A 144,179-nucleotide genomic window follows, 5' to 3' on the forward strand; every position below is an offset into this window, starting at 1 on the left:
CGCAGATAATAAGATGCGGAACTATTTTCCCGTTGCCATGTGCTGCTCGAACCCCGTGTTCCTCGTACGACATATACCACAGCTGATTATAGCAGAATGGTTTTCAAGTAAGCACTTGTTCGATTGTAATGCGATGATGAATGAACGTTAGTACCACAATCAGTCTAAGAAAATTAAGATTTTCATAATTTAAAAAAATATTTTAAAGCCAATTTGCGCTCTTTAGTCATACTCATTTTTTAAATGATCCATAATAGTAAAACAATTCTCAACAGTTATTAACAAATGCCTCGTAATAATATAACTTTTTTTTTCAAACCATTTTAGGTTTTTTTTATCACAAATAAACTTTGAAATATTGATTTATAAAGCTTAATTATTTCACCTAAACTATTAAAAAAATTAAACATTATTTAACGGAAAATAATTACAAGTAGTTAGGCCCGTGAAAACTCTCCTCCTACCATAGTGATACGGTTTTTTTTTCCTTTCAGAGTCTTAAAGAGTTTTTTTCTCTTAGGAAACTGGTTCATATTACCCCGTATCATGTTATTTTGTCTCGGTTCTCCTGTTTCCGATATCGCGCACTGTCAAAAAAATAAAAAATCTCTGGTTCTGCGCTAAACTGCATGCACGCTAAATTGAATTTAACAAAAAAAAATACACCGCTCAAAACACTGCAAAATGGACTCTAAATGACCATACTGAATTGGACGTCACCCTTATACCAAGAGTTTCATAGGTTCGTTTCAAACAAACTATATGACTAGAGTTTACTAACACCACGTGAGTAGCAAACTAGTTTTGAGCCTATTTATTATATTCGTATGTATCATCGTCACGAGCTTTGTGCGTAAACATTCAAAGCGAACCCTGCCGAAATATTTCATTTTGAGCCATATTAACCTCTATTAAATTTAAATCTGCTATTATTCTCTTAAATATTTATTTAAAGTGCCTTATAAACAGTTCACACGTCGCAAAATGAGGGTAAATTTAGTTTTAGTTGATTAATATGTTAATTCCGTTCTTAGAAATATCTTATATCTCTTAGTAAGTGGGCCGTCAAATTAGCAACTAAACTGCTAGGTGTGAGTAAAGTAGTATTTTTTTCGGAGCCTTTTTTTAAAATGTCAATTGAATTCACCAATTAATTTTTGTTTAAGCAAAGATAAATCTTGAATGGGGTCTAAATATAACGCAGATAACTATTCCTTCTCCGGTATTCTAGCACTACATAAATGATTGTATTCTTCACTAATAATATTGTTATCAATGAGATGGTATACCGTAACATAATTTAATATTTTAAAGGCCATTATTTTTTTTTTCGTTATCACATTAAGTACACGTTCCTAGACCAGTCTGAGCCTGTTGTCGAACAATTTTTTTTTCGAAATTTAACCCTCACCCACACAACGCCGAGCAATTAATTGGCCAATCGTCCATCATAGTTTCAATTACAGGGGGGGGGGGGGGGAGAGAGATTGCAGCTGCAGTTAGTCGCTTGCAAATTTACTTGCTGGAGCTGAAATTGCTCAGTGTAATTAAAGTACGTCTATTCGATTCGAATCACAACTTTCACTGCTCTGTTGGGCGAAGCTGATGATGACTGGTATTCTATTTTCTGTAGTACTGACAGCCTTATATAAACATCTATAATAACAATAAAACTGTTAGAGGTTTGAACGTCTGTACATTGGATTAAATAATCAAAAAAAAATTATGGAAATGGGTGAATGTGAGGTCAATTTTTTTACTATATAAGTCGTATCTCTAAAGCTAATAGAGCTGAAAGTAAGTTATGCCGTATAATTCATGAACAAGCAAAATCTACCAACTCTACAATTTGCTGAATTTCTTCTTTTTTATTGCGAAGTATTGTGAAGATATGTAATAATATCTAATTTAAGATACTGTAAATGATAAACATACCTTAAGCTACCTACTCTTATTCAACGTTCTCCAAAATTGCACCTTTTTATTTGTAACGGGAGTTGATATTATTTAAAAACTAAAAATTTTTGAAATCTATTAAATCATTATTGACAATCTAATTTTTAATTCAATATAACAAGTTTATTAAAGTGATTTTTTTATTTTACTTTTGCGGGAAAAAAAGATGAATTTCGGTTTATTTGGTTTATTGATATTGCATTTCATTTTTGTGTGTTGTACGCTAGAGAGAGAAAAAAAAATATAACTACGTTTCGTGTTTAAATTTTAAACATTACAGCTGTAACTAGAACTATCATTACTTTTAAAAACACACAAAGTTTAAAATGCGTCATCACTTCAAAACTTGAAATTATTTAACTATATTCAATAAGTCTTTAACTGTCACTACACAATATTTTGTAGTACGAACAAAATATTCATATAACCAATACATTAAACAGCATAATTTTTGTTTATACTTAGATTAATTTTGTTTTACCAAATTCAATTTTTTTTTAAATAGACCAAATAAAATGTCAAACTATTACCCCATTCAGATACATATACAGGCGCATTACTCAACAGAGATATTTGTATTTAAGATAATTTTTAAATGACTAAATCAAACGCAAATAAACTTGTACTTCTACAGAAAGCTTAGAGTAAATTTATCAATCCACAAATCGTTTAGATACTTTCAAACAAAACGCATAAATTAACGACTGAGAAGCACAACAATACATTTCTAAATATTGACCATAAAATTACATAAATAGAAAGCGAAACACAGAAACAATGACACTGGGCGAACCCAAGTACCTACGGGTGAAACATTAAGATTCAACACAAAGTGGGTGAGCACAACAGCAAAACTGTTGTTCGTGTTCAGGTATACCTCATGTTGATCCTCACTTCAGTTATTTTAGTTGAAATATTTTATGGATATCAGGAATACATTCAGGGAAATATTGTAATTTGTAAAATACTCGTAGCCTTTCAATCACCTTAAATCTCTATATTATGAACTGTTTGTTATATTATTTATCTTCGATCCACTCACTCTCAATTAAGGGTACCCTTTAACCTACAAAATATCTTATTACAATAATGTTATGTGCTATTTGAGATTAAATGATTTCACTTGTTTTACAATAATTAAAAAAATATATTAAAGATTTTAATGATTTTCTCAAACAATGTGCCTCTTCCAAAGTCTTGAAGTGGCTTTGAAAGGGTGTAATAATATTTCCTTGAACACACTAAAACAGAAGTTAAAAATTAAATATTAATATTTACTAAAAATGAAATAGGCATACGCATAATTACATTAAGAATTATATTTGTTTTATTTAAAGCACAATTTTTGTGTCTATATCTTTAGTAAAATGTTTGGATTTAATCACATTTTTTTCTTTCAATGGTAATATATCAGCAATATTATAAAATTGCGCGTTCGAAGTCGTGGGTAATAAACTAAATATTTAATATAATCTCTTTGTTAAAAAGACGAGCATTAAACATTTAGGTGGTTTAAACCATATAAATAAATTATCAAAATAATTAACATTTTTGGATTGTAAATATTCCTTTGTAACACGTAATTCATCAATATGCGTTAATACAGTATAGTAGGGAATAAAAAATAATTTTAAAATACTATATTACCTGTAAGATGGGAAAATACCACTAAAAACATGAATTTTTGAACTTTTTTTTTTCTTTTAGACAAACCGTAAATATGGTCCTCCGTTGGATCCAATTTTAGTAAAAACATGAGGAATGACCATATTCATTAAAAAAAACATGTAATAATTTAGGTGGTTTAACCATATAAATAAATTTATCAAAATAATTAACATTTTTGGATTGAAAATATTCCTTTGTAACACATAATTTATCAAGTTATGGGTGTTAATTTTTTTTAATTTAGAAAAGGAGTGTTTTTTCTAACAAAACATTATTAGTAACATAAAATTTTTTTTTAGAAATAATACAAACATTTTGTCTGTATAATGACATCATACCAAAATTAAACACTGGCAGTGTCAAAAATAAAAATAATTTAATTTCACTATAATCTAATTAATTACTAACAGCGCAAGAGATTTTATGAAATTACTTCTCATTGCTGCAAATTGCTAGCTAAGATAGGTTTTAAGACTTTACATAAGAAAAATTCTTACATATTTTTCAATAGGTATTTTATTCCATTTTCAATTTTAAGTTGACTTAGAATCCCTGATAAACAGCAGAGAAAACAAACTGATTGTTTAATTAAAAATTTTCACTCTTTTTGTGTGTTTCAATAAAAATTCGTTAATTCAAAGTTAAAAAAAACCTGGAGAGCATTGTAGAGTTGGCAAATATGGCACATATTCCTTCAGCTTGCAAAGAGAAAAATTAAATCTCTCCTCTACATGCTGCGACATGTGTTTTATTAAGTAGCTAACTGTTCCAAGGATGATAAAGTAGCTACCCTTGGGATTAACTGAAAAAAATCACCGTTGTTCGTGAGCAAGAGCGAGAGAAAGAGAGAGAGGGCGATTGTGTAAGAGAGAAGAGTACAAAGACGTTTTCATTGGGTACGATAAAATTGTTGGCTTGCTTATAACACATATTCAGAGGTCCCAAAGGTACCATAATGTAGTTAATGTTTCAATCACTTAGACGATGCTGTGAAGGTCTGCGGTGAATAAATAACGCTAGGTACTATGTGGTTTTAAAATGTGGTTTGGGAGGGGGTAAGGAATAACTCAAGTCGAGAACAATATTTAATTTATTTTAAGAGTAAAATTAGTTTAGAAACTATATTCCAACAAACACATTTCATAAAAAAATAATTTAAGGATAAAATACACTAAATCAGATGCCTGGCCTGGACATATTTGGTTTTTGTGTGTTATCTTCCGTTATTTTTAAGCATTCATTAAAAAAACTTCATTTTTAACGCAATATTAGTTGGTAGTTCTTGGCTCTTTCTTTCTCGCTCTCGCTATCTCTCTCTCTCTCTCTCTCTCTCTCTCTCTCTATATATATATATATATATATATATATATATATATATATATACATATATATAATATGGGGTGTTTTAAATTGGTTGGTAGAGGTAAAGGAAGAAAATTCTGGGTAAAACGTGAAATCAGCTTTATATTTTTGTAATAATTTTTTCCATACTTCAATTTAAAACAATAAGGTTAATATACATTTTGTTACGAAAAAATCTCTTAAGTTTTTTTCCTGTGGATAATTTATTGAAATGTTAAAAAATAATGAAAATTTTTTTAGTTGTATTGGCGTATTTTAATAACGTAATTATATATATTGCCAAAATGACAGTTTCACTATCTATTTCACTTCACCCGCAAAAAAATAAAAAATAAACATATCACCAGAAATAAAACTAAGTATTCTTTACATATAAGCAAAATATTTTTTTAATAAATGATACTTTCATTATTAAAAATAAATACAACCATTCGTTTTACTCGTAAGAGAACATTTTCCATTATTGCACAGGCCAACAATAGTTTTGTTTCCGAGGTATTTGTAGCTGATTTCATATGAATATAGTGCCCTGAATTCAAATATGGAATTAGTTTTTTTTCTAGGAAGTAAAATTTCTAAGATATAACGTTTTAGTGAAATGTACTTTTTACGTTATTTTAGGTTAAATCCACGAATAAAATTTAGAAATTATACATGAAATTGTTATTAAACTACACAAATAATATTATATTTTACAAATATATTTTATATTGTACAAATATCATTATATTATACAAAAATCATTATATAATGCAGATATTAGTTTATACTAATATTATATATACAAATATATTACCATGTCATTGATGGAATCAACTAGTCACTCATAACTTCGGAAGCTACTTTTTCGTGAACATTTTTGGATATTTCTTGGAAAAGTCCGTTTTTAAACTCCAGCAATAATCTGCCATTATGTGCGTATCCCATTTTCCTGTATAGCAGTCCTCCATAATTGTACTATCGTGATTAAATCTTTCACCTTGCTCCTCACTGCTGTCTCTTAATTTTTAGGAAAACGGTTCGGGTGCCTGTGTAAACAATGCACCCTAATAATCATGTTGCACCCAAGGTATTTTAAATTCTTAAGCATATCGTTTACCAGTTTTACATGATTTTCTGCTTTTCGTTGGCCCAGAAAATTTCTGTTAACTAAAACAATTAAAGTCCAGAATTATCGCCCAGCCTCATTCATGGAGTTCACGATTTCCTAAATAAATTTTCTTATTTCTGGGCCGTTAAATATTTCTGCTTTAATTTTTTCCTTACTCAAGTGAGGCATTTTTCCCTTATAAATTCCAAGCATGATCCGTCCTTATCAAGAGCCGTTACGAACTGCTTCATAAGGCCCAGCTTGATATTCACTGGAGGAAAGATGATTTTCTCTCCTCCAACTAAGGGATCGTTAATAAACTATTTTTTTCTCCAACGACCATGCCTTCTCTCTTAGGCCACACTTGTCTAACACACATCAGGATGATTTACACAACTTCTTCTCCCTAACTAATTTTTTATCAACTTCGATCCATTCTGCATGGCTAAGACACACAAACTGACCTAAAATTTATTGAAGTGTTGAAATGAAGGATGGGATTCCCATCCTGGGGTATCCCAGTACGAAGTGGGGATTCCCATCCTGGGGTATCCCAGTACGAAGTGGGGATTCCCATCCTGGGGTATCCCAGTACGAAGTGGGGATTCCCATCCTGGGGTATCCCAGTACGAAGTGGGGATTCCCATCCTGGGGTATCCCAGTACGAAGTGGGGATTCCCATCCTAGGGTATCCCAGTACGAAGTGGGGATTCCCATCCTAGGGTATCCCAGTACGAAGTGGGGATTCCCATCCCAGGGTATCCCAGTACCAAGTGGGGATTCCCCATCCTAGGGTATCCCAGTACGAAGTGGGGATTCCCATCCTGGGGTATCCCAGTACGAAGTGGGGATTCCCATCCTAGGGTATCCCAGTACGAAGTGGGGATTCCCATCCTGGGGTATCCCAGTACGAAGTGGGGATTCCCATCCTGGGGTATCCCAGTACGAAGTGGGGATTCCCATCCTAGGGTATCCCAGTACGAAGTGGGGATTCCCATCCTGGGGTATCCCAGTACGAAGTGGGGATTCCCATCCTGGGGTATCCCAGTACGAAGTGGGGATTCCCATCCTAGGGTATCCCAGTACGAAGTGGGGATTCCCATCCTGGGGTATCCCAGTACGAAGTGGGGATTCCCATCCTGGGGTATCCCAGTACGAAGTGGGGATTCCCATCCTGGGGTATCCCAGTACGAAGTGGGGATTCCCATCCTGGGGTATCCCAGTACGAAGTGGGGATTCCCATCCTGGGGTATCCCAGTACGAAGTGGGGATTCCCATCCTGGGGTATCCCAGTACGAAGTGGGGATTCCCATCCTAGGGTATCCCAGTACGAAGTGGGGATTCCCATCCTGGGGTATCCCAGTACGAAGTGAGTATTCCCATCCTGGGGTATCCCAGTACGAAGTGGGGATTCCTAGCCTGGGGTATCCCAGTGACGAAGTGGCTTGAGTCAAGTAGGATTTTACTTCTTTTTTTTTTACACTTATTCTCAAAACGTAGAGCCGGTAGAAAAAAAAACTAATTTCATATTTAGATTCAGCGCCCCAAATACATATAGCTAAAATCAGTTCAGAAAAACCTAGGCACCAAAAAAAAATCAATATTTTTTTTCTTGGCCTGTGTTATCTTATCAAACAAGAAGTCTGAGTTTAGTTGAAGAATTCGTAACATTTTATTCCCCTGAAAAAATACAAATTCATGTGAAATATATCTTCTGTGGTAATTTCTTACAACGCCCCTACATTTTCATTGGTAACATTCGCTATGATTTTTTGCAAAGGATCTTGCACGAAGCCTCGTTTGTACACAGAACTGGATTTCCTCCGCGGGAGAGAGCGTCTATGAATGATTGTATGTGTGTTAGTGAGGCGGGATGATAAGCGCGACGCTCGCTGGTATTTCTAGCGCGGTGTCGCCTCTAAGTCCAAGGCTCTGAACTGACGTGCAGTCTTCTCGTCGTCACAGGATAACTATGATTTTTAACGGTGACCGTAACATTATATGGCCGAGAAATAAAGATAAAGGCGTAATGCAAGTCCCTTAAGTGCTCTCATGTATGTGTACCGGTTGTTTTGCGCCCAAAAATTACTCTGAAAACATGCGTTTTACACATTTCAACTCTTCTGAAAATACAGTTCAAAAAATTTAATCCAAAATCAAAAGTACTTTTAGGCTCTCAGCGAACTCTTAAATGCTTTTTGTAAGCAGATCCCACTCAGATATCTTGAGGTGTTTAAAAATCGCGTTGTTTTCCCTGAAGCTCTGCACACCGTGTGTGTGTGCCCGGGTGGGCAGGGGCCTTAAGGGCTGATAGCGAGGGTCGTCTCGCCACCCTGCGACCTCGCGTGTTCTGTTCGCGTGCAGCACGAGCGAGGGCGGGTGGAAGTTACCTTTTAAATGCTTTACTTTTTTTTTACGAATGTCCCATCGGAACGGTTCGGCGTTATCGGTGAGAAATGGGGCAGGTGACGCGCGCCCTTAGACGATATAGAACCAGGCGCCAATTCGGTTCTTGGACGTAACGTGTGCAAAAGGTGCCGTTTGAGTTCGCCACGCTGAGGATAAAGATTTGTGATGATGGAAATCTTGAAACTATCTCAAAACTTTTTTTATCTTCAACTGGATGGGAAAAAAACATTTCCCCCCGCCCCCTTGTAAATAAGTTCAACGCTATGGCATGTTTAAAGATTTTTCAAAGCCAGTACCTGCTAGGTATTATACAAACTTTTAGAATTAGTATTTATACAACTAACTAGAGTGTCTTTAACTTTATAGCATACACGCAATCAAAAGAAAAACCTCTTGCTACAGTATTGCGTATATGTTTGTTGCTGTTTCATATTATAACTGAATAGCTTAAAATATGAATTGTGTAGGCTGGGAAGCAGAATATTCAAAGTACGGGTGTTTTGATGGTTATGATGTACTATTTTACAGCTCTATTAGTGGAGACCTGCAAAATTCGCGGATTCATTGACCTCTAGGATAGACTCCACAGTCCTTTAAATACTCGCGGAAATGACACCTGTTCATTGTGAGACGTCTCAACTAGGATGTCCGTAATTTGGCACTTTCTTGGTTTAGTGTTTCCCATTGGCCCACAGTTCCCCGGATAAAATGTGGGCTAATCGCAGAAGCGGTACGAAGGTATAGTTGTTTTGATGCTAGCCTATCGCGAAATGAATCCGCGAATTTTGCATGTCTCTATCTATTAGTATAGATCCTAGTTTACTTGGGCGTTTTGGGTTCAAGTTAGTAAACGTTTTTAATTTAAGGCCACTCGCTATAAATTCTAACTAGGTTTAAGGCAAAAATAAGTGTTGGTGTATATATATATATATATATATATATATATATATATATATATATATATTACGAATCGTCAAATTCAACGAAATCTTCTTCTCTAACAGAATTTACAATAAATATCCAGGTTTGAAAACAACCTTGTAGTAAGAATATCAATTAATATTTGAATGTTATAAAAATGATTATAATTTAAATATTTTAGGGAGGAAGGGATTGAATAACTAGTTCGTAAAAAATAGGCAATTAGTTAAATCAACTATTTACAAAATTATTAACAATTAAAATTTTGGAAACATTTTGTAACGCTTGAACTGTTATCGGCCAAGAAGCCTAAATCTCTTTGGAATAGTACAATCGCGTTTGTTTTAGAATTAATATAATTGAAAGTATTATAGTTTTTAGACAATTATGTAGCGAAAAATCGAAAAAAAAGTATAATGTGAAATATTGACTAAAAAAAATTTTTTTTTGACGTTTTTAAATTTTCATTAGATTCCTATAATTTGGTAAACACGCGTGAAACATCGGTTTCATATTTTAACACTAATTCGCTTCTTAAAATTATGCGCTTTGTACTAATTACTTGTGGGGGGAAACATATTCCCAGGGCATTAGTAGTAAGGAAATGAGCATCTGGTTTTATAAAAAAAAGAAAATACGCAATACTTCCTGGTGAAGTACCGCCCATAAAAAGGTGTAGCTATTACAACCACAACTGCGTGCAGTACGTTATACGTGGCACGTATTCGCGCGCAACCTCGCAGCTCGAAGAACACGTTAATATTCCCACGACCTTAATACGCGTGGCACACCCATACATACCCCTCTTCCCCCCCAACACTAATTTTACGGCCGCACGTAACGTCATGATCGTTATGCGACCCGCGGCGCAGATTTCACGCGCGTGCAGCTAACAGCCCCGGGCGCCGGGAATTCCCCGAGCCAACACGCCCACACCCAAAACTATACTCCATGACGAATGAAATTGGTTTTAATTCACCTTTCCTTGTTCCCTCCCACCCCCCCCCCCCATTTTTGACGTTAATACCGCAGAGACCTACAAATTTCGCGGTTTCGATGGCCTTCAGGATAGACTGCACATACCCCTGTACACTCGGGCAAATAACGCAAGTTTATTGGCTGCCGTCGTGTAAGTCGTCTCAGCTGGTTTGTCTGTGATTCGATCCTTCTTTGGTTGAGGGTTTATAACTGGTTCAGATTCGTCCATATGAACAGTAAGCCAATAGCAAAATTATCTAAGAGGTATATGTGTTTGAATTCTAGCCTATCACCGAATGAATCCGCGAATTTTGCAGGTCTCTATAGTACGTCTTTAAAATTGCTTCCATAGTGGGAGGCAATTAAAAAAAAGGGGGTTTTCTGTAAAGTCGGTTTACGGACGATAATTTTACGTGATAATGTCATAAGAAAACATTGATGAAATTTTGCATACTTTTTTAATTTTCAAATATTTTTTTTTACAAATTTTTTGCAAATTTAATTTAAATAATTTGATTTAATATAATCACGAACAATTAGTTACAAAGCCCGCCTTAACCGGTTTGATATTATAGAATTTTTTCTCGCACAGTGGTTGGCAGGTTATTGCACGCTCGGCTCAGGCGGAACATGACAATTTTTCGTGCGTGCAGCCGGCGTTCATCGATTTATAAGACGTTATCACGTCAAAAACGAATGATAACAAAATTGGGAGATACAGTTTGGTGTTGCAGCTACATATCTATCATCTCCATCCAAAATTTAATTACACTAGTGGATAGCTAAAGGTTCAAAGAATTCGTTACTCTAAGTGACGACTGTGGCGCATCACGCGCGGTGGAGGGGGAAGCGCCGCCATTTTGAGGTCATTTTGCTGCGTTTTCGAGATTTCAATTTAGTATAACATTTGACGCCGAGAAGGTACGGCGTTCGTTTGAGTGTCAACCGTCAGCTCTCTTCAAAATCTATCGATTGGATGTATAAAAGATTAGTGTTAAATATTTACAGTAAATATATATGGTGTTAAAATAAAAAAACTGCATATTTTATATTTTTTATAGATAATATTACCTGGTTCCTACACGTATTCACATACAACACACGGCCGGGTCTATGACACAGCCTCACCCCTTTTTTTTTGGTCAACTTCTCGTTTCTATTCGATCTTTGAATGTTTCTTGCAGCAATGATGACAGATTAAAATTGAAATTGTGGAAATACGCCATTTATGGTTATATTCCACGTCATTAAGAACCTGAAAAACGAAAGAGAAAGAGAAGGATGACTACGCAAGATCCCAGAGAAACAGGGCAAAATCAACTGATGTAATAAGTGAAATGCATAGTCGGCTCAGAGAATTCCGAGGAAGGCTGCAGCACAGTCAGCGACGAGACAGTTGCAACAAGGAAAGTTAATAAATATATTAAAACTACCTTAGTCAACAAATATTTGCTTTGCTATTTTTCTGACTAATTTCCAGTACGGTATCATATATACGCTGCTAGAAATTACAGTAAATTTAAGGACTATCCAACGAAGAATTTAACTCAAATAAAGAAAGAGTTTTTCGTGATTTCAAATAACTGAATCTTCGTGGAAACTACGCCGTATTTTGACTTCCGAGTTAAATGTTTCTATCTCATCAAAGGTGAATACAAACTTGGAAAAAAAACGAGATTGTTCTTACTGTAAACTACTTAAACATACTTTCTTTTTTGTTTGCTTTATGTTTTATATAGTTTTGAATGTTTTGTTACTATACCAAGAATATTCTTTTGGACTTGCGTTCAAAATACGTGAACTTCTCTGTCAGAAAATTCACGAAGATAGCTGTAAATTAACGAAGATATCGGGATAATTTTTAACCAGCGTTCTTTGTAAATTCAAGATGAATAACCTTTAACGGAGTGATATCTGTGCATTAAACATTCTGCATCGGGTGATTTTTTGCTTATTCTCTACGTGTTTGCTTATTCGTAGAGGTTTCGTGTGACATACAAGCAATTAAAGCCCTTGCGGGCCGGCATATAGGTACTCCCCATGCGGGGCAGAGTCCGACGGGAAGTGGCGAGGGAATCGGATGGCCGTTTCATCGCGGCCTGGAGGCGTCGGTGAAGAGCTATGTCGAGAGGCTGCTAACGCTATCCACATCCCATCATCGGCACCACCAAAAACCTAGGCCAATCAGCAACCAATGGCTTCCCTGCTTGCTATGCCCTTCCCGCAGGCAGTAGAGGCGCCCATCCAGAACCTCTCACATCTCGGAACACCCAGAGAGTATACGTGATCCAACTGAGGTACCTGTCCAGCCTCTGTTAGCTATCCAGGCTAGTACCGGAGCTCACGCGTCCACCCGTTTCAGATGACTGGGGGATCCCGGGGCTTGCTCGTAAAGCTCCGAGTTACCACAGACCAAGTGCGTGATCTACACCACGTGGTCTGGGCTCTTTGAGGAAACCTCAGCGGGGCAAGTCCGCCCCCACTTTGCTGTGACATACATCTGTGTTTCAACCTATGGTCAGAACCCTCCACCTGTCCTCCCGATAAAGCTAGTAGAGGTGGGTATCCTCGGCTGGATCACGAGCATCTGGGTGACCGAGGGGTCCCAGTGATGTGAGAGGTATGGGCCGTGACGGTACTCACCAGGCCCATAGTGGGGGGCTTGCACTGTTGGTGTCCTGGGGTATTCGGCGGCTGGAGGTTCTCCGGTGGCGTAGCATGTTGGGATGGGTTCCTCAACCTCTGTGCGCAGCCGTTGGCCTTCAGAACTGTGTCGCGTCTGAATAACGTAAATATTCCAGGTCCCGTGCGACCCATGGTAAGGAGGGGTGTTAAAGCTCACACCTGCCATGTAAAAGATCCACCATACGGAGTAAACTCAGATTCTGTCCTTAAGGAAGTAGGTACTGAGCCCAGGAGAGCGCAGTTCATAGATCTTTTGAAAATCATGTCCTCCCAATATGAGCTCTTTAGGTTAGATCGGGAGTCGGCTTGCAGATCAATTTTTAACATTCCATAACAAGTAATATTGAGACGAAGATGTCAAGGGATAATGCCCCCTTTGATTAGGAAGGTGTTAGAGCTTCAGCTATGACTAGGCTAGGGCAACCCAGCATAATCATCATCTTAGCCCCCTGCTTCACCCAGCAACCAGACAGTTTGCTGACTTTGTCTTTGACTTTGTTAGCTCTGCTGGCGCCTACCCAGATCTCCCACATCACGCTGGAACCCCTCAAAACACTTTACTCAGCCACCTGACAGCCGCCGTGCAACCAGATGAATTTTTCTGGCCACTGTTTACCACAGGTGACTACACGAATAGCAGGTCTCTTTGAACAAGACATTCTTTTTCAACTGTTGGGGTGTGTACGCTGACTTGTCCGAGCGTAACGACAAGTGCAAAGCGAGTGGGGCTATCGACGGCGGTGAGAGTTGGTGGGACAACCGATTCAGACAGCCGTAAGACTCTTTGCAGGTTTATCGTCGCCATCTTGGTTTACAATATTGTGAACTTCCTGTCCGCATTATTTACTGTTTAGGTTTATTCGTTTAAATGAATTATTGAAAAAGGCCATGCACTTTTCGCGAAAAGATTTCCAGTCCATCTGCGTGTTAAAAACCTTTTTATTATCGTCTGCGTTTCATGGTTGGGTGGGTTTCTTTACTGTCAGCACACCAATCAAAGCCGTCCAGTGCGGAAGATAACACGTCCTGAATGGCCGAGCCAACTAGGCCAATTAAATAGCTTATTTTGCAAACGGCTCGCCAATCACAAGGGAGCAATCGCTAGCGCGGGCATACCTTACTGCAGTCGAACGAGCGATCAGACTATTTCGCGATAAACTACACGCTCCTTTATTGGATAATTTGTTTCATAGAGCGAGTGGATTATTGAATTGTGAAGTTTCACTTATAACGCGCGTAGTGGCCAGGCACCCATTTATGTTTTCGTGCTCTTCTCCCTCGCTTTCTTGTGCGCATTAGCGTTATTTTCTTTAAAAAGGTAAACATTGGCCAATTAAATAAAGTAAAGGAATTAAGGCTCAGTATTATGTAGTCATGTACATAGTTTATGCCATTCTATGATCATATTTAATATGATGGGATAGTCCTGAAAATCCATTCTCAATATCTCTCCTGCATTTTATCTTACGTCACTAATTTTGTCAATTTTCTTAGCGATGGTAGAGTCATGCAATTTGAATCAATATTATCACGAACATAATTTGCAGTAAATATCTGGTGACAAAATTTGTTACGAAACAAACAATTCCAAAGAGCAATCGTATTAGATTTGCAGGAAAAACCCTTGAAATTAAATAAATATAATAATAAAAGATAATGAAATAAATAATTAATAATCCATGTAATATCAAGTCTTAACCTTAATAATGATTTTAAAGATTTTTTGTGTATTAAAAGGCTTTATATTTGATAAAAAAATAGCTTTATTTCTATCGTAAGAAAACTTTCGGAAATATTGATCATACTTTGGTGTTGCTTACATATAAAGTTGCTTTTTTATTTTAAGTGATTTTAATCTTATTTCAGGGACACTTGTTATTGTACACCAAAAAGCTTGTTGTTTATCTAGCGTTATTTGCTTGACAAATTCTTTCCCTTGTTGACGCATACAATGCTATAAACATATTTAATTATCCAATAATACTTATTTACATAAATATTTAGCTTGAAATTTAGATAACTTTTGAAGTGAAAACTTCATAAGCCGCGTTGAACGATTTTTGGTAGGGGCAAAACTTATAGGTTCGCGTCACCGACATGCTATAGTAGCAGTAAGTGAAGTTAATTTGACCACTTGAATACATGACCTAGGTCTGACATCACTGGTAATTTTTACATAACACTGACATCTGTTGTGACTAAAAAATGATGTAAGGATAAATGATAGCATGCGGACATCGTACTGATATAATACCAATATCATTTTATTACGTACATTTGACGTAGAAATGATGTCATATTACACATTTAAAAACAAAGTTTTAAGTTTTCACTTCTGTTGACAGTCTCCATGATTAGTTTTTTTTTTTTTTTTTTTTAGGTTTGACAGAACTTCATAGCATAAAAAGCGTGGAAGTTATATATTTTTAATTTAATATAAATAGTTTTTGCTAAACTACCTGTTCGTTAAAATGATAGTGTACCACCAGTTATGAAAATTAATTGCAGTTTTTTAAGCTGAATGTTTGATAAAATTTTATATCTAGCGTGAGTCTCCACAATTATGTGTCGATATCAAATATTCTCACAACCTAGTGAAATGGCATGGAGGCTCTCTCAAAGCACGTTGAAGATTACGGAGAGAATTACAATTAATCGCACTATTTACAAGTCTTTATCCCTTGCTGGATCATTAAATTACTGGGTGATAATAAAAAATAAAAAATACTCCAAACTGACTGGTGTTTACAGATTCTCTTTAAATTGAAAGGTTATATTGTGTGAATTTTTGTATCTTTATAAGTAAATGACCCTTTAAAAATATTCGTATTACACACTTTTAAATAAAACAGTTTTTTTTTTTTTTTTTTTTTTTTAAGTGTTACAAATTACTAACACGGTTAAAGTAACACTAATATAGTTTTTTAAATATAACAGTCATAAAAGGTACTCGTTGAAAAAAAGCAAATGATGCATTTTATTTGGACAGTTCATGTTTCCAAGTGAATGCATAGGTCTAAAATATTTGAAACTGAAAATTATTGTATCCAGGAAAATCTAGGAAGTTTTTTTTTTTTTCCCCTTTTTGTTTGTGTGTGTTTGGAGCTGCAGTAATCCTATATTTTATTTTCGTGTGTTGGCAAAGGGTTCGAAATCATCCTCGCAGATAAACTCCGGGGGGCAGCACGTCCAATTCCCCGCCGCAGTACGTAACCCGAATTCCCCCGCAAGCGGGCACACGCGCGGTGAAGAAAAGATGGGGGTTTAATTTCGCCGGCCGTAAATAGACACTCGGTTTTTAAACGGAAGCGTTTTTAATTCCGTCCGCGAACCCGCCTACGGGGGCAGTATCTCGAGGTGCCCTACCCCCCCCCCCCTTCCCCCCTCCAACCATCCACGGACCGTGGCTAACGAGGCGGACCGGATACATAACAGCCCCAGAGGTCTCCGGCGCCTACCTTAAAGCATAAACGTGCGGGGCTGACCATCCTCGTGGGATCTCGCCCCCCCAACCTTATCTTCACCCGCCCTCTATTGTTTCTCTCCACGGTCACGACCCCCCCCCCCCCCCTGGCTCCATCCACACCACTAACTCTCTTGTCGCTGAGTGTTAAATCACGCCTCTTCATCGGCAACCAACACGCTTTAAGCTATCCCTCCTCTAAAAAAAAAAAAGAACCTCAGCTCTCCCCACCTCCTTCGCAGACCGCAAATCGCCTATCCCCCACCCCCCTTTCCAGAGTTCCACCCTCCCTCTCACCCAACCGTCCTGTTTAGGTAATAAACGCCGCACGTGAGCCAGGCGCTAGCACACCCTGTTTGCCTCTCCGCGCGATAAATCTTATCTGGATCGGCCGGGAGGGGAAAGGGAGGTTTTCGGTGGAAGGTCGGGGATTTTCCGAGGCCACAATGCAAGCAGAGATACGTTTTAGAGGCACCCAACCCTTCTGCCCGCTCCGACCATTACCACCGTGGCTTTTTTTTTTCTCTCTCTTCCTCCAACCCGCTTCCTAGAACTCTCTCTCTCTCTCTCTCTCTCTCTCTCTCTCTCTCTCCTCCGCTCGGCACGCAACTCGTCCCTGACGTTTAACACCTTCGGCGCCGCGATATTAAAACGTGGCCACGCGGCGCGCCTTAATGACTCCTCGCCCAGCGGCGCGGCGGGCGGCGACGAAGCTAACTTGCTCGTCCCTGCGGCCGCTCTCAACTTTCACCCCGTCGCGTCAGCGATGATTACATTATACTTTCATTCTTTGTAAAGTATTGATTTTAACCCCTCCCTCCGCGAGAATTAATTAAGGAGGAAGAAAAAAAGGGGGTTGTCTGTAAAGTCGGTTTACGGACGATAATTTCACGTGATAACGTCATAAGAAAACATTGATGAAAAATTGCATAATTACTTTTTAATTTTCAAATATTATTTACACGTTTTTGCAAATTGAAATTAAATATTTTTTTTTTTAAGAATATAATGACGAACGATTAGTTCAAAAGCCCGCCTTAACCTGTTTGATATTATAGAAGATTTTTCTCCCACGGTTGTCGGCCGGTTCTTGCACGCTCGGCTCAGGCGGAACGTGACAATGAGTCATGCTTTTTCGTGCGTGCAGCCGGCGTTCGTCAATTTATAAGACGTTATCACGTCAAAAAAAAAGTACAATTAAGTTGCTCGGCTTCCATATTCCAGACGCGTCGAAGGCGAAGATTTCACCGACATTTCGGTCGGCATTGGAGTCGCCATCTTCAGGGCAGTAATCACTTACTGTGGACGTGAAATCTCGAGCCTAATCAAACGCTCAATACTTCATACTTCACCGCTTGAAGCCATCGTTGATTTATTTCAGGAGACGTTTGTTCTGATAATTCTCAACAATGATTTTTCTTTGTAAAATGTCTGACAGGTGTTTTGAAAATGAGTTTTCAGTACAAATTGATGGAAGTGAAATTAAATATGAATGGAAAAGTAATCTGCTTGAATTTATTATACATAAACGTTTATATCACGCGTTAAAAAATCATTATGTATAAGTAGAAGTATAAGTATATTCTTTATAAACAAGAGAAAAAATGTTTAAATGATTTAAAAGTTTTTTTATGTAGACACTTTTACCGAACCTCTTATTGAAAACATTTTCCACGTTTACAAACTCAAAATGTCCTTCTTTATGTGTGAGTACAGATTTCTGCATAGTTGAAATTTTTTCAGTCTTGATAAATTGGGTCATCCAGTCAATAATAGTTTATTGGTACGAAAGCAAGTAAGCTTCTTAAAATAAATATAAAAAACCATAGTCACCGGGTTAAAAATTACATGTAATGTTTCCGAAATTTGATTAATCATCTACTTTAACTTCCAAAAATATTTTCTGTGGAATTTAACATGTTACATTGGAACTTGGCTAACACAGACATGTCGTTCGCTGTTAGCTTTATAGCTTTAAGAAGTAAACTTGGAATTATTATTATTTTTTGTACTGAACATTTCTAAACGTGATTAAAAATATTTTAATTCTAGTAAACTAAATACAGTTTCTTGGTAATAACAATTATAATTAGGAATCATATGACTGCTTGACTTACTTCAGTATATTTTATATTAAGTAAAGGAGCACATCTAGGCATAGTTCAAACAGTAACTTATACACATAGTACTTAGTGTGTCTCGATACTTCATTTGTACATTTAACAAGCTCTCAGGCAAATACTGTCTTCTTTCTACGAATAAAACTGCAGCTATGAAACACACGTGTGAAGTCAGCATTTAGTTGTGGCTGTCGGGAGTAGTACGCCGAGTGTTAATTATTGCCATACCACTGCATGCATGAAACATCGTCTGTGTCTCATGCACTATATCATTGCCGCTGAAACGTCTTTACTTACGTTGTACGCTGAAACTGTGCGTGTTCGGTACCGTTATCAAAATATATGATAATTTCTGCACACTAGGCCATATAACACGGTAAAATTTCATCTGATTCTCATGACATAGGATTACAACAAAAATATTGTATGCAATAAGAACTTATATTATTTTGATGGAGGAAAACTATCACTCAAAAAAATTATGGTACGATAACATATTTTTTGGAAAGTCATTTGCCAACGACATCACTGGTAAAACTGTAAGGCAGAACTTCTTACGATTTAATTTGGTTTCCAAGGATTTTCCGTGTATTTTTTTTCAGAAAAGTATTTTTTTATAGTTTGTTATGAAAATGAATAAAACTGAATAGTAAAAACTTGTATTAGTATTTTAATTTCAATAGTTTTATATTTGACAAAATACTCGTTTTTATTTATAAGCTAGGCTATATGTGGCAGATATAAACCCTATCTCAATTTACACGAAAAATAACTTCACGAAACACTTCTAAACAACCTGTATTAATATTTTTGTAGAGAATTAGAGTAGTAAACTCAGTAAAAAAAGTATATTTATATTAAAACTACACTAAATTCCGTACTTTAATAGTATTTTCTTACATATTTACTAACTTTAGAGTTAACTGAAGGTTTAGCTAAACATAATTATAAGGTTAAGATAAACTAATTCTGAAGGCAATTAAAACAGTAATCAATTTTATTCCATATCATTTTTACCGTCACAAAGTTTGATTACTATATTTTGTCGTTTGTAAAAAGGCAGGTTTGAGCGGATTAAACAGGATTTTTTTATGAGACGCTTTGAGTGAGACGGCACTTTCCTTTGGTATCGAAGGAGATGAGATAATTTTCCCCTGTAGCACAGAACATATATCTACCTTTCACCCGAACAAGCTCACGGGTTATGATTCAATATAACCACGGGTAGCAACTCTACCTACAGTCACAATGTCCTCCGCAGATATAAAGTATCCCTGGGATATAGTAGGAAGTACACAAGCTAAGCGGGTAAATTAACCCACCAATCAGGGCATACGTACGGTGTGCAGAGCTTCGGAAGAAACAACACAATTTAAAAGTTATTTTAAGAATGTGCTGAGGGCGGGTGAGTAGATCAGTATTCGTAATTAGTTTTTAGAATGTGTTTTTTGGAGAGTGAAAAGGGATAAAACTCGTGTATTGGAAATAATTTGGGGCGTATTTCACCTTTAGCTTATCTTACATAACGTTATGGTTACCACTCAAATTTCAAAGTTGTTCCCATGCACGACGAGAAGACTGCGCGCCAGTTCAGAGCCTTGCGCTTAGAGGCGACACCGCGCTAGAAACACCAGCGAGCGTCGCACTTATCATCCCGCCTCACTGACACGGATACACCCCTGACGAAGCGGGCCCGTAAAACTTCTAAGGATTAACGTGCTAGAGGAAAAAAAATCCTTTTAAATAAATTGCGGATCGAAAATGTGAACGCTTTATGTGAATGATGTGATGCGTGTCACTGCCGAGGCGTTTTTTTCCCCCCGTTTCCCGTACGTTGTCGGTCTAGGGTTACGTTGACGGGTTACGTTTCGGGGCGAAACTGCTGTCGCCGTCACAACTCTCGTCTCCGAATGACCAGGAGGACTTGTTTAAAAGTTATACTGACAAAACATAATTTTGCCATCATTTTCCTCTTGTTAAAAGTACAGTTTAAAAATTGGTTGTCTATAAAGTCAGTTTACGGATGATAGTTTAATGTAACAACGTCATAACAAAACATTGATCAAATGATTGCATACTTTTATGAATAAAATTGAATCAATTTTATTGAATTATCACTATTTTGTATGGATACAAAGAAGGAGTGAAATGAAATCTACAATTTAATTGATACATTTACTTTTATTTGCACTCATTATTCAAATATGTTTATTACTTAAACGAAGATATTGTTTTAACTATAACTTTTATACATGTTTGCTATTTAACTTCTTTCAATCTGTGTTATGCTGTTAAGGATAGGACGATGATAGGAAAAATAGGAAACGAACGGGAGTGTTTCAAGTTTAATGTGCCTCGAAAAAGTCAAATCTATGGTTGTTCCAATCGAGTGGAAGAGAGATAGATGCGGCGTAAGCGTAAAATGAGCGTAACGGGACAATGTGCGTAACGGGACAATGAGTCATCCTTTTTCGTGCGTGCAGCCGGCGTTCATCGATTTATTAGACGTTGTCACGTCAAAAACGAGGAAAAAAAATTACAGTTTTAAGACAACGAAACCTCAAATGTTATTGTGTGCTCCGAACCGCTTGAAGTCTGGACCGTCGTGTGGGAAGGGGATTGGTGGCCTTGGTGGGAAGGGGTGAGGGTGGGTGGGACCAAAACCTTCTTAGGAACTAAAGGAGCCAGAAAAAGACTGGAAACATTTTAGATGCATAAGTTTGCCATAAGAGGAGAGAAAATTACGAGTCTAATACTATTGGAAACCTTACAAGCTATGTAATAACTGCAGATCACTTTTTAAGTTATTGCTAATATTTGCGTGGACGTTTCAGACTTACGATTGCTAGATGTTCTTTACAATCCCTTTAAAATATTCCGAGAATAACTTTGCGATGTTCAAAGGTGTACAAAAGTAACACTCTTGGACAAGTTCAAAATGTGACTTTAAACGCTGCTGACTAAGGGCTTATCAGAACATTAGTTCTAAATGTAAAAGTTTGGAACCTAGAGTAAATCATTTAAATTTGAATATGACTGATTGAAAATCATTTTGGAGGAATTCTAAACGTTTTCCAGGAGAAATCAACTTAATTTTGGCAATATTTGAAGTAACGTATTAAGAAAGTAAGTTTTATTACATTTTTTTAAAACTTATACAAGGGATAGAGTTTGCTAATAATCAATTTACAAGGCCAAGCGTCTAAATATGACTACGAAGCCCTTGCGCACAATTAAACACATGCACTAAATTTTTATAAATTGTTAAAAAAAACTTTAAAATTGTTTTTTTAATCATTACTTTAAAACTGTTATTGAGGATGCTTCTGAAGCTTCAGTATCGACAAATAGTTTTTTTTTCAGATCTCATAACTATATAGATAGATACGAACACTGATAGTTCATTAATATAAATTTGATAATAAAACATTTAGAGAATTTAATATTATTGTGGTTGACATTTATTACGACAAAGTTATTTCCGAAATTAGGTTGTGAATATTTGATTCTACAAATCAATCCGTTTAAAATGCGTTTTGGAGATTTAATATCGCATTCCTATTAACGAATCATGTATACAGTATATAACTGCTATGTCTTTGATGTTTAATCTATTGAGTAGGAAAAAAGATGCAAAAACTGAAAAAAACAAACCCTTTAATTTATTGTGCTTGGCAGATATAGGTTGCACATTATCACCCATTTTAAATTTCTCATATGATACTTTTAAGGATGTTCATACACCTACAAGTTTATTTGTGTGTTTACGTTCTTTGAATTATTCTTGCAATGGGGAAAATTAATTTAACTCATTATTTTGGACATACTTAGCTTGGCTTCAGGGTTGTAGCCGCGTCCTTGGCGAATAATTCACCAATGTTTCGGTCGACATTGCATTCGCCATCATCAGAGTGCAGTTACCTACCCTGATGATGGCGACTGCAAAGTCGACCGAAACATCGGTGAATTATTCGCCAAGGACGCGGCTACAACCCAAAAGCCAAGATATTTCAGACAATGACCGTGAAACCCTGCGAACATTATTATTTTGAACATACTCCACTGCTAGTTTGAAATAGAAAGATGAAGACACAAACACACAGAAAACAAGACAAAATTTTAAATGCAAAGAAAGCACAGAGAATTCCGTGAAAGGAATACATCAGAACAATACCACAACACTGATGAATATAGCGGACTGACACCGACAAGAATTTTGCGGGAAAAAACCTCAGTAAATACAGACATATAATAACTTCAGAGATCATAGTGACAGACAGAGGAACTCTACGTTAAAAATAAACGATCTAAACTAAACACCGACAATGCAGTTACGCACATGCAAACCCAGCGACGAAGAAAAAAAAACAGGTATTCTGCAAACACAACGATGACAGCAGAGAGGAACACAGAAGGCTTACCAAGACAAAGCAGTTGCGAAGTTCCGGAAACTACGATCTGTTCCCGTCAGCAGGCACAAAGCAGACTGTTCTATAATACAATCCACGCTGTGCAGGGTAGGGTGGAGTCCCCACTTGAGGCTGTATAAGTATCAGAAAATATTTTTGACGTGACAACGTCTAATAAATCGATGAACGCCGGTTGCACGCACGAAAAAGTGTCCCGTTACGCACATTGTTCCATTACGCAAATTGTTCCGTTACGCACATTGTTCCGTTACGCACATTGTTCCGTTACGCACATTGTTCCGTTACGCACATTGTTCCGTTACGCTGTGTCCAGTTACGCTCATTGTTCCATTACGCTGTGTTCCGTTACGCTGTCGGCGAGTGCAGTAATAATAGGTTATGTTACAATTGACTAAAAAATTATGGTGATTCATATAATTGATGATAGATATTTGATTACAATTTATTTATATGAAAACTTGTTCATAGTATTATATTTAAAATTTATAGCTAAACGCCAGTTTTTAAAATTAATTACAAGTCATCTATCTACACCAGAACTATTTCGTCGACTGTTTATAAAGTGAAGTGAAAAGTTAATGTGGTTTTCTTGCTTATTACAACAACAATTTCGGCAATAAAGGTTAATTATTCCTGCGTTTTAAAAATCTGATTACTTGTATAATTTCAAGTATTTATTCTTTTATTATTAAAATAAAAATGATTCAATTTTATTTATAAAAGTATGCAATCATTTCATCAATGTTTTGTCATGACGTTGTCACGTTAAACTATCGTCCGTAAACCGACTTTACAGACAAATATTTTTTTTTTTTAGTTTATGTTTTCTGAAAGCTATTATATTGGAATATGAAGAATTTCAGTTTTAGCCTTCATCCAAGTCAATAAAATATACAATTGTTCTATCTTATGATAGAAGTTGATATGTCTTTAAACGTTTTTAGATAAGTACTAAAACATATATATGTAAAAATATTTAATTTTTTAAATTTAATCCTTTAACATTTTGACACTAGGTCTGCATTGGGATTGTAGCCGCATATGGGTTTCGTATAAGCAGGGACGCATGCGCCCTGGAGGGGGGCGACCAAGTTTTCGTCACCCACCCGGCTGCAATCAGCTTCTCAGCGGAGGGGGACCAGTGGTGAAGGAAGTAAGAGGCGTGGTAAGGAAGGGGTGGGTCAACGATGCGTGGTGCAAGTTTTGCTCGGATGGGCCATCGGGTACGATCCCCATTAGATCCAGCGCCCCAAACTTCCCCCCCCCCCCCCCCGGCGATCACGTAGTCGCGGAAACCGCGCGGGCGCCGCCGCAAATCACCGCGTCGGCGTGGCTGAAGTCCCGTCCGCTGATTGGCTCTCACAGGCGGACGCAAAACAAACCAGGAGGGGGGGGGGGGAAATACGAACCAAATATATATATATATGTCTTTTTTCGCTCTCTGGTCAATACCATGATTTTTTAAGTAGGCCTATATATCCCATTCGATCACCTCATCCTAAACTTCGCGGCGCAGTCTTGACTGTTCCGAAAAAAAATATATTTTTTTTTAAATTTTTCCGTATGTATGTTTTGTCTGAATTATCATTGGCTGGAAAAATATTTAATATGCAAGCATTTCGAGATTATTAATCAGGTTATGTCACAGATTATTTAAGCAAAAATAAAGTATGATTAAAGTCTCTCTCTTGTTCCATAGGTGCCACTTCTTTTTAGCCTACATTTACCGAAGGAACAAAATACGAGTGAGGTCACCTTCCTGTAGGCTATGTGTGTATGTTAATATGGTTTTGTGTTTTTTTGCGTGTGTCTCCTGTGCTGTTTAAATGAATGTGTTCATGCAGGAATGGTTTTAGTTTCACTTAATATCCCCGTGAATAATAAATACAAACGTAAAATTTGATTGTGTAAAATTTTCTTTATTATCTAAAGAATATCATATTGTTTACATGATTCCGCACTTATATTGAAACTTACTCTAATAATTGAGCTGGAAAAAAATTTATGGTAAAAAAAAGATAAGTTGGTTAGTTTTTACATGATATTATTAAATATTTTTATTTCAAAGATTTTTTTTTCAATCGGATGTTTATCATTAAAATAAGTTTCTATTCAAATAAATGTTTTGAAACTCATCTTCAAGAGATTTAACCGCACAAGACCAGTTTATTTTTTTGGTAGCAATAAATTAAATTTTAATGCAGTCTCCAAATTAATTTAAAGTGAAAAATAGATTGATAATTTCAAAGCGTGGATAACCACTTAATTATTCACTGGGTTAAAAGCTACAAAACATGCATGCGGTTATTTCATTTCCACGGCGAGCAAATAATCTTGTTTCGATATTAATGTCTTTAATGGACATTTAGTATAATTTATTACTATTTCGCGACTATCCTGCAGCAAAATAAATGTAAATGACTCGTTAAATAACTACACACAGAGAAACATATGTAGTTTAACGATAAACATGTTTTAGTCAATCATATGCTGTCATAGCCTCATATTATTTTTCATTGTACACAAACTGAGTGTCTAAACACAAGTGGCAACCAATTTTGTTTGTTTGTTATACGAAAGAACTAAAATAAATATACATAACTTTTTATAAAAACAGTCGTTTTATATCTGTACCTCTGAGTCAAACGAGCTTATATCTCAATTTTCCCATTTTTTTTAAATGTTGATTATGTCGAAAATTTAATTTTCTTTTGAACCATAACTTCTCACTTACTGAAAAACATTTCTAAACATTCAGCTAGAGCTACTAGTGCTTAAGTACAAAGCTTATCTGAGCCAGACTAGCGTGTGTCCAGTCACTAAGTTATGTACCTAAACGTTGTCGTTGGGAAGCGTCCCCCATATAGAAGAATAAATTAAACATAAGTTTCTTATTGTCGGCTACACGGAATGGAATAATGGTGGGAAAAAACAGCATTATTTGGAAGAATAAAGCAGTTTATTTACTCTCATGTACATATGACCTATTGTGATTTAGGCCTGTTTGTTACTGAACTACTGAAAGGCATACATTTCACAGGAATTTATCGTAAAATTCAGATTTTTATATGTGTAGAAATTTTATAAACATCTTCCCAAATACTTTCTTCGTGAAACTTTACACTTTAAATATAAATTTCAGTGGCAAAATAATTAATTTGAAAGAAGAAACCAATTTTATTATGATAACGTTAACATGCTAAAAAATATACGCCATTTAAAGAAATAGCTAAACAAAATTTCACAATCTAAATGAATAGAATTTGAATAATTAGCACTTTGTGTTTCTAGCGAATCTGTAGCGTCTTAATGACGCTCGCCCACAATGTGTCTTCCTTCTCTTCTCTATCGAGGGCTCCACTCCTTAGCGTTGCAATTTCCGTAACGGCCTGGTGATTTATCGCCTTCACAAAACTTACCTGCTCTTAAGAAGTTTCACTTCATAATTTTATGTGACTGGACATTAAAACGACAAATTAAAACCAATTTCACTGAACAAGCATTCCCAAAACTGCAAATAAAAATGATTGTTTGTTTTAAAGTAATTTTCCTTATTGCGTATCCAGTTTTATATCAAAGTTTTATGATTCATAATTTCAAAATTTTATATTCCTTCGTTAGAGTACAGACTCGCATCACAAACACATTCAACTGCTTACTTTAATTTAATTTTTTAAGTTAAAATACAATTGTATATGTTAAACAAAACGACTGCTTCCGGAAACAATGTATCTCATTTTTATACGTACATGTTTTCAAAATAATTTTAAATTTAAGTATTTATACAGCTTTTCATCACTAGCACAGTAAATTACTTTCTGTTTATTGAATATATTTAATGTTAAAATTCAAATGGGTAGGCAATAAGGAACTGAACATTAAATAATGTTCCAGTTTCAAAGTACAACATTTTAATTCAGACAATTTTCAACGAATCTTACATAGAATTGAAAGTAAACTTACATTTTTTTTTTACAAATGTTCAATATGTGCATCTTTAGTTATACGGCACACATCCGAATTAAAGCCCAATTCTTCCCACACTTTGGTTAACACGTCCGGTGTAATTGATTCAATATCCTCATAAATTCTGTGTCTAAAATCTGGTGGAAAGTAGACACGATCTTTTATAAAACCACAAAGGAAAAAAAATCGCATGGCTTTACGTCAGGTAAACATGGAAGCCAGCGAAAAAAAAGAAGAGCTCTGTCGTCCAGACCATTACGACCAATCCAACGGTCAGGGACTTTGACTCTCGTACAAAGAGATTCCAAAGAGAAAGTCTCCATCCTGTTGCCAAATTACGTTTACAGGTTCAGTCTGTACTAATTGGAGGATGAGCCATTCTTTCACGCTGCAAGCTAGAAAAAAAACAATCAAATAAATAAACAGTATTCGCGCATGCGCATATTTAATACTGTTTCGAGTACTGCTTTGACCCAACATTCTACGACGCTTACAGTTGGTACTGTTAAGTATTGTAATGGGACGCACCACAACGCCGAAATACCACAACGCCGAAATGCCTAATTGACCACAACGCCGACAGCTAGAAAACTGCTGTGTACCACAACGCTGAATTACCACAACGCCGAAATACACTAAGGCCGAAAAATGTCATTGCAGGACTGCCACAAAGGTTGGGCTAGGTTAGACTAGGTCAGGTTAGACTATGTTAGGTTAGAATAGGTTAGGTTAGGTTATATTACGCTAGGTTAGGTTAGGTAAAGTTAGGTTTTGATTGTGGTATTTCGGCGTTAAGGTACATTTAAAAACACACACAAATTCATTCAGTTGTTATTTCGGCGTTGTGGTACACAGCAGTTTTCTAGCTGTCGGCGTTGTGGTCAATTTTGACATTCGGCGTGATGGTATTTCGGCGTTGTGGTAACTACCCGCATTGTAAGTGGGACATTCTTTCGTGGACACGCTGTATTCGGACTGCGCGCGTGTTGGTCCCGCAGGTGTCGTGGATCCGGAAGCGCGACATCCACATCCTGACGTCCAACATCTTCACGTACACGGGCGACGGCCGCTTCGGCGTCATCCACCCGGAGGGCTCCGACGAGTGGAACCTGCGCGTCGAGTACGTGCAGCACCGCGACGCCGGCATCTACGAGTGCCAGGTCAACACCGAGCCCAAGATCAACATGGCCGTCATGCTGAACGTCGAAGGTGCGTGCCCGATCCGCCCTCCCCTCCTCCATCCATCTCTTCCGCAAACTCCTCGACCAATCGCTCCTCCGCTGGACGCCCGACCCTCCCCGCTTCCTCGAAGTCCAGTCCTTCAGGGAGCAGCGCGACGGAGGCGACGCGACAGGAGCGAAATATCGCGTCGTTTCGCGAACACCTGACCTGGGCGCGATGACAGTGAAAATTTCCGAGGACCGAACTCTAAAATATCGTTTTTCGTTAAGCGTTGCTGTGAAAACCTTTTTTCTGGCGCGAGGGGACGTAGAATAGGTACTTGACCGAAGAGATTATAAAGAGAGCTCTATGCCATGTACGTGGCTGTGCTCGTTTTTCGTTCTCCTCTATGTGCGATGATTCGTCCTCCGCCGAAAATAAAATAAAATAGAACCTTTGAGAGATAGATGTACGAATGAATGAGACAGAGAGTGTGCTCATCAAGAAATAACAACGCTTTTTTTAATTTATTGTTGAGCTATGTTTTTAAAAATAATTATGTTTTGGCAGCTACAGTTCGCAATTACTTCTTGCGCGAATTTTGAGACACGCTATATATATGTGTGTGTTTTTTATTGCTGTTTCGTACATTCCAAACATGCAACATTTATCAATGTTAACAAAAATTGTTTTATCGGCATATTCGAGAGAATCCTGTTTGGTTTAAATGTTACATTTATTCGAACGAAAAAAAAAAAACATACCCGAATAAAGAAAAAAATTTCTAATGTTTCAAAGAAAGCTTACGAAATATAACCTTAAAAGATACACGAATATAAATAGTATTACTAATATTATGAAAAAAAAAAATGAAAACATAATTTAAAAAAAAAAAGATAAATTTTTTTGCCGGGAAATGTTGTTCAGGCTGTTTTCCAAGGGGTCTTACACCACAGATGTGTCAAACGTGGCTAGTTAGGGAAGAAAAAAAATACTTTCATTCGCGTCGTCCTTGTGGCTTCGCATCCGTCGCGCTGACGTCATCACAGCTTCAGAAGCTCCAGAAGGCTCGCAGCATCGCGACCCGGAGCTGTCGCCTCGGAGGATTCCTCTGTGTGACTTGACGTGAGCTTTTGGACATACGCCATTACTAAGCACTTTTTCTGTAGAAGAAAACTAAAAAGTAACCAAAAGACAACAACACAAATTAAGCAAAACATTGCTGTTGGCAACGGGATATAAACACCACATAATAATCCATAACAGGACTATGGTCAAAAAACAAAGAAAAAACAAAAATGGACTAAAAGAACGAAAAAAAAAATGTTTAGTTTTCTTCTACAGAAAAAATTCTTAGCAATGGCGTATGTCCAAAATCTTACATCAAGTCATGCACTCCCATTGCACAAATTTTTCAAAGATAATTCCTCTGTGTCCCCGAGAGGCTGTGACGGAGTGGTGGGCGGGGAGAAACTGGAGCACTCCGAGAAAACCCGCCCGCTTCCAGTAGCGTCAGCCACGCGGGTCACGACTCGTGGGAAATCCAGGTTCGACTAGGAATTTAACCCGGATCACTCTGATGGGAGGCGAGCCTTAGACCTTACACCACTTACAATGTAACATTCTGTAACTTTCCCACACGTTTCAAAACTCATATGTAAACCAACTTATTATTGGTGGATTGCAAGTACAAACGTTAATTATTATATTAGTTTTTTTTTAGATAAGTATCTGCAATTTTTTCAGTTACCTCTTAGGGAGTCGGCATAAATGTTTAGGTAATTTCTGGTAAATTCTTAACATAAAAGTGAAATTGTTGTCACTTTAAGGACCACATTGATCATGGATGCATAATTAATATCAAATTTGGAATCGAATTAAATTTTAAAAAAAATCTGTGTTTTAAAAAAATAATCCTTGTTTGGACCACTACAAAACAATTATTCTAATATGATATTTTATTTTCCGTGATGATAGTATTCATCAGATTTCCTCCTGAGAGAAAATATTTAATGACACATGTTGGTTCATAACAAACAATCTTTTTTTTTTAAATTTAAATACCTTAAAAAAACTGGGAATAAAATATTATATTTGAGAAAAATTACTGGTTTATGGCATGGACAAAAATCACATTTATTTTAAGAAAATGAATAAAAAATATAATCGCTAAATATGCAGTGAATATTAAAGACATAATGTTTTTTTGCAGTAAATTGAAATGCCAATTTTAATGAAAAATGCTGCCTTGCAATCAAAGGGTTTCTGCCTCTTTGATATTTTCTTATTCCCGTTGTTTCCCCACAACTTTCCTGCTCCCATCAACATTGATATCTACGCTTTACTTAAGTCTTTGTTCTGTTTTTGTCCTGCTTCTTCTTCGTTGCCTACTCCCTCGTTTTTGTCCGCCCAAAGAAAATAATCTCAAGTAAGCTCATTTGTTATGGGGAGCTGATTGCATTACCATTTTCTTTCCTTAATTTTAATCCTGGGTTTTCATTCTTATCTGTCCGCTATGCTGTCTCGTACTTTGTCGTAGAAGCGCTTCCTAGTCTCTCTCATTATTCGTCTTTTTCCCCCTGCTGCTTTCTCACGCCATTTGCCATCTCGCGCGTACATTTCTCATCGAGAAATAAGAAGAATGCTCAGTCTTAGAGTTTCATTCTACCATTGTTTTCACATCGAGCCCTGTTGCCGATTCGACATTTCTACGAAAATAGAACAACAAAACATATTATAGATGAGAGCTCTGTCGTGAATTTTTTTAGAAGGGATGTTTCTTCACTTATTACTGCACATGAAGTATGTATATTACTGCTAGATTCTGAATGTATAGCTTATTTTTTCATTTCATTAAAAAATCCTAAAGAAAAGTCTATTAATTTAATTTAAGGAATTTTACAAAATTAAAATGACTATTTTTTTTGCATTATATTTTAACAGTGTACTACGCAATAATTATAAACTGATAAAAGGTATTTTGGTAATGTATTACTTTTACGAGGCTTGGTGTATTACCATCTAAGTATAAACATTCAGTTGTATTTTTTAGATTTTCTGTTTCACTAAATATAAATTTGCATAAACATTAAAAATAAAAACATTTTTATGTTTGTTGAATATAATGCGCCTTTAAAATATTTTACCATGAGAAGAAATAATTGATAATTAATCTATTTTACATTTTGTTAAAGTTTTACATTTATATTTCGTAATATATATTTGTATAATCTAATAAACTAATTTATGTCGACACTAACTCGTGATAAAATATAAAAATTTCTACAAGTAAAATTAATTGACAGATAAATGAAACCTATATATTAATAACTTTGATTTTAACCTTTATTAGTTTCTGATTCCATAATGAATAACTTATAAACTGTCAAAAAAAATCGTAATAAATGTTATATGGAAATAACTATTAATTACCACAAATTTTAATGAATTTGCAGCTGTTGTTCTAAAGAGGAGACATGTAATATTCCTATCAACTGTTAGGTTTCATTAGGTAGGCATCCTCTCAGAAAAAGAGTAAATAATTAAGTATATTCAAGTGACTCATTGCTTAATGGTGTAAAAAAGGCAGTTTGGAATAGAAGCTCCTCTAACTAACCAAGTATCGTACCTAAGCATATCTCACTTCATTGAGTTCCAATATTTATTTCTACTTGAGGGTTAAGAAGTAAATTTTATCTCCCGGAAATTTCACTTTGCAGAGTTAATTTCTGTCGATGTTAGTTTGTTTTCTAATAATTAAGTTTTACAAAATTCTGAGAAATTAAACTTTGCGATGAAGTGTTTCGAAAATAATTCTTAAAAAGTAAATTTATATGAACGAGCAATTTCTTTTAATGTGATGCTTTTAAGTTATTCTTAGTCACACATATTACCTTAAATTATATATTTATTTACTAAATTTGATTAAATATTGTAATAATTATATTCCAAAATATTTTTAACAACATGAGCTCTCTTATAAAACTAAACATATTTTATTGCAGTTTCTGCATTTAAATTCAGCTGAATCAAAAATTTCAAATTATGTCTATATTGACTGGGGACGACAAAAGTTCGCTTTTTATACCACCTCTAAAATAATTCCTTCATTTAAACAAAATAGTAAAGTTATCTTTTTTGCAACCAAAATCTAGCTACCAGGTTTGATTGTAATTATCCCATTCGAATACAAACAACTTTCTTAAAATAATGTCCTTGATATGTCTTGTAAAATAAAATGAAAAGTTTTTGTAAACATAAAATTTCATAATTTTGACTTGAGTGATTACATTTTACACTACTTCAAACGATAAAAAAATGAATGTACCTAACATTTTTATAAATATAAGACAGCTTATATATATACATGTAATGAATGATTAAAAAAACCGTCAAAATACAAAGGCGGCAGGGAAATTTTTCTATGAAGAAATAGTAGACACTTCACCAAACGTATAACCTATAATATCCCCTGCAAACGCAATTACACAAATTCCTTAATTTTAATTTAGACACAATAAAAATACAGGTTGAATACAAATATCAAATTGTGTCGACATATGACAACAAATATTCGGAAAAAAACACCAATCATTTAACCACTTATACTGCAGAAGTATAGTATTCAAAACTGAAGAGAGATAAGTGTACCTTATATTAAATCAATATTTGAATTATTAATCATTTTTCAATAAATTAAATTGAATAAGAATACAATAATTATTTTTACACCGAATTATTTTAGTGTGTCAACAGAACTAAGAAGTCGTCAATTTTTTCAAGAAAAATATTTCATTTATTTTCATCTATTTGGGTAATATATAGGGTGAATAATAAGTGAAAATGTTGGAAGGGAATAAAGCTGTGTATCGGAATAATGATTCTTGTGAAATATTACGTTACAAAAGAAATTGTTTTCCAAAAATTTTATTTGTTAGGTCCATCATTCAAATTAGTTTTTATGTTATTTGTGTGAGTGTAAATATAGTCAGGTATAAACTTAAATTCACTTTTGTCACAAGCATTATCACCTGAAAAAAACTTTATTTTTATGAAGCCTTAATCGAACATATCGAGGAAAAATTTAGGCCTTCAACTTTTCACTTTCTACAGACAGGATTACATAACATTTGGAGCAAGGTTTAAGTCACTTACTCATGAAACTTATGGAAACAAGTAAGATGCAAAAAGTGACTACTTCCGTGTCGCATGGATGCACGTGGGCCTTCGGTTCGTTGGGCCTCTGGGTTTGAGTCCTTGTTAGGAGCGGGTGTAAATTTAGATCGTCTGAATGTGTCACAAAAAATTTGAGAGTCAGTGAAAATTTCAAATTTAATAAAATGTTTCAGCCTAAGTGGAATCTTAATAAAATATTTATGTTTGCACAGTGGAAATTCTTTCGTCTCGTATTTGGGATAAGGTACGTTTGAAATGTAATTTAATTATATTTATTACTGCTATAAATGTATTTCCAAGATCAGTTAATGCACACGCTTTGATGTCTCATTGCGATTACGCATGATCGATTTTTTTTCTCAGATCCTTCATCGTTCTCACTATGTTTACCCGTTTAAAATGAGCTCTGTAAAAAAACGAAACTCATAAGGACTCTTTTAATATTTTCCTCAAATTAAAATTTATTTTAAAAAATTAAATTAATTCGTAGACATTTCTGTAAAAACAAATATTTACAAAAATATCCTTTTTTGTCTTTAGTAACATGACATGAAAGATTTCCTAAAAAAAATATGTATAAAAAAGTTTTTTTTTTCATATAGTTCATCGTTTTCGTGTCAAGGTCTTCGTTCCCCGCTTAATGCAATTGTGTGGCGAATGTAAAAGAGATGTTATTAAGTGGTTGCATGTGTTTCGTTCATTTGAACCGCGCCAGCGACACGCTGGCTAAGATCAACACGCAGATACGTGCTGCCCGCGGAGTGGTGGAAACACCAAAGGAAATTACCGCACATGAGTTGGTAGGAAAGTTTTTTTTTCCTCCAGGTGTTGCCCAGCAATCTTCTCGCGGGCCCGACCCTCTAGGTACCGCGGAACGGATGTGCCACGGTACCATTTCTCACTGCCGATGCCGTCGCGGTACTCCTACATCACGATCAAAGCGAGACTGCAAAGTGCTACGAAAAATAAAATAGAGTGAATAATAAAGATTAAGAACAAAGATTATTTGAACAATGCACAAGCACACTTCCTAAAAATTAAATTTTAAAATTTATGACTGAAAAAAAAATTAAACCAACTTAGGTGAATTACAACGGTTGCCCTGGAGATCAGAACTAATGTTTATATTCAAGACACCTTCCGGTATAACCACTAATATTCATCTCACTACGTCTCCAAAGTAAATAATTTGAGGGTTCACAGGCAGTATAAGAACCACACAGTATATTAAACTAATCTTTCACCAATAATGGTCACACAATGCATTGTTTATCAAACGTTGGATGCTGTGACGCCTACGTGCGAGTTAAACTTGCGTTTACCAGTAAATTATTAATAGGTAAGCTTTGAAGAAAATATAAAATGATTATTTCAAACAGCCAGCACTCGCTATGACTTTTAAGTGCAAAAATTTTGGACTCTACGTCATTGCGGGATTATCTTTCTTGTCTTAAAGATAAGTATCTGATTGTAACATAAAATCCGTTCTAATGTTCGACAATTCATTCATATTAACTTAAACAACATTTGTTATGTGAAGTTTTGTTTGTAAAATATCCTTGAACTTTCTTATCGTTTAATGTTGTACAAAAAACCATTTGTTTCAAAATTTTGCGAAGGTCCTAAAATTGTGTGTATCGCTATAATTAGTTTTCATCATTTGCAAGTATTGTTGAAGAATATTTAATTTGTTTTTTATTGTTATTTTTTATAAAATAATATTGTTTTCAACCTTATTAATTTATAAAAAAAATAATTACAATTGAAGGGCTTTATTTTATTGATATAATGAAAAAAAATATATTTTCCAGGGGAAACAAAAAATGATGTCAGATGGATTCTATTGATTTTAACGATTCCATAAATTATTTGAGGTTAAAGAATCATGACAATTTATTTGAAACCATTCTATTAAAACATTAAATTAGTATCAGTAATTAGTAAACAATGAGTGTTTCAATAAATATTTCAAATATTCATTAATAACTTTATAAAATTTAACAATTAGACAAAAGTCCGTAATGTATAACGTTTTACGTTAAGGTTATTTCCAGTATTCAGTTACAATAACAGCAAAGTTTTGTTGTTAATTATAAATATGTATTTTTTGCCATCATGAACTATGCACATAAAGTTAGAGTATGTTCAGTCAATTTTCCATCATAACTAATGTCTTATGTGTTAATAATGTCCTCACTCTATTCCGGTTCATGTACGAGAGACAGATTAAGAAAATAATCATTGTTCACTGGAGACTACAAATATTTTGCCAACTTTGGGATACCTCTCAACTTTGGTGGTCACAGTGGCAATTAATTTGATAAGCGTAGAGTTCAGTGAATTGTAAGGAACTTGGTAGTTTTTTTGTTTGTTACAATTACACACTGTGTCCCAATGATCAGTATAGGCGTTCCTTATTTTCTGAGACTTGCATCATGTGGGAACATTTGAGCGTCATTTTGAAGATGGCTTTTCTTCAAAACGTACGACTTGAATCCACTGTGCAAGTTTTAAAAATACGAACTTTAAATATAAACTACATGAAGAGGCTCAGGATGTTGTTTTGCTGACCTGATTGGGCTGTCCCAGTTACTTTTCACCCCCTGCAGTTTCTTCATGTCAATCAAGGCGCATCTCGATCTTTTGATAAATATGAGTACTCTCTCATGGAAAATGTATAATTTGCCTTCGTAACAAATCTCAAGCAGTGTACTAACATATAGATGAATCTGATAATGCGGTGATTTTGTTATTGGACAGCGCAACCTTTTGACATCAAAACGAGTGTTTTCGCTCTATTTCCACTATGTTAAAGTACTTCAGTAGTAAAGAGGTCATTTGTTACTTACCTGTTAGCTCATAATACACATTCATGACTACTCTATTTTTCCAACATCAGGGTTACGTAATTAATAGAACCACAACTGACATGAATAAAACATATACGTCCGTATGTGTGGCAGTACAAGATATAGAATAAAATCAAATGACACACAAGTTACCTCTCAGATTGCAGATTATCTCGTGTAGAAGTGCTTTAGTATCAAAATTTTGTCTGGCCATCCTAAATGTCACCTTTTTTTGTTTACTCTTTTTAAATATTTGATTATTGACTTAATGCTTGAAATTTGAACATGAATGTGTGGGGATTGCACAATATGTATATAAACAAAAAAAAATTATGTTGAAAATAAAACTTTTATTGTTATTATTTTAGTTTTATATAAACAAGGAGACGTTTTTTTACTGTTAATAATTGGTCGTTTAAAATAAGGGTTTTGATCTTAAAGATTAATGTTTTAGAGAGAGAACGATCTAATATTAAAAAGCAGAAAGATCTGCTTACGTGATGTTTAACACGTATTGACTAAGCCCAGGTTTTTAGTGATGTGATAGATACTTCACTTTTAACGTGTTGGTAGCATATTTAAATCCTTGTTAATCAAAGCATCTGCCGTTCAGCAGACTGAACGCTCCATGCTTTTGTCCAACAATTAATTGTGCGTGGCGTAGGTATCTCACATTCGCTGTCGGGTGGAATGATCTGCTTGATTAACTCGGTGGTGACTTTGTGTGCACAGTGGAAGAGAGTGGGAGCTTCGGTAGCTACGCAACTAACTGCCTGATCTTTCAACACGGTGTACTGAATTCAATGCTTGAAATATCCTGGTAGCATTTATCATTTGATATGTGTGGTATAGTTAAGCAATTATTTTCGCGTGCAGATATTGAATTGCCTAAGTCTCCCTGTGTTCAGATAATACTTCGTATTGGGTTACAAATTGTGCCTGAGTTGTATTAAATTTTCGAGTCTGTTAGAGATTACATCATTTTCGTATACAATTATCCTTTACAAAAACCTCTTGTTAATTATAAACCCTCATTACATCATTGTCGTATACAATTTTCCTTTACAAAAACCTCTTGTTAATTATAAACCCTTAGCATCATACTATGTTTTGAAAAACAGAAAAGTAATGTTATACTTTCAGCTTACCAAAGATTTCAAATCAATGTATCTGATCTTGCGTAAGCGTATATTGATGCATAACCTATAGCCTGTATATTAATTTAACTATATATACATATATTTTCGATTCCATAGAATTTTTAAGAAATTTGTTTTGCATTTCTGATTCAAGCGCTTTTAAAAAGCACATTACATATATCTATAAGAGTCAAATAATGAAGGCCTAAAAATTTTTCCGTGAATTCCTTTGTTTACTTCAGTCTCTATGCAAAATTGAAATTTCCGTCTTAACTGAGAGGAAAGATTTCCTATGGTTAAAATGATTTTTATTTTCATTTCGTGATTCGTGTAATTGGCATTCAGGCATGTAGCCATAACTATCAGTAATATTTTCCATTTGGATATAATACTGAAATAGATTTTGCCATTGATTGAGGAAAGTGTTAGATAATGTCGGTAACTTTCTGCGAGTGCAAACGTTTCCCCTTTCGAATGTTCCAACAACTGCTCCTTAGAGTGGCCTCAGTTCGTGACACTAACCGTCAAAGCTGATACACGTAGATTACAACTTCGGACCCATAATAAATCACTTAGTTGATAAATTTTGGAGTGATAGTTTTTGAAAACAAAAATTCTTAATGCGTTTTTTATGAGATTGATATAATGGTAAATTTTTATTTAATACAATTATTTGTACACATGGCATTGCAATTTTGCACTGTTTGTCATGCAAAAAATTCAATAATACAAAAAAAAATTAAAACATATACCCACGGAAAACATGCCTAAATGGGCTGACGTCGAAAAAATGGACACAACGATGAAACTAAACAGGTATTATATACAACACAACGACGACAGCACCGACGAACACAGAAGTAGGTTTCACATGACAAAACAGTTTCGCTGATTAGGGTTTGTGTTTTCATTTTTTTTTCTTTCCCTATTTTGCATTCTTGAATTTTTTCCATGGCATACAGTGCCAAACTACAATGGCGTATGTCCAAAAAAATTGTATTAAATCAAAAACTCTAAAGTCACTTTCAAGTGTTATTCGTAAAGTAATGAACAACTGTCGTGCCTACTACCGCTTATGTGTCAGTGGCCTTGAGACTACGCACTCGTGTGAAAATTCAAATCTAGGTTATTTAAAATGTGTCTTTACTATAGTTCGTTCTGCCAATTCATAATATCTTAATCGTACCACAATATTCAGGGTACTGTAGATGTGCGTCATTTATTGTTATCATACAAATCTTATAAAATTTAGAGACAAGATTTCGATTCTTACAATCTGTAAGTATAAATTTCCTTTTCTGGTTTGTTTTTCCCTCGCAGAAATAGTTATCATTTTTCTTCTTTTTCTTGTAGAATTATGAACTCGGCACAAAGTATAATTCAGTTAGACATATACAGTTTAAATTTCTTTCTAGATTTCACCCCAAATACTTATAAGGATGGTAGAATTGTAATGACGTTGATAACATTAAAAAAAATATTTAGTTAATAATTTCTGCTGAAGCAATAGGCTTTATTTGCTAATCATTTGTTATATATAGTTTGAGTACGAAACTGTATATTAAATATAACCCTTGCTTCGTGTTAACTGAAAAATAGGAAAATATTATCTTATCTTTGAAAGATTTGTGCAATGGGAGTGCATGACTTGATGTACGTTTTTGGACATACGCCATTGCTAATAACTTATTCTGTTTAAGAAAAACTAAAAACTAAAAAATAAATAAAAATACCCAAAAAAGGACAAAAAACACAAAATTAAGCAAAAAATTGCTGTTGTCAACAAGGATATAAACACCACAAAATATTCCGTAACAGGAATATGGTCAACAAACAAAGAAAAACAAAGAAAAATGTACTAAGAGAACGAAAAGAAACCCACAAATGATGACGACACAGAAATATTGAACCCAAAAAATTCAGCACAACAGTTGAAACGAGACAAAAACACGACAAAACGAAAAGACGAAACGAACACAATAGTTTTACCAAAACAGAATCAAGCAACGTTTCGGGAACTGCTATCTGCTCCCGTCCTCAGGCAGAGACGCACATGGTACGGAAACACAGGTGTTATATATAACACAGGTGTTAGTTTTTAGTTTTTCTTCAACAGAAAAAGTTCTTAGCAATGGCGTATGTCCAAAAACTTACATCAAGTCAAAATATTATCTGTTTTAATTTCGAGACTGACTATGGGAGGTATATAATGTAACACTATTAATAAATATAAGCCAATCTTACAAAAAGGTTTCTGTGTGGTATTAACATATTTTTAATGAAGCAACTAATATGTTACTAAAGTTAAAAAAAAATTCTTCCAGTACACAGCTTTTCATGAATAATTGAGATTCAATTTTCGATTTTTGAGCAAGTTAAACTATCCGAAAATTATTTCATTTAAAAAAATAATAAGTCCATAAAAATTGTTGGATAAACAAAATTTTAGAAATTGCTTAAGGTCAATTTATATAGTTAGTTTTATTGAATGTATGTTTCATAATATATATTTATAACACTTAATAATTTTAATACAAAATAATTAAAATAAATTATTTAAGTGAAATTTTTTACATAGTAAAAATTCAGAATAATCAGCACTCAATTCTTTTTATGATGATTCAAATATTATGGTGGTGGTTTTCAACGTAAATGGGACCAATTATTATTTTATAATATATTACTCTATTTCTGTCTCTTTCTCTTACTATTCTCACCCTTAGTTTTGTCTCTGTTCTTTCCCTTTTCCAGAAAAGCCCTCTGAAATCCTAGACACAACACTTGGGACCAGGGCTTCATCCAGCAACACCAAGCAAGGTGGAGAATATTAAAAAAAATCCTCTTTCTCTATGTTTTGGTTTATTCTACGTCTTTATTTCGCCTTTTTATTTATTAATTAATTAATTTTATTTCTCTGTTCTTCACAGTTAATATTGGGAATTATTTATGATGTTTAAATATAAACTTCAACGGTCCTTACGTTTAAATAAACGTAGCATTTTCATATTTATTAAGATTGTATATACATATTTTTATGTAAATATCTTTGAAGTGAGTGCTTTAAATTTGATTTGAACTTGACGTTTAATCTCATACTGTTAATGTATTAACCATAATTATTCTTTTTTAACAGTGACATGGAATCATCAGAACAAGAATTCGGTGTCTTGAAAGTAAATTTACACATTTCAGGAATATTTTTATGTAAACAAAGGAGATTCAAAGAATCTCCATGTACAAGATGTGATTTTAATTTAACAAGAAACATAAAAAATAAAGAAAATAACTCCATGCAGAGAATTTTTACTTTAAATGAAAAACGAAGATAAATTTGACTAAAGTTTTTGGCTAAAAATAGGTAAATTTTTCCCAAACATTAAAAAATAGTTTATGTTTTAAGCCGATATTAACCTTTTTAACTTTTAATGCGATACGGTATTTAATTAAATGTTGCATTCAATGTTTGAGGATGCATTCGCGATAGGAGAAGTTTTCAAAATTAATTAAAATTATTTTTGATTTAAATGTTTTCTTAAACTTGTCGAAAAAAGTTTATTTTAATAACTTGTCATAAATTTAGATAGAAATTAAACTTTTTGTAGTACAAACTTAGTAAAAATTTAAGTTTTTAAACATTCTATGAACTTTTTATTTAAACATATACCTTGTAAATTATTTTTTACACACTCACTTAAGACAAGAAGGAATAATGTTTTGAAACTTTTAATTATGTTTTACAATAAGTTTTTTCTGCTAATGCCAAACATTTTTTTAATTTCACAGTGAAGAAGCAAGGCATGCGTCGAAAAACAAAAATAATATTACAAATGTTAGTAATTCCAATGACAGATTTTACGTTATTTCATTTGTTAATACCTTTGAGCAAGAAATTTTAAAATATATAAATTATTTAAAGACTTTTATTTCTAAAGATACTGAGAGCCATTAGTAGTGTTGTAATATTGCAAATTATTAGACATTATTTTAGTTTTTTTTAGTTTAATGCTTTATTTTTGCACGCTGTTTTGCATGGTGTAAAATAGATTACAGCATGAACCAACTAGATGTGTGTAAATGAAAAAAAAAAACATTATTTGATATTGTTTTACGACGTATGAACAATTTATAAGTTTAAAAAAATTAATTTTATGTGGCATTCAGTCACAGTTGTTCTTGTTTCTTACGTCATCCTCAACTAGGTCAATTAAAAACCATGGACATCCCCACTCCAAGTCAGCCTTTACGCAATATCAAATCTGAATAATAAGCATACAAAATATGCGAACTTATTTTCAATTTTTTTTATAAATTCTCCAGTTTAGTAAATGCTAATAGAAAAATAAAGCATTATAATAAAATATATATATGCAACAATTCAAGCCAAAAAATAAGATGTTAAATATGATAAACAAAAACTACAAATAACAACATATCATTTCATAAAATACACAACTAAAGAATTAAAAGTGGGTTATTTTTTGTTCCATAAAAACACTATATAGCACTGAACATAATAAAGGGTCAGTTCCTAAACACAGCAAGTTTAACTTGATAAAAACGTTATTTCTTTTATAAACATTTTAATATTCAACATTAAAAGTGTTAAAATGGAAGCAATACAAGCAAATTCAAAAGATCAGAAAGTTAAGGGAGTAAAGAGAGGAAATATTTGTTTTACTCTCAAAAATAATATATACGTATTTAATCAAGCTTATATTAATATATATGGCAACAATATTTAACACACTATAACTTAAAACTTTTCTTTGCTATTTATAAAATTAAAAACCCTAAGTTGGTGAAAAATCTGGTACATATAACTTTTAAAGAAAATTTTATTTAAAAACAACTACTAAATGAGAAGATAAAAACTGAGAATCAATTACAAATATAAAAATATTTAAGTAGTAGGTTTTCCGTTTTTTCCAAAATTCGCTAGCCAAGGTGACTGAATGGGGACAATATTCTGTTTTGGTTTTACAAATTGGTGCTCGGAAGGCAACTAATCGGTAAAACGCATATTCCATACACGGCATTAACACCCCCTGATGTTGTGCGACACTCTGAAATTTTATATATTGGTTGCTCGACTAACAACAAGGTTTTTATTAATTTTTTAATAGAATTAGTTCTTATATTGAATAAAATTACATGGTACTTTTCTTTTTTTCCGTAAAAAACAAAGGTTCTAAGAAATATCTCATAAATTATATTCCAAAAATAACTAAAGGTGACACGAGCCGCAATAACGTGCGTGTGGGGAGCAAGTGTATGTGTTTGTACATACCTACTGCATATATCTCTTGTATGGTTTTCATTTCAAAAATTATAATATTTTTAATGATTTAATTTTTTAGTTGTCTTTTATATATTATAGTTTTACTATCTCAAAGTTTAATTCGTTTAGAATTAAAGTGTTAGAAACTTTAACTACCATTTTTTACTTGAACAATGAAAATATATAGAAATTGTTTAAAACTATGGTGTGTGTACCTAATGAAGTGATAAAATAAAATAGTACACCAAGTTTCAATATACTCGGAATGCGAGTCATGAATAAACAACTTACAAGGAATGTCTCAAATAAATCAAATATGATTTATTCTTTACTTATAAAATCAATGGGTCATCAAAGAATTACGAATATGTTTATAAACGAATTTACCTTTAAACTTAATGCAGTTCACCTTAGGATTTCAATGATACTAACTGTTGCAAAAATTCTATCAATATCAAACACCATCTCAACCAAATATTATTGAAATTTTAACCTCAAATGTTTACTTATTAAGAAATTTTAATTCAATATAAATTATATGAAATTATATGTGTATGCTCAGGCTTAACTCAACGCTTCGTTAAAGTAATTCAGTTAAAGGATATGAATAACAGTGTGTGAAGCTAAATGTAAATCACTAATCTTGTCAAGTTAAATAGTTAATTATGTCATTTGGCAACGATTATCATCAAAACGATTGCGTTCAAACAAGATGTTAACAAAAAACGATGGTATGAGTTTAACTAACATGGCATTACCTTAAGGCCCGACATCAAGAACAATAGTGTAATTAGTGTAATAAGATATTTGCAAAAACAGACAATACCTTTTTTGGAGACTGTGATATCTACCAGAAACACTTCATGTTTCTAAAGAAGACTCGTCGTATCTGTCGGCTACACGCAGAAACTAACACACGTCACGAACCACGAACATAATCTTGGTCCAGGGATTCAGCGAAACGGTCTAACCATGGATACGACTGCAGGTTGAATCCGGGAATAATCCGGCGAAGTCGCTTTCTTCCTTCGGTACGTGGAGTGGACTCCTTCTTAAATGATGTACTTGGATGTCTTGAAGTTGAAGATCTGTTTCTAAGTCACACAGCTAATCTTGGCTTTGTAGCTGGGTTTCGTTTATTGCACTAGTGGAATAGTCTTCTAGATCATATTTTACCGTGAACCAAGGGTTATTTTGCACAATCACATGTCGATTTACATTTTATAAGAATTATTACAATTCATGAACTAAAATGTTAAAATTACTTAGTGACTTTCGTAGAATTACTCATTAAAAATTCGTAGAATATATATGAAATTTTTCAGTCATCATTTGATTATTTTATTACAATTTTCACCACTGTCGAAATATAGTTCCGATCTCAAAGATGGTTTATTACCGACTCATTTTGTTATGGAATCTTTTCTTGTTTATTCCACGTCAAACTTAAGCAATCAAATTTATAGTTCCTAGCTTAAACTGTTTTATCTACATTGATTACATAGCTATCCATCATTTTGTGCTATTTAACACAATTTTCATTTTTCATAGAGAACACATTTATAAATAATCTTTACTAATAAGCATACTTGTGTTGGAAATTTTTCTGTTAAAATATTTAACAATATGGTGAAAAAAATGCTGATAGTTAAATTGATAGCGAATTCGATATATATAGAGGGATTACAAAAAAAAAAACCTTTGCGGTGAAAAGCAAGTCCAAGCCTTTAACGTAAGATAATTCAGCTAGTAAATTATAATTATAATGTATAAATCTTAAAGTAATTTTTAAATAAAAACTGTTTCATATGAAAAAAAACTATGTTTTAGAGCATTGCACTTTTCACGTTTTCAATCAGAATAAAGCATTATAGGTATCTGTAATTTATTTTAAAACACTTCTTTTAACGGTAAATACACAATCCCAAAAATAATAAAAGTAACCATTAATTAGTATTCACAGAAGGATCTCAAACTATCCTACCAGCGTTAGTATTTCACAAACAATAACAAAATAATGGATTGAGGTTCGAGTGAGCAACACGTAACTTTATATATTCTTATGTTAATCTTTTATCTGGTAAACTTTTTTTTTTCTTTGTACATGTATGCTTCCTTTTATTTTAGCGCAAAATAATTCCCCACAGCGTGGTGTAAAATTCACCTAATACACTATAACATCAGGATGTGTACAGGATAAAGTTCTTTTCGTACAGTTAAGAAATTTTAAGTTTGAAGAGTTACGATAGACACATGTTTCAATGTTTGATATTCAGTTATCCAATAAGATGTTTAAACGAGTAGGCCTCCAAAAAATATTAATAAAAATTTAATTTTACATTTTGCAACACAAAAATGTTAAAGAAAATCATTTTATTTTGTTTAAAATAGTTACGAAGTGAAACGTCTTTACTGAGGGGGCAACAATTTTCGAGCGTTACGAAAATTCCGATCGTATGACAGAGGAATAGTTAGGTACGTGGTGGGGGTACCGGTAGATAAGGAGAGTGCGTCAGTGGCGACGTTATTCTAACGCATGCAACGCATGCGCTAGCGGTTGAATGGGAAGACACAACGTAGTTGGGGGGGGGGGGGGGCTAATAGGTTATTTGTGTATATGCGAGTTGTAAGAGCCGGAAGAGGAGACGGCAGGAGAGAGATAGAAATGACGCAGAATGGATGCTACAGAATCCTCGTAACGCTGCTTGTGTTTGTCTACTCCTCAGTTTTCGTAACGGCTGACGATTGACGCTGTCATTTTATTTTATTGATCTACAATTTATTTATTCGTGTGACTACAAAATCTTGGTTCATGCAATATAGTTATAATTAATAAACATTTTAAAGTGGATAGTTTGATCGAAAATGAAAACAATTTATCGCTATCTTTTCCTAAAAAGAAAGAGGTTTCACTTTTTTCATGCGTGAACTCCACGTGCACAATTTTATTTAGTATTTCTTTCAGTTGAAGAACGTTAAAAAAACAATTAATTAAAGAAAAGTGATAAAAAATCTTAATGAGAGGATTTTACAACGACTGAACTTTGATCAAACGTAATTGCTATGGGAAAAAAAGGTTAAATTCGTCCCAATCGCCGAGTGTGTATTCACGTCTGGTAGAATTCCGCAGTCCGTGGAGCCCCAGTGCACATTGACAGCAAGGGGGTACTTAACTCAAGTCTCTCCTTTAATGTTCACCCAGTCTCTCCCTCCTCGTCACTGCTAATGGTCTCAGTTCACGCCACGCCCATTCAGAGATGACAGCAGCTCACGGGTCCCAACTCAGAAGATCTCGTCAGCCTGTCCATTATGCTTCCGACACGTTGTGACAAGCTTCTTTGGAGCGATAGACTTTTGGAAAGAAGAAAAAAAATTGTTTGCGAGCCAATTTTCGGAGACGCCCCTTCTCTGCTCTTTTAGTCCTCTTTAACATGAACACGGTTTTAACGCCTGGAATTTAGGCATTCCCGCTATGCGCACGAGCGTCGCTTACTGCCTACCTTTCGGCACACCTAAACTTAACGCTGCTTAGCTTCTTCTTTAGAGTCCGTACAAAAAGGGGAATTACGATTACCTGAACATAATGAATCATGTGCATTTTCAAAATTGTGTCCGCAAGTCTCATACATTCTCTTTACAATATTTGCAGGCTAGCTGTAAAAATTGAAGCAAATTTAACTACTAATTCTGCAAGATTATTTGCGTTTACATGATTAATGTAACCTGCCAAAATGAACAAAAAAGAAATACTATAGTATTATGCATTTTAAATTAACTGTATTTTTGCTGCGGCCACAAGGCACACTCGTTTGCCGTGAAACATATGCCAGAAACCGTCGCTATAAACATTGAGGTATTAGTTTTCTCAAGTTGAAGTCATCTTGGTAACCCAAACATTCCTTATCTGTTTAAAAGCTAATGTTATAATATGATACGATAGCTTGAAAGGAACCCGCTAGGAAGAATCGTAAAAATGTAATCACGAGTAAGTGTTCTTAAACAAAGAAGTCTCTCCAGATAAGAAATGGTAACGTTTTCATTTTGACCTTAATTGTTTACATGGCAAAGATCTCACAAACCATGGGATGGCCAAAAGTCTGCATGAGTACGTGGTAGCCGCGAAGCCTTTTTTTTCGGCTCATGTTGTTTGAACGCCCAAAACATTGGCTGAAGTGTAGCGTTTGCATCGTGAAAAAAGATTTAAAGGACGTTCAACGTGATTGTTTAACGAAGGAGATATTAATTCATTCACGTTTTGGAAAACTCTTCCCGCAATGTTTTGGGCGTCACAATATGGCGGCGGAGAGGTCGAAACAAGTTACAAAATGCCCTTTCCTGAGATTTCCTAGCTCCTGACCTCCATGGCTCGCGGGACTCATGTGTGTTCCCTCACGGCAGCGGCGCAGGCCAGCATCTGGGGGCCCGACGAGGTGTACGTGAAGAAGGGCAGCACCATCAGCCTGACGTGCTCGTTGAACGTGCACTCGTCGCCGCCCAGCTCCGTGCTGTGGTACCACGGCGGCGGCGTGCTGGACTTCGACTCGCCGCGCGGCGGCATCAGCCTCGAGACGGAGAAGACCGAGGCGGGCACCACCAGCAAGCTGCTGGTCACCAAGGCGGCGCTCGGCGACTCCGGGAACTACACCTGCGTACCTTCCAACGCCAACCCGGCCAGCGTGTGGGTGCACGTGCTCAACGGTGGGTCTCCTCTGCTTCTCCCGCTCTGCTGCCTCGTCCGCTCAACCTCGCATACTCTAGCTCCTCTACCACCTCTGCTCTGCCTCCTCTACCTTACTCCCTCTGCTGCCTCGTCCGCTCAACCTCGCATACTCTAGCTCCTCTACCACCTCTGCTCTGCCTCCTCTACCTTACTCCCTCTGCTGCCTCGTCCGCTCAACCTCGCATACTCTAGCTCCTCTACCACCTCTGCTCTGCCTCCTCTACCTTACTCCCTCTGCTGCCTCGTCCGCTCAACCTCGCGTACTCTAGCTCCTCTACCACCTCTGCTCTGCCTCCTCTACCTTACTCCCTCTGCTGCCTCGTCCACTCAACTTCGCATACTCTAGCTCCTCTACCACCTCTGCTCTGCCTCCTCTACCTTACTCCCTCTGCTGCCTCGTCCGCTCAACCTCGCATACTCTAGCTCCTCTACCACCTCTGCTCTGCCTCCTCTACCTTACTCCCTCTGCTGCCTCGTCCGCTCAACCTCGCATACTCTAGCTCCTCTACCACCTCTGCTCTGCCTCCTCTACCTTACTCCCTCTGCTGCCTCGTCCGCTCAACCTCGCATACTCTAGCTCCTCTACCACCTCTGCTCTGCCTCCTCTACCTTACTCCCTCTGCTGCCTCGTCCGCTCAACCTCGCATACTCTAGCTCCTCTACCACCTCTGCTCTGCCTCCTCTACCTTACTCCCTCTGCTGCCTCGTCCGCTCAACCTCGCATACTCTAGCTCCTCTACCACCTCTGCTCTGCCTCCTCTACCTTACTCCCTCTGCTGCCTCGTCCGCTCAACCTCGCATACTCTAGCTCCTCTACCACCTCTGCTCTGCCTCCTCTACCTTACTCCCTCTGCTGCCTCGTCCGCTCAACCTCGCATACTCTAGCTCCTCTACCACCTCTGCTCTGCCTCCTCTACCTTACTCCCTCTGCTGCCTCGTCCGCTCAACCTCGCATACTCTAGCTCCTCTACCACCTCTGCTCTGCCTCCTCTACCTTACTCCCTCTGCTGCCTCGTCCGCTCAACCTCGCATACTCTAGCTCCTCTACCACCTCTGCTCTGCCTCCTCTACCTTACTCCCTCTGCTGCCTCGTCCACTCAACTTCGCATACTCTAGCTCCTCTACCACCTCTGCTCTGCCTCCTCTACCTTACTCCCTATGCTGCCTCGTCCACTCAACCTCGCATACTCTAGCTCCTCTGCGCTAACTAATCTGCTCTACCACCTCTGCTCTGCGTCCTCTACCTTACCTCATCTGCTACCTCATGCACTCAGTCTCACATACTCTACGTCTATGCTAACTCATATACATTAACTTATCTTCTTTGCCACATTTTATCTGCTTCCTCTATCTTACTTCATATCCTCATCTACACTAATTCATTTACTTTACCTCATTTGCTGTACCACACTTACCTTACATCCTCTTCTTTACCTCCTATACTACCTCATACACTCAACCTCACATACTCTACATCTTATACTCTACCTTATCTACACTAACTCATTAAATGTACCTCATATTCTCTACCATATCTACTCTAATGACCTACTTTAAATCATTTGCTTTACCTCCTATGTTTTACCTCATATAAACTAACTCCTCTACTTTACATCATCTACTATATACGCTATGATTTACATCTACTCTTCCTCCACTACTTCTTCTAATCTAATTACTATACAATACTTCAACTCACTAACTCCATTACTTTATTTCATATGTTGTACTTTCTATAAACTTACTGCTACGCTTTAACTCCTCTATGATATTTACTTTGCTCTACCACATCTAATCTTCCTCTTATACTCTACTTCATTTAATCTAATTACTATGCAATACCTCTCTACACTAACTCTACTACTGTACCTCCTCTGTTCTAACTTCTGTACACTTACTCCTCAACTTTACCTTATCTACCATAGCTCCCCTGCTCTACTATCTCTTCTGTTCCTACTCTGCATCCTATATTCTACTTCATCTGCCCTACAAATTTTACTTGTACCCCTCTATTCTTCATTATCTACTCTACTCTCCTGTACCTCATATACTCTTCACCTTCTAGCTCCCGTCCCAAAAACATTTATATTTACGGATATATCCAATCTCCATACTCCTCATTCCAAGAAAGAAACCATAAAATAAATATCGAAGGCTTTCCTGGCCATTGTCTGAATTTTCTTAACTTGTGGAATTAAGCCGCGTCGAGGTCGAAGGTTGCAATACCCTTAAGATGGCGACTGCAATTTCGACCCAAACGTCGGTGAAACCTTTGTCCTCGACGCGGCTAAATAGGCTACATCAAGTCAAGCAACTTCAAAGGAAAACTCGTAAATGAAATTTCTTTAATATGGTACTAACAGGACCACGGCTTTGCTATTTTAGCGATTTTACTTGATTATCGAACGTGTATACAGTATTAACTCGAATACAAAAAAAATGTTACTATAGAGTAAAATGTTTTTTTAAAATAAGTTATATTAATTTCTCTATAAAATTAAAAAAATTGAGATGACATTTACTGTTTTAAAAAAGTCCCTTGATATTACGTTGCGACCGTTTTTACTTCCTTAAATAATTGCGGAAACTTTACCCGCTAGCAAACAGGAAACAACGCACTGAAATGAAAACAAACATTAACGATAAACTCCGAGCGAACTGATAACGCTGGCAGCGCAGTAATGCAACCAAGGTTAACAGCTGGAATCGATCCTTGAACAGGTGAACGGTAGACGTTCGATTGGTGCCGGATTATAGAATATGACGAACCGTTTAGTTTTGGATTAAAGACTTTTCACTGTATTTGCTGACCTCGAACCGGACACTCGTAAAAGGAAACGATAGGTTATGTCGTGGAGGAAGTGTCTGAGAAGTGGGTGTCTGTTATAAAGATAACAACATGTTAGCAAAAATAAAACAAAACAGAAAAACGCATTTGTGACCGCGCCGTAGATTTATAGTGAAAACGGTACGATAAAGCAAATAAAAGTGATTAGTATTAATGTGTAGTAAATATATCAATATCTTTAACACACTGGTCACACAGAGTAGTATAATTTTTACGGAATAGATGAATCACAAGTTTATTGTTTTCGCTCAGCACTGTACATTTAAGCCTTTTTACATTCCTTTCGATAAGAGCTTTACTCTGCGTTTTCTATAATTTCGAGCCTATTTACGAGTCATATAGGACGACATATTTAAATATTTTGTAATGTTCAATTTTTATACTGATTTTCACTTAAATTTCTGCGAATATTTTGGTTTTAATAATAATACGTCCGCAAACTCTTGACAGGAACTAGCTAGGATACGTCGTTGAAATGGTAATCATAATCAAAGTTAAACAAAGTTAATAGTAACTCATCAGTAAGGCATTAGCGTTAAACTTAATTTGATCAAAAATTGTTTTTCGCTCCAACTGAGAAAAATTGGGCGAGGGTCGTTCTCGTTTTGACTTTAAATATCATAAATTTGCTAAGTATTGTATACGCGAAAACTTCTAACTTCCTATCGACATGTGCAAAACGTAAAAGATTTCTCTCGAAAATTTTATCTTTTTTTCTACTCCGGAGGGTCGTATTTTTTAGTGTCTAGGCTGCAGTAACTAAAATGAACGCTAGGTTGTATTATTAATATTTTTAATGTTCTAAAATCGTGAAAATGCATCAAATTTATTATAATTATGTTTATTTTTACACGAGCGATCAGCGAACTTTGGATAAGGTCGAGAAATGATCGTGGGTTAGTGAACTATAAGCTATTCGCTAGCGCTTTTCCCCTACTCATTCTCCTCTCCCAACAAATTTTCCTTTCAAGGATCCATCTAAACCCCTTCACACGGGGTTAGCAGCCTACTGTAGTCTTAGAGGTGTTGTAAACCCAACATTCCAATCTAATTATTCCTGAATGAGCAGTTGACAGCCATAAAAATATGTATGTACATCATTTCATCAAATGTGAACGTCATCGTCAAACACAAGACACGTATCAATTTTATAAGTTGTCCAAAAAGATTAAGTTCGCTAAAATAGACCTCCCTGGGGGGAATGGGAAATTTATTTTTTTAGATTATTAACCTCAAATTATATTAATTAACGCCCACCGTATTATTAACTTAGCAGTTCGGTCATCAACACGAACATTAGAGTTATTATGTTTAAACGATTATGTATAAGAAAGAGCTGAACAGAAAACCCTACCGTTAAAATACTAACAACCTTACTGAAGTAAACAATCTGGACTTGAAAATAAACACACACACATATATATGTCATCGTAACGAGATAAAATATGTTAAGTTTTACCATAATCATTTAAACAAAAACGTTTCATCAAAATATGTTCAGTAGTTTTTGCTCGATACTGAAACCGACAAACAGAAAACAGACAAATATTCAATAATAAACATAAAAATATAAAAAATTCAATAATAAACTATTTTAACTTCAAATAAGTTTAACTCATTAATAAAAAGAATTATGTAATGGTACCAAATGTATTTGAGTGCTTATTGTATTAATATATGTATATATATATATATATATATATATATATATATATATATATATATATGGTAACAATAATTAGCGGGAGAAGTTTACAGAGTTTGGATCGAAAGAACACTCGCCTCCTACAAATACGATGTGGGCTTGAATCCCGGCGAGGTAGAGCCCAGGAAATTTGTCCGATGGGAAACTTGGCGGACGTTACCGTGAGCCGGTAGGTTTTTCGGGGTGCTACCACCCTCCCCCCTCACCAACCTAGCTCACAACCCATGCATTCGGTCAATGTTCCTTTCCCTCTTCGTATCTTCAATTGAAGGTACTTGAAACCCTAATTCGTTTACTCAGTCAACTCTAATCTGACGACTTTAAAAACCTTCATTTTCAAAATGTCATTGCCACATAGCAGCATAAAGCATCACCAGAATTACTTCATGATGTATGTATGTGCCATCCGGTAGGGCTCTAAGTAAAATAGTTAAAACTGAATCATGACGTAAGTTTTATCTTATGTGCCAATTTTTAAATTAAAGACGAAATGCGTTTTTTTTATCTTCTGTTTTGTATAAAGGAATGACAACTATTTTAATATATTAGGCTATTCACGTTAGTATACATACCACTTTATTCAAGCTATAAGTATATTAAAAAATGTGTTACAAAACAATCTTAACCTGTGTGGCGGTTTAACAATAGGTTGCTAGTACGGTTTTGAAAAACTAAAAAAAATTACTTCAATTTTTTTTTAACTGTAGGCTCTTTATAAATGTTTTCTCCTAAACGTAGGTCACATAGCACTGTTATACTGAAATACCTTATACGCCCCTTTGTTTATTTTATAGCATGAAAACTGTAAAAAAGAATTAAAGTTTGTTTTACCTTATTAATAATATCCCAAATTATCATAGTGCGGTGACCTTATAAGTTTACAGCGAAAACTTTAAACAATGTATTAAGCTTGCTTTAACAGTCTCAGATCAAGTAGACTCAAGTAGGTTTAAATATATAGCAGTACTTTGTCCGTATTACATGAGGGACATGTGTCCTAGGTGTAAAAAGATTTGAAATAATTGTTTTAAATATGTGGTCTGAAGCTCAAATTCTTAACGTTAGATAGTCACCTGGAACTTTATTTTTAAAGCTTCCCATTAAAACATTTTTTTTCTAACGCCGTGCTACACATTTTACACGCAATGTAGGAACATGCCTCAAACGCTTTTACTCCAACAAAAACAACGAAAATAAAATTCGAATTCAAACAACTTTTGTAATAAACACTTTTAAACTGACTTTAAGCTAGCTGTATAGACTTTCCCTTTTATCTTGGGTTAGTGAAGCTTCAAAGCTGGAATAAATTTTAATCAATAGGAATGCCATGAGAATTTTTTTTTAAGTGTTACTTGTTAGTAATTCCAGGACTTCTGTCCAAAACCCTTTGTGTTGCTCGCAAAGGTTATCCTTTGCCCACCCGAATGTAACATTTATTAGGCACAGAACGTGCTTAACCGAGAAGCCAGAACTCAGACGTGGAAATAGTATATGTGTAATTCAGCGAAGCCGATTGGAGCTTAGTGTTTCCATGGCAACGCTTGACGTCAATAACTTCCCTTGAAACAGCACGCGTATTTAAACAGATATGTGTGAGGTACACGCGACAATGAAATGAGTCTATTTGTTTTGTTGTTATGACAGCAAACCATTTGCACATTTTAAATTGTAAACTAAAATCACTTTTGTAAAGATTTTAGATTATTAAAAAACTATTTGTTATTTTTTTAAATTTTATTTTCACAATTATTGTTTTAAACTGTAAGTTAATTCTTATTTTCTTTCAATGTAGTCTTAAACAAAAAAAATATATTAAACAGAGTTATAATTTAAAAAACAAGATTTTCCAAACAAAACATTACAAAAAATAATAAAATAAGTTATATGGACGAAATTTAAATGGACGTGGTATTCATTGCTAGTCGTCGTAAGTGCTAAATTATTAAAACAATTAGTAAGGATTATGATATTTTATAACATTGTTTGGAACCAAAGAAAACTAAAATTCTAGTTTATAATATGAATGCGTGTTAAGTTTTAACTAAACAAGTATACTTGCTGAAATCGCTCACAAACATTCTCAGACCAGTTGTTTAATAATTGCACGAGATTTTACTTGCAGATAAAAAAAAATTTTAATAATATATTTGCATAACTTTTACAAATCGAACACCTGAGATGTTTACGAAGTACTTATAATTCGTTTCAAAAATACAACATTTCAGAACTTTAGTTTCTTTTTTTTTGCGATTTCGTTCAAAATTATATGTAATATAACGAATGTAACGAAATTCAATTAAAACTATATTTATATGTAACGAAAGCTATTTTTATATAATTCCTAAAATTTTACCCACGACTATTCCCTACTAATACAATACTATAAATGCGAAAGTATGTTTGTCTGATTATCCTTCTTTCACACAGCACCAGAGAAACATGATTTTTTGCATATAGATAGTTTATGGGCAGGAGAGTGACATATAGTACATGTGATTATGAAATTACATTCCAAAGGGAATGACAAAAACGATATATTGAATTTTATTATAGAAAATCGTACGAGGTAGGTGATAGACACACAAACAGTGTGTTTGTTTCATTTCTCTGTGTCCGCCACATGGTCATATGATAAGGTCTTACAACTTCCTATTTTTGACGTGATAACGTCTTATAAATCTATGAACGCCGGCTGCACGCAAGTAAAAGCATGACCCATTGTCACGTTCCGCCTGAGCGTGGAAGAACCAGCCAACCACCGTGCGAGAAAATCTTCTATAATATCAAACAGGTTAAAGCGGGCTTTTAAAAGCATCTATTTAAAAAATTTGATTTATTTGTCCAATTTCGTCATTTAAAATTAACAATTTACTAATATTAATTTTATTTCAATTTATTTCTATAACCAATTGTCCGTTATTATATTTAAACAAATTATTTAAATTAAATTTTCAAAAACTGTAAATAATATTTGAAAACTAAAAAGTATGCAATTTTTCATCAATGTTTTCTTATAAAGTTATCACGTAAAATTATCGTCCGTAAAGCGAATTTACAGACAACACCCTTTTTTCTCCTTGGCGAAACCCATGCGCTTAGTGAGGCTTGCGGTTGGTAGCGAAATAAAAGCGCTAATAAGATTAGTTTAGAACTTCGTTAATAATTTGCGTTGCCTGTAATTTGTAACGCGCTATCGTTTGGTGCGTCCATCACGTCTTGCCTAGTTGTTACCTGCCTTCCCACAAAATGAAGCTGAAGATTGGCGTCCCTTGGCGTAGCCTTGACGCACCGAGATTGTGCAATCAACGGGACTTTAAAATCCAAATTTCCCATTTACAAGTTTATTTCCTACAGACATGAAACTCGGTAGTGATGGTCCTTATATTATTATGTGTTTAGCCCGGGCAACGCCGGGTACTTAAGCTTGTTTAATTAATCCACTTAAGTTATAAAACTTTTATAATATAAAAAAGATCATAGTTCAGGTTTTATTTCATGGATATAATAATGCTCTTACGAAAGAAAGAAACAATTATATTTAATAGTTTTATTGAACGTTGTTGAATATATTTTAATATTGTTCGACATTAGAAAGTAATAAAACTAATGGGTCTAAAATGTAATAACTTTAACATTTTATACTACGTTTATCACTTAGAACAAAGCATAAAAAAATTAACTTTTTATGCTTCGTTTATTTCTTAGAATAAAGTTCAAAGCTACTTATTGTGTTCAGTGTTCAAACCATTTGCTGTACTCTGAACAGTTTTGAAAGCCATATTTAATTATCCCCGCCATAATTATTCATTTAATTGTCTTTTAGAAACCAAAATTTTAAATTTTGTAATGCTCAATTGTATTTATACACTAATTATTTATACTTAACTGTCGTATTTTGCACGTGAGTTCACCATTCATACGATTAACCATTGAATATGTCTAAACCTTTGTTGTAAGAAAATATAATTTCTTGAAAATTTCACTACTGCTTATGCATTAAAAACTTTTGTTCCTGAGATTAAGGGAAATGAAATAACTGGACTTAAAGAAAGAAAATTGTTCGTACAAAGCATTGCACATCCTAGCACTCTGTACTTCTTGCCTAACTGCGATGTATAAGTGGTAGCTTGATTGGCGGGCTCAAAATAAACATGTCTAGAAATAATTGAGGAGACGAGGTCTGCAAACCATTTTGATGTTCGAAAATTTTTATGAAAATACAAAACTTATATAGTTTTAGGAAGACTGATCTGTCCTCATCTTCAGGCGAAACTTTAGATGTAAGTAAAAATCTAAATAGAAATGTTACTCATTGCGCCTTGCCTCAATATAGGGACAGATCCTAAACACGAAAACATCGTAAAGGCTTTCGTTGTATTTTATTTACGTTGGTTCCTCTGTGTTTTGAGTGAGTTAGTTTTCGGTTTCTTTTTTGCTGTTTTTATTTTACTCTTTACGTATTAAATAAACTAGTTCTCATTTCGTTTTACGTTACACATAGCCTTATTTTGTTGATTATTCTTTGATAAAGATTATTTATAAATATTAAATGATAGTTTAACTGTTACATTGTCTTTTGAAATCCTGAATGGATATAGTTTTTGATTGGGTTTCTTCATTCACTCACTTGTGTTCTCTCGTTATCGTCTCAAATCAGTCAGTGACAACTTTCATTTAGTTTCATGTAGCAAGAATATTGTAGTAGCAGCATAAAAAGGGATTTATTTTTTGCCACAAATTTATTTTACTTTAATAGAAAATCCATTTCTCTATTTGTAGGATGAGTACCTATCTCCTGCTGCCACTTCCATAAAACAACTAAAGTGTTTAACTATTGACTAAACATGAGCTACTGTACGGGCACGCAAACCTTGCGGAAATAAATTTATGGCCAATTTATCAGTTAATTTATAGTAAATGAGTATATTGCATGGCGCACACATTTATTGATTCTAAGAGTGTGTATAAAATTAATGCAGCAAGGTTGTGTTTTTACTGGAAGGTGTATTTAAAAATATCTATTTTATCTTACAGCATAATTTCATTCAATAAAAGTGCGTGCCTGTTTTAATACCATAAGCAAACAGAAGCGAGCATCATTTCGTACGGAATATTATTTCGACAGTTTTGGTGATAAACTGTGTACCAATTATTGTACGTTGTGCAAAAGCCAAGAATAAAAGCCACGGAGCGAGGGGTCACAGGGATACGACACTGGGCTCGAATTCCAGAGATCTCGGGTTCAAATCCTTTGTCCGACCTTCCAGATTTCGTTTCTTGGCCGATTTCCGAAATCACGCCATGAGAATGCTGGACAGGTTCCTGCAGCAAATTGGACTAAAGCCAATTACTTCTTCAATATACTTGTTATTGTGTTGTGTGTGGTCATCTGGAATAACACCTCTGTCGACAGGAATCTAACAAAAAAAAAAAATTAAAAAATGTATTAAGGGTGCGTCAGCAACTGTTAAATATGATCACTTTCTGCAGAAAAGAACCAGCATTCTAGTTTTAAACTAATATAGCTACGTAATTATGTTTCATTTTCTATTATTACTATGTTCTGCTAAAAAGCAACAACCTCATTTAGCTTAATGCCGCCATTTATGGCTAGGCAAAAAATACTTGTGGGCAGAATACATTATGTGCTGCAGTATTTACTTGAATGGTTGTATGTGATGATGCCAGGTTCCTTTCTGCCGAATATGATTAAAATTATTGAATTAGAGTTTTCAAAAATTTCGCACAGCTAGAAAAGTAGTGACGTTGCTCGAAAAATGCCATTTTGGACTTAACTTGAAAAAAAATGTAAATGTAACTGTTCTATGTCTCTTTAGTGTAAAAATAATATTGAAATACAAACACTTTAGTATTTTATTATATAAATTTTGTAATTAAAACCCAGTACAATAATGTAACTTATTATGTTATCTACAACATTTTTTATTTTTCATTTCTTGAGTTACGACACTATTTTACCGGGTGTGCGAAATGTTGGAAACAAAATAGCATGTAACACAGTACACGTGATAGAAATGAAACTTCTTTGGCAATTCAAATCTCAACTTGTAAGTATATCGTAAGGGGTAAACCTGCCGAGAGAGAGAGAGAAGATAATTTTCTAAATAAACATGAATTAACAAAACTATTACTCAATTCAAAATAACTGTTCAAGATATCAATAAATATTTATAAATCAATAACGATTAATTAACAATAAGTCTCACTCATTTTTTTGAAATAAAATAATAAAAACTGTGCGTGTAACTGTTTCTTCAAACAATTCTGCCATTTGGAACTAGCCAAATCTCTGAAGGGAATATGAAAATCAAAGCATGCAGTGCCATCAATGCAAGAAATGCTGGGATTGTCCCAACAGCGCTCTCTACGCTGCTGGTTGAACAATAAGAAACGCGAGTGCAGTGGTAGCAAAATATAAAATTCGAGGCACTCCCAGCTGTCTGTATAGGATACGTATATATATATATATATATATATATATATATATATATATATATATATTTCTGGAACAAGCGCATGCTCGTTTTCTCTGTCTTATTCTTTCGTTCACCTATCTCTCTCAGTAATTTTGTTTGATGGGGGCGATTCATCGCACAAAGAGGAGAACGAAAACGATCCCAGCAACGTATATAGCAAAGTGCTGTCTTGATCTCTATTTGGCCAAGTACCTCCTTTCCGTGTCGGAGAAGTTTCACAACAAAGTTTCGCGGGAAACGTTGGCATTAAAATTCCCATCGCGCCCAAAGAAGTTTCACTTGAGTGTCGGTTCCCGGGGACTGGGGGCAGTCGCTGGATGGGGTTCCGCCCGTGCCGCAGGCGAGCACCCGGCCGCCATGCAGCACGGCGAGCTGGGGGCGTCCGCGCGCCTCGAGGCGCCGCTGTGGCTCCACGCGGCGGCCATCTTGCTGGCGGCGGCGCTGCGCCGGCCGCGGCTCGCCAACGCGGCGACCCCCAGGTGATGCGCGGCGCGCGGACCCTAGAGCGCTCTCGGCGCGCGCCGTCTCTCTGTGATACCGAGCTGGACATTCTGGAGTGCATCTGTGCGCAAGACTGCTGGACCCGAACCGGTGTAATATTTCTACTAACAAAAAAAAATTATTTAAAATACTGAATTAGCTTGGCTACTTGGTTGTAGTCGTGTCCTTGGCGAATAATTCACTGACGTTTCGGTTGACATTGTGGTCGCCATCATCAGGGATCAGTTACCTACAGTAGGTAACTGCTCCTTGATGATGGGGACTGCAATGTCGACCGAAACGTCGGTTAATTATTCGCCAAGGACACGGCTACAACCCAAAAGCCAAACTACTTCAGAAAATGGCCGTGAAAGCCTGCGAACATGATTAGTTAAAAGACTGTTGGATGTAACATTATCGTTACTTCTCGTGAATAAAACATTCCAAAAATAATTGATTTTACAATGCTTAAACAAATTGTTTTTAAAAGTGAAATAGAATATCTAGGTCAAGTGCCGCTGCTGGAATTTAGAATTCAATGCCGTTCGAAACGATCTGCGGACTAAAACGGCGCAAAATGTATTAGTTGATATCAGTTAGTAGTTATGTGAGAAATATTGAGTTGCTGCATTTGGTGGCTTTTTTTATTTATTTTCCTTGTAGAGTAGAGAAAAAAGTGAAAAAAAAAATTAAAAAATTGCGTGTGATAAATGCAATAAGAACGACGTCACTCATCACTTTACACTTGATGAATCAGCTGATTTCTTGACGCTGCTCTTTTTTTTTTCAGTCCCTAGATGTGTCTGTCACATAGACGTTGTAATATTAATCACATAAACTGTGGTTAAAATCTCTAAATATTGTGTGATAGTACTTAGAGGTTTTCTCACGCAAGTTGTTGCACACAGTGCACAAAGATATTACTCTTTCAGATATAAGTACAGACCAAATGACTTGATATCAATATTACTCAGCGAACCTATAAGCAAATTTTGACAAGAAAAAATTTTTCGCTATAGAAAGTTGTATCTCATAATTTCATTATGAATGTAGTACATTTATTTTACTTTATGTAAAATTGCCCTGTCTTTTAGAATGTGATGTTTTATGTATAATTTTATACTTATTATTCAGGAATGTAAATGTAAAACAATATTAATATCAATATTTTATTTGCTATTTAATATTATTTTACTTTAACGCATATCTCTCATTTACCTTGATGTATATTATAAATATTCCTGAATTATATATAATGGAATTTGACCTCAAAAGTAGATAAAAAAAAGCTGAAATTGCTATACCAAAAAATGCAAACGAAAAAAGTTATAATGTAGAAATACATTGAGATAAATATTGGTATTCCTAGTGCATTATTTTTTCAGATGAACAAAAATGATACAATAATTACTTTTGGTATAGTTAAATTTTTTCTTTCAATTGAATGAATACGCTTTATAGTGTGTTTTACTCTTTTATACGTTATATTAAAATGTAATCAACTTCCTAGATAATTCCAATAATTTAATTTTAATAAGTTTATTTAATTTGTGAATATAATATTTATCCATTGTGTTTTGTAAAATGTTTTGACCTCTTTTAAAATCATTAAAGAACATATTTTATATGTCCACTGTAGCAGAACATCGGGTTAAAGGAATAAAGAATTGTTATACAGTCATTAACGCAATTGAAATTTAAGCTTTTATCAGTTTTTTTGAAACTGTTGCAGTGCTATAAAATATCGTAATACATTTATCAAGACCTGAAAAGAGTATCTGCATTTTATTTTTATTTCAAGGTAACATCAGTGTGATTAATATTTTGTATAAAAGCGTTAGACTACATGTGGTTATACGAGTTGGTTTTACTTATATGTTTATCGACTGTTGTTACATGAGGCTGGTAGTCCTTATTTTCAGAACTGCAAAAGTGACAAAGGAACTAGCGCTAAGAACTAGAAGGTGAAATAAGAAAATATTACATTGTTTCGAAAGAATTTGCTACGCAGTGTTTCTTGTTGATTTCCAATGTATAAAAAGTGACTGAGTGAAGTGTTGAGAGATTTATTCAGAGAGCGGGACGCTGTAGTAACTATCATTGTGAGCGAAACTAAATTAATTTTACGTGTTAAAGTGTATGTGTATTCCCGCTTATATCACACCCAAATGAATATGAAAATGAGGTAATGTACATAATAAAATAATAAACCGAAACAAACCTTTGTAGTTTTATTTTTCCCTACACCATTTTCTTATGATGTAATTATTTTAAAAGATTCAATATTGCTTAAAATATCGTTAAAACGTAGTTTTTTAATATCAAGTTAATCTTAAAACTTAGTGGGAAAAGGCTAACAAAATAATCGAAACTGAGCACTAACGTATAATGAACCATGAACATGGTCGACTTTATAATGGGTGTGGTCACAAAACTCCATATCATTTCTTCAAAATAAAAAATTTCATTCATTTTGACACCTTAGTTTATTATAGAAGTATGTAAACATAAAATACAAGAATAATAACGTAATACAGATCTCACGACCTCAAAAGAGTATCTGCATAGTGTTTTTTTATTTCAAGGTAATATAGTGCGATTAATATTTTTTATTAGGAGCGTTATATTACATGTGGTTATACGAGTTGGTTTAAAATTTAGTTTTTAATATGGACATTTACATATGTGGCAGGTGTTTCACTCAACCAATGTCCATAAATATTATTAAATGGTGACAATCACCCGCGAGCAATTAGTTTGTTGACGCAAGCAGATATTGTAAAAAAAATGGCGTTTTATGCGAAATGTGAAGACTCAATTCAAAACAGTGTTCATTGTCAAAATATATGTGGGAAATAATGGGAATTAAGAATAATTACTTTAGCTTGAATGAGTAATAAAATACAGAATAATGTTTATATTGCAAAGTTGTTAGCACTTTTAAAATAGGAAAGTATATTGTATTGCAAAACTTACGAAACAATTTAAAATTATGGTTATATCAAAGCTTTTATTATAAAAATATTAAAAACTTTATAACGGAATTAAAAAAATAAAAAATAAAAATTTATTCCTCAATAAAGGTGTATTTGTGTTGTTATTGCGACATCTACAAATCTCAGTCTTTGGCTGTAGTCGAGCGCAGCTCAACCGAATTACAGTCTGAGACAAGTACATATTAAAACTTGCCTCTTCCAGCGGCATAGCACAGTAAAATAATTTCTCTACTTTTACAAACGATGCCTTTAGAAACAATTTGCCAATTATTTCTTCGTATATGGAATACAATTTGTTTCTAAAAATAATACTCAGATTTTACATTTTAAATGATATTTATTCAAGCATAATAATTTTTTTCAGTCATGGAAAAGATGTTTTTTATTTTGCTTATACATATATGAAGCTATTCAGGGAGTGGTTTACAAATAATTTGAAGCACAGGAGATACTGAAGTACATAGATTGGTTTCTGGGTAACTGTAGGTAACTGCTCCCTGATGATGGCGACCGAAACGTCGGCGAATTCTTCGCCTATGGAAACGGATACACGACCAGAAGCCAAGCTACTTCAAGACAACGGCCGTGAAAAAGCCTGCCAACATTATTACAGGAGGTACCGGACACGACACAAAGTGTAAATAGTGTTGGTGCGCACGCGCACTGAGAGAAAGGTTTGTTTGCCCCGGCAAAAAAAAATTGTTTGCATATGGCGAAATAAATATATATTTTGTCAATTCAAGAAAATATTTTGAAGTAGGAGAAGATTCTGTTGACCCAACAAAAAAATATTTTGTCAACTCAAATGTCCTATATTTGGTCAGGTGTAACGAGTCATTTTTTTGGTAACTTACCGAGCTTGGTTAAGCTAACAAAACTATTTTGTCCCGCCAAGTAAATATTTGTTTCGCCATATATACATAAACAAATATTTGTTTGATTAAAAAAAAAACATTTTTTCTCTGTGCGGAAGTGTAGAGGTGTCAGACCCCGGCGTGCTGCTTGATCCAAGCCCTGAAGTAGGGCACGCTGGCGTAGACCCCCGGGTAGCCCTTGCGCCCGCAGCCCATCCCGAAGGACACGACGCCCACCTGCTGACCGCTGTGTACCAGGGGTCCTCCCGAGTCCTGGCTGCACGTGTCCTTGCCGCCGCCCGCATCCCCGGCGCACAGCATCGACGCCTGCAGCTCGTTGAAGTAGGCCTCGTTGCACGAGGCCTGCGCCACGATGCTCGTCTGCACCTGCTGCAGCTGCTCGGAGGTTGCGCCGCCCTCGGAGGTCTGGCCCCAGCCGGCCGCAACCACGGCGCTGCCTGCCGCCGGCACAGCGGTTGCCAGGGCAACGGGCCTAACGGTCGCGCCGTACGCGAACGGCTTCGCCACCTGGAACCACACGTGCCCTTTGAACCACCCTGTTGCTCTTCTAACTATTTAATCATTTATTTTATACACGAACGAAATTCAGCACTAGGCCGGTTTGCAATTTGCTCGTGATATTACACCACATTATAAAAAATAAAACACTTTTACACTGAACATTGGGACCACACTATTGAATACAATAAATTAAGGAAGCTCAATGAATAATATAAATTAAGGGGAAAAAACAATTAAAACTATTCCAAAAAATCACTTGGAAAAATAAAACATAAATGTAAGGGTTCGTAGCTATATAATACAATATGCCACATCTGTAAAAATAGTCTGTTGTAATATTTACTGGGTAGGTCACACTATTACCCCCCAAGCGATTTGAATTATCGAAAATTGTAGCTCCCGCCCCCCCCCCCCCGCCCGCCCCCCGCACCAAAGAATCTCACTTCAAAAATTATTTGTACTTTCACAAGGATAGTCCTTTGGAAACTCAGTTGCCAACGACGAAACTTGTTAAATTGCAAGGCAGAGCTTTTGTAGGTTGTAGGTACCATTTGCAATTTGACAAAGCTCTGTCTCGCAGTTTTTACAACACTGTTATCGTTTGGCAACTGAGTTTCCAGGGATGATCCTTTGGAAAAATTACAAAATGTTATTGCAGTAACGTGTACAGTGCTTCAGAAAAAAAAAACTAAATTTTAAAAATGCTCAACACATCAGAGTGGGATCCGTTTACGGAAAAATATTCTCTGAGGGTGGTTGAGTAGTTCTGTTTTTAAGCAGTATTTTTAGAAGCGTTTAAATGTATAAAATCTTGTGTTTTCAGTTTTCGTGATAATTTTTAGGCATGAAACATCTTTGAAGCACTCAACAAAATTGCATTTTACGTTTAATTTCATTTTCCCGCCATAATATTTTATGGTTACCGCTTAAATACCATAGGTAGTTGTCCAACGCACGACCAGAAGACGGCGCGCCAGGCTATAGACTTTCGCTTAGAGGCGATAAACCCTCTGGAATCAACCAGAGAGTCACCCTTTTCATTCCGGCTCTCTAAATCAATGACACCGCTACCAGCATTTTTTTTTCTTAACTCGCACTGTTGGGCGACTTGAGAATTACCATTGCCTTTAACACCTCACTTGCTGTTAAACACTAAAACGACTGTTTCTTCAAAACCATACGAGTAAACTTCTTCATTATGGATTCATACCCTCGCGTACATAATGCAACAATTTAACCCTGTAGGCGTTCATGCACTTCGTTCAGAAATATTGACCACACCCGTCGAGAAGTCATGACGACTAAACGACGTTTATCTATGTGCTATCATGAAATCGTGGTTTTCCAATATTGAAAAAATTTGTTGTCTGTAAAGTTGGTTTACGGACGATAGTTTAACGTTTCATAACAAAACATTGATTAAATTATTGCATAATTTTATAAATAAAATTGAATAATTTTTATTTTAATAATAAAAGAATAAATACTTAAAATTATACTAGTAACCAGATTTTTAAAATGCAAGAATAATTAACCTTTATTGCCGAAATTGTTGTTGTAATAAGCAATGAAAACCACATTAACTTTTCACTTCACTTTATAAACAGTCGACTAAACAGTTCACGTGTAGATGACTTGTAATTTATTTTAAAAACTGGCGTTTAGCTATAAAGTTTAAATATAATTATGAACAAGTTTACATATAAATAAACTGTAATCAAATATCTATCATCAATTATATGAATCACCATAATTTTTTAGTCAATTGTAACATAACCTATTATTACTGCACTCGCTGACAGCGTAACGGGACACAGCGTAACGGAACAATGAGCGTAACTAGACACAGCGTAACGGAACAATGTGCGTAACGGGACACTTTTTCGTGCGTGCAGCCGGCGTTCATCGATTTATTAGACGTTGTCACGTCAAAAACCTACCTATCGGGCTCCAAGTTACTTCAACATGGATAACTTTGTTTGCGCGTAAGTCTTCCATTTAAAACATGATTTTGCACGAATTCCGCATGCCTAATCTGTAGTTTGTAATCCATCGGTGTCATTCACATTTTTTTGTACACACGCCCTTGCTTAGTCCCATAACTGGTCTAGTGTTTTTAGACACGCGTGTCCAGGAGGCCACTGAAGGCGTGTGTCTCACCCGACTCCTGATCTATTAAAGCCCAATCGGGAAACCCCTTCTGAAGTTTGTGGCTTCTCACGTTCATTAAAATTTCCTATAAATGTCAAGGTTTTATTCAACCTGTGTCTTTGATTTGATTTTAATATTTAAGTAGTGTCGCAGCAGGCTTCGCTATGATATTATGTTTTAAGAAAGCAGCCAAAAAAAAACAGCGTAATGTAACTTAATATTTTGGATTTCTTGTTTACTAAAAATTATATTAAGGTATTTTTTTTCAATACCACACATTATTTGCCTAAGGTGAAATTACAGTTTATTAAAATTTTCTTGTAGGACAAAAGAAAAATAAACAGTCACAAATATATTGTAAAATAATATTCTTCGTGAAATTTTTAACTAAAATATTTTTTTTTGGTTTATTAATACCGACTCGTATATTTACCTTGACAAGAGCTATGTCGTAATTGGTGAGAGGTCTTGTGGTGTAGCTTGCGTGGTTTATGATCTGTGACGCTGCGTGGACGGTTCCTCCTCTGCTACGGTAGCTCGAGCCAGCTCGAATAGACACAGCACTCACAGCATGGCTGCAATAAATGAATTTATAGTTTTGAAGTAATAAACAGGTACTGATATGAGGTTTCTTGGTCTAAGGGTTCTAGCAGCATAAAGCCCCAACTAAAGGAGACTTAACCCTAATGAGTGCGACTGCAGAGTCGACCAAAACTTTGGCGGAACTTTTCACTTTTGAAGCGAATAAACATAAGGCAAGAAACCTCGTACAATGGCGACGAGATCTTGCGACCCTTAATAAAAGAAGATTAGCAAGGTTTTGTTTTTCCCGAATATCACTCCATTTATAAACACAAATAAACTCATTACGAATTAAATAGACATTTAAAAAAATTAATTTACTTCAATATCTACAAATGGAGTGCAGTTACGGCACTTGTGAAAGATAATTAATTTTAACATACTCCAGATGTAATGATTTAGTGCACGGACTGTGTTGAATTTTACTTAAGTTAAAGGACAATACAGTAGATATAAAAATAATGGTGTTTCAATGCAAAACGTCAACCGTGATTTAGAAATATTAGTAACGATTTCAATAACGTTTTAGTGGAATATGTTAGATTTTTATTATATTATTAATATTTTTCAAATACCAAACATAATCTTTTTAATTAATTACATTAATTTCTAAATAAATACAAATATTTTTCCCTATAAACATTTATTTGCAGAGTAAATAAAAGTACAATATCAATCATTTTAAGACGAAAATAAATAAATGTAAAGTTATTTTTGGAACTTACATTGAAATAAGTTTATACAACTAGGTTTGAACTAAAACCAATGAAATGATAAATATTCAAATCTTGAAACCAGCAACAACAGTTATTTTAACCACATTAACTGGATTTAATAAAATTAATTACTTTTCTAGTATATACACCGATATATGTAAGCATTTAAAGTAAGTCAGGTAACACAGTTTTTGAAGCCAATCGATCAATTTTTAACTTTTGTACGGTGCGTTGGTAATTATCTGCCGAGAAAGTATAACTAGATATCGCCATAAATGAGACAGTTGGAAATCCATGAATTATATGTCTCAGCGCTTGAGTGAAATGGTGGCATCGGTACTTTACTACCTTGGGTGTTTCAGCTTTAATTCCGATTTAAGGATGCATTCATCAAAGGATATTATATATATATTATTTTTCATTCAGGCTTTAACATTAGAAAGTTGTAGATAAGTAGGTAAACATTTTTTTAATCAAACAAAAAGCAAGTTACTTAGATTATTAAAGTAAACTTTGTATACTAAAAATTGTTTATTTGTCACAATATTCTTAAGAAACAAGTCAAGTCCAAAAGACATGCTACACTAAGAATAAAATTTTAAATATTCTACACATTTTAAGTCCAAATTTAAGAAATAATCTAATCTTAATAACGTGGTTAAAACCATTAAGCTGAATCATAAGCAAACTTTTTTGTTTCTTCATCTTAATTATGTTTAAATGTGGGATAGCTAAGACGTTTTCTTTTGAAAGCGGAATAAAGGATTTGCCACTTCATCAAAATCTATTCTCGTGTAGATTTGTACAGATGATTACGTTTTATAAGTGAAATATTTCATAATCTAACCAGCATAAAGAAATTTTAACTGCTTTGTATTAATAGAAAAAAATAACTTCATTAGTATTTGAATTAAAAAGAAGTACATACTCACCCTTCAGTGCAATGAGCAGCAGTAAGAACGAAGGTGGGGCTTAAAATGCTACCGCCACACACTATCGCGCCATTTATTTGAAATCCTACCTGTAATAACACAATGTGTTTTAGGGAATAGTTCAAATTACATAATTACAAAATTACTTACTGAATACTTCAGAACTCTTTCTTATGACATATCCACTACCCCTGGAACCCAGCCGCAGGAATTACATTTATATACTTTACATTAAAGTATTTATATTTATCAAAGTCTTTCAAAAAAAAAACGGTGGTATCTAATTTTTTACTATGTTGACACTTGACAAATCGCTTAATAAACTCCAGCTTAAAATAACAGTGCATCAAAATATATTCATATAGGCCTATGTTTATTCGTTCATCGCACGTATAAGCATATGTACCTGATAAGGAGCTTGGTTGATAGTTATCGCGTGTCCTCCGACAATACGACCATCCAGCTGGAAGTCGTCCTTAATGGACGCTCCTGAAATTCACACAACAATTGTATACAACTATTCAACGCTTTCAATGTTAAAATTTTAACGTAGGCCTTCAAAGTCATTACAAGAGTAGGTAGATGCCATTTTGGTGGTCAAAATTTGTTCGAAATTGGTTAAATACGTCCTGACATTAATAATATAATTTAGTTCATCACCCCTGAATAATAATATGTGTAGAAAAGAGTTAATGTAGATTTGTTTTCTTGTTTCCCTATTAAATTGTTTTCTTTATTTTGGCCAGTATATTATTTTTAATTTAGTAAGTTAAGATCAGTGTCATTAAAATATTAACATTTTTGGGGGGATACGTCACAACATGATATTCAGCTCCAGGTCGAATGAACCCACGTCTTATTAAGAAGGTTAATGCAACTATGACTTTGTGTCTGGATCTTGACCGGGTGTCTTCGACCAACCCCTGTCAGTATCATGCACCACTACATGGGAGCAGCCCCTCCACGAATCAGATGGCAAACTGCAACTGAAGTTGAAAAGAATAAACAGCTTCAAGGGCGTAGCCAGGATTTCTTTTCGGGGGGTGTTTACTTACAACCTGCCCCCGTACTAGGGGGGGGGGGGTCCGGGGGCTCTCCCCCCGGAAAAATTTTGATTTTAATGTGCAAATTGGTGCTATTTAAGCACTTCGTAATTAAAATATTGGATTTAAATAACATAAATTTGTGTCCCGACTTTATGATATTTTTAACGAGACACTGTTGAAAACTCATTGCTGAATATAAAGGGTTATCGGCTCAAGGGTTTTTTCTAATTTCATCTAAGTGCATTTGAAACAGCCAGACAAGTGTAAATTTTGTCATAAGTACATAATATATATATTTTTTAATATTTCGGGGGGTGTTTGGACACCCAAAACACCCCCCTTGGCTACGCACCTGCAGCTGTGGTCCGGAAAAAATATCCTCGCAGACAACACGACTCTCGTCCGCAACGACGAGTGTGGTTTCTCTGGCAGTTCTGTGTGTGTGTGTCTTTAGTGCACTCGTGACCCGGGAAAAAAAAGTTGTGCTGTGAAGTTTCCACTGCGTTCATGCCGAGTAAAAAAACAAAACAGAATAAAAATCGTATCAGCCATTTTTTTGTTTGCCAAGAGTGCACTTAAGGGGCCTCCCTAGTAAAAATGTTTAGCGCGGTGGGCCACTGGCCACGTGCTACTGCCAGTGGTTGGGCGGGGCGATATACCTGAGCCTGTCGCCTGCGCCGCGGTGGAGGGGGGAGAGGGCGTTTCAGCGAGGGGGGCGGAATAATGGGAGGGTTGTCATTGTGTGGAGTCCATTTACTACTTATACCTGCGTTATCTGCGAACAAGATCGTGGCAAGAAAGGTGACTGTTTTTCCCTTTCGCTACATTCAACCAAAAGATAATGTTCTCATATTGCCTTGCTTGCTTCCTGACAGTGTTTATTAACTTGAAACATTAAATTAGTGTTGCGATCCAGTCCATATCCATTAAATACAAACAATCGTCAATTCTGTTTAAAACATTTATTTTTATTTTTTAATTATGTTCTACATAATTAATAGATTTACATACATTACAAAAAATTGTCACCAAAAATTGATGCGTTAGCTTGTGTTTTCAGAAAAAAAATTGTAAAAATTATTATAATTAAAAATAAATTTACAACATTATACTTTAGAACTGACATTTGTGTGATGAATGGTTTTGCACGAACATTATGCTTTCATTCATAAAAGACTTCCGCACCGCGACGAGAAATCACGTCCTACTAATAGATTGAGTAATAAAACTGGGAATAAAATGATGAAAATAATATTAAATATTTTTACTCTTAGACACAAATCAACTTTTGAAATCGCAATAACGACAAACAAATTTTTAACTTACTTCCTGAAGAAAAAGTGCATGTCAAACTCACTTTAAAATTCTGTAGAGAAAAAAAAGTCAGGAACAAACAAGTGATCCCACCAACGACACATCGTCAACTTTGTATTCTAGGGTTTACGTCGTATTTAGGTACACTAAATATTACAGCATATTATTATTTTCTGGCACTTATTACATGTTTAGCATTTTATTTTTTTAAATATTTTTTAATGACTTTAACGTTGCATAATATGATGAATAAATATACACGAATGAACTGGAATCCCGTTCCGAGTTACATACAGACTGTTTACTAGCAGTGTAAATTCCTTAGCTGTTGCAACAGCGGCCTACAGGTGGATTCAGACTGCAGGCTTAATCAGTCATGCTGAATCCACCTGAGTTCAGATTTTATCGAAGACAAGTGCGGGTGGTATGTAAGAACTCAGTGTGCACTGACTGTTGTGCTCAAGGTGTCAGTGAAATGTATAGCTGGAATCACGGGCGAAAATCTGTAGGATTCCCATGAGGCCCGCGCGATAACGTGAAGATTTTGCAAATCCAAGCGGGCCCCCTCCGATGGGCTTTTTTTATTTCAGGGAGGTTCGGGCCACCCTGAGATTTTCCCCTCCTCCCGGAATGTACACATGCAGCTGGAATTAATTTTTAGCCAAGTACGTAATTTGGTGCTGTAGTTAGGCTGTCAAAGAATATACGAAATATGGCTGCTTTGATAATTGACGATAACTCCTTTTTATTGTGAAATAGTACCCATCTACAACGAAATCCCTAAAAATATCACCACTACTGTTGGGGATTTTCTATACAAACTATCAAAATAATTTTGGTTTCGTCACTGTCACTAGCTGTTATTGTATCATACAAAAAAAAGGTTTGTTTTGTGTATTAATTTACGGTATTCATCTCTGTCAAAAAAATCCTTTTCGATAATAAATTGTAAGCAAGGTAGAATATAAGGCTAATTTTAAAATAAAAATTGAATAAAGTATTTTTTACTTGCAGTAGTTCAAATTTTTGAATTAATTTAGTTGTTTGCTAAAAAAACCCTTCTAAAATCAAAGAAACTACCTACTTCCTAAATAGATAAATAGCGCTTTAAGTGTTCACACGCTTTTATAAATATTTAAACGCCAACATTTCAAATGTAGGTTTCACATAATGATAAAATCTTATCTATTTTCATGGTTACGCCTAATGGAAATAATACACAACAATTCGTCATATATGTTTTTTATGCTTTTAATAACTACTCTACACATGAGCAAATTTCAATATACATAAAACTAAGGAACTCTGCATTACATTTTAAATCTGTGTACGACACTAACAGAAATTGAAGCATAAAATAACATTTTTATTTTTTGATTAATAAGTATTTCATCAACGTGAGCTATGCTTTCATCTCAATGAAGCCACGCTACATAGAGGAAGTGCACATGTATTCAGTCATAACAACAGACCCTGCGGATCACCGAGTAAACTAATGAATGGAATTCATAGCATTACCAGGGTTTTAAGACATATTTTCGCTTCTACTCAATCGCAACATCTCACTTAGCATGTATAATGATATGGTTTCAGTAAACATAACATAAGACATATTCGCCCCATGTACAGTAGAGGAAACTAAAATGTTTGGAACACTGTAAACTAATTGTATTGTCATTTCTGTAGTCGCTCGAAGCGGCAAACTATGTATTATTGTTCAATTAAACGAAATATTAAAACAAACAAACAATAACATTACGTTCAGACAATTCGTTACGTGAAGTGAATGTAATAAAATACACAAGACAGTTACACACACCATTACCAAAACACAATCCCATAAAAATCATATAATATTCCATGTCGATTTAAATTATTATCTATTATTCACCATGATAATTTCTTGCGGGTAGCCAGGAGCAAAGGGACACAATTTTTATTCATTTAATTAACTTTGACCTAACTTGTAAAACCTGGCATGAGCAAAGTAAGCTAATTCACAATTTTATTTTGCGTCACAATATTAAACATCAACTAGTAATGAATTAAGAGTTTGCTTCGCTTGGTAGAACATCGAATATAGTCATCTCCAGGTATTAAACTGAATTTTGAAATAGGAACTCAAGTTTCTGAACAAGTTGTTGACTTTCCTGATGATCCATCGACAGTTCGTAAACGGTCTCATCGTCGGGATGTCGAGATTGGGACCTTTTTCCTCACCATAGACCCGTGGTCTGTTCTACCATTCGCACAGCTATCCCAACCTATACAAATAGCCGAGTGCTACTTCTCCCGTTGCTACTATCATGGAGCTCGCCCGCAGTCGTACTTCCCTATCCAGCCTGCGTAATACACGCGTCCTACCTGCTAGCCGCCAAGAACGCGTCCATTTGTGAAAAAGCCTCACCCGCTAACAAATACTAACTCATTAATTATAATATGCAAAACATAAAAACATTACATATGCGATAAAACAAAATTTGCTGCTGTCATAAGCCGAAGAAAAAGAATCAAGTTGAAATCCTTATAACATAGACAGATAAATCTAAAATAGAGTTATCGATAGTAATGTTTTAATAAACAGAATAATGTATGTCATATTACACTAAATACGTGTTCTTACTAACAACCGAATTTAAAAATAATATAAATTACTTTTTTTTCTTTTTCAACCATAACCGCATAGACGAAACAATAATTTTGATAAAAAATTTTGTATAACTATACGACAGGACTAAAAGTACATTGTATGTAATAAGTATTTGCTTATAGGAATTAATGCTGCAGAAATTACGAATAGATTCAAATGCATAGAATTTAATATATTGTGGAATTTATTTGGCAATATGCATGTACAAAAGATTGAATTTGAAATGAATTAACTGTTTTTAACTACAAATATATTTTTATCATTTCTCACTTTTATTCAAACTTCAGAGTGTCATTTTCAACAACAAAATAGCCACAACTTCACTTAAAAATATTTTAACTTGATACTTATATTGTATAACTTTTGATGAAATTAAATGTTAAGAGTTTCATTTAAGTTCGAAAGGAAACATAAATAAAACGTTCAAAATAAATAACAAACGTTTTGTCTAGTTAGGAGTTCCGCGTCATGCAAATAAAGGAAAGTTAAACTTTTCAGTATACGGCTGCAATAATTATAGAGGAAAATACTATTTATTCATTACTTTTAATTCCCGTTTGAAGAAGAATAAATCGAAAAGTGCTATACCGAAAGTATAAAGTTGAAGTTCAATATTGCTTGTCAAGTAAGTTCAAGATCAAAATAAAAAAGAAGAAAATTTGTTTTCTTGAATATACTTTTTTCAGAAAAGTATACATACATACAATATTTCTTAAAACTAAAATAAACATTTTTAGTCCTTGAGTATAAATTTACTGAAATATTTTTTTTAGTTAATTAATTTTTTCATGCGAAGAAATATTTAATTGTTAAAATCACGAGAACATAATTTATTACGTTTATGTATTCTAAAAGCTTATGTTAAAGATCGACTATATGCTATTCAATTTGCCCAAGAATTTTACTGCAATAGGAGAGCATTGCAAAAACACAATTTAACTAATAGGTATTATCACAATAAGTTATGTTCATAAAATATATTAAAGGGAAACAAATATTTATCATTTAATGATATGCAACTTTTTCCTTTGAGGTAAAAATTGAGGTATATTTAATGTAATAAGTAAATCCTCACATAAAATTTACTGAAACTAATATTCTTCATTGTCCGTCATATTATGATTCCAAACAGTTTAAATCAACTGAAACATGAAATAAAATAGTAAGGTTAACCATGAGGTGTGGAAGAAATTAGAGATTGCTTTGTAAAAAGTGTTAAAAATTTCTCATGAAATATTGTAATTATTATGTTCGTACATCATGTAATAAAAAAATTCAATACATGAAATTCAACACATAGGTACTTTGTATTGCAAGTTATTAAACATACCTATATTTTAAAAACACATGTGCGTATCTAAGTCGAATTGTTATGTAATACATGATGAACAATAACATTACCAACACAACTTCCCTTCCAAATAACTTTCACCCAAACATAAGGCCGCGGACAAATTATACACACTGGTCGCACGAGGAGCTGAAATAAGTCTTATTAAGAAAGCCGGCCGGAGTAATTCTTTTCAAGCCAAAGCTGAAAGTAATGGATGTTGTTTGTCTAAAGCAGGCAGTGAAATTACATACAAGTTTACAGAATAGCCATATAAGATCTTTGACGCTTCTTATCCCGTCAGTGGACTGTACGCGAAGAACCAACTGCATCATGGCCCGCCGCCAGTTATATACTTACGTATGAATACACTTGTAAACGATGGTTTGTATACTAATGTATGTTGCCGACATCGATAGGTATTCTTTGGCAGCTCGGTGTGGATTCATTCGAACACGTTTGCGCTAAACACGACATATTTTTACATAAGAATGACATCGCGCACTGAAAAAAGTTGCAGGTCTGTAACGCAACAGTGATGTAAATATTACATAGTTCGAACATTTTCTGGAGCACGACATTCACTTTGGGTAATGCTAAGCTACTTGATAGGTACACTTTACCCGCTTTAAAAGTGATAACTTAAAAAAAAGTGTACATGGAAGCAGACTCAGCCATATGTTTATTGATGTTGTGTTTGTCATAAACCTACTAAGTTCAATACGGCCTGTAAGTAGAACCCATGTTTTTTTACGACTTGTGTACAAGCTGTGGTTGTAAAGCGAATTTATATTCTTAGTTAACTAACGTCTATCATAACAAATTTGGAATAAGGCTACCTTAATTTTTTTTCTAGAACGAAAATATCTGGAAATAAAAATCAAGGAAAAAAGCATGAAAGATTACAGATTTTTTTTCAACAACAAATGATTAATGGTTTAACTGCTTTGTGTACTATATAAAAACATAACAAGCTTTCAAAATTTTACATTTTTTTTTTATTATCCGTTATAGTTATGTTTTGTTTTAACTCATAAATATTTAAGTTGATTGCCAACGTCACGAGTGTACAATAATTTATGTCACACTGCTCCGGGTTGCAGGTAAAGTAACAGGCGTGAAATTTGATTAGAAACGCGTTCTATTTATTCAGGCCCTTTAATTGGGCGTGACGGACCATGTGCCAAATATGTAACAATTATAAGTAGGTGAAGTATTAAACAAAAAGAACTTGAATGCAAAATAATGCATCTAAAAAAATAATTTGCAAGGTTCTTTCGTGGATGTTGTAATGTATGGGCAATATTTAATTAATTTTGGTTTTTGGATAAATTAATTGTGGTTTGTAAAATTTTAATAATTTTGTATAATTGCTGTAAAAAATGTATTTCCTGTCCTTATTAATTAATCGAGCTGTAGAAATAAGTTTATCTGAAAATTTACATCAGCTTCATTAAACATTGCCACTATTTATACTTTTTAACTTCCAAATGGTTTTTGAATTTTGTAATTAATAACGTACCATCCATAATTACATATGTGAGCGATCGGTCACTGACCTCATCTTCAATACTCCTCGTGACTCCTGCGCCAGGAGGAACATATATATACTTCTGACTAGCTTATTTAATATAGATCTTCCCTTGTTTTTATTTTTTATTTATCATTCCATGAACATTTTTAAAACAGAGAAGACCATCAGATATCTATCTAACCAAAAAGCATAGAAAAATAACATTTAGTTTTCAAAATATGATTTTTCTTTTAGTTTAAGATACATTTTATATAAACCTACATTTTTAAGTATGAAAACTTTTGTAAATAGTTAACCATTTGGTTAATACCAGTATAAATTTTTCTTCAGCGTTGTAAGATGTGTAAAATCATTTTGGAAAACTAAAATAATTTAAAGAAATATTGGGTAGTACAATAATTGTTTTTTGAATATTTATTAAAAATAGAAGGAAAACACTGAAGTGTATGTTCATGTTAACAGTTAAATAAAAATTTTGTCGAATTAGCTAGCGAGACTGTAAAGTCACCAATAAATAGTTTGTACGACAAATTTCAACGTGTTGATTGATCAGTTTCAATACTTTATTTCGTAATACATGATCTAGTATTGTAAACTTTAGGATATTAGTAGTTAAAAAAAAGCTATGTTTTAGAGATACACAAATATACACACAGAGTAAGTCGAGCACATGGTACTGTGGCGAGGCACACTAAAAGCAATTCTGAGAATTTCTTTCGGTCACGGGATTATCTTACCTTTGCGGTTGTGGGTTGTCTCCCTCTCACGCACGCACGCACACACACAGGTAGCCTGCCTCCCCTCCGGGCCGGGGTCCCTCACCACGCTACCTGAGCGGTGGGCGGCGAGCTGGCTTCGCCGAGCGGCAGCACGAGACGGTGGAAAACTTTCAGGATTTGCAGAAATTGCGGAAAAGATATCTCGGAATTCAAAGCGATGACTATATGTTTTAAATACATGAATTTCTTCAGAAAAAAATTATATTTTTTTCTAGACTTGTACTTTTTTTCTGTCATTTTCCTAAGCAGTATAAAATGGCCCCAAAGTTGGACAAGTTGGTGATTTTTTATTTCATATTTTGATAGAAAAAAACATAAATGTAAAAGTATACAGACAATTCGTGTAGTATCTTCTCGTGGGTGAAAAATTTTCAGATTCGTAGTGTCGATCAATAAAGTCCCATCATTATTTAAAAAACATAGTGTTCCGCTAACTTCTGAAGCTACTAGGGAGGCCCCTTAAGGGACACACACGGAATTTAAACAGAAAACACACTTGTCGTTTTCGGGTGACGCCACTTGGAAGACTGACTCAGGAGAGGTCGAAAACTGGTCCTTCAAGTACATGATACGCAACATTACGATTCCGGTTATTTTGGGGTCTCCCCCCCCCCCCACGTTTAGGGAGAATTGTGGGCATAGAAACCATGGTGTCCACATGAGTAGAGACGAGGTCTTTAGCACCTCTATTACCGCGTTCCGCACAGTTTAGTATTCCTGTCAACCACTGCGGTATTTTCGCTCGTTCGAAGACCCCCAGAACCTACCTCTAGCGAGAGACTACAACCAACCACACGATTGAAAACAACCAAACGATTGTCGATGACAGTGTCAGGGCTTCTCGTCAGTTTGTGACTCTACTGTATCACCACCACACCAGAGGACACCATACACCCTCCATCGCAGCGGTGTTTTCCACCAAAGATGTAATAACCGCGATGAGACTACACGGCCCATTCATTCAACTCCTGAAAAATGTAAGGATGATTTGAGTCGTAAATCAACTCCTGGGGGAAACGCTGGGAATGCAGAGATTTGAAAAAAGGGTAGAATTTTAAACAATTTCCGTATCATGTATAGGTACTATCGAATTCGTTCTAATTTATTGTAAAACCTTGAATCAACACATTTCGTCTGAAATAATTTTTTGTACGACCTACCATGACCAAAAGAGGTGAAAAAGACAGTGGTTTCATAAATTTCTTAATAGGCACACTATAAAATACGTACAAATTGTTTGTAAATCTTAAAATTCTTTATGTTAAACATTTGGCTGAAACAATATTTCATAATACAAATCATTATTGCAAGGAGTAAAAAAACCTGGGGTTAGACGTAGTACTGCATTTATACATTTATACAAAACCAACAAATAGTTTTGCAAAACTCCTTGACCCCGGAGAAACCACCGGAATGGCCGCCGCATGGGGAACCATAGAAAAGAAACGGGCTCCCCACTTGGAAGCCATCCTGGAAGATTTTTTATTTCCCCCACCGTCTCTTTGGTAGCCTGACTTGGTGCAAGGGATTGTATTCCTTCAGACAAATGCCACCAACTGCCTGAGGCAATCCGCCTTGGAGGAGCCGAGCAGCGAACCCGGGTCCTACAAGTCACAAGGCAGGCGCTCTACCCCAGAGCCAGAGGGTTATAGAGGTTATTTGCAGTCTTCCCAATACCGATCAGATGCTATTCCACGGTTTTTTTGTAGTTTTTCAATAACACTTGCTTAAGTGAGAAGTGATAATGTAGCTATGTAGGGTATTAAAAAAAGTGAGCTAGTCTTTCAATACCAGCCAAGGATATGTAACATCTAATCTTGGTAACAAACATATTGATGTATTCTTATTTTGCAAATACACTTATACCTATTTCAATAATCATATACAAAACAAAACGTACAATTCTTTAAAATAATGACGAGTGTGATTAAATATTCGCTTTTCAAAATTTCTGGATGCAAATTACAAAAATATAGCTGCCTGAATCGTACAAGTTGCTTGCCTCCATCAAACGCAAGATAGTATTTAGCAGCACAAAAGTTTGGACCTGATTTTCGACAATCTTGTTAAATTTACTAAACATATAAATTTTTGTAAAGTTTCTCCACAAGTTAGAATTCACACTTCCATGGCGTTATTATAATATTAATATGAATATGTTTTTATTTTAGTTTTTGCTTAAATGACTGTTAATAATTAAAACAATCAAATCTTAATTTTATTGATCTGATTCAACATTATTTTGTATTTTTTAACAAAACTTAAACAATTTTTTTTTCTAGTGACGAGATTTGAACCATTCCCCATTACCAAGCACGCTCTCTTCCGCTATGCTACTAAACATCTTGGGAAACAACAAGAATCATGTGTAATCATATCAAGTGTAATGCCAGTCTTCTTAGGTATTTTAAAACTTGTGATAACTTTTTACTTTGACTATTTTCGTTTACCAAATAATATTTCCAGGGTAATTTCACTATCGTAAAGAATTATTTGCCAAACCAATACGTTTAATATGTCCCCTAATATTTATGAAAGTGTCTACACGTGGGTCAACCATCTTCGTGACACATTTCCGTTCATTTCCATTAAATTACTCCTACCAAATGCCGTATATCGAGAGCTAATATGTCTCCACATAAAAAATAAAAAATTGGTTGTCTGTAAAGTCGGTTTACGGACGATAGTTTAACGTGAGAACGTCGTAGAAAAACATTGATGAAATGATTGCATAATTTTATGAATAAAATGAAATCATTTTTATTGAATTATCACTATTTTGTATGAATACAAAGTAGGAGTGAAATGTAATCTACAATTTAATTGATAAATTTACTTTTATTTGCACTCATTAATTCAAATATGTTTATTATTTTAACGAAGAGATTATTTTAACTATAACTTTTATACATATTTGCTTTTTAACTTATTCCAATCTGTGTTCTTCTTTTAAGGATAGGTCGATGATAGGAAAAATAGGAAACGAATGGGAGTGTTTCAAGTTTAATGTCCCTCGAAAAAGTCAAATCGATGGTTGTTCCAATCGAGTGGAAGAGAGATAGATGAGGCGCAAGCGTATAATGAGCGTAACGGGACAATGTGCGTAAGGGGACACTTTTTCGTGCGTGTAGCCGGCGTTCATCGATTTATTAGACGTTTTCACGTCAAAAACACTCCAGCCAACAGTTACACCTGGTGTGAACAACCAGGCCGGGTGTTGAACTTGGTAACTTCGCGGGAGTGAATGGTAGCGGTGGTGGGTAACGCACTCAACATAACGCCAAGTACTGACTTAAGGGCGCCACACACGATCAGTCCAAACTGACAGTTTAGACTTTACAGTCGGAACTGAACAGCCAGAACTGCCGTGTGTGTGCAAGGATGTTGGACTGAACAGTTTGAACTGATGGACTGACGGACTGATAACTTTCCATCAAATCGGACTGTGTGCTCGAAAGCCCACAGTCAGAACTGCCGTGTGGGGGTATAGACATTCCGTCAGTCCAAACTGTCAGTCCATTTAATTAACAGCTGAGCTTCGTAGCAGACGTCTTTGTTTATGTAATCTTTGTTTGCTTTAGTTCTAGGTTTGTGTCATAGAAAAGGGAGAGATATAGTTTGTGTTTATTGTGAAATAGATTTATTCCTCTGAAATGGCTTCCTGGTCGAAAGATTTTCTTGCTAATTTTATAGAGTTATAGCATGAACATGAATGTTTGTGGAACATCAAAAGTCAAGATTACCACAACAAAATTAAAAATAATACCTAACCACAAGACTGATCGTGTGTGGGGAAAGCATCAGTTTAAAGTCCAAACTGTCAGTTCGGACTGTTCAGTCCGAACTGAGCGCATGGACTGATCGTGTGTGCAGAGAGCCTCAGTTCATTCCAAACTGTAAGTTCCGACTGAACAGTCCGAACTGATGATTTGGACTGACGTGTGTGGGGGCCTTTCCAGTACGACTGTACCTCGAAGGTAACGCGACACGGCGACACTACGAGACTCAAGGACAGAGAGATAACAGGCGCGGAGGACAGACCAGGACTTGACTGCCGGAGGGGTGGAAGGTATTATTCTCCCCACTGCGCCTCCCAGTCGAAGTGACGCACGGCCAAGACAACCAATCCACGTCTCCAACCCTCCAGCTTGACCCGCCCACCTCCCACGAAACTGTACGCGCTGACCTTGCTGGCGGAGTGTATACCTGTCTGTACAGGTCTCTTGATACATCGTTTGGTTATATTACAAAAAAAAAAAAAAAAAAAACTAGGAAATTTACCGTTTTCATGAGACTTAGGAAAACCACGCAATCCTCCATCCCCACCACTTTAAGCAGAATTTTGGTACATTTTGATGAAATTTTGCACACTTAATAGTTACATTGAGAAGAAAATTACTTTAAAATTTGATTCTGAAAAAAAAAGATATCTACTCCAAACCTCCACCCAACTCCAAATTAAATTCGTAAAAGTAAATTTTATAAGAATTGTTTGGGTTACGATATATATATATATATATATATATATATATATATATATATATATATATATATATATATGTAACAGAATTTTGATAACTATTTGTAACGTTTTATTTCCAAATAGTTTAGTGCATTATAAAATGTTATATAACTTCTAGAGTGAGTCCATAAGTATGCATACACGCTCACTTTTTTCTTAGAAAATGAAGTGCCATTCAACATAATGAATTTTGGTTTCGCGCTGCTTAGTATTTTTGTAATATTAAAAAAGCTACTTCTTGTTATATCATGAATATGGTAAAATAAATAGTACCCTCTAGGGTTTTTATTGCAGCACGTAATCACCTGCCATATAAGTCTGAAAAAAAATTGGTGTTGCCTTTTGTAGTGGTTTTTTTCAGACAGGTTTAAAAAATGTATTTTATTGTTTTCATTGAGTTATTTGACATGCATAACAATAAACTTTTGCAATATATTGGTGTATGTTTCCTAGAAAAAAATAATAGTCTAATTTTTTATTTAGTTTTTATTTGAAAAGTGTATGATATGAAAAAATGGCAATTTTACTAACAAATTACTGACAAAAATGTTTATAAATACTCAGTTTTAATTCTACTTAAATGCAAGATAATTGATTCTATCGCTGGTAATTCCTGTGATAGAATAGGCCTATATGTAATATGGAAATTTTTAGAGCTTTGAGAGAATAATAATACATTAAGGAAAAACTAATAAAAATTGTAGCTTGTTTTATCAGTGTTTAAAACTTTTAACAAATTGAATACACACATGCGTGAAAACACCTAAACTGAGATGTCCACTATTTATGACATTGAGAAGTCCAAAATAGTTTATTAAATCTGGGTGAATTAACTTACCGTAAGCCGAAATCAGAAGGGAATACGCTGCTAAAATTCGGAACATAACTCACTAATGTGACATTAAAATCCAGCTCTTCGTTATTTATTCGTTCAGAAAAAACCGAACAATATGTTTTGGTTGTGAAACAAGTATTCTTTATTCTGTAAATTACAATATGTGATAGCATGGTCAATTGCAACACGTTTCAACAAGGTATTCATTAACTTATCTCCAAAGATAACTTTCACAAGTAGACAAATTAACCAATAACGACTGGTACATCACATTTTTACTATTACCTCCTATTCAAACTAATTTATACATTGCATTAAGAGTAGGTACCAGCTGTGATATGTACTATATAAAATGCGCACATAATCACAATATCCCCACGTTTTTAAAATGTTTTATGACCAAATAATTATACGTTAATTTTTTTTAAGTTTCGTTTTCATAAATAACTTACTACGATAGCATGCTTAAAAGATTCCCCTAAGATATCTCTAACACAATTTTAAAACAGTCAATTTGGTAAAGCACTTCTATTTTTTAAGACAATATATTTTGCAGGCAAGTAAATTAAAAAAAAAATTATATAACTTTGAAGAACAACTGAATTAAAATTATTGCCATAAATCTAATTAAATTATAATCAGATTTTGATGGATTACACTAAAAATGCCACTTCTTAAATATTAATATTTTTAATAAAATAATGGTAATGATGTAGGAAAAGATAATGGAAACAGATAAACATCACTTGATTTTTTGGTTTCTGTTAAGCATTGTCGAACGTGTTTTAACATTTTTTCTATACACAATGCTTTAGAGCTAAATAAATGCTAACATTTTCTTGTAAAATAATAATTCCAAACCACGGTTTGGTTAGTAATTTCTAAATCAGATTCTTTCCCTTTAACAAACTTTCGTTAAACCAATGTGATAAATACGTCCACAAATCAACTTATCATTGAATATCTTGACGAAGCAATTCAGATCTAGCAATGAACGTTATGTATCGAAACATAATTTGAATGCAATTTTTTTTCGCTTATTAAATTCAAGGGAATATAAACTTGGTAGTACACATTTTACATACATATGTCTGAATGGGTGTTCATTTGAATATTTACTGTTCCAAAAAAAGATAAGTAAAAAATAATATTGATATAAACGGAGAAAACATTTCTTAGAAAATGAAGGCAAGATCGTGGCTTAGTCACGGAAAACCTGGTCACGCAGAACTAACCAGTCCACGGTTAGGCAACCCTTTAAGAAAATTAGTATAAATTTTTATTTTGATACTAGTTTGTTTTGTAGAAAAGAAAGTACCATCAATGTGTGAGATTATTTCCTAAAGTAAATAAGCTCAAGACAACATCCACTTCGTAAGACTTTTATTTAATTTATTTTAAAACGGAATGAAACTCTAAATTCTGTGAAAATGTATTACAATGTCAATAAAAAAGCAATTATTTTAGAATATAATGATTCTGGTGTAGTTTATTACGTGGCGAACAGTTTCTTGTATAAAATATTTTCTTTACCCACCGATTGCAAGTATAAATTTTTATAAAGAACGTTTTCTTCAGATTTCTGACTATTTAACCATTGCATTTCGTGTTCTGTAGCAAATGCTATCATTTTATGCATGCTACTTGTTTTATACTACTATTTTTTTGTCCTTACTTACTGATTTCGTTGTGGAACCCAGATTATTTCATATTGACTAACGAGACGAGACTAAGATTTCATGTCATTTTTTATGTTAGACAAAGGTTTTCTACTGTTGGATTTAATTCATAGGCTTTTTAATATGGCCACATATAAACTAAATGAATCCTACCTGTCCTTAAGATTAGAAATTCAGATAACGCGATACAGTGTCTATTTTATAGGTGTATTTATTGATAAAAAGGTAATTAAATCAGCTTTCAATAGAATTTCACAGAATCAGTTTAATGTAAGTTTATACAAATATTCAAAGATCTATTTTACGTGATGATGAATATCGTGAAACGAAACCACTTAATATATTAAAAAAGGTGCTTGTACTTAAAAGAGCGAATTAGTAGTTTTATACATTAATGATTTCATGTTTTTTTTAATTAAATAGGTCTAAACAATTATCAAAATTTCATTACATATCATTTTACACAGAAATATATTTTTCAGCAAAATTGATAGAAAGTCAATTAGATGCTTATATAAATATGAGCTGAAGTACCCGGTATTGCCCGAGATTTAGAGTAACTCGAATACAAAAATATAATGTTCTTAATCAGAAAATTGTAGTACTAGTACATTTGGGGGGGGGGGGGGGATAATTTTTTCGATGTAGACAGTAATTTTAGTCTTATCTTAAATGTGCAGTATGCAAAAATTCATCAAGATGTACCAAAATCTCACTTGAAATGGTTTGAGAAGGGATGGGGGTAAATTATAAAGGTTATATGCCTTTCTAGTGTAAATAAACGAGCCAAGGTACTTTCTGAGCCATATATTTAATGTTTTTATAAATTTATATTAAACATATATCCACAAATGATGTTAATTTTAACATATTGTATTTAAAATAAATAATAAAACTAAAAATAAGGTAATAAATATTTGCTTCAAACTTTTGGATTTATTTTTTCACGTATTCAACTACTGAGCTAAAGAAAAGAAGTGAAAAATATTTGGTTGTCTGTAAAGTCGGTTTACGGACGATAGTTTAACGTGACAACGTCGTAAAAAAACATTGATGAAATGATTGCATACTTTTATGAATAAATTTGAATATTTTTTATTGAATTATCACTATTTTGTATGGATACAAAGAAAGAGTGAAATGAAATCTACGATTTAATTGATAAATTTACTTTTATTTGCACTCATTAATTCAAATATGTTTATTACTTTAACGAAGAGATTATTTTAACTATAACTTTTATACATGTTTGCTATTTAACTTCTTCCAATCTGTATTATTCTGTTAAGGATAGGATGATGATAGGAAAAGTAGGAAACGAATGGGAGTGTTTAAATTTTAATGTGCCTCGAAAAAGTCAAATCGATGGTTGTTCCAATCCAGTGGAAGAGAGATATATGCGGCGCAAGCGTACAATGAGCGTAACGGGACACAGCGAAACGGGACAGTGTGCGTAACGGGATTATTTTTCGTGCGTGCAGCCGGAATTCATAGATTTATTAGACGTTGTCACGTCAAAATTATTTTTAACGTTACGATTATTCATTCGTTTCTATGATTATTAAAGTTCATAAAATGTATTCCAGTACAGTTTCACTACCACGAAGATTTATTTGGCACAACGATACCCTCGATGTTTCTCCCAATGTTGAAGAAAGCAAACATGTACAGGTCCATGCCACCACGCGCAGTCCGCTGCCTGGAAGAATTGGGCATTAGGGTATAGCAGAATGGTGCGCGTGCATGCGCATTATACTTTTATTTGTATATAATTCTTACAATACACTTTTTCATATCACCAGGTTCACAATGATTTATTCTTTTTACAAGATGGTTACCGTGCATCCACACAGCAACGTTGATCAGTGAATAAATAAGAAACTGGAATATGATAAACCAGTGTTTTGGTGTTTTAGAGCATTAGGCTTCTTCACATTAATCTTTCATTCATGGTGCACACGCACTTCACTGCATTTCCGTTGTTTACTAAAACTTCCTCCTAATGCGCCTAAGAGACTATAACTTAGAAAAAATTTCCGTTAAATAAGTACACGTGAATTTCAATACGCTAGAAAAAAATTGAAAAATGTTTGTAGTTGATATAATATATTTTTAAGTTGTTTAATATTCATCTAAATCTAAACATCATATATCTTAAAGTTTTTCTAAAACATTCGTATATAATGAATTCTACACCGTTATTCTAGTAAAGAAAATCATATTGTTACGAGGACTCTATCGACGAAGCTAGCCAGCCAGCCTGCGGTTGGGGCACGATGTAGGTAGATTAGTCGGGGATTATAATGACGCGACACTTCGGAAAGCTAAGAAAACTTTCCAGCTCAGAACTTGGCAGTTATTTAAAACGGAGGCAGGACTGTTGCGTGCATTGTGTGAGTGATGAAGGCAGGCCTGTAGCGAGCATTGTTTGAGTGACGAAGGCAGGCCTGTGACGAGCATTGTGTGAGTGACAGGTGCTGGCCTGTGGCAAGCATTGTGTAAGTGACGGAGGCAGGTGGTGACACCGGAGAAGGTGCGAGGCTGGTGAATAATCTGAGCTATGACAACAGTGAAGTGAAGAGCGTGAGTGATCCCATTGTGAGTGATAGTGGACAATAAGCGAGGAACTCGTGTGCGAGGATTGGTTAATCGGGAACCGAATAATCCGTGACAGTGTTGTATGTGCGGCGGACGAGAGAGTAGTGTAAGTTAAGAGACGAACTGTAGATAGAGCCATTGTTGAGCAGAGCCCTGTTGGGAGAGTAAATTGTGGACTTGATGAAAGTGAGATTAATTTTTGAACAGAAAGTAAAATTACTATTACTTAAGGAATTGTGAAAATTTAAGTTAATAAATAAAATATTAAGCTATTAGGATATCCTTTCTGGACTTGTTTTTCCCACCCGAAATACTATATACAATACTTTTTTATGCTAGCATTGTATAAGAGGGTTTTAAGCTCTTCAAACAATTTTTTTTATTATCTCATGATACTTGAAGCTCCTTAAAAGATAGAGAACAAAGACACTTTCTTTGAGAGACAAAAATATAAGTGGAGTCATATCTTATATAAGGCAGAAGTTTTTGTTGCGACAGCAAATACGTTAACTAACTGGTTTTATCTTGAAAAGTCAAGTAAGGTTGACATATTCAAACTTTATTGCGTGTTAAATTTAAGAAATTTATATTATGCCTTTCTACTCACATCATCGAATATATATATAAAATAAAATTAATATTTCTCATTGCACCTTGTGACTAACTTGTATGTACTCTTACGTATTTTTTACGCTAAAAATATCTACTATATGAAAATTATAGTATTTTAATTTGTTCAAATGTGTTTTAAGGGACAATGTTTCAGTTTTTACGTAAAATAAAAATTTAAACTTCTAATATTTTACTAATGTTTGTTTTTCAGTATTTTATTCCTAGCAATTATATTTTTCTAAATGTCACATAGCTATGCCGAGTGGATGAAGAGGATATAAAAATACTACAGTTGTTGAAAAACAATATTTGCAAATTTTCAGAAATAAATTATAAAAACCTTTATTACGCTCATTTAAGCACATTGTTTACCAAAATAAAATAAAACGTATGTGGACACAACATTTTAGCACAGAAATTTTTTTTATAACGGTTTTAAGATATATTTGTGTTACTTAAACTTTTAAAATTTATGGAATATGTATCATTCAGACATTATTTGTTAAGGCTAAAGTCAAATACATAGGAATTAAAAATATATATATTTGTTTGGTAAAATTTACGGGTAATTATTTATGTTAACAACTTTCATTTCAAATAAAAAAATATTACAGAACATTATTCACCATTTTTATATGCCGAATATCATCAATTTAAGCTCTAAAAAAATGTTAAATAAAAATATCACGTACCTAACAAACTATTAGAAAATTTTGTAAAAGGAACCGAAAGTTCTCCTTGTCCTATCCTTTCCAACAAAAAATAAGTGTGAACGAGTCTATTAGAACTCGCCAGTGATGTGTATACATCTAAACTCTGTAAAGAGCAAATTCTTGTGTTACGTTTTCCTTATTCCAAGTAAACTTATAATACGAAACTCGGACACGAAATTTAACGTATAATTATTTAAAATAATGCCGGCCATGATAAATAAAATATTCGCTTTTTAAATACCAAAATTCCTGAACGCTAATTACAGACATTCTTTCTGTGCCCGCCGCTAGAATTTTCTGCCTGAATCGTAAACGTTGCTTGCCACCATTAGACGCAGATAGCAGCTAGGGATGAGATAAATCGTTATTTTCCAATACATGTTATGGCAGTAACGGTACCGATTGAACAAAGGGTTATTTAGATGGATAACGTTATTATTTATGGACACGAAGGTCTGTTTTCAATCATTCATTGTTCAATCGCAAAGAGGGACTAAATATTTTTACAGCCGTCGAAATTATGGCGTGATTATAATACTGACATAGAAATGTTCTCCTATTTTTATTCAAAAGAAAATAATATATCTTCGCGGTGGCAGATGTAGTTATATATAATTTGTTTTATTACGAAGAATTTTCAACTGACTGAAGAAATGATATTTTATATAATTAAGCTCATATTCCGCTTAAATTTAAAGTGCATACGCTATAAGCCTATTGAAGCACACATGAAACAACCTTAAACTGTTAATCTGTCAAAATCAAACAATTACGAAATAATGAATAACTGCCACTTCCTGGGAATTGGTCCAAATTTCGATCACAAGCCCAGAATTGTTTCAGTTGATCACGAGCAGGGAATTATTACTGTCAATCGCGAGCAGAGAACACTGTTATAAAACGTTACTTTGAAGTTGTTCTATTACTTCAAGAACCTTAAAACTGCTTATTTACTTGAAGATCTTAAAAAATGTCAACTGCTAAACGATTATTTTACTACCGAGAACTGTGTGAAGGGAAAGCACGGTATTAATCGTATCATTAGAAAATAGTTGTTGCTGTTTGAGAAGCGATACAATCGATAGCAAGAACTAGTTCTTTAGTTACGAAATGCACAGCAAGAACTCGTTTTTCAGTTACGAAAAGCACATATCGCGATATCTAGCGGCAGCACAAAAGTTGAAGAGACAGTTTTTTTATTTGTTATCTGTACCGGTCGATGTGCGCTACCGCACAGTTGAGAATTAGGTTATCTTTCTTCGATAACCAGTTGTCAGAAACCCAGCAACGTATTTATACGGTTATTGTTTCATAACTGTTTTATATGCCGAATATTTGCAACAAATAGAAACTGCTCCGATAAAACAACGGCTTTGGACCTGAATTTCGACAAGGGATAATATAAAAATACTACCCAATTGAATAAATTTATTAAACTGTTAATACTCTAAAGTTTCCAAACAAGTTAGAAGATAAACTTCTATGAAATTACCTACTCAAATATTAAACAAAAACAATTTAAAACACATATTAAAACACAAAGTAAAAGTTTTATATATTTGGTTTTTTTCAAACAACTGAAATCAGTCTTTAAATACTTCCTACAAAAAAACCTTAACCTTATTGAGCTGATTCAACATTAACATAGTATTATTTTTTTTGTAGGTACTGGCTCTGCTTCTGGTGCATGGTGTCGGTATCGGTGTCCACCATCTTGGTTTGTGATGTCACGGTGGTCATTTTGAATGATTTTGACCTTGACATTTACCTTGACAATAAACCTTGACCCTGGACGCCATCCTGGATTCCGCTATTAAGTTTTCATTTTCTGGAGGTCGCCATCTTGTTTCAGAATGATGAAGGTCGGCATCTTGTTTTCGTCTGCTGGCGGCCATAATATTTTTTTTTCTGTTCTTCTGGAGCCGGACCGCCATCTTGGATTCCCTTATCTTTGTTTTTGGTGTGTGTTTCTAGAGAGCACCAGCATCGCTCTGTATCCATTACATTTCAATGTTATTATGATCGTTATTGACATATTTAATTTTTTATACTGAATACATTGGAAGCTCTGTGATTTGAACCTCTTGGTTGGAAAACATACGCCTTTAACCGCACGGCCATCGAGACATTTAACAGACTGAGATTTAAATAAGGTATATAAAAATTACAAGCACATTTTTAGGCATTTTTTTTTAATTTGAAGGAATAAAATATATCCTTACCTGTTCGAGACCGAGCCATCATATATTTTTTTAATACATGCTACCAGAAGCGCTCGTGTCACATAGTATGTACGTCGTCTGCCAGAGTGTGCTGCCACAATGTTAGTTTAATTTTTATCCTCTATATTGCAGTGGTATTTATAGCCAGGGTGGTTGCCATCAAGTCGGCCGTCTTGGCCGCCATCTTGGAAATCTGCATTTATTGAGCTATAAATTCGGTAAGATTACCAAAATTCAGTGGCGGACCTAGACTCTGCGGGGCCCTGGACAAATTATTTCAGCGGGGCCCTTGTATCTCGGAAGAAGGGAGGGGGGGGGGTATCTTATCATACTGGAGTATGGAATACCTCTAGGGAAAGGGGGATTTGTGATCACTCTACCGGCAAATTAGAAAATTAAACTTTTGAGCCTACATGGAACCTAAATTTCGACGATGGTAAAGAAATTTTCTTTCGTAGTAAATTGTAATTGGGTTAGTTTTATTAATGCATACAATTTAATTCTGGTGACATCTGGTCATTTTATAAGTTTATAAAAGCTGTGACTATTTTTAAAAGTGAAATTATAAAAAAATATATATAAAAAATCAAAAGCAAAAACAAAAAATAATATTTCCTTTTTTTTCATTTACATACATACGATATTTTTTCACATAAAATAAAATTATACAAAGAAGAAAAATAAAAATACTAACATAAATTTTAATTTTTTTTGTGCAAATACTCAAATATATGCCACATGTAAATGAGGGTTAATTTATATAGCGACCTATACTTTCAATTCCTTTGATAACTGGCAGCAGTAATATAAACATAAAACAAAAAAAGCACAACTGTGTGTACTTTTCACCGCTCTTCCCCAGAGATATATCGGAGGAAAACGACACTCAGAGCAAAGCCTTGTCGCCGTATCTGTGATAACTGTAACCTGGAGCAAACACTTATCAGCATCGCCGATTATCTGACACTCGTCCCCTGCATGTTGCGGGTAATACATATAAAAGAGGTTTTAATAAACATTAGAGGTGTACACCTTACATGACAGCTTCTAGGGTGAGGGCAGACGCGAGACCCCACTTTACGCGGGGCCCTGGGCGATTGCCCGGGTCGCCCAGCCATGGATCCGCCCCTGCAAATTCTTAAAAAAAATAATAATTCAATTGATTGATTCCATCGATTACAATGCCTGGTTCAATCTTTAATCGATACGAAAAAAGGTGTTTTTTTTGGGGGGGAAATTATTCAATAAAAGATGGCGAAAAATCCTAAAAGCGATTGAGGTTCATATTCTACCAGCCTCAAGCAAGCCGATGATGAGATATTGTCCACTGACTTGGAAAATCGTAATAATAAACCTAGCAATTCGGAAAAGAAATATAATAATCATCAAAAAAATCGTCTATAAATGTAAGATTGACACGTTAGATTTCCGCCCTTGGTTTGATTTTGGACCAGTGATAAGAGTTACTAAAGCAAATAAATAAATTTAAAATTATTTTTCCCATTTCCTCATGTGGAGTTTATTAAACATATTTCTCTGCGAAAAACGACTCTATGCAAGATACTTGGCCAACAAAATAAATACGTTGTCGCTGTGCCTAGCATGAAGGTATAATTTTTCGATACTTGGAATACCTTCCAACCAAGTCAATTACAATGTTAGGCGTATAGTACAAGTGTTTCCGAACCACAAGGCCAGATCATGTACAATTTCAGGCTTATAGTCCAAATGTCTCAGAAACACAGGGCCTTCTTTGTCGATAAGTAATAAAACGTATTTCAAACAGTCAAGACCAAGTCTTCGAACTGTCCGACCAAACGTTACGTTAAAATCAATTACAAGCATCAATACCATACAACAGTAGGTACATGTTTTACGTTTACACCAAGAATCCCTGAAAAAAATGTTTTATAAAGACGAAGAGGTTTTGAAACAGTAATTATTCAGAGCTGGGTACAAACTTGACATGCAATGGACACACAGTACACACTGCACACGCAATGAACATGCAACGGACACGCAATACACACACCGGGCACGCAAAGTACATACCGAACACGCAATGCAAAACATTGAACACGCAGTCGCTAAAACTCAATCTTAGTTAGAAATCCGATTGCAAGAAATAAAACAATAAAATTTTAAATCTAAATAAATGATTTATTTTTCAATATTAAACACGTGCATGTTAAACAAGTGATTATTGTATGAAGCCAGCCTCCCTCAGTTCTTGAATAGTAGAGGCTACTTCATCGATGTGCGAGTAGTTTCCTCCGCGAACCGATGCCACCAACAATCTCAGACGATCAAGCAATATGTTAGCATCTTCCCATGACTTGTAAGCTATATCTTTTGCTGCTGCTTCCATCTTCCGTGCAGGTTTATTATTTTTTTTAAATCTCTGAAGTCTTCCGCTTTAACACCAGCCTCAAAGTCACCATCGTCATCATCCCAGTGACCATCATGAGCTTGATCAGAATAATTTAGTTTAACGCATCGTTTCCGTCGTTATAGTCTCATAGCTTCATCACAGTCTTCGATATTGCCAGCTTCAGGTGTTTCATCACAGTGTTTGGTCTTGTCACCAGTTTCAAAGCCACTGTCGCCATCATTATAGATGTCAGCGTCTTCACCTGGATTACTGTAATAATTCGAAATCGTTGATGTCGAAGCTTCTTCATCGTCTAAAAGCTTCCTTTTTAAGTATCCATCATTTTTCGAAAGTATGGAGGATCTACTTGAGATGGGCTTGAATGTATTCTCAATTTTCACGGTGATGATATTTCCATTGGTTTCAGTCTTCCTGAACCACCAGCATCCTCGAAGTTATGTTCCTTGTCGAGATCAGGAGAGCTATGAACATAATCACGTTCAAGACAAGGAACATTATTTACATCATGCAACACACTCTTCATTAGTGTAGTGGTTTTATCGATGTCCTTTATCTCGTAAGTGGGCTCGACTTTAAAAGTTCTGCCGAGCCTTTTTAAGCTATCAATTTGTGTTAACAACCTGCTTCACCGGTCACAGCTTAACATTTTGCGTGGTGTTTTTTTTTAACACAATCATTCTTCTCGTGACGTTTAGCGTTCCTTCTCAGGAAAAATTCCTTGCTGCAGTATCTACAACGATGTCCTTTCGATACAGCTTAAGCCAATGAACAAGGGTTAATGTTAGCTATTGCAACTAATGCCCGATGCAAACTGAGAGTTTTTAATTGTAACAATTCCTTGAATAGAATTTCTTATATTTCATCAACGAGAGTTAATTTAGATCATACAAGAAACTTGTCGCAAGTAGTATTGCTTTTCAACAACAGATGGCCAAGTGTTGCGTGATGGTAAATATTATATTTATGTATATATATATATATATATATATATATATATATATATATATATATATATATGTTTATTTCGGATGCGGGATTCTCTTTCATGATCGCAAGTAAAGGAAAGCGTTGCTAGAAATCAAGGAGAAGGAAATCTTGAATGATAGAGTTTCTTAGTTGTTTTAAAATACAGTAATCGTCTGGTAATGAATCTCTATTGTTTTAATTATAAAAAATAAAAAAGTTAAATATTTTAAAAGTGCTGATTTGGTAACAGGAATTCATTAAGTAAGCAAAACTCTGAATAAAATTGCCTGTTTCATTACAAAAAATAATCTAGCGATTTGTTTATCAGAAATAAATAACAGGGATAACCTGAAGTACACTGAGAGACCACCAAAAGTCTTTCCAAGAAAAAATCAGGAGCACATGGAGAAAACCCACCGAAGTATCGAAAGGAATAACCAGAAACACTTGGAGAATATCAGTAGAAGGGTCATTACCAATAATTATGAGAACATGGAGAAAACCAACAGAAGTTTCGTTATGAATAATCAGGACCACATGGAGAAAACCATCAAAATATTGTGAGGAATAATCAGGAGCACATAGAGAAAAATAACGCACGTTTTTATAAATCAATATTAGTGAACCACAAAAATATAAAAAAAAATGAAAAAATAGTAAAATAAATAAAAATACAAGATAACTTCCTTCAGCTTGTGAACTTCTCCTTTGTATATGTGAAACCCAAATAATATATATATTTTTTTAATTATACGCTTCTTATTAGATTTTAGGCCTATGTAAACTACATTAGTTCTTATAAAATAAATTTAATTTTGTTGTCATTTAAAATTTAAATGGATTTATAATAATTGATTGTATTTGTGCAATGTGAGATCTTCCTAAATCAGTGTCATTTTATATCGAAGTTCTTAAAACAATACAGTTTTACTTTTAGCTAATTATACAACTTAAAAATAATAACGCACGAAAATCAAAAACCCAAATTCCTTTTCCTAAAGAATAAAAAATATTAGATTTAATTATGTCAGAAAATAATAGCTTTAGCGTGAAAAAAGCTCATTATAAAATGAATAACTTGAAAATATAAGAAGTAAAAATAACCTTATAACAATTATTTATATTCCTATGTTAATTTTGTGTGAAACTCATAATAATATAGAGGTTTATATATTTCAACTTACTGCATATTCTTACTAAGAAAAAAGAGCACAGAAAAGGCTGAAAAAATTCGGAGAAGGGTAAGATGAAAATCGGGACTTAAAAAATATTGAAGAATTTTTATTTGATTGTGCAATAAACATTGCCGATGGGTAATAACCTTTGATAAAACAATCAAGAGTAACTCCTTCTGATAAGATTTTCATTATATTTATCTTTAAGAGATAAATATAAAAATGCACTTAAAAAGTTATCGTTCAAGGCTTAAGCTGATACGAGTGGGGAATGTAGGTTTCCAAGGTTAGCCCAATAATTATAATGTATTTCTATTTAACCGGTAATATTTACACAAGACTTTGGTTTTACTGCCTTGCTATACGTCACATTAAATCTTTGTCCAATGCCTATCCAAAAACATATACTAACTAAATTACACTGGAATGTGACTAGACAGTAACTCACTCTCTTGTTAGTCCTATCCAAACAGTCCTCTCTCATTCCAAGGAAGCCTCCCTCACTAGCCAAATGTTTGCTCATTACCTCGAGATTAAATACCTCACCCATATTTTTTTTTTACTTTTTAAGGATAGTATTTGGAAACCCTGTTGCCAACGATATCACTAGTAAAATTGCATGGCAGGGCTTCGTGAAAAATGTAATTTTACAAAGCTCTGCCTTTGAGTTTCATGAGTGATGCCTTTGGCAACAGGGTTTCCAAGGATTTTCCTTGTAAAAAGGTGAAAAACATTTTACAGTGTAAACAACACTTTTGTTGTAAATATTGGAGAATGTGAACTATGAGCGTCTGGCTTATGTTTTATTAAACGTAATTCTGCAAACACAGCTACTTTTGTTGCTGTAGCAAAATTAATGATTAATAACTGACGGGTTCGTTAGCACAGATTAATATCCTACCATTGAAGACAAGTATATGATTAATTTGAAAAGTTTTTACTAAAGAAATATACACAAAAATCAGGTGCAGAAATGATTTTATTTCTAACTAAACCATTTAAGAATGTTGTTTATGATGTTACACGTAGTCTTTTATATGAGTACCCGATAATACAATTCCTGTTTGTGTTTGAGGATATATTTTTAAGTTGTATGAAATAACACTTAACTCATTTTCATTTCATGAGATAGACATTAAAAAGCGGTTAAACTTGAGTCCTACTTAGCTACTTTAATAAATATAATGCCTATCTTTCACACTAACACTTTAATTTATTATGGTTAATCTGAACTTAGAGGAATAAAATAATTTCACTTTTTTTGTAAATACCTCCATTATTTAAAGATATTTTAACAATTGCGACTTTATTTGAAAAGTAGATTACAGATATAAAATTTCTTATCTAACGTATTAGTTGATTCCTAATTATGATTAGTATTACGTAAACAAAATATCAATATTTTTACCCCTCTCCTCTTTCTCCACACGAATGCCTATATAAAATTTCAGAACTAAGTAAATATGACCATATCCGTTAACAAAATAAAACTTAACTCATTCTGATAGCAGATGTGAACTCCAAAATATTTATAATAAACTTACATTAATATTGAAATTAAATATATTCCGCCACTTCTGATTTACAGGATTCCATAACTGTTAATTTTATTTTTTAATACACTGTAACAAATTAAGAGGTGATATTTTGGAGAACATGAATAAGAGATGGTAACTGACATGTTTATTTCTAATTTCTAATATGTTAAATTAAGTTTCATTTGAACAAAATAAGTTATATTTAATGTTAAAACGATATTTACAATAGTTCATCTTTTAAACAGTAGAACTTCACCAAGATGTAAAAATGATTTTGTAGATTTTGAATGTTAATAATTTATACCATATAACTGTCATCCCACTTGATTAGCTTCAGATGTATGTGCCAATATTTTCACCACTTTTGCGTTCGAATATAGAAAAGTGATAAAGGTTAAAACATGATAAAAATTCATAATTTCTACGTTATTGTTGCTCGGTTTCTTACCTCCACTTTAATTTACTTAGATTTTTAATTTAGTTCTGTATAAACCAACATACCCCCGTTTCACTGTCCTTGGAATTGAATATAAAAAATAATATGAACACGCTACGTAATTAATTACTTGAAATATTAATGCTACATTCTTACATCCAGCTTTATTTGCTATGAACTTATGTCTATTTATTATGACGAACAAAAACTTACACTATTTTCACACCCTTAAAAGACGAAATGAAATAACTAAAAGAAGAAGAAAAAGTACTTCTAGTTCCGATTGAATCTGAAGTTGTAAATTTTCGTTCAAAATCATACCTACCCCTCTTACACCCCTTAGCGATCGAATTTTGCAACATGGTAAAATTGTGGTTGATGGTACTTGAATATTTATTATTGGTAATTTGGAGGTTTAATCATCCATTATAAAGCAATATTCCCCCCTTTTCACCCCTTAGTGGTTGAATTTCGCAAAATGATAAAATTTTGGATGTTATTAATGTATGTTTATTATTATTGGTAACTAATATCTTTTAATATCCATAATTAAATTTGGGGTTTTAATTATTAATCTTAAAACGTTATGTACCCATTTTTCGCCCCTAAGTGGTTGAATTTCACAAAATGGTAAAATCATAGTTGGTACTTTTCTTATGTTTATTATTGGTACCTAACCAATAGATTTTATAATAGTTTATTAAATACGGCAACCTAAATTAATTTAACATAATTTTTGCCGTTTTTCACCCATAGTGGTTACATTTAATAAAATAGTAAATTGGTGGTTCATGGTTTTCAAATTATTATTATTGCAACCAATATATTTTATTATGTTTGATTTAATTCTGTGATATATTTTTTCATCTTGAAAACGTCATTACTCCATTTTCGATACTTACTTGTTGAATTACGCAAAACGATTAAATTCTGGTAGGTAGTATTTTGTATTTTTATTATTAGTACCCAGTATTCATATTCTTACGCCTTAATAGTTTCGCAGTTATAATTTTTAATCGTAAAACCATGTTTACTACATTTTACCCCTTTGGGGTTGAATTTCATAAAAAAAAATTTAAAATGTGGATGATATTCGTAAGTTTATTATTGGTACACACTTAATTTTATTATGCTTCGTTGAATTCGGAGATATAGTTATCAATCTTAAAACGACATTTAAATAATTTTCATTCTCTTAGGGGTTGAATGTTGCAGAATAGTACAATTCTGGCAAAATAATACCATGCTTAAAATTGGTGTTCATTTGGTGATATTTTGTTGTAATTTCTATTCCATAACTCACCAAATTGCAGAATATTTCGCTGTGAATTAAACCACAGTGAGTAACAGTTTTCATGCAATGACTCTTTCACTAAACATAATTTTTTTTTACAGATTAGTCATGCAGAAATTAAACACAAATTTTCCAAATTTTAATGCTTCTGAACAGTTTTCACGAAGAATTTTTAAAGGTCAACCACTTATACTAAATAATCAGACCTTTAATTGAACGTTTATGAAGTTAATATCAATAAATCCTTTAGACATAGATGACTGACTATTTTTTCAATTCGTTTAACAAAGCTACTATTAATTTAAGGTAAAATGAGCAAGAAATATTTCAAGGTCAAGCTATTAAGTATCAAATCTTTTTTATTGCACAAAAATAACCTTTCATAGAAGTTCTAGGCTTACAAACATTAGCTACTATTTATAATACTATTAAGTTATAAAAAAATATGCAGAAAAATCTTGATTTTTTTTAACTTATGGCATGGCGAAATTATAATTTCTTTAATATTTGAAAATATAAATTCATAATATATTTTTAACTTGAAATCATACATATCGCTGAATTATTCTTCTTTTGTATGGAATCAAGCTCGTATTTGAAGTTTTCACTAAGAATATCAAATTTTCTAAAAAAAAAAAAATAATACCCCACTTTTATATATACCTATATAGTTTAATACTAGTGTGTTTTAAAACAGAGAATAAATTTAAATTTTCAAACTCCAGTTATAATAATTCATCGAAATTTGATAACATATATATAAATTTAATTAAAAATTATAAGGAACTTACCTTGAAACTCAAAGAGAGAAAGAATATAACAGAGTTCCTTAGTAAAGTTTCTTATTATTATTTGATATAAGTAATTTACAGTGAATACAGAACTCCTCCGGAATAACTCGCGAAGTATTAAATATTTAAAACATTTGGTCTATTTTAGTCGTTTAAGTGTCTTTGAAATTTGAAAGCACCTACTTCAGAACAAAAAAAAATATATTTAAGTGTTCGCTTTATGGTGAAATTAATGTACAAAACTTACATTCACCACCTCTGTATAGACAAGTCAGTCCAAAGATAGCAACGAAAATTTCTACTGAAAATTTAGTTTCTTTTTCCCATAGTAATTGCCATAGGGACCAGAAAAATTCGCGGGTTCATTGACCTCTATTATAGACTCCACAGTACTTAACAAACTCGAGGTAATGACACCTGTTCATTGGCTGCTGATTCGTGAGACGTCTTAACCAATTTTTTTCCATGATTCGGAACTTTCTTGGTTTAGGTTTTTCCATTGGCCCGAAGTTCCCCTGATGAAATGTGGGCCCAATCGCAGAAGCTGTACGAAGGTATACTTTTTTTTTTTTGTGTCAGTCCATTGCGAAATGAACTCGCGAATTTTTCAGGTCTCTAGTAATAATTGACGTGGTTATGGCCCTCAAACTGAGCGCGACGGGGCGATCAGACCCCGGCGTGAATCTTGATCCAGTGCCGGAAGTACGGCACGCTGGCGTACACGCCCGGGTAGCCCTTGCGCGCGCAGCCGAACCCGAAGGAGACGATGCCGACCAGTTTGCCGGCCTGCACGAGTGGGCCGCCCGAGTCGGTGAGGCATGTGCCCTTGCCGCCGCCCGACACCCCGGCGCACACCATGGTGTCCTTGATCTCGTGCGAGTAGCTGTGGTTGCACTGCGCCTGGTCGACCACTTCCACCTGCACCTGCAGCAGCTGGTCGGACACGGCTCCCCCCTCCGAGGTGGCTCCCCAGCCTGACGTCACCACGCTGCTTCCGGCCGCCGGCACCTCGCTGGCCAAGGAGATTGCCCTCACCGTGGGGAGGTACTCGAACGGTATCCCCACCTGCCGGACGAGGAACATACATACGTCCTCTTTGCTTCCCGTTCAACGGCGGCGCGGGAACGGAGACCGATATCTCAGAACATTTCATGCTGCATTCACAATGCACGTAACAAATTGCCAAAAAAAAATATATATATATATATATATATCCAGTCATGGAGGGGAAGCCTTCTTTTCACAGACGAGAGAGCCAAAACCCGAAGTTCCATGAAGTTTATGCTTTTTTTTCCGTATGTTTAATGTAGCTATCCCAACCAAATTAATCGTCCACAATGTTTTAAGGCATTTATAATGTAGCTACCCTAACCTAATTGACCATTAGTATCCTTTTATCAACACCGCCATGTTTATTTACAATTAACAGAAAAACAACCAAAGAAGCACGATCGGGCGTTTGGCTCTCTCGTCTGTGAAAAGAAGGCTTCACGTCATGGGGACTGTCGACAGAAGTGAAAACTTAAAAACTTTGTTTTTAAATGTGAAATATGACATCATTTCTACGTCAAATGTATGTAAGAAAATGATTTTGGTATTATATCAGTACGATTTCAGCATGATATCATTTATCCTTACATCATTTTTTTAGTCACTACAGTTGTATGTAAAAATTACGTAAAAATTCATTACCTAGCTGTGACTTACCAGTGATGTCAGACCTAGGTCATGTATTCACGTGGTCAAATTAACTTCACTTACTGCTATTACAGCATGTCGGTGATGCGATCTCACAAGATTTTACCCATCAAAAAAAGAGCCCGTCACGCACATGATACAGTCGAGTAGGTATATACAATTTATTAGTGTATATATGCGTATACATGTACACAGGCCGGTGCACGTCGCCAGACTGGCGCAACACGTCACTAGCATGTCGGTCACGCAAACCCATAAGTTTTGCCCCTACCAAAAATCGCTCAACGCGGGTAAGGAAGTTTTCACTTCAAAAATTATTAATTTAAAAGTTACGAAATTTTAATTTAATTTAAATAATATTTCATGTTCCGAGATCACAAAACGGGCAGAATTTGCATGTATAATGGAAACATGACTACCACCGCAGATTAAATACTCGGCTTCCATTGGTCCCATGGAGCAACGTAAACGGAAGAGCTCAGCATTGTGTGCGTGCTGTTGAGGAATCCATTGTTTCGTGAGTTCCGTCTCCGTTTACGTGATATGATATGTCTCCGCTTCCGTGTCATTAATGAACGGGCCTTATAAATGCAATGTTGTAACTTGGAATGTAAAGCCATAGGAAATAGTTTCAGATTCTGTAAGAACAAAATATGAAATTAATAAAATTTAACTAGAAAATAACCTAATTCTTCATTATAATGTCAAGTGCATTATACTACAGTATTTCTTGGACTCTTGACTATAGATGAAATATCGTGTAAGTTAATTTTTAGAGTTGTGTAAAATGTCATTCTACGAATAATATAAATATTTAAACATACAATGAACATCTAATAAAAATTTAAGGAGTTTTAAAATATTTTTTGTTAAAGAAAAAAGTATTATTATTGCCTAAATTTTTCAATTCCATGGAAAGGTTAGCAAAATAATATTTAATTTTCCGTATACATAAATAGAAAAGTAAAAAAAAAATTATAAAATATTCAATTCTTTTCTTTTAACTTTTATTTTCTTGAAATAATTATATTTTGGTTGTTATATGTTTATTATTTACTAAACCGGAGACTTATATTTGCAAATGAACATTCATAGAATATCACGTTGCTTTACCCTGATTAGTGATATGTCGTGGTTCGGTACAGGCTTTGAATAGTAGCTAGCGTGGTTGATGATCTGAGTTGCCCCATGCTCGTAGCCTCCGCTGTTGGCGTTTGATGAGCCAACTCGGATGTATACATATAATGCATTACAGCTGAAAAAAAAATAAAAATATATATGTTATAGTATTTGTTTCAACAATTAAACATCATCCCTGTCACTTTTGTAAAAGCAGGTAATTTTTGCACAATTTAAGTAATATTGTTATTTAAAAAACTGCATAAAATGAATTATAAATAAATCCAGTTCCTTTACACAAGCTTTGAATTTTTTACATATCGCAAATTGTTTGAAATTTTAATTTTGGCTCATTAAAATGTCGCAAATCCTAGTCATACCAATAAGAACCTAAATTTATATAAAATACTTAGTATACAGAAGTTTCTGTAAAACAGAAAAGAAAGTCAAAACATTTATTGAAACATATTATTATGTTTAGACCTATACTCCAAACAGAATATAACTTATTAAAATCACTTCTCTGACTTCACCAGCAAAAGGCTTCATTTTCCTGGCTTAGTTTGAGGGGCCATAACCACGTCAATTACTAAAGAAAGAAAATAAATTTTCAGTAGAAATTTTCGTTGCGGGGCGTACGTAAGTTTTGTACATTAATTTCACCATAAAGTGAACACGTATATATATTTTTGTTCTGAAGTAGGTGCTTTCAAATTTCAAAGATACTTTCAACAACCAAAGTAGACCAAATTGTTTAAATATTTAATTATGAATTAATAAATTAATCAAGAATATTTTTACTACCATTAATATATTGCAGAAGCACAATCTTCTATAGCTTATCTACAAATTAATGTCAGTGAAAATGAACAAATGTGAACAATGTGTGTAATATATCCTACAATAAATTACTCTCTTTAGTAATTTAAACTCTTAAAAGTAGATTTTTAGTGAGATATATATTAACACTAAACGATGATTTTATTAATGCCAATGCTTTTGGAAGAAATTCAATTAACTTATTTAGACCTTTTTATACATATTTAAATAAGCTTTAAGGTGTTGTAATAGTTTAGCTGATAAATAAAAAATTAAGTTAAATATATATTTTAAGCAAGCTTAGGTGACCGCATATCAGATGTTATAATTGACCTAGAATAATTTGGATACCAACTTGCAGCCTCAAAAATAATTTATGTGGAGATTCTGATTGGTCTCGTAACCATCATATTTGCTTGAAAACTTATCTAATATGACCAATTCTGGCCATTGGTTAGCAGGGCTTCATTGTAATGAGGATGAAGCTAAGAAGGAGACCAAGGCATGATAGGTATATTATTTTATGAGTACTCTATCCTCTTGAAACATTTTTGTAGCTTCAAATATACTTTTGGTGTTGTGAAATTCGTTTGAAGTTAACCGACACAAAAATTTACTTAAATATATTATATTTCTATTTAAATATCTGAAGGTGGTTTGTACCGCTATAGATAATATATGATGACGTGCTAGCCCTTGGTGCTGTTATATTTTTATCGTAAATATAAATTTAAGAAAAATTGAATATATGTATTAATTTGATGTATCATACACGTTTTTTTCTTAAAGATAATATTCTGAGCTCATTTTAATAATTGAAAAAATCCATACTTACTGAAGACTACAATGAGCAGCACTTAGAACAAAAGCTGAGCTTATGATTACGGCTCCACAAATATGTTGGCCATTCAGCAATATTCCTGCCTGAAAAAAAATTATTTGATAAATTTAAAAATAAAATCAACAAATTTTTATTTACATTAATGTTACATAATGTATATTATTTCTACTTCTCATATTTTAGAATTTAAAAGACCGACTATTAAAACATATGATTTAGTTAAATGTTGGTCATCTACACAAATAGTGGGACAAAACCTTTTTTTTTGCGCACAAGTAGAGAGTATAAATTTCCCATATACGTTTAACAAACAGTTTAAAACCATTGTCTTAGTTACTTCCTTCTATATTTTAAGGAATTCTTTTGTCATGTTTTTTTCCTTCCTGGTATTACACAAAAGAATATTTTTATAAGTAATGCAATTTAAAAAGATGTGTAATTTCGCAGCGGTTTTTTCTGGGAAAAAAAAAGTGTCCTTGCGTCTTTTAAATCGCAATAGTGTGTTTAAGAATAAACAGTATATAGTCTATGGAAGTAAATTCTTATAGATAAAGATAATTTAAAAAATAATAATAAAAGAGTTTAAATAAGCTTAAATACTTTTGTGGCCTATTAATTTTTAAAAATTACATAGTTTTATTGAAATTATTATTTTTCCCAAAATTATCCTCATTCAGAAAGACATTGTGGAACCCTTTATCAAATTAATTACATGTAAAATTGTTAATTTTTTCTAGGTGTAAGAGCAATGAGAATTTCTTAATGTGGTTGCTAGCTCAATATTTAGTTTAGTGAGTTAGGGAGCTTTAATGAAATTGAGATTTTGGCATACCTTGACTTGAGAACATATTATTTTGGCCTTAAAAGACAAAGTTTCTGATAATAGCCATATAAATTTCATCTACAGTCCAAAGTTTTCCTGTTTTTAATGTTAATGAAAATCTAAACTCAACATTTTTCTCAAGAGCTAACTAATATTTGTTTCAAAACAACTAGAGTTAAAGACAAACAAACAACAGAAAATACAAAAAAAAAAAATTGAATAAACTAACCTCAAAAAACCGTATTCACAAAAATATTATTCACCAATTTTAAAACATTACTTGTTTTAACTTATTACTAAATAAAAAAATTATGTTTCTACAAGTATTTTAATATTTAGTTACTAATAATATTTGCTTTCATCTATATACAAATCAACCAATATTTGTTACGGTAAAGGTAAATACAGAATTTTTTTATATTAATTTTTAATTTCAGAATGGAGAGTCATTAATATTTTCCTGAATTATATTTAAATTTACTTACGTGTCATAAATTTAATATATGTGATAAATTGAAATCAACATTAGGGGAGCGGGGGGTAATGTGGATCAGTGGGGAATGGCGATCACCCTCTTTTCTCTGTTCCTACGCATGTTGGGCGCATCCCGACGTGTGCTGCCATCTTTATTGACGCAATGTAACTATGTGCTCTTCCTACATCAGAGTCATGTTTTTCTCCAGTGTGTAAAGTAAAGTGGAAGTTATTTTGTTGTTTTCTTGTAATTTTCTGCACTAATTGCTTTAAATGTAAGTAATAACAATAGACATATCGTCACTAAATAGTATTATTTACGTATTACTGGTTATATTGACTTTATTTTAATGCCAAATTGATTTTTAAAAAGTTAATATTAACGTTTCTGTAGCGACCAATAAGATGGCGGGCATGTTGGGGCAATGGAGATCAGTGTGATCGCCATTCCCCGCGTATGATCGCCATTCCCCGCAAGTTGTCATGATAGTTTAATTTAGTTTATTGCCTCAATTAGATCTATTTTTAGTACATTTTTGGACAAAGATGTTGGTCAAGTCATGGTTACAAAATACAAAATATTGAATAAATAATAAGAAAAAAAATATTCTGAAACACTGTCAAACAATGTCTTTTCTTCTGTTGGTAATCATGATTGTAAAAAATGGCCAGCATTTACATTTTTTGTAGCATTATCCTGAAACGATTGGTCTGACGCCTACTATTTTTTTTTAGTGCACTTAATAAATCACGGCTGGTCGAGGCAGTGTGTGAGAAATAACAACGCTAGTGTAGTAAGCCTCCTAACAAATGCATATTGAATACTTTTTTGCTATGTATCGTTATTTGATTATATCAATAGCAATATAATATTAAGATTTGAGAAGAGCGGCGTTCGATTTTGCAGAGAAGAAAGGACTTCCTCACAATTTAAATAAAGCTAGCAGAATGGCAGGGCGGGACTGGCTTGACGGATTCCTGCGAAGAAACTCATTGCTTTCCGTTCGAAAGCACGAAGCAACAAGCATGGGGCGAATAAAGGGTTTCAACAGAGAAGAAGTGTCAAAGTTTTTTAATAACATTGAAGATGTAATGTCCAAGCATAAGTTTTCCCCTCCTCAATTATTTAACATGGATGAAACAGGAATGGGGACTGTTCAAGAACCTGGCAATGTAATTGCGCCAAAGGGACAAAAAAGAATTGGTTCAGTTACGAGCTGGGAAAAAGGGGAAAAATATTACTGTCATATGTTCAGTGAATGCTGCTGGTAGTTTTCTTCCGCCGTTGTTTGTGTTTCCACGAAAAAGAATGAGCCTCACTCTGGAAAAAGATGGACCTCCTGGAGCAATATGCACATGCTCAAATAATGGTTTGTCAAATGAAACCATATTTATGGACTGGCTTCGACACTTTCATGACCATGTGAAATCATCTCCAGAGCAACCTGTTCTGTTGATCCTTGACAACCATCACAGTCATGTGATGCTTGAAGCATATGACTTTTCGAAACTCCATGGAATTGTCATGGTTTCAATTCCACCCCATTTCTCGCACCGCTTACAACCACTAGATGTCACATTTTTTGGGCCACTGAGAATGTGATATTTTTATGAAGTCGAATGCACAGAGAATAATTAGGCCTGATGACTTTGCAGCTCTGTTAAATCGTGCCTATTCACATGTAGCCACAATTGCCAAAGGTGTATCAGGATTTAGAGCCACAGGGATTATGCCTCTGGATGTTAATATATTTACAAATGAAGACTTCATTTTTGAAATAGAATGTGGAAACCAAACTACCGTGCCCCAGGCTTCCTCTTCACAATAGGAGTCCATGCCATCAAATGAAATGCCTACAACAGAACCAATTGCCGCACCCACTTCTACATGGAACAGTCCTACAGTTTCTTTCAAAAGTGTTTCACCTCTACCCGCAAAAGCACAATCAGTGAACACTGTTTTGAAAGGTAGAAGAAAACAAAATTCAGAGATATTTACTGCCATACCACAAAAGAAGAATTTGGAATTGAAGGCCCAAAAGAAAATCGAAAAAAGGAAAAAAAAAACTAACGAATCTGCACAACGAAAGAAAACAAAATGGTCACTACATCAAGAAAAACTCCAGCAAGAAGATCCAAAAGGAACGTAGAAATGGAGTTTGCTCAAGTGATACATCTTCAGAGTGCGACAATGTTGACAAGAGAGATCTTTATGACGACGCTAAAAGTGATGATATTTCTGAGTGCGATGAGGGAAAATGCTTATTGTTTGGTGAATTTGGTATGGAAAATGAAATGTGGTATAGGTGCACAGTTTGTGGGCTTTGGGCTCATTCTCTCTGTACTGGATGGGAGAGTCCTGAAGGCTACACTTGCGACTTATGTGTACGTAAAAATGCAAAATGATTCTAAAGAATCAGTTAACGATATATAGGTACTTCTTACCTACTTCTTTTTTTAATGCATACCTAGTCTTATTTGGATGTAGTCTAATTAGCTGCATTTTTTATTAGGGCCAATTGTACCATGTAAATGCTAGTGCCCTGTTCATATATTATTCATATCTGTTAATGTAGGCATAGTTATCCAAATGGCTGTAAATCGTTTATTTCATTCCAGTTTCAAAACAAGTTAACATTTGATGTTTTGATCACGATTGCCCCATATCATGATCGCTATTACCCCAAACTGTGGGTAATGGCGATCAATGTAGTACATGTACTTAATATTTTTTAAATGTTGATGTTTTATTAAAAATCAGTAGGTGACTATAAAATAATATAGTCTAATGTGTGCCAAAAGTGTATGATTTTTTTCACTTCGTTAATAATGTTTATTTATGTTGAAAAACTGATTTTTGCTTAAGTGATCGCCATTCCCCCCTGCTCCCCTAATACTAGTACATTAGTACTCAAAATTGTTTACAGAAAATAAGTATTATTATCAAGTGTAGATGAAAATGTCAAGACATATGTAAAAAAACTAATTGTTATCAATACAAAAAGGCAAAACTAAAAAAAAAAATATTTCATGCAGTAATAATTTTTAGTAAATTAAACAAACAGATTTTAGCGAATTTACCTGGTATGGAGCTTCATTTATGCTAATTTCATGTCCTCCAATAATACGTTCATCCAGCTGAACGGACGCTCCTGAAATACACACTTTTAATTCATACAAAATTGTTTGTAATAAATGGTTTATTTAGGCTAATATGGTATCCACATGCTTTATGTGTATATTAATATCTTAAATAACAAAATTACGGTAGTGATTTCACAAAAGTTTTTTAATTTATCTTAACTGTATTCTTTAAGATTCATTATGAAATTGCTAATTTGACACAGAAGTAGTTTAAAAACGAGTGGTGAGTTTTTAACAATAATTTTCTAACTAGTCAACTGCTGAATTTATAGTGTAATTAATTTAATATCCTTAACTTAAATTAACCTATGAGTACTAAATTGTTGAACAACTTAAAATAAGAATTTATGTCTTAATAGGTTTGAAACATTTTTTTGTAATATGTAAAAAATTTTTTACAAAATTTTAAAAAATTAAATTGTTACTGTGCAAAACCTAAATATTGCGTGCAAAATTTACTTAATTATTTTAAAATAAAAAATTCAAAGAATATAGCTTAAAATTTATGATTGAGAAAATATATTTGTTTAATCAGCTTACCGTTGGCACAAAAAATCAAATAGCAGGCAAACAAAGTTCTAAACATCGTGCTTAAGTAGTGTTTAATAAACTTTCATATTCCTGGGTATTTATTGTTCTGGGTATCTACAACAACGCCATTAGTGAGCAAATAAAATTAATTGACTCTAAAACTAGGCACGATAACATAAATTATACAAAACAAATCTCGACTGAGCCTATCAAATGTGAACAAGTTATCTATTACTGATAACTTCCTTGGTCAAGCGCACAAATTTGGATTGAAATGCTTCATTTCATTAACAATCTCAGTATATTTGATTTCTCAAAGCATGAAAAAAAAAAAACTGCAATACAGAGCGAAACTTCGACACAATATACCTCTTCGACGTAACTCAACCTCAAAAGTAAAGAGAGTTTATACTTACACAAAAAAGTATTATTTTTAACTTCTCTTGAAATTTTCTGGTAGGCAAAATGAAGACGAGTTATTTTCAATGAATTTATATAAAGTAATTCTAACAATGGAAATAATGGTGTTCAATCAAAATAAATTTTATGCATGTAATATTATTTTTAAGTTTGAAAAAACGTAGCGCATAAACATATGAATATAATCACATACAAATTGCAGACAAACGGTATCGTTTATCACAAACGTACCCTTGAAAAATATTTTAAATAATCAGTAAATATGTATAAAACCAAAGTGATATTTTTGTAGATCCTTAGTTTTCCTCACAAAATAGTTCACCGTCTTTCACTTACCGTTGTGGTGTTAAATACACCCTTGGTCTCCGATGGATTCTAAGATGGCTTCGTGGAAGAAATGTATGTCATTCTTTTTTTATTTTATTTTCTATCATGTTTTCCCAAATTATTTCCATGGCAATGGCTGCTGCATTCTTGATGCTTCCTGCGTCTCCATGGCAACGGCTATTGCATTGTTGATGTATTCTTCGTCGCTTGGAAATGAATAATGCATTATTGATGCGCTCTAACGAATTTTTGAGATAGTTAGAAGTGCCAGGAATGTCGTTGCCCTACCTCAAACGAAGGCTTCTTGCCAATGATTTCGTTCCGAAATCTGAATTCACCAAAATTATGTGCTGGTACTAGACTCTGTGTTAAACGTCTGCAGAATAAGCGAACATAATAAGTGGCAAACAGAAAGTGGTAGCTCTATTTAACCAGCGAATACTTATAATTTTAACCGAAATGCCCTTAATTTTTAAACTATTGGAATTAACAATAATGTTGGCTTCCAGTTTTACTAACAAAAAACTGCCTACCACGCACTAACTATAAATATAAGATTATAATATATTATTTCCCGGTCAAAACCAGGTATTGCAGTTAAGTATAAATGCAAACTGTTGAATCCAATATTTCTTATTTTCAAAATTAGATTTTTTTTTACTTTTAATTTGAGGCGTTTCAGTAACGTACCCACGAAAAACTGCATGTATAGTGAGTACTGAGAGAGTTTTCTGCTTGTATACTGCTGTAGCGAAGCCCTGGCGCATCAGCTAGTAAGTACACTTATAATACATTCATTTTAGAATTAATAATTTAGATACATATTATTTTGAATAACTGAAAGTCTATTTAAATATATTTAAGTAATTATTTAAATAAGTTATAAAAGCGTGGTGTTATTTTGGAATTCCAGCGTACAGGCTTGTAGCATAATTATTATTTTATAGAATGTGTCAGCAAACTCTAAAAATACATTACATAAACTTGTAAAATAAATTATTCTGCTGACCTGTTTCAGATATTTCTGTCAGTTGTATAACAGTTTTTATTGATTTTAATTTTAGTTTTTAAAAATCAGTTGCAGTAATTTTTTATTTGTATTACCATAAAAGATTAAGTAATGAATTAAAAAACTGCCTGTAGTTTCGCAAATGCGTATTGTGTTCAGATTACAAGTCTAAGACACCAGTATAAAAGCAATGTTTTTGATAAAACCCTTCAAGTTTCTAAGATATTTTTGTGTTTACAATTCTACTCTTTTAACACTTTTAATAAGTCTTCTGTTCATTAATATCTTAACATGAGTAGTAGTTGTTTTGATATTATTACCCATGGATTATAATGAATGTCTTCAAAGAAGTAATGCAGTTATATAGTCATCTCATAAGTGTCTCGCAAACTTAATGCTTGAAAAGACCGTTGAGAAAGATATTTCAATTTTAAATCGCTAGCACCGATACACCCAGAGTACAATCTGTGTAATACCATTTTTAAGTAAGTAGTAATAATGTTTTCCAATGCTATATTTGGGTTATTTCTATTCTTGTAACAAATATAATATAATTATTATTTAAGACGGAAAGTATGACGATAAATTTCAGAATAATAGTAGTATACAAACGTTCCTCCTGAAAAAGGGTTCAGGGTGTGGATTGTGATTGTCGGTCCACCATCTTGGATTGTGATGTCACGGCGGCCATCTAGGATGATTCTGACCTTGATCTTTGACCTTGACCTTGACCTTTGACACTCAAAATTTGCCAAAATTGGGCAAAATTTGCCCAAAATTCCTCAAAAATTGCCAAAATTTCCATTTTTGTGGAAAAAAAATTCCGCCAAAAAATCTCAAAAAATTTAACAATTCAAAAATAAGGTTTCGAAAATCCTCAAAAGTCGTTTTGCCCTAGAAAGAACCCGAATTCCTAAAAACGGCTTAAGCATCCATGTCTAAAGCCTCCGGTAAGCCATTTCTAGGAATAAGGATACCATGACCGCCATCTTGGATTATGACGTCACCGTTGCAATTTACGTTACGGCCGCCATCCTTAAAATCTTTATTTGTAATCCGATTTAAATGAAAAAAATTAAAATTTATAAAAAAATTCAATTAATAAAATATAATAAATATATTAAAAAAAATTACTGTTACGACACGGAGCTCGGAGTCTTCGGTTCGAACCCGGTGAGGGCAAAAAAAATAAAAATGGCGACCGATCCTTCCCCCGTGGTGGGTGCAGGCAGACTGACCCCCACCACTTTGTTAATAGCATATATATCGTCAGGTAACATGACGTCATGTCCGCTATCTTGTCTTCGTTGCTGGAAGCCATCATCATTGTATAGTTGGCTAGAATGCGCTGACGCCATGTTCGTTTAATTCTTATCCGCCAGAGTGCAGTAATAATTTATTATTACTGTGACACCCGCCATCTTGTCATTTGGACGCCATCTTGAAAATCCGTAATTTTAATGCTAGAGATGCAGGAAAAAGTTCAAAATTCATTAAATAAATTGGCAATAAATATAATGATTGATTAGATCGACTAAGGTCCTTGGTCCGAAACCAGTAAGAGCAAAAAAACAACAACAGATACTCCACAGAAGTAACCTACAGACTGATCTACCAAGGTACGTATATCGTCAGCTAATATGACGTCATGTCCGCCATCTTGTCTTCATCCACTCGAAACCACCATCTTTTTTCCGTCCGCTAGAGTGTGCCGATACCATGTTAGTATAATGTTCTGGTCACCATACCCTTGTCCTCAACTGTTGACCTTGAACTTTTTTCTTGACCTTGAAATTTGACCTGGACCTTGAACTTAGACCTTGACCTTGAAATTCGACTTAGACCTTTGACCTTGACCTTGAAATTTGACATTTTACCTTGACCTTGTCGACCATCATGGATCCAACATCTTGCATTCAGTACATGCTACAAGGAGCTACGACATGCTAGTGGTCATTACCACCATCTTGTTTTCGTCTGCTGGAGGACACCATCTTGTGCATGTAATCGTCTTACCATCATGCTAGTCTAAGTTTTACGCGCTAGAGTGCAGTAAACATTTATTACTACTGAGATACCCGCCATCTTGTAATTTGGGTGCCATCTTGAAATCATGTAATGTTTTAGCTAAAAATGTGGGAAAAATTCCAAAATTAATTTTAAAAACTGGCAATCATTCAACATATTAATTCAATCCGCTCCTGTCGATGGTTCGATACTCTATCGATGTATGAATGTTTAATTTTATGTAAAAAAATAATAATTTCCATAAACCATGTTCAAAATTCTTAAAGAGACTTTAAATACTGTATTACCATTATCCTACAAGCCATCAATACCAACATCTTGGAAAATTCGTAATAATTAACCTAGAAATTCAGGTAAAAGTTCAAAATTCATTAAATAAATTTGCAAACAATAAACTGATTAATAAGGTCGACTAAGGTCCTTCGCACGATACTGGACGAAGCTAAAATAAATTTAATTTAAATACCAGAAAAGTTTAAGGATCGAGAAATAAAACACCACACATTCTTTTACAAACATAATATTTATTACACAATTTCTATCTTACTACAGGATCACTTGCGAAAGCCAGCAATCTTAAAAACATTTAGCCCTGCATAGACGTGCAACGACTACTTCTTAGCTCCAACAGCTCCAAATGCTCCATCAGATCCAAATGCTCCAAAGGCTCCAAATGCTCCAAAAGCTCCAAATGCTCCAACAGCTCCAAATGCTCCAACAATTCCAACTGCCTTTTCTTTCAACAGCTCCAATGATATTGGGCTACAATGCTACGAGACTAAGAGACTACGAGGCTACAAGGCTAAGAGTCTAAAAGGATCTAGCTGGTTACAAGTTATACATGGCTACGAAACTACATGTCTATGAAGCTACCAGAATACAAGTCTACTCGGCTCCAACAACTCCAACACGCAATGTACGCAATGTACGCGCAATACATGCAATTTAAGCGCAATAAATGTAATGATTACCCAGTACACACAGGAAACGAAAGGAAGAAATAGTACACAAACAGAAAAAAACGGAACGTACACAAAGTACACACAGGAAACGGAACATACACACAGTACACACAGGAAACGGAACGTACACACAGTACCCACAGGAAACGGAACGTACACACAGTACACACAGTACACAAGTACACACAGGAAACGGAACGTACACATAGTACACACAGGAAACGGAACGAACACACAGGAAACGGAATGATATTTAAATACAGTAGCGGAAACACAGGCATAGTTGGAAATCAGAATAAAATAAATAAAACATTACATTTTTACTTCCAATATTTAATTTATTTCTCAACATTACACAAATACAATTAAAAGAAGCCATTATTGTATGTAGCCAGCTTTCCTCAGTTCTTTGAGTATGAAGGATATTTCTTTGATGCACGAATAGTTTCCTGCACAAAGCGAGCCATGTAGAAGTCTTAGCCGGTCAACCAATATGTTTGGATCTTTCCATGATGTGTAATCAATCTCTTCTACCACCATATTACCTGCTTGTTTATTATACATACTTTTAATATCACAATAGTACCAATGATCATAATAATCATTATCAGATTTATTTATTATAACACATCGTTTCCATCGTTTCTGTCTCAGGACACCGCCACATTATTCGATCTTGTCAGCTTTAGGTGCTTCATCACAGTCTATGCCTTTGTCAACAGCCTCAGAGTCACTATAACAATCACTGTAGAAGACATCCTCTTCACCCAGTTTACCGTATGAATTCGATATCGATGATGTCGAAGTGTCTCCATCGTCTCCTTGCTTCCTTTTTAGGAGTCCATCATTTTTACAAAGAATGGATAATCTACTGAATATAGGCTTGAATGTATTCTCACTTTACATGGTGTTGTTACTTCCATTATTTTCAGTCTTCCCGAAGCCATCAGCATCCTTCAATTTATGTTCTTCGTCACGATCGGGTGAGCTAATACCATCACGTTCAGGACAAGGAAAATTATTGTCGTAATGCAGATCACTCTTCTTTAGTCTAATGGATCCATCGATGTCCTCTATGCCGTAAGTGGGCTTGGCTTTACATGTTTTATCATGTCTGTTTTAGGTGTCAATTCGTGTTAACAACCTGCTACACCGATTACAGCTTAAAATTTTGCGTAGGGCTAGTGGGTTTTTAGCACAATCATTCCTCTCATGACGTCTAGCATTCTTCTCATGACAAAATCCTTGCCACAGTATCTACAGCAGATTCCTTCCGATTCAGCTGCAGATAACAAAATCATGATCCATAGGAGCTTCTGTGACTAATGTTAGATACAAACTGACAGTTTTCCAATTGGAACCATTTTTAAATATAATTTTTTTTATATTTCATCAGCGAGAGTTAAGTTATATAATGCAAAGCAAATTGATGCAAATAGTTCTGCTTGTCAACAACAGGTGTCGACACATTTTTGCTTGCAGGTAAATATTATTTATTTAATGTGGTATGCGGGATGCTCACTAATGATCGCAAAAGAAGGAAGGCTTCGCTAGACATAAAGGAGAAGGAAGTTCGTCTTTCGTGATAATGTTTCTCTTCCATCTTATCAGATATTTTTGGACTAAGTATTGTTTTTTATTTTTTTGAAATCCACCTTATAAAAAAATGTTGTCAGTTCTGATTTAGTACCAGAAATTAACAATTTATTTGCATCACAGGATATAATGAAATAACTCATTAGGTAAAAAGTCCTTCATGCGGAGATCAATTTCGCATCTATAACCAGAAGCAGTCGGAGAAAACCATCCGATGTCTAGTCAGGAATAATGAGAAGCACTTAAAGAGAACCATCAAAATATTGTCAATAATAATAATCAGGAGCACACGGAGAAAACCATTATTATATTGACAAGAATAATCAGTAGCACACGGAGAAAATCACCATAATATTGTCACGGTCTGGAAATTTCATTACTATTTTTTCTTAAATTTATTTTACTTTTGTTTCTCGTTAGGTTAACGTGTTGGTGTACGTGCGCGTTTCCAGGCTCGCCCGGTTGATTTCGACACGCGGGTATTGGAATATAGGTTACTGCGATAGAGTTTACTGGCACCGCGGCTTTTGCGAAGCTGCGTGGTTTGCGTTTTCTCGCGGGCCGCTGGCCAGGGCTCGCCGAGGGATTGCACCACGTTGTTCCAAAAAACCCGCTGCGCTACGCTAGTCTCTTGTTTGTCGTTCTGTTTGTTCTGCCACGCGAGGCTTTTGTGTATTCGTTTCGAGGACTCTGTCCTGATTAGTGTTGCCATCTTGCGTCCGAGTTTGGAAACGTAGACTGAAAAAAACAATCGAGCAGCGCAAGAGGGAGAGGGGGAAACTCGCTCGCGCCTGCGCAGAAGGAACAGCCGACTTCGCTTGTTTTCATTTTTACTTGTGGGAAGGGGGGACAGCCAGTTGCCCTGTGGCTAAGTTTTCCCGGTGTTCGTTTTTTTTTTTTTTCCGGCATGGCCTAATTTCGTAGTTAAAACCTCCTTCCAGGGAGGGGCCGAGGCTTTTTGCCTGGGGACCTCTCTGGAAGCCGGGTCCACGTCGGTTTGAAACAACTTTTCTCCGTCTCCAGTCAGAGGGTAAGTGTTTGGCTGTGATGGATAGGGAGACTAAGCTTCGGGCTGGACGATCTTCGTCCTGTACTTAATCTTTTAAGAAATAATGTAGTATTATTCCATCCCTATTATTTATTATTTTTTTGTTTTGGGAAAAATCGACGTCTGGTTATAAGCATGTATGTAGTGGTAACTGGGAAGTATACTATTCCTCAGCGGAGCTGCGGCGACGAGAGAACGGCCATGTTGTTGTAGCGATAATTGTTTGCTGGCTGACTTCACTTTAATGTGTATTTAATGTATTTATTCATTCGTGAATCTATTTGTTAACTTATTTATTAGTAATTCATAGGTTATCCGATCTATTATTAATTTGTTTATTAAATATTTGTTTAATTATTGTTATCCTAGTAAATAAAATCTGTGCTTGAATGAACTAATCATGTCTCTTTTCAGTACATAAATTATACCCTACACTTCCTGTATAGGGAGAAGACTTGGTCTCGAGTACCATGCCTACCAACGAGCTACAGTACCCCCCCCCCCTCCCCAATGTTATAGGTTATTTATTGTGTTGTGTATAGGTGTACGCGGGACGTCTGACGGAGTCACGTCACAATATTGACAAGAATAATCAGTAGCACACGGATAAAACCACCATAGCATTGACAAGAGTAATCGGAAGCACACGGAGAAAACCGCCATAAGTTTTCTTTAATGACATGAAATCTAAGAAAAAATAAATAAAAAAATAAAAATAAAAACGAAAATATAGAAAGGATTCTGCTAGCTTGTGAACATTTCATTGTTGTGCATCGTTAGAGTTGTAGTACAAGCCAGAATTCTTTGTATTTTTTCGTTTTTATTTTAATTTTTATATTAATTTTTTCTTTGATTTCATGTCATTAAATAAAATTTGAGGCGGTTTTCTCCGTGTGCTTCCGATTACTCTTGTCAATAATACGGTGGTTTTCTCCGTGTGCTACTGATTATTCTTGTCAATATTATGGTGGTTTTCTCCGTGTGCTACTGATTATTCTTGTCAATATTATGGTGGTTTTCTCCGTGTGCTACTGATTATTCTTGTCAATATAATGGTGGTTTTCTCCGTGTGCTCCTGATTATTATTATTGACAATATTTTGATGGTTCTCTTTTAGTGCTTCTCATTATTCCTGACTAGATATCTGATGGTTTTCTCCGACTGCTTATGGTTACAGATGAGAAATTGATCACCGCATGAAGGACATTTTACCTAATGAGTTATTTCATTATATCCTGTGATGCAAATAAATTGTTAATTTCTGGTATAAATCAGAAATGACAACATTTTTTTATAAGGTGGATTTCAAAAAAATAAAAAAAAATTACTCAGTCCAAAAATATCTGATAAGACGGAAGAGAAACACTATCACGAAAGACAAACTTCCTTCTCCTTTATGTCTAGCGAAGCCTTCCTTCTTTTGCGATCATTAGTGAGCATCCCGCATACCACATTAAATAAATAATATTTACCTGCAAGCAAAAATGTGTCGACACCTGTTGTTGACAAGCAGAACTATTTGCATCAATTTTCTTTGCATTATATAACTTAAATCTCGCTGATGAAGTATTAAAAAAATTATATTTAAAAAATGGTTCCAATTAGAAAACTGTCAGTTTGTATCTAAGATTAGTCACAGAAGCTACCATGGATCATGGTTTTGTTATCTGCAGCTGAATCGGAAGGAATCCGCTGTAGATACTGTGGCAAGGATTTTGTCATGAGAAGGAATGCTAGACGTCATGAGAGGAATGATTGTGCTAAAAACCCACTACGCAAAATGTTAAGCTGTAATCGGTGTAGCAGGTTATAACACGAATTGACACCTTAAACAGACATGATAGAACATGTAAAGCCAAGCCCACTTACGGCATAGAGGACATCGATGGATCCACTAAACTAAAGAAGAGTGATCTGCATTACGACAATAATTTTCCTTGTCCTGTGCGTGATGGTATTAGCTCACCCGATCGTGACGAAGAACATAAATTGAAGGATGCTGATGACTTCGGGAAGACTGAAAATAATGGAAGTATCAACACCGTGAAAAGTGAAAATACATTCAAGCCTATATTTAGTAGATCCTCCATTCTTTGTAAAAATGATGAACTCCTAAAAAGGAAGCAAGAAGACGCTGGAGACACTTCGACATCATCGATATCGAATTCATACGGTAAACTGGGTGAAGAGGATGTCTTCTACAGTGATTGTTAGAGTGACTCTGAAGCTGTTGACAAAGGCATAGACTGTGATGAAGCACCTAAAGCTGACAAGATCGTAGAATGTGGCGGTGTCCTGATACCGAAACGATGGAAAAGACGTGTTATAATAAATAAATCTGATAATGATTATTATGATCACTGGGACGATTGTGATATTAAAAGTATTTATAATAAACAAGCAAGTAAGATGGTGGTAGAAGAGATTGATTACACATCATGGAAAGATCCAAACATATTGGTTGACCGGCTAAGACTTCTACATGGCTCGCTTTGTGCAGGAAACTATTCGTGCTTCAAAGAAATATCCTTCATACTAAAAGAACTGAGGGAAGCTGGCTACATACAATAATGGCTTCTTTTAATTGTATTTGTGTAATGTTGAGAAATAAATTAAAGATTGGAAGTAAAAATTTAATGTTTTTATTGATTTTATTCTAATTTCCAACTATGCCTGTGTTTCCGCTACTGTATGTAAATATCATTCCGTTTCCTGTGTGTTGGTTCCGTTTCCTGTGTGTACTGTGTGTACGTTCCGTTTCCTGTGTGTACTGTGTGTACTGTATGTACGTTCCGTTTTTTCCTGTGTGTTTATTATTTCATCCTTTCGTTTCCTGTGTGTACTGGGTAATCATTACATTTATTGCGCTTAAATTGTATGTATTGCACGTACATTGCGTACATTGCGTGTTGGAGTTGTTGGAGCCGAGTAGACTTGTATCCTTGTAGCTTCATAGACATCTAGTTTCGTAGCCTTGCGGTCTTTTAGTCATGCAGTCTCGTAGCCATGTATAACTCGTAACCAGCTAGATCCTTCTTAGACTCTTAGCCTTGTAGCCTCGTAGTCTCTTAGACTGGTAGCATTGTAGCCCAATATCATTGGAGCTGTTGAAAGAAAAGGCAGTTGGAGCATTTGGAGCATTTGAAGCTGTTGGAGCATTTGGAGCTTTTGGAGCATTTGGAGCCTTTGGAGCATTTGGATCTGATGGAGCATTTGGAGCTGTTGGAGCTAAGAAGTAGTCGTTGCACGTCTATGCAGGGCTAAATGTTTTTAAGATTGCTGGCTTTCGCAAGTGATCCTGTAGTAGGATAGAAATTGTGTAATTAATATTATGTTTACAAAAGAACGTGTGGTGTTTTATTTCTCGATCCTTAAACTTTTCTGGTATTTAAATTAAATTTCTTTTAGTTTCGTCCAGGATCGTGCAAAGGACCTTAGTCGACCTTATTAATCAGTATATTGTTTGCAAATTTATTTAATGAATTTTGAACTTTTACCTGAATTTCTAGGTTAATTATTACGAATTTTCCAAGATTTCCGTATTGATGGCTTATAGGATAATGGTAATAGAGTATTTAAAGTCTCTTTAAGAATTTTGAACATGGTTTATGGAAATTATTATTTTTTTACATAAAAATAAACATTCATACATCGATAGAGTATCGAACCATCGACAGGAGCGGATTGAATTAATATGTTGAATGATTGCCAGTTTTTAAAATTAATTTTGGAATTTTTCCCACATTTTTAGATAAAAAATTACATGATTTCAAGATGGCACCCAAATAATCAAGATAGCGGGCACCTCAGTAGTAATAAATGTTTACTGCACTCTAGCGCGTAAAACTTAGACTAGCATGATGGTAAGACGATTACATGCACAAGATGGTGTCCTCCAGCAGACGAAAACAAGATGGTGGTAATGACCACTAGCATGTCGTAGCTCCTTGTAGCATGTACTGAATGCAAGATGTTGGATCCATGATGGTCGACAAGGTCAAGGTAAAATGTCAAATTTCAAGGTCAAGGTCAAAGGTCTAATTTCAAGGTCTATGTCAAATTTCAAGGTCAAGGTCAAAGTTTAAGGTCCAGGTCAAGTTTCGAGGTCAAGGTCAAAGTCAATTTTCAAGTTCAAGATCAAAGTTCAAGGTCAACAGTTGAGGACAAGGGTATGGTGACCAGAACATTATACTTACATGGTATCGGCACACTCTAGCGGACGGAAAAAAGATGGTGGTCTCCATTGGATGAAGACAAGATGGCGGACATGACGTCATATCAGTTGACGATATACGTACCTTGGTAGATCAGTCTGTAGGTGACTTCTGTGGAGGATCTGTTGTTGTTTTTTTGCTCTTACTGGTTTCGGACCAAGGACCTTTGTCCATCTAATCAATCATTATATTTATTGCCAATTTATTTAATGAATTTTGAACTTTTTTCTGTATCTCTAGCATTAAAATTACGGATTTTCAAGATGGCGTCCAAATGACAAGATGGCTAGTGTCACAGTAATAATAAATGATTACTGCTTTCTGGCCGATAAGAATTAAACTAACATGGCAACAGCGCACTCTAGCCAACGATACAATGATGATGGCTTCCAGCAACGAAAACATGACGTCATGTTACCTGACCATATATATGCTATTAACAAAGTGGTGGGGGTCAGTCTGCCTGCACCCACCACGGGAGAAGGATCGGTCGCCATTTTTATTTTTTTTGCCCTCACGGGGTTCGAACCGATGACTCCGAGTTTCGTGTCGTAAAAGTAATTTTTATTATATTTTTATTATATTTTATTAATTAAATTTTTTTATAAATTTTATTTTTTCCATTAAAATCGTATAACAAATAAAGATTTTAAGGATGGCGGCCGTAACGTAAATTGCAACGGTGACGTCATAATCCAAGATGGCGGTCATGGTATCCTTATTACTAGAAATGGCTTACCGGAGGCTTTACACATGGATGTTTAAGCGGTTTTTAGGAATTCTGGTTCTTTATAGGGCAAAACGACTTTTGAGGATTTTCGAAATCCTTATTTTTGAATTGTGGAATTTTTTGAGATTTTTTGGCGGAATTTTTTTCCCACAAAAATGGAAATTTTGGCCATTTTTGAGGAATTTTGGGCAAATTTTGCCCAATTTTGGCAAATTTTGTGGGTCAAAGGTCAAAGTCACAATCATCCAAGATGGCCGCCATGACGTAACAATCCAATATGGCGGACCGACAATCACAATCCACACCCTGAACCCTGTTCAGGAGGAACATTTGTATACTACTAATAATATATCTTAAAAGCGCAACAATTTTATTTAATCACACAAAACGATTAACGTCAAAATATGATTCAATAATTTTGTAAAGTAATTTCTAAAATTTTTTATTCTAAGCTATGTATCAAAGGTATCATGAATTCTAGACTTTACGTTTGGCTTTATATGCAAAACAAGTCAGAAAATAATTAATCAAAGAAATTTATGCTATGCATAAGTTGCATTCACTAATGCGAACAATAAATAATGAGTATGCTACAAGTGCGTATGCTGGATTTATGTATATTGATTATTATATCTTCTTGACATATTTATTAAGTAAAACAATTATAATGCTATTTTATGAAATCAAAAATTATAATAACTACACATGAGTAGAGACCGGAAAAATTCGCGAATTCATTTCGCGATAGGCTAAAATACAAATCAATATACCTCAGTGCTGCCTCTGCTATTGGCTCACAACTCACCTGGATGACTCTGGGCCAATGAGATACACCCAACCAAAGCTTTATCGAATCACAGGCTGCTACGCTGGAACGTCTCACAAGGCAGCTGCCAATGAGTAGGTAGCATTTGACCGAGTGTACGTAGAACTATGGAGTTAATCCTGCAGGTTACTGAACCCGTGAATTTTTCCGGTCCCTACACATAAGATAAGATTTTAAAATTGAGAAAATTTTGTTTTGACTGAATACATTTAATTAAGAATCATACCTTAGTTTTGTATTCCATCAAGCATTATTTCATCAATATGAAAATTAATTTCCTTGGTACAAAAAAAAAATTGGTTGTCTGTAAAGTCGGTTGATGGACGATAGTTTAACGTGACGTCATAACAAAACATTGATGAAATGATTGCATACTTTTAAGAATAAAATTTAATCATTATTATTTTAATAATAAAGGAATACATACTTGAAATTATACTAGTAATAAGATTTTTAAAATGCAAGAATAATTAACATTTATTGCCGAAATGGTTGTTGTAATAAGCAATGAAAACCACATTAACTTTTCACTTCACTTTATAAACAGTCGACGAAACAGTTCACGTGTAGATGACTTGTAATTAATTTTGTAAACTGGCATTAACTATAAAGTTAAGATATAATTATGAACCAGTTTTCATATAAATAAACTATAATCAAATATCTAACATAACCTATTATTACTGCACTCGCCGACAGATTCAACTTTTTTTAATAATAAAAGAATAAATACTTGAAATTATAGTAGTAATTATATTTTTAAAATGCAAGAATAATTAACCTTTATTGCCGAAATTGTTGTTGTAATAAGCAATGAAAACCACATTAACTTTTCACTTCCCTTTATAAACAGTCAACGAAACAGTTCACGTGTAGATGACTTGTAATTAATTTTAAAAACTGGTGTTTAGCTATAAAGTTTAAATATAATATATGAAAAAGTTTTCATATAAATAAACTGTAATCTAATATATATAATACATTATATGAATCACCATAATTCTTTAGTCAATTGTAACATAACCTATTTCTACTGCACTTGCCGACAGATGTTACTTTTTTTAATAATAAAAGAATAAATACTTGAAATGATACTAGTAATAATATTTTTAAAATGCAACCTTTATTGCCGAAATTGTTGTTGTACTAATCAATGAAAACCATATTAACATTTCGTTTAAATAAAATTATGAACACGTTTTCATATAAGTAAACTGTAATCAAATATCTAACATAACATATTATTACTGAACCTGCGACAGATGCTACTTTTTTAAATAATAACATAATAAATACTTGAAATTATACTAGTAATCAGATTTTTAAAATCCAAAAATAATTTACCTTTTTGCCGATATTGTTGTTGTAATAAGCAATGAAAACGAGAGATTAAAATCCGTCAGAATATTTTTGTTTTTATTTCTTCCAGTGCTCAAAATGATATGCAATTGTGGCCCCGGCTACGAAATTTTATTTATAATTTATTAATAATAACCCCCCTCGCGATAAATATATATATATATATATTTTTTTTTCCTATATGTACTTGACATGTATCATACCCCAGAAATGGGGTCAAAGGATATGAAAATAAATAAATAAATAAATAAATAAATAAATAAACAAAGGAAAATATGTGGAGTGCCTGGTTCCCGCGATAGGGGATAGATATCGCGATTCATTCGGTTCGCGTCCGTCAACGTAGATGGCAGGACGGTAGGTGGAATAAAATTATTTTGTTTTTATAACACGATTTTATAACAAATACGCATCCCAAATACTCCAAGGTTATTTATAATGTGTAACAATATTTTTTAAAACATTGTGCAAAAGATCCCGGGTGTAATTTCAATTATTATGTGTAACTGTAAAACACCAATGTTCGTTCAAAATGTATTTGAATATTCAACATTACTTTTAAATAACCGTACCGATTGTGCTGAAAATCGGTGGACGGTCGTTAAATTACATTACATTAATAATTCAAACGACAAAGATATGATTGAAAAGTCAAATCGATGGTTGTTCCAATCGAGTGGAAGAGAGATGCCACGCATGCGTACAATGAGCATAACAGGACACATCCGTAGTGAGACATCCATAGTGGGACAATGTGCGTTACGGGACACTTTTTCGTGCGTGCAGCCGGCGTTCATCGATTTATTAGACATAGTCACATCAAAAATGAGAACACTTTTATGATAAAAATTGGCACATGAATAGAAAGAGTACAAATTTAAGATACTTAGAAACAGATTTATTCATGTACAAAAGTACTTTACAGAGAGTGATTGTTGAGCACCGGTGTAGGACGATCACACGCCGGCGTGCTGCTTGATCCAGGACCTGAAGTAGGGCACGCTGGCGTAGACCCCCGGGTAGCCCTTGCGCGCGCAGCCGTACCCGAAGGAGACAACCCCCACCAGCTGGCCGCTGTGTACGAGCGGGCCGCCCGAGTCGCCCTGGCACGTGTCCTTGCCGCCGTTCATCTCCCCGGCGCACACCATGGTGTTGGCGATGTGGTTGGAGTAGGGCACGTTGCACTGCGCGTGGCTGATCACGTTCACCTGCACCTCCAGCAGCTGGTTGGAGCCGGCTCCCTCCTCCCTGGTGGCCCCCCAGCCTGACGTCACCACGGCGCTTCCGGCCGCCGGCACCGCAGTGGCCAGGGATATGGGCCTCACACTGGCGCTGTACGCGAACGGCGTTGCCACCTGCCGAAAACCAAAATACGTTTTAATATTTATTGCTTAGATTGATGGCGTTATAATGTTACGACATATAAAACTTACAGTTTTACATATTTTCCTTTGTTATAAGTAAACTTTTAAGTGAAACGTCTTTTGGGCGAAAAGTTTTCGTGAAACATTACTTATTTTTTTCCTAACCTAACTAATTACTAAGTGTATTTGGGAAGGGTCTGGGTAGGGAAGACTCTAAGTGCGTCTCAGGCCGAAGCCTATATGCTCTAAGCATGCAGGTTATGATGCATGCAGGAGGTGAAGCATGCATCATGTGCTAGGAGGGGATTGGCCAGCCATGGCAACACATTATTTCTGACGCTAAGAACGCAGAACAGGTTGCGGACGGTGCAGAGAACTCGTTCCCTTGGTTGAGCTCCACGTGACGGCGTGCGGCTCAGGTTGAACCCCGCCACGCTGCAGGGATAGGCGGGTCGCGGCGGTAGGGTATTGCTGGCATCTAGTAAGGGAGTGATTGGGCAGAGGGCAACACAACGGGGTTTAAGATTATTATTGTTCACCGCGCCACGAGCCAAACTTGCCATAAAATGGTGTGCTTTCAAGTACGTATTATTTTAATAATTTATTTCAACAGTGAATAATATTTATTGTTAATGAATCATTATTGATGGATAAATAATTATTGATATCCTGAGCAGTTATTTGAAGTGAGTTACAATTTTGATGATTAATTTTTATTTAGAAAATGGTCTTACTTCTTTCTCTAACTCTGACGTTAAACCCTTACGATATTCTTACGAGTCTAGGTTTGAATTGCCAAAGAAATTTCATTTCTATCACATGTACTGAGTTTAACGCCATCATTTATTATCATTTAAATATTTAGGTATCCATGTTATCAGCCACATAAGTAGAATGACATTTTTAAAACATTTAAAGAAGCCAGTAATTTAGTTTTTACCTTAATAAAACAAAAGTGAGTAACATAATTAACACATTATTTACCTAATTATTCACAAATATTGTTTTCATTGACCAAAAATTTATTTCTTTTTTAAGTAGGAGAGACTGTTGTACCTAGTATCATAGTTTACTTTTTGATTTTTAAATTGCTAATTTATAGTTCGCACAGATTTGGTTTGTAACTATAATTTTAACGAATTAAGCAACAATAATAACCGTCAACGAATATACTAAATTAATTAAAAATTTTAACTTATCGATGCAACGCCAGCACATTTTTAATTGGCTTTTTTTAAGTTTTTTTAAATTTTTATGAATAATTCAATGAAAGTGTTATAAATTTTAAATATTCATATTTACCTTGCTCAGATTTTCTTCCTAACACAATTTTAATAGATTAAATAATGTTTTGTTCAAGCATATATATTTAGCAAATTTTAAGTAAACATTCTTAAAATTATTGTATAACAGTTGGTTAATGCAAATTCGCAGGTAGATAAAAAAATATTTATTAAAGTTAAGAATGGGCTACAAATATCTTCTTTAAAAATTTAAATCTTAAAATTTGATACCTTATTATTAAACAAGGATTACTTTTGTGACAATGTCTTTACTATAAACTGAATCACATTTAAGTTTTTTTGCAGTCAAATTATCCTACAATCAAGCCTGCCACCTTACCTTGATAAGTGATATGTCGTAGTTTGGTACAGGTTCTGAAACGTAGCTAGCATGGTTGATGATCTGAGATGCTGGGTGCACGGTGCCTCCGCTGTTTGGGTTGATCGAGCCAACTCGAATGCTTACGAGTCTTACAATACGGCTGCGGAAAGAAAGAGAAGAGTAGATTGGCACAGTGTTACTTTCATACACTAAAAAAAGTGTTGCGTTTACTTATGTACGTACGTTAGCATATATACACTCTTGCGTAATAAAATACTATCTTTAATTCTGCATATTATAAATACAGTCGGTAGAAAAACTAAATTCAATAAAGTTAAAAAATAAAATATAATACTCTTTATTCAATATTAATATAAACACGTGTACACAATTAATTTTAATTTAATTTAGTAAAATAATTGAAATGTATTTGAATTTGTAATAAAATTATTAAACTGATGATTTTATTATTATTTATTAATTTAAGTTAAACATTAAAAAGTAATGTAGCAATATATAATTCATAATGCAAATAAATTATACATACATGAACATAACATCACTTATATAAAAACACTTCAAAATACAATCATGCGAACATTATTATCAATTGTAAAGTTTTATAAACAGAATTTATGTCACTGATATTCACTTTTAATTATATTTTTAATTATTTGGAAAAGTATTTAATGTATGTAATTTTTAATTGTGTTAAGCTTTGTTATCCTGGGATAATTTCATTGCATAGTGCGCGGGAATCGTAAAAATTCATCTTAATAATTTGTTCATAACGCGCCTAATAAATCATAACTTAAAAATCGTCTCCTATTTGATTTCCAGCGGTGTGGCACAATTGTTTATAATTATTGTTGATATTTTTATAGTCCCGGGTTCAATCTCAGAAAATTTTGAGGATACAAAATTTTTGAAAAAATTTCTCCCACGCACTTAAACACTGCAGAGTGAAAGACGAACTACAGAATTTGTAATTCCGCTACTTTTCTCAATGTAATCTTTCCATGGTTAATACTGGGGTAGAATACATGTTCAGGGTTGTTCACCCCATGGTAATAGTTATAATAAATTACAAATATAATTTACACTTTTGTTTTTTGAAGTTAAATTTTATTCAGCTGATAGGGTAATTCGATGCGATGATGTCATCAGAGCTTAATGCAAAGTAGCGTAACAAAAATATCCTTTTAATTAACACTACGATATTATTTTCTATCTTCATATTTTCAAAACTAAAATTTGCGTACTTAAATTAAAATGAATTTAATGTATTTTTTTACGAAATAGTAAAAACATAATGTTTATATATTTTTTTATGTAGACGTTTTATTGAATTATAGTCTGATTGTACCTTGAGGTAGATAAAAACTATTGAACGGTAATTTTTTGTTATAGATACAGTATAGATATTTTATTTATGTCCGTTTAAAAATGTTTTATTTTAAGTTGAAACCCGATACAAGAATTATTTATAGATATAATGTTACGTTCCGTAAAGTATTAATCACTCATTTTAATCTGACACATTAAAGTAGACTTATATTGACAAACTGAGATTCATGAGATTATACGGTCGTAAATCTTGTATCTGTATTAGTTTATAAAGTACTTAAATTTAACATTGTTAGTCTATTCTAAACTCGTGTCATAAATATTTTCATTTGGGCTCATTGTTGGTAAGATAAGAAGAGTAGAATAAAGAAAAAATTATAAGAAAGGCTTAACGTTACCTACATAACATTTTTTGTGCCTTACCGCAGCGTAAAAGCTGAGTTGTGTAAAGGAGCGAGACACCTTATCACCACCGATGATTCGTGATTTCTTAGTCTACATTGTGGCTAATGTGATTTATTCAGGTAAACAGGTTGTGAGGAAGGAGATGAAATCTTTTACAAAACAAAGCGATGATGTAAATATCTTATCTCTAAAAGGAACAATTTAATTTAATTTAAAAGGTTATAAGTAGTATGAAATGGGGAAAGCTGGGAATATTATATTTCTTATGGGATAATGGCTTGATAGATTGATGGCTTGTTGACTTGCCAATCGTGAGGAATCGGCCATGTTGAGTTTGATCAGGAACTGAACGGCCATCTTAGATGACTCCACCATCGACCATCGTAAAATTCAATAGAATAAATATATTTTTTCTAATGAGCGAATTTTTTTAAAAAATTTTACTATTTTTTTCCGAATTTATAGTTCAATAATTACAGATATTCCAAAATTGTGGATTACCCAGATAGCGGATGTGGAGTCATCCAAGATGGCCGAAGAGGTCCTGATCATAGTGAACAAGCAGCGGACACGCCTGAACATGGCCGATTCCTCACGATTGGCTATCAAGCCACCAAGCCGTAGTCCCATAGGAAATAACTTTGTCCCAGCTTTCCCCATTTCATAATGGTATTAGGTACTTACTGTAGCCCTGGTGATATCGTCAATTCAAGACTTTCTTTCAGCTATAGAATGACATATAACAAAATAATTCTTTTTAGTGTCCAACACAAACATCGTGTTTCAGATTTCAGCCATAGAAAATCTCTAGGTTACATAAAATTTAGCTGACACATTAAGGTTTATGCCAAATATGATGTTAAAATGTAGGAATTTAATAATATATAGGTACTTAATTTATTTTCAGATAGCGTATTCTAAGCATATTGTTATCATTTCATAACTAAGTACTTACTTAACACTGCAGTGAGCAGCGCAAAGAACGAATGTTGGGCTGATAATGCTGGCACCACACAGCTGTCGGCCATTCACCAAAAAGGCTGCCTGGAAAAATTCAACACTAATTAATTTAATAACGGAGGATTTTATTAAGATAGTGGTTTTACATTATCGTAAAAAAAGTTTCGTTATTTTTTTTTTATTTAAATACTGCGTAACTCATCCAAACTCATTTTTTTGTTATTATTTTGTGTTAAATTTATGCAATTTGTTTTGGTTTGAAAACTTTCTTGAAGACTATCTAAAACAGCATATCACCAGAGAATTTGTATGTACTAAAAAGGATATTATCTTTGAAAGATTTGTGCAATGGGAGTGCAAGACTTGATGTAGGCTTTTGGACATACGCCATTGCTTAGCACATGTATTTCTGCAGAAGAAAACTACAAAAAAAAAACACAAATGACAAAAACACAAAATAAGCAAAAATTGCTGTTGTCAGGATTTAACGCCACACAATATTCCACAACAGGAATATGGTCAACAAACAAAGAAAAAACAAAAAAAAAATGGACTAACAGAATGAAAAAAAAAACACAAATTATGAGCACAAAAATTCCGAAACCCCTCCCCCCTCCCCTAAAAAAAAGGACTTATTTTCCCTTACATAAACATAGAGTAAACTGACTTAGTTACTTTAGTTTAAAAATATTTATCAATTTAATATAATTTCATGTTATACGAATTGTTATAATAATTAAAAAGGCAGTTAAATCTTGGTTTAACCTTCTAACAGATATAATATCCTTAATTTAATAATTGGTTTACATGCCATCTACATTTGCGAAGGAGTCAAAACTTCAGAATGTGAAAGAACAGAAGATTTATTTGTTTAAAAGTAATACTTGATATTTTAACATTTTCCGTCATAACGTAACATGGTAATTTCACTTATTGCTCAAATCTAGAAGATATTTTTTTCCCTTATTTTTTTTAAGAAAAACAAGTCTATCAATAACTTTGCTCTTTTTTAATACACTCTTGTAAAGCAATTTTCAATTACTTCTTCAAATAAAATAATATTTTTAATTAACTTAAACGATCTATTTAGTTCTCTTTTCACCCACGAAGGAACGGAAAAAGGTGTATGCGTTTAGGGTGAGAGGTTGTATGTGCAAAAAAACTAATGTTGCCATTTATCTCGAAAACCGTTTGACCGATTTAGATACGGTTCTATGTTAAAGGTTTGTGAATCATCAGCGATGGTTCTCAGATAGGTGTTATGGTGATAACTTGCCAGTGGACACTGTAATAAACATTTAAATATAAAATTTTGATGTTGGTATGTATGACGTTGATAAAATCCGACACATTTTGACCGATCGCCATAAAAATTGGCACATCGAAGTGTTTTTTTCATGGAGAATGTTTTTGGGCTAACGTTTTTTTTTTTTGTAACTCACCGCTAGATGGCGCTGTAGCGTACCAACTTCTAAACAGTTCAACAGATAGCCATGAAAACTGGTAAACATAGGTATTTGAATACGGAGAATATTTTCGCGATATCCATTGTGCTATATCTCACCACTAGATGGCGCTGCACCTATATTTCATATTATAGCAGCGGATATCTCTACGAGAAACAAATAGGTACATACAGGTAGGAATCACGAAGAAAAGTCATAATAAGTTGTTTACATGACAGACTTTACAACAAATCAATCCTTTTTTAAAATTATTTTTATTTTTATCTTTCGTTACTTACTTCATTTAAGTCGGGGGATTTCCAAAATCAATTTTAATCCTTTTTAGACTGTAACGTTTGTATCCGTCGTTGGTTTATTTCAAAATTTTAACGTAATAACGTCTTATAAATCGATGAACGCCGGCTGCACGCACGAAAAATTGTCACGTTCAATCTGAGCCGAGCGTGCAAGAACCGGCCAACCACCGTGCGAGAAAATCTTCTATAATATCAAACAGGTTAAGGTGGGCTTTTTAACTAATTTTTCGTAATTACATTTAAACAAATTATTTAAATTAAATTTGCAAACACTGTAAATAATATATGAAAATTAAAAAGTATGCAATTTTTCATAAATGTTTTCTTATGACGTTATCACGTAAAATTATCCTCCGTAAACCGACTTTACAGACAAACCCCTTTTTTTAACTTTGGTTTTTATACCTGGTAGGGAGCTTGGTTGATGCTGATTGCATGTCCTCCAATAATACGTCCATCCAGCTGGAACTCGTCCCTTATGGACGCTCCTGAAATAAACACATTAATTTGTAGCGAGATTACAAGTTATAATATTATACACAGACTGTGCGAGTTTGTTAGTTTGTTTGTAAGACGTACCTACACTCCAAGATTATTGGACCTATTAAAAAAAGTATTATATTATTATAAATACTAAATTTTCTAATTTAACTGGTCTATAAATATTTATAAAAACAATTTTTCATCACATATAGAAAAATTTTTAACGAAAAAAGAAAAGAAAAACAACTGAAGTATACGTTTTCTGGCCTACGTTAAGTAAACCCATTCCTATACAAATAATTTAGTTTTTATGTTTAAAAATATGCGGTGACACGGATTGCAATAGCCATAGTAGTAATAATAAGCCTACTGCAAATATTTGTATTTTCGATGATAGTTTAGTTTCATTATTGTTTAATTTAACTGTTTTTATTTAAAGCTATGAAACGAATGTTTTGTTGCTAATATTTTATGGTTAAAGTAGTAATTTTTTATCAGGCTCTAAGTGTATCATAAAAAATGTTTATTTTACATAGACAAAGAAACAAAATGAAAAGTGAATCTTCACATTAATTATAGAAAGTCTAAATTATTTCATTTTGCTTAAAATATATTTAATGTTTCCCAAAAAGTTAAAAAATAAAATCTTTAACATTTATACAAACTAGAAACTTTAATAAATATGAATAAAAAATAAAATACTTATTTTAATACTATCGTTATTTTTTAATAATAATCTTTCATAATCCAAACCCATCAAAATGTCAAAGTTAAAACATTCCTTTAACAGTATTAATATAAATATAATTTTGCGTATATAATACTAAATATTATTTTTTCACGAAATCATCTGATGAACAAAAAAATAATTTTATTAGCTTACCGTGGACGGAAATCAGAAGACAAAAGGCAGCCAAAATGCGAAACATTGTGCTGAAGTGTGAGAAAACATTGGATACGTGGGTATTTATTGATCTGGGTATCTTAAACAACGTTATTATTGTGCAAACTGATTTCAGGGTTCTGGGAACAACGAAAGATAACGAAAACATTATAATTATTCTTAAAGAAGCCTTTTTTATTCGGGGGGAGATGTTATCTATTCAATATTACTTCCTTTTGCAATAACCACTTAACTTTTAAATTTATTGCTCCATATAGCCACTTGTGTTTAAATTACACAACATGCAAAGACAATAATTGTGTACTTTAAACCTTTTTTTTTGTTTTATGTGTTGTAAGAGAATGTGTGTTAACCAATCAAATTTTTTATACGGAGAACAGAAATCGTATGATGCAGTTTTGATATTAATCAAGCTTCAAAGCCGCGTAGCTTCTGTTGTACGCACAGGTGGGCAGCCATTGTAATTATATGCGTAAATTAATACATGGACTCAAACTTAAATGATTTTTTTATTGAAAACATTTTAAATACTTTCTCAAAGTAAGATACAATGCTGCGAAACCCAGAGATGAAAACAGATATACATGCTCGATAAGAGAGGTAAGTATATGTTTTGTTTAATCCTCACAGTTTCACCGATATTCATTTAAAATTTTCTTTAAAAAAATTGTGGTAGGCTGTGTCAGGACATGATCGTCAATATTTAGCGTGAATACGTCCTGTTAGTAGCAAGTATAAAAAATTTACAGAAGTTCGAATCAGCTGTTTATAATTTCAATATACATGTTATTTCTCTTACAGTCTCAAATATTAATATTGGTGATGATGATCTAAGGAATTTCATCACGAAGTAAAAAATAACTTTTTCTGTGTGCTTTGTAATCATCACCACCTTGCATTATTGACTAACTGCGTGAGTCCTACAAAAAATATATGTGTAAAACGTTTTTTTTGTTGTTGTTGTAAATACTAAGTTTTCTCCACAAACACTAATTGTCTTCCACTCGCGGTTGTGGTGGTAAATATACTATGATCTACCATCGATTCTTAGGGGGATTGTGGGAAGTGGCATTGCGAATTGTTTTAATTTAAATTTTCCAAATTTAATTTTCAACCACGTTTTATAGTTAATCTCCATGACAATAGCGGCCGCACTGTTAATTCCACCTCCGTCTCCTGGAAACAGCTACTGCATTATTAATGCTTCCTACGTCTCCTGGCAACGGCTGCTGCATTATTATTACTTCCTCCGTCTACTGGAAACGGATGCTGCATTGTCTATGATTCCTCCTTCTCTTGGCAACGGCTGTTGCATAGTCGTTGTTTCCTTTGTCGTCTAGCAACGGCTGCTTTTTTTAAATGCTTACTCCGTCTCCTAGCAATGGATGCAGCATTATTATTGTTTCCTTTGTCTCCTAGCAACGGCTGCTGCTTTGAAATTCTTTCTCTATATCCTGAAATTTTCTGCTGCATTGTTAACGTTTTCTTTGTCTTCTGACAATGGCTGCTGCATTTTTTATACCACATAGCGAATTTTTAATTTTGTAAAAGTGTCGGTAATACCGTGGCATGGTATCAATCAAAACAATAATTGTTTCCACAAAATATATTTTAATGATTTTTGAGATTTGTTTCCAAAATTTTAGCTTAAAAATTCCAGGTTTCCAAGATGGCTGTCAAATAACAAGTTGGCGGGCAGCCTGGCAATAAAAAATTACTGTACTATAACAGGTAGAAATTAAATTAATATGGTGGTAGCACCCTATAGCAGACGAAAAGAAGATGGCGAACACCAGCAGATAAAAACAAGATGGCATCATAGTAACTGGCGATATATATCCTGACATTAATGGTGGGAGGTCAGTCTGTCAGTAGCTTCCGTGGTGTATTGATACATCGTCATTTTTACTTTCGCCCTCACCGGGTTCGAACCGAGTATCCGAGCTCCGTGACGTGAGTTTTTTAATTAAAATTATACTGAAATTGTTTTTTAAATTATTTTTAATTATTTCTTTTCTCAATTTCTAGGTAAATAATTAAGGGTTTAAAGATGGTAGATGTGACAGAATAGTTTCAAAATGACAAACCTTCTTTAGTGAAAATTTTTTAATTCGATTATTTTATTAATTATAGAATTTTCCCTGATTTTCTAGAACAAAAAATACTAATTTTTATGATGGCACGCGTAACAATAAGTGCAACTTTTACTTATAGAATCAAAGGCAGCGTGTGTGACGTAAACAATTTTTATTCAAATTTTATTTAAAATTTAAATAATATTTTTAAAATTATTTATTCACAAAATACATGTTTACTTTTAACTGGAATCGAACCGAGTACTGGGATCGATTGGGTAACTAAACGTTTGAATTAAGCATTTTATATATTTAATTTTTTGGTTAAAAATTAAAGATATTCAAGTTTACAGTCAAGGTCAAGGTCATGGCCTAGGCGGCTTAGGGAGTCTTGTCGATTGGGTATTTAAGATGTTTTTAGGAATTTTCGTTTTTTTTAAGACAAAAGTCTTTTGAAGTATTCCGAATCACGAATTTTTTAATTTTCAAGGAATAAAACGGGAAATTTTTCCTTAAACCAGGAATATTTCCCTTGAAATAGGGATATTTGTAGCAATTTTGAGTCAATTTAAAAAATAATAATAATAATTTGATTTCAAGATGGCCACCGTGATGTCATAATCCAAGATGGCCAATCTTGGTGCCGACTTCACACTCAGAACCCAGGCGCCGGACTGGCCAACATATACGACTGAAATACTTTTTTTTAAAATTTAATAATTTCGTTTTATTGAACTGAAATTAAGTTATTTATATTTGATCAAGTATTTAAGAAAATAGAGATAAATTTGTTTAAATAAGACATTCAAATCCATCACCTTAAATGACAATTGTAAATCTCTAATTCTTTTATATATTTTTAATTAATCCATATTTGGGTAAATTTTTTTTAACATATATTAATTACACTTTATTCTTAAAATCCGGAGACGAATGAAAAGTTCAATTTGATTAAAACTCTCAATTAGCAAACCCTCAATTTTCTTTTGATTTATGAATCAACAAATCATAATTTTTTTTGCACTAAATGGTTTTTAATACATACTCATTTTAAAACAATTGCTTTTTTATCTTTTAAAATATTTAATTTGATATAAACTATATTAAAATAATAATTTAAATGTTTCTAATATATTAGTTTTTAATAAATTATTTAAATATTGTCAATGTATTGTAAAGTTGACTTAATTCAGAATCAGAGCATAGAGCTGTGAATTAGCACAGGAAGTTTCTTTAAACATACTATTTACTTTTTAGTGATAGTAGTTTATTTTGTTTAGTATTTTAATAATGGAGCTACTTCTGAAATGTCAAATTCTTTTTTTAAATGACAGGAGAAATTATAATTAATCTTGCAAGAAATAAAAGCATTTTTGCGTAAAATAAGCATCATGTAAATTTTAAAAAAAAAGTTTTTATACCAATTTTTACTCTACAATTTGCTAGTCTAAAAACATATTTCTTCTTGTAAAAAAATTAAAATTAAGCATTATTCTAGAAAAATATATTTCCAAGATTTCAGTGTATCATTTTCTAATTTTTTATTAAAAGTGTTATAATACATATTCATACATATGTATAATTTTTTTTAAAGTTATTCTGTTGTTTTTAAAGTAAAGTTGTCTGTTTCCCTTCGTGAATTTTTTCAAACTGTTGTAAATTGAAATAATGTGTTTCAAAAATTTTAATATTATTTTAAAGATAAAAAATTTAAAACATTCGAATTTTTTTTTATTTTTCACCTGTATTCAATCTGTTTGGACGTTTAGAAATTATAAGTTTATTTGGATACCAAATGTCTTATTGTCGTTACTAATTGGTAGGTTTTTGTTCATTTAGATATACGTATATATGATTCCTTTGTTGTTTGTGGTTTTGGTAGCCATCGTTTCCCATAAAAATTCTTAAAATTCTTATTTCTAATAAGTATAAGAAAAATTCGCTATTCCCAGCTTATATGTATAGCTAACACGCATATATACATTTATTTAGTGTGTTTATAACCAAAGTAATACAAATATGTATATTATTTTAATACGACCAAATATAAATGGATGTTAGCCACCAAACATTAACAAAAATTATGATTACTTGACTCCAATTTTTACGTCAAAGGGTTAGTTCATGTTAATTTGATGCTTTCATTATTTTGTTTAAAGTTACGATGCAGTTACCACGCAATTAAATTAAATTGCGACAGCTAAATTTTCACAGGCGTCCTCGATTGTAAAATCTTTACTTTTATCTCAAGAACGCTTAGTATCATAAATTTCGATAAGATCACTCACATTGTTCTACGTATCTTCGCGTTAAATGGTAACCTTGATCGTGTCAATAGCATGTAGTACTTTGACGTTGGCCTATATTTGACATTGAACATGTACCTAATCTTACCAACTGACTTCTTAGTTTTTCCTGTGACTCCACATCATACGAATGTTGTTCTGTAACATAGTTGACATTCATTATTAAAATAAAAACTGTTCAATGTAGTCAATATTTTCGACATCGTTACTATTTACATAACTGAAAACATTTGCGACCTGTTTTATAACGGATGGACGCATACGGACTGGGTTTTTACTTGACATTGGTGTAAGCTCTGAAGTATTTATTGCCTTAAAGAAAGGAAACTAATTAAATATGCAAGTTTGTCTTTGTAAGAAGAATTTAAAAGACTCGTGTAGTGAAAATATGTATTATTAAACTTTAAATTATTTTTATCGCTTTTAAATGAGGTCTGATTTTATAACGTATCATTTTTTGAGTAAGAAATAATCTTAATACTTATTCAAATGAATATAATGTTAAATATTTCGCATGTATCTCAATTCTGGTTTTCAGTAAACCGGATTTTCGCTCAAAAAACGCCATGACGACCAGTACAGCAAACGAATAGGAGAAGAAAAACATACATACAAAAAATGTAAACGTCACAGCAAAGATGTCAAAGGCAAGCGTTGAAATTTTGCTACAGCAAAACAGTAGCAACATTATGGAAGCTGAGAAATGTTACCAGTTTTTTTGGATCACTTCTGCGTTCGTAAATGGTACACCTATAGAGTTCTTTACTCTGCATGGGAAATGTTTTTGGCGAATATTGCGTGAAACGTGAGGTAAGTGCATGGTTATTTTTTTTTACTTTTATATCATATTGAAAATATATGTAACAAGTATGTAATGAAAGAAACCTCTAAGGGACAACTAGGAATATGCACAATATACAATAAATCCTTTCTCTCAAGAACTTTGAGTGTGTTTTAAAACGTATGTTTTTTTGGCAACTACTGATAGCAGTTATCAACTCGACGACGGAGATTTCGTTGTTTCTCATAATCGATGTGTTTCAGGATAGCTTCTATTGTGGCCTACGCGTGCGTGAGTTGTGGCACAGATCATTATCGTCTTCGTTAGGTGCGAGTTCCTTACAGAGTGTTCGTACGACTGCTTTTGTAAGTAGCCTCTTCACTATGACTACATACCTGCAAAATTTGCGTAATTTTTGTTACAGATTGACCCGAAGTAATACCATTATGCATTTAAATGTAGCTTCTATTGGATCATGGTCGTATTGCATACCCTAAATGACAAGAAACAAATAACAAACATTACAAAATTCACGTGAATTAATCAAATTCAATCTCGTCGGAGGGAATATATCGTCTGCAGCCAATGAACAATAAGCAATGAGTAATTTATCTACAAGTGTGTGTCGAGTGTGGCCTGGATCCAGAAAATGAAGCAAATTTTGCAAAATTCCACCTATGAGACTTATGTGAACTTTGACTAGATAATGCGCAGATTATTTAATGTCACCTTTTCTTGGGAGAGAAGCTGTTACAGAATTCTTTAATGCAGTAAACCTTAATTATTTGATGAATGCGTTGTTATTATTTTGTTTTGTGTACAGTATGTAAAAGTTTTCGTATGGGATGTGACCCATTTGGCACATATAGTAAACAAATCTTTATATGTAACACGTTGGAAGTAAGATGGTGTTTACATTTTAGCTACATTCCTGAATTCCTATGTTCGCTAGCGAGTCACGCCTGGAGATAAGGGTCCCAACTCTTTTGCTTGACTTAAACTTACGAGCTCTGAGCTGGCATCCAAGTCATTCGGAGACCTCTAATATCTTTGAGGTTCAGCTGTCTCAGCCATCTGTGCTTTGCAGTGCAACATAAAACCCGATCAACCAACAAACATTTCAACTTAAACCAAATGTTATCTTGTGTACTGGAGAACGTTGCTTTGAAAGAACAGTCGGTGATTCTCTGATGTAAATGTAATTGTCAATGGTGCATCTGTTATGATGTAAAGAATGTGTCACAATACGCTGAGGTACTAATTGTCAAATATGGAGTCGAGCAGTCGATAGCCCCCATTCAGGTGCTCTGGGTGTTACAGGCCGTGTGGTGTTGGATTCACACTAGCATTCTGATCCATGTTGGGCGACTCCGGCCGGCAATCTGGTGAAGTCAAGTGGTCGCTCGGAGATTTATGAGCACACCCCAGGAATCCCCTAACCGAAACTAGTGGACGCGTGTGAAGCATTTTGATCTGTTACGGCACTAGCCTGGAGAGCTATCTGCAGACACCGATCGGCATTGCCGGTGGGGGTTTGCAGAATGTGATATATTCAGACAGGGCCAGATAGTAACTTGCTGAGGGGTATGTTAGTGAGGACACCGATGATTTGCTGGTGTTTTTGGTGGGATGGGTTCCTCAGCCTCTCGACATAGCCCTTCAACGCGCCAGATGGCTGATGCTGCAGAATCTGGGAGGGGTAGCCATGGCCTCTCAACATAGCCTCCTCGGATGCCTCTGGGCATTGATGAAACGGCCTCGCCATATGGGGTCGCACCTTGTTACATTGGTGCTGCCCCACCGGGGAGTACATGCCAACCCACAAGGGCTTGAGAACTTGCGCGTTATAAATCATGCAGAGCGAAAGATTTAATAATATGTCAAATATTGAGAGCCAGCTGGTTGGTTGAGTGATCAATTCAATTCGCTGGATAAAAAGTAGCTTGGCTTCTGGGTTGTAGCCGTGTCCTTGGCAAATAATTCACCGACGTTTCGGTCAACATTACATTCGCCATCATCAGGGAGCAGTTAACTACTGAGGTTCTTAACTCTTATTAACATAAGAACCTCAGTAGTTAACTGCTCTCTGATGATGGCGAATGTAATGTTGACCGAAACGTCGGTGAATTATTTGCCAAGGACACGGCTACAACCCAGAAGCCAAGCTACTTCAGACAATGGCCGTGAAAGCCTGCGAACATTATTCACTCGATAAAATTAGGTACCTTTGGAGGAATTGCTATTAATGGTCGTTGGCGTCAAGTGAAATTTTATTTGGAATTTTAATGAATATGAACATGATATAATACCATATTAATGTTCTTCTGTGTCAATGTAATCTGTGTTATGTTTAAGTATTTGTGTTCTGGTTTATGGTGGTTACTTTCGTTAGTGGCATCAGCAAATTAATTTTGGCTTTGGTGGTGTAACGTGTACAGAAAGGCCAATATTTCCCATGTAATTTTTAATATAACTTAAGTGGCTATGCTTATGGAAATAATTTTTTTTTGTTTAAGGTGTGATTAAGAACATTTAAATAAATGGAAAAACACAATTAAACATTACAGGATCATAAAGATTTAGATTTTTTATTTTATTTTCGTAAATTGGACATTTACAGCGATACGCGGCACTTTGGCGGAACGTGGAGTGTGGAAGGATCACACGCCGGCGTGCTGCTTGATCCAGGACCTGAAGAAGGGCACGCTGGCGTACACGCCCGGGTAGCCCCTGCGCGCGCAGCCTATCCCGAAGGAGACCACGCCCACCAGCTGGCCGCTGTGCACGAGCGGGCCGCCAGAGTCGCCCTGGCAGGTGTCCTTGCCGCCGTTCATCTCCCCGGCGCACAGCATGGTGTTGGTTATGTGGTTGGAGTAGGGCACGTTGCACTGCGCGTGGCTGATCACGTTCACCTGCACCTCCAGCAGCTGGTTGGAGGAGGCTCCCCCCTCCCTGGTGGCCCCCCAGCCGGACGTCTCCACGGCGCTTCCGGCCGCCGGCACCGCGGTGGCCAGGGAGATGGCCCTCAGCGAAGCGCTGAACACGAACGGCGTGGCCACCTGCAAGGAGAGGACTCGCAGGGTGAACAAACACCCTCATTCAACACCTGCATAAAATTACATCAATGCTCCTGATATCGTGGGCTTAGTGGAAAAAGTTGGTAAGTCCACTTTTTTGGGAAAATGAGTTAACTTCACAGATGAAGATTTAAGGGCTACATCTTCGCCAAAAAAAAAACGCTTGAAAGTCCAAATAATGAATGATTGTGGAAGTTTCCTTCTAGCTTTATTTCGGCAAGTCCATTATAACGCTATCCTAGGCAAGCAAAACTTGGTAAGAGAACTAGCTGTCATTTTCCAGAAATTGGACTTGCCAACTTTTTCCACTAAGCCCACGATATGTTTATCAACGAATTAATTATAGAAAAAAATTGAATTCGTCTAGTCAAAAAACCGCACATTAAGCCATTTACAATACAATACTGAAGGCATGATTTCAGTTGGGGCCGATCCTTTAAAATGAATAAAAAAAAGTGGGGGTTGTCTGTAAAGTCGGTTTACGGACGATAATTTTACGTTATAACGTCATAAGAAAACAACGCTTAGACCGATGGTGCCTCTTTATCGCTTGTTCCGCGCTCTCGCTTGCAAGCTCGGTTCAGGCGGAACGTGACAATGAGTCATGCTTTTTCATGTGTGCAGCCGGTTTTCATCGATTTATAAGACGTTATCACGTCAAAAATACAAAACGTCAATAATTTCACATGGTAAACCATTTGTAGCAGCATGTCACTACTAACTCTATGCTTTAATGTATTTAATAATTTTTCAAAAATGAAACTACATATCAATTTTGGTATGGCAAAAAAAGGGTCAAAAATAATTGTTAAAAATTTACAAACAAACATTGTTAAAATAACTATAACTGGTACATAACCATCAAATATTCAGAACCTATTTCGTGCGCTTACGAATATACCAATAACACATCAACACGTAATTAATACAAAAAATTTCCGTTCTTGTTCAGGTACCATTGTTCTCGAACACTCTATTGAGACATTTTTGTTGTCTCATGTTATTATGTTTAATGTTTAATTTTGTTTAATTTTAATGTTTACATAATTTTTTTAGTTAATGCTTTCATATTTATTTATTTTTACATCTTCAAAAGTCTCAGCTAAAATTAATCACAGACTTTGGTTTTCCGTGCGGTCATTTACCTCTGTTGAATGGACTTGTCCACTATGAAAGAACGGAATTAGCGGAGGGAGTTGGATGACGTCACGGGTGTGTGACGTATGCAGGGGAGAAACTGTTTGTACTCTGGGGAAGACAGTGGCTTGCGGGCGTTGACCGACGACGGAACAGCTGGTAGTTCCTGAACTGGAGCGGAGAGCAATGAATATGGGGTGTCGGTGTAGCTCCGTGCACCGGAGTAGGGACGTGACCCACACGGTCGTTGTTAACTGTTAACCCTGGTGACTGCTATGTGGTGCCATTGTTGCCGCGGCCTGCATCAGCTGGGTTATTTATTTATTTTTTATAATTTGGAAGGAAGAGCAACGCATTTACCGTAAGCGATAATTTACTTCATGTGAGTAACAAGTGTTAATGGAACTCGCCCCGAAGAGCGAAGACTGCTGCAATTTGACTGTGCTACATGTGTCACCTATGCCGAGTATACACCCCGGGTACCCGGAGGCGCCGCATGCGCTACAGTTTAATTTGTTATTGGTGGAATAAGAAGTTGGTTTGGGACAGTTTGCAAGCTTTGGTGTGGACTCCCCCCCCCCCTTTCCGGCCTTCAAGTACGGTCTTAGACTTATGCGAAGGCAAGGCCTTGGTGTTGCAGGTAACAGGAACGCTACAGCCGGGCATCACGTAAGGATTGTATTTTTATGTCTAAAATGCTATTTGTCAGTATTACGTGTATTATTATTTATCCCTTTTTTATGTGTCAGAATAAATTTTAATGTTTACTTACAAAGTAATTGGTATGAACCCTGCAATAATCTACTCAACATATAATCAAGTGTTTATTTTAGTTTTGCGTCTCTACCGTGTCTACGCGACTAGCCATGGTGAAGTCAAAGTCAGCTGGGTTCAAACAGAATGATTGTAACTGGCTGTCCTGGTAGGGTCGGACGTGGGCTGCTCGCCCCTATACGGGGTAGCAGGCTACAATATTCACCCACTACCCACTTGCGCACCGCGTCATGAACGCCACCGTCGAATCTTGCTGCTCTTCCGCGCGAGGCCCACCTTTCAGCCATTCTTTCACCCGTCACGTCGAAGTCGTCGCTCGCACTTACTTTTGACTGCGGGGACCGCTGCACCCGAACAACGGCTGTTCGTTCCAAGAGCATCTTTTTTCTTTATTGATTTCTGTTCCTTACTCCAGTGCCTGTTCTAAACCCATCTCTGTAGCACGTGCCTTAAGAGCACTTGATCAGCTAGTAAGGCAACAGCTATAACTTTCATCTTAAATATGTCTATGGCCAAATACTTTTAAAAAAAGTCTGAATAATTGTGTGATTTTAAAAAGCAATATTTTGTCGAATTTTCTAATTTTTGTAAATAAAAAATTGGTTGTCTGTAAAGTCGGTTCACGGACGATAGTTTAACGTTACAACGTCATAACAAAACATTGATGAAATGATTGCATAGTTTTATGAATAAAATTGAATCATTTTATTGAATTATCACTATTTTGTATGGATACAAAGAAGGAGTGAAATGAAATCTATAATTTAATTTATAAATGTACTTTTATTTGCACTCATTAATTCAAATATGTTTATTACTTTAACGAAGAGATTATTTTAACTATAACTTTTATACATCTTTGCTATTTAACTTCAAGATCGTCGAGAATGTTTTACGCTTTTTCGCAATTACACATTTAACGACGAAGTCGTGAAATTAAACATAGAAATTAATAAAAATGCCCTTGCAGTTAATAAAATAAGTATTATTAAGTTTAAGAAAGAATTTCGGCTTTAATATCCAACCCAGACGCCCGTGGTGCGCTGGAGCCGAGATTAAAATTCGTCGAAAGTAATTTAAATATTTATGTCTTCCAGTGCTCAAAATGATATGCAATTGTGGCCCTGGGCACGCAATTTTATTTATAATTCATTAATAATAACGCCCCTCGCGATAAACAAAGGAAAATATGTATTAACGAGTGCCTGGTTGCCGCGGAAGCAGCTAGATAGCGCGATTCGTTCGGTTCGCGTCCGTCACCGTAGATGACAGCACCGTAGGGGAATAATATTATTTCGATTTTATAATACGATTTTATAACAAATACGCATCCCAAATACACCAAACTTATTTATAATGTTTTACAATATTATTTTAAAACATTGTGCAAAAGATCCCGGGTGTAATTTGTATTATTATGTGTAACTGTAAAACACCATTGTTCGTACAAAAACGTATTTGAAAATTAAACATTACTTTTAAATAACCGTTCCGATTGTGCTGAAAATCGGTGGACGTTCGTTAAATTACATAATATTAATAATTCAAACGACAAAAACATGCTTGAAAAGTCAAATCGATGGTTGTTCCAATCGAGTGGAAGAGAGATACGGCGCAAGCATACAATGAGCGTAACGGGACACAGCGTAGTGGGAAAATGTGCGTTACGGAACACTTTTCCGTGCGTGCAGCCGGCGTTCATCGATTTATTAGACGTTGTCACGTCAAAAATGAATTAACTTTACTATATACCTTGATGAGGGATATGTCGTAGTTCGGCACTGGACTAGTGGAGTAGCTGGCGTGGTTGATGATCTAAAACGCCTGGTGGACAGAGCCTCCACTGCTTGCGTATGTAGAGCCAACTCGAATGGATATCTGACTTGGTGAATGGCTGCAAATTAAATCATATTATTATCACAAAAAAAAAATTCAATAGTAATATTTTTTTCAACTTTATTGTACTTTTTATTTTTATTTTTATTTTGCATTATACACACAGTAAAACTTAGTTTAGAAGAATGGCTGTTAGTGTTTGCATATTTTAAAATTTAATATTAAGCCTGGAAAAGTCACAAAATAACATGTGTTAATTATTTAAGATCCTAGTTTTTTTTAAATATGTATTATTATTCACCAATGTCTAGACAAACAGTAAGTTTTAAATAATGGAAATACTGATTTTAAATCTGCATATATAACTAGAGGAAATTTATATTTATGCCTAAATACATATTAAATAAATGTCACAATAATATATATTTTCCAAATTATATAGATAATTTTAATTAAAAAATATTTTACCTTAACTGTTGCCAAATATACTCTATGGAGCACAAAGGTTTTTGACACATGATTTTTAGGTTGATAACTTTTTTAATTATCTGAAACTTTTATATTTTTTAATAAAACTATTAAAATGTTTCTTTTTCTGAAAAATAAAAGCACTCGTAGTATTTTTTCAAGAGCATCATTAAAAAATATTACAGTTTTACTTCTGAGAAGACGTCACTTATAGATGCCATAATTGTTTCAAATGTTTTTGTTAATGTGTATATTTTGTATTGAAACTTATTGGTGGTGGTTGATTAATAGCACATAATTCAATAGAGTAGTGCCCGGCTGCTGAAAATTGTTTCCCAGTGTGATATAAAAATTGTGTTTTATCATATGTTTATTTGTTTTCTTTCAGTGTGACTACAACTGTAAAAATAATGTCAATAGACACAACTTGTGTTTATAAACAGTGTATAAATATTATTTAAAATACTAAAACTTATGTATTTTAAATACCATGGCATACAAGCAGTTGTTTAATGTTATCAAGCTGTTGAATATTAATCAAGCAACAGTGGGCATGATTAACTCTGTACTGCAATCTAAGCGTGGGACACACTATAGTCCCGTGTCTATGAGAACTGAGCCGAGAAACTCACGTGGCGAAGAATCGCCTGCCGCGGCTCACGTGTTATGAGCTTAGCGTAGGCTGTCTACTTCGGCTCAAAACAGTAGATCGTGCCTCAGGCGGGAAACTACAGGTCGATTTTCATTTTCACTTACTTGATGCTGCAATGAGCGGCGCAGAGAACGAACGTAGTGCTGATAACGCTGGCACCGCAAATTAGGCGGCCATTCAGCATGTAGGCTGCCTG

At 34.4% G+C, this 144,179-nt stretch overlaps 3 protein-coding genes across 3 annotated transcripts; 1 reads left to right on the top strand and 2 right to left on the bottom strand.

Moving 5' to 3' along the window:
* The first annotated feature begins 19,900 nt into the window (after window positions 1-19,900).
* On the top strand, window positions 19,901-58,903 carry LOC134528645 (transmembrane and immunoglobulin domain-containing protein 1-like). The gene is made up of 5 exons (XM_063362443.1): window positions 19,901-19,960; window positions 28,047-28,257; window positions 29,967-29,969; window positions 47,049-47,348; window positions 58,761-58,903. The coding sequence occupies exons 1-5, from the start codon at window positions 19,901-19,903 to the stop codon at window positions 58,901-58,903; spliced, it is 717 nt and encodes a 238-aa protein (XP_063218513.1).
* A 3,310-nt stretch (window positions 58,904-62,213) lies between these two features.
* Window positions 62,214-81,740, bottom strand: LOC134527240 (trypsin beta-like). The gene is made up of 5 exons (XM_063359738.1): window positions 81,667-81,740; window positions 68,060-68,142; window positions 67,654-67,742; window positions 65,857-65,998; window positions 62,214-63,278 (listed from the first exon to the last, which is right to left on the bottom strand). The coding sequence occupies exons 1-5, from the start codon at window positions 81,710-81,712 to the stop codon at window positions 62,880-62,882; spliced, it is 759 nt and encodes a 252-aa protein (XP_063215808.1). The 5' UTR covers window positions 81,713-81,740; the 3' UTR covers window positions 62,214-62,879.
* A 16,373-nt stretch (window positions 81,741-98,113) lies between these two features.
* LOC134532969 (trypsin alpha-3-like) lies at window positions 98,114-107,636 on the bottom strand. Its single transcript, XM_063370060.1, has 5 exons — window positions 107,538-107,636; window positions 106,935-107,005; window positions 102,551-102,639; window positions 100,891-101,032; window positions 98,114-99,144 (listed from the first exon to the last, which is right to left on the bottom strand). Exons 1-5 carry the CDS (start codon window positions 107,581-107,583, stop codon window positions 98,746-98,748), a joined length of 747 nt encoding a protein of 248 aa, XP_063226130.1. The 5' UTR covers window positions 107,584-107,636; the 3' UTR covers window positions 98,114-98,745.
* Between the last annotated feature and the right edge of the window lie 36,543 nt (window positions 107,637-144,179).

This window comes from Bacillus rossius, chromosome 1 (assembly GCF_032445375.1).
Source record: "Bacillus rossius redtenbacheri isolate Brsri chromosome 1, Brsri_v3, whole genome shotgun sequence".
Taxonomy (NCBI): domain Eukaryota; kingdom Metazoa; phylum Arthropoda; class Insecta; order Phasmatodea; family Bacillidae; genus Bacillus; species Bacillus rossius.

Coding starts and splice junctions, on each gene's coding strand:
- LOC134528645 (XM_063362443.1), top strand. CDS start 19,901: ATGTCCTCCGCAGATATAAAGTATCCCTGGGATATAGTAGGAAGTACA. Junction 19,961..28,046: donor GAAGTACACAAGCTAAGCGG/GTAAATTAACCC, acceptor TTGGTCCCGCAG/GTGTCGTGGATCCGGAAGCG. Junction 47,349..58,760: donor GTGGGTGCACGTGCTCAACG/GTGGGTCTCCTC, acceptor CCCGTGCCGCAG/GCGAGCACCCGGCCGCCATG.
- LOC134527240 (XM_063359738.1), bottom strand. CDS start 81,712: ATGTTCCGAATTTTAGCAGCGTATTCCCTTCTGATTTCGGCTTACG. Junction 67,743..68,059: donor TCAACCAAGCTCCTTATCAG/GTACATATGCTT, acceptor GTGTTATTACAG/GTAGGATTTCAAATAAATGG. Junction 65,999..67,653: donor GCTGCTCATTGCACTGAAGG/GTGAGTATGTAC, acceptor CATTTATTGCAG/CCATGCTGTGAGTGCTGTGT.
- LOC134532969 (XM_063370060.1), bottom strand. CDS start 107,583: ATGTTTAGAACTTTGTTTGCCTGCTATTTGATTTTTTGTGCCAACG. Junction 107,006..107,537: donor TTTGATTTTTTGTGCCAACG/GTAAGCTGATTA, acceptor TGTGTATTTCAG/GAGCGTCCGTTCAGCTGGAT. Junction 99,145..100,890: donor ACGACATATCACTAATCAGG/GTAAAGCAACGT, acceptor CTCGTCCGGCAG/GTGGGGATACCGTTCGAGTA.